At 39.8% G+C, this 144,179-nt stretch overlaps 8 protein-coding genes across 15 annotated transcripts in view; 5 read left to right on the top strand and 3 right to left on the bottom strand.

Moving 5' to 3' along the window:
• Positions 1-10,827: 10,827 nt before the first annotated feature.
• Positions 10,828-44,538, bottom strand: LOC130558799 (arginyl-tRNA--protein transferase 1). Of its 2 annotated transcripts, none has more exons than XM_057341423.1 (10): positions 44,401-44,538; positions 40,563-40,626; positions 40,140-40,202; positions 39,804-39,919; positions 37,686-37,784; positions 37,361-37,555; positions 31,039-31,247; positions 24,547-24,675; positions 17,051-17,083; positions 10,828-11,028 (listed from the first exon to the last, which is right to left on the bottom strand). In XM_057341423.1, the coding sequence occupies exons 1-10, from the start codon at positions 44,498-44,500 to the stop codon at positions 11,023-11,025; spliced, it is 1,014 nt and encodes a 337-aa protein (XP_057197406.1). In that variant the 5' UTR covers positions 44,501-44,538; the 3' UTR covers positions 10,828-11,022. The 2 variants fall into 2 exon arrangements, with proteins under 2 accessions (XP_057197406.1, XP_057197405.1); XM_057341422.1 differs by lacking the exon at positions 24,547-24,675 and adding an exon at positions 27,222-27,350 and having other exon boundaries at positions 10,829-11,028.
• Positions 44,539-49,088: 4,550 nt separating this feature from the next.
• On the top strand, positions 49,089-79,519 carry tmem63ba (transmembrane protein 63Ba). 3 transcript variants are annotated; one of them, XM_057341415.1, is made up of 24 exons: positions 49,089-49,342; positions 57,836-58,036; positions 59,888-59,967; positions 63,396-63,434; positions 66,870-66,960; positions 68,123-68,160; positions 69,117-69,259; positions 69,514-69,565; positions 69,704-69,812; positions 69,978-70,048; positions 71,384-71,464; positions 71,809-71,932; positions 72,341-72,474; positions 72,653-72,790; positions 72,867-73,020; positions 73,113-73,219; positions 73,423-73,509; positions 74,513-74,578; positions 74,700-74,862; positions 74,968-75,073; positions 75,239-75,406; positions 75,524-75,639; positions 75,720-75,782; positions 75,995-79,519. In XM_057341415.1, the coding sequence occupies exons 2-24, from the start codon at positions 57,866-57,868 to the stop codon at positions 76,139-76,141; spliced, it is 2,448 nt and encodes an 815-aa protein (XP_057197398.1). In that variant the 5' UTR covers positions 49,089-49,342; positions 57,836-57,865; the 3' UTR covers positions 76,142-79,519. The 3 variants fall into 3 exon arrangements, with proteins under 3 accessions (XP_057197398.1, XP_057197399.1, XP_057197400.1); XM_057341416.1 differs by having other exon boundaries at positions 75,998-79,519; XM_057341417.1 differs by lacking the exon at positions 63,396-63,434.
• A 3,560-nt stretch (positions 79,520-83,079) lies between these two features.
• On the top strand, positions 83,080-87,856 carry LOC130558800 (zinc transporter ZIP9). Of its 2 annotated transcripts, XM_057341424.1 has the most exons (7): positions 83,080-83,766; positions 84,323-84,428; positions 85,242-85,415; positions 85,713-85,781; positions 86,155-86,240; positions 86,494-86,628; positions 86,792-87,856. In XM_057341424.1, exons 1-7 carry the CDS (start codon positions 83,671-83,673, stop codon positions 87,047-87,049), a joined length of 924 nt encoding a protein of 307 aa, XP_057197407.1. In that variant the 5' UTR covers positions 83,080-83,670; the 3' UTR covers positions 87,050-87,856. The 2 variants fall into 2 exon arrangements, with proteins under 2 accessions (XP_057197407.1, XP_057197408.1); XM_057341425.1 differs by lacking the exon at positions 85,242-85,415.
• A 3,917-nt stretch (positions 87,857-91,773) lies between these two features.
• slc29a1a (solute carrier family 29 member 1a) lies at positions 91,774-112,402 on the bottom strand. Of its 2 annotated transcripts, none has more exons than XM_057341419.1 (13): positions 112,287-112,402; positions 98,701-98,786; positions 98,550-98,631; positions 98,127-98,305; positions 97,799-97,938; positions 97,471-97,605; positions 97,303-97,400; positions 96,328-96,409; positions 94,963-95,048; positions 94,768-94,876; positions 94,534-94,619; positions 93,088-93,287; positions 91,774-92,911 (listed from the first exon to the last, which is right to left on the bottom strand). In XM_057341419.1, the coding sequence occupies exons 2-13, from the start codon at positions 98,724-98,726 to the stop codon at positions 92,800-92,802; spliced, it is 1,335 nt and encodes a 444-aa protein (XP_057197402.1). In that variant the 5' UTR covers positions 98,727-98,786; positions 112,287-112,402; the 3' UTR covers positions 91,774-92,799. The 2 variants fall into 2 exon arrangements, with proteins under 2 accessions (XP_057197402.1, XP_057197403.1); XM_057341420.1 differs by lacking the exon at positions 112,287-112,402 and adding an exon at positions 106,698-106,798.
• A 2,664-nt stretch (positions 112,403-115,066) lies between these two features.
• Positions 115,067-121,049, top strand: mtrf1l (mitochondrial translational release factor 1-like). Its single transcript, XM_057341421.1, has 8 exons — positions 115,067-115,169; positions 118,400-118,989; positions 119,066-119,145; positions 119,350-119,533; positions 119,640-119,803; positions 119,928-120,045; positions 120,249-120,385; positions 120,477-121,049. The coding sequence occupies exons 2-8, from the start codon at positions 118,563-118,565 to the stop codon at positions 120,687-120,689; spliced, it is 1,323 nt and encodes a 440-aa protein (XP_057197404.1). The 5' UTR covers positions 115,067-115,169; positions 118,400-118,562; the 3' UTR covers positions 120,690-121,049.
• Positions 121,050-121,327: 278 nt separating this feature from the next.
• Positions 121,328-124,542, top strand: fbxo5 (F-box protein 5). The gene is made up of 5 exons (XM_057342404.1): positions 121,328-121,674; positions 122,601-123,255; positions 123,369-123,459; positions 123,558-123,734; positions 123,960-124,542. Exons 2-5 carry the CDS (start codon positions 122,633-122,635, stop codon positions 124,209-124,211), a joined length of 1,143 nt encoding a protein of 380 aa, XP_057198387.1. The 5' UTR covers positions 121,328-121,674; positions 122,601-122,632; the 3' UTR covers positions 124,212-124,542.
• Positions 124,543-130,007: 5,465 nt separating this feature from the next.
• On the bottom strand, positions 130,008-132,978 carry vip (vasoactive intestinal peptide). Its single transcript, XM_057342453.1, has 6 exons — positions 132,852-132,978; positions 132,383-132,487; positions 131,552-131,656; positions 130,881-131,012; positions 130,602-130,710; positions 130,008-130,514 (listed from the first exon to the last, which is right to left on the bottom strand). Coding segments are annotated over exons 1-6 (462 nt in total). The 5' UTR covers positions 132,854-132,978; the 3' UTR covers positions 130,008-130,505.
• Positions 132,979-136,858: 3,880 nt separating this feature from the next.
• The window catches only part of anapc1 (anaphase promoting complex subunit 1), a 41,868-nt gene continuing 34,547 nt past the window's right edge, over positions 136,859-144,179 (top strand). For all 3 annotated transcript variants that reach the window (XM_057342853.1, XM_057342854.1, XM_057342856.1), the window contains exons 1-14: positions 136,859-137,030; positions 137,632-137,868; positions 138,163-138,318; positions 138,408-138,450; positions 138,834-138,934; positions 140,368-140,450; positions 140,532-140,605; positions 140,802-140,944; positions 141,124-141,347; positions 141,495-141,704; positions 141,793-141,888; positions 142,036-142,120; positions 142,810-142,875; positions 143,316-143,453. In XM_057342853.1, coding sequence (XP_057198836.1) covers positions 137,656-137,868; positions 138,163-138,318; positions 138,408-138,450; positions 138,834-138,934; positions 140,368-140,450; positions 140,532-140,605; positions 140,802-140,944; positions 141,124-141,347; positions 141,495-141,704; positions 141,793-141,888; positions 142,036-142,120; positions 142,810-142,875; positions 143,316-143,453 — 1,632 coding nt within the window. In that variant the 5' untranslated portion in view covers positions 136,859-137,030; positions 137,632-137,655. The remainder of the gene's footprint in view (positions 137,031-137,631; positions 137,869-138,162; positions 138,319-138,407; positions 138,451-138,833; positions 138,935-140,367; positions 140,451-140,531; positions 140,606-140,801; positions 140,945-141,123; positions 141,348-141,494; positions 141,705-141,792; positions 141,889-142,035; positions 142,121-142,809; positions 142,876-143,315; positions 143,454-144,179) is intronic.

Here is a 144,179-nt window from a genome sequence, read left to right on the forward strand (position 1 = left end):
AATGACCAGCCTCGCAACGACCGTGTAAACAACAGACTTGTTTGACTTCAAGCTGCGCTGCGTACACGGATCGACGCGGTGAGATTACAGCGACGCGAGAGTGAATCCTGAGCCGTATGCTTTTAAATCGTGCTCTCAGTACTGCAATGTCATCCGTCGATCGTGTGGCGCCGGATGAAATCAAACAAGCCTAATATGGATTACCTCATCTAACGTTATCCACGCGAAGACGTCCTTGCTTTTCCTCGCCATCATGTTCATTTTGTACAGGCCGGTCTGTGACTAGTAATCGACTGTCATCAACAACCAACTTTGGATGCCCATACAACTGTTTACATTTGTTTGCGCATGCCCAGCGAGTCTCAATGGTCATGTGATGTGTAATCAGTAGTGTAGTGTAAACACAGATTTTCTGTGGAAACAGCAGTATTAACGAGGATCGTTTTTGTTTTAAAATGCCGTTTACGTACGACAACGGGGTAATGTAAACACCACCTCAGTCTGCTGCCAGTTCCATTTCAAAACGCAACGGCTGTTTTTATACATCCAATCAAATCGCAGAGAAAGACGAAAGCCACGCCCACTATTTTTTTCATTCAAAAATCCATTTCACTCAGAAATGCGTCAAAATACGGAAGTAAAACCGATCGCAACTTTCTGTGCACGGGGACTTTAATATATGATATTGTGAGACATCCCGCATGACTGTACGAATACTGAGAGACTTTGAACAAATGAGAATTCAAAAAACTTTGTTATCTTCTGCAAAATCTACATCAGACAGCGGGAGCAGATAAAGGGGGAGAGATGATTCTCGTGTTGCACCAGGTTTCCGGGGCGGTGGCGCTGCGGTCACTCCAGGATGAGTCTTTGGGGAGCAATATTGAGAGAAACAGATTACAACAGCAAACGAGCAGAGACGTGTGAGCCGTACAGAGGATTAACACCTTTCCCTATACCTCCCCAAACATCCTTCACCTATAAACATCCCCTCATCACCTAACACAAGAACTGCAATGATCCTTACAGAGGATAGAATGAGAGGATAGAAGCTAATGCCTTATGAAACATTTAAAGATATGGATTCTTACATCACCAAGAACGACCTGCTTTTGATGCATAGCAAAGAAACATTTTGCAAGAATTTTCCCTGTTTGCACCCAAATCACATGGATAAATACAATAGACAGGACAGGATAAAAAGCTTATTTCTCTTTTGGTTCATATGGAACACTGAGGTGTACCTTATAGCGCATCTTGGGGCAGGAGTGAACATAGAAACCCAGATAATAGTAGGCGAGTTTGGGCGACTGCTTCTGTAACTGCTTGGTGAAGGCAATCTCACTGAAAACACAAAAACACATACACCAGCGTTTAACTGAGATGCAAAGCATTTCCAATGCACTTTCAAGTTGAACAAATTTCTAAAAAACTTTTAAGAATCATTTAAAGGGGTCATATGGCGTGAACACGTGTTTTTCTGTGTCTTTGGTGTGTTATAAGTTGCCCATGCATGTATTAGACACGTAAAATTGCACAAATTAAAGTGTTGGGAACAAAAGATGCATTCTATGTAAAAGCGAATGCTCACCCAGACCTGTCTGAAACGCCTCGTGTAACCACACCCCCACAAATCTACATCAGTTGGTGGTCTGATTTGACTAAGACCGCCCAAATGTATACGCAAGTAAGGTGGGTGTACCTGTCAGTACAATTGAAGAGGAACCTGATGTTCCAAATATGGTCAGAGGCGTTACATTTCCGTCACACGCTTGCTGTATTCCACCAATCACTACGCACTGGTGAACTGGCCAATCACAGCACACCTCGCTTTTCAGAGCCATGGAGACAAAACAACTGAAGCATTTACCAAAATTACCCGATACAACAATTTCATTTGATTCTGGTTTCCAAACATATTAAAGGTTAAAAAAAAGATTGTGATGTAAAAAATATTTAGATGAATCTACTCACAGCAATAAATTTGACTATTTTGCCTATTCTACATGTAATATGACGCATAAAACAGAAATAAATATTGCTGTAGAGGGGCACAAACAACCAATTGAATGTGTATGTGGAAGTGAGAAAAAGGCAAGCGAGGAGAAAAACAAAAACAAGTTACCAAGAAAAATAGAGGAGATTTGTACCTTAGGCTTCAGCCAATCAAAGGCCTCTCTCGCTCTCTCCCCACAAACCTGTTTTTCTTTGCCATAAATAAATCTCCTTTTTCTTGCTTTTTCTGTATTGTTTTTCCCCCAAAATAAGAGGAAAACGTAGGACAAGAAAAGGAAGAGAGAGTGGCCAAGGCCGAATAAAAGGAGTGGAAAGTGAAATAAAGCCAGAGAGAGCGAGAGATAAAGACAAAGTAGGAAAGAGAATCGTGGACAAACAACGAGGTGCTGGAAGGTCATGCGGTCGCTGCCAGGTTCCTGGGTTCCCATCCCCTGGTGACAAAGCCTGGCTCTTCATGAATGAAAGAGGGATAAGAAGAGGCCGAGGAACTCATTCACAAAAAAGATGGAGAAAGAAATAGGGAGAGAAAGAGAGGGCAGATCCATCCCCCGTCTCGATCGGACCCCCGGCCCCCACCCGCTCGGTTCTGGCAGGCGGTTGAAGCCCCCATTATCTCCCCTTCAGTGGTGTGACACCCCTACACAAGCCAATTATACCCCAGCGCTCACCACAGACGGGACGCCTGCTTAATATTAATGTCACACGCACACATCCAGAGGAAGCGGGAATTGTTTGGATCATATTTCTTAAACGACACAATGTGTAACTTCTGTTGGTCACATTTACAACTCAGAAGTGCACTGAAATGCTAACAAAAAAACTACAAATAGTGAAGTTTTGGTATGAAATATGACACAAAAAAGTAAAATGCATTAGATCAAGATTTGTATTACAAGAAGTAATATTTTAAATGGACAACCACACAGATGTTGGTTAAATAGATGAATCTGTCAAGACGTCTCACTGCAAAGTCAAAAAAGACAAACTAGAAATTACGATTGCCTATGATTGCCTTGTTTTACCTCCAACAAAAATAGCATGAATTGCGAAAAGAATGTTTGGATGAACTAGCTTTTTTAAACTAGCTTATTCTGACTTTTAAGAGTAGTATTTTATTGTATTGTTTTGTTATGATTATCTTATGATTTAAATTTTGTTTTTTATACTTCTTCATTAGTGATGCTTTGAAAAAGCATAACTATTGTTATTCGAACATACAGTACATACTTCTTATAATTATTCTTGTTCCGCCAAAAGTTTGGCACGCTACTTGTCCCGCAGCTTTTGACGTAGACCCATGAATGAATACATCACATCGACGAGCCTATTCGGGAATGGTGTGCTATGACTTTTATAAGCAATCGGGTGGGGGGGGTGCGATAGGGAGGCTAAAAACCACCCGAAAAATCCCATTGACTTTTCAGGGATCGTCCAACTTTGAGGGATCGTAGCTCCGAGCGAGGATATCGTAGAAACATGAAAATAATACACGATTTGAAGGGGTTATCAGGCTCTATAAGAACATCACTCACAATGGGGTGTAAGTTGCACCCCTGGGGTGTAAGAGCCTCCCAAATTTTCCCAATCACAGGAAGCATGCCCATATAAGGCATAAAACGTCCCGTGTTGAATATCTTAGCAGTACAACCACTTAGAGACAAGGGGGTGGGTTCATTTTACTCAGGCTACCAATCAGTGTGATATGATCATTATGAAGTAATTAAGCCACCCCCATAGTAACCATTTACAGCAACCTAGCAACCGATCCCATAGACTCCCATTATAAAAAGTCCATGTGGATATCTTTGCAACACAGTGTCGTAGAGACAAGGGGGTGGGCTCATTTGACTCACACAACCAATCAGTGTCACAGGATCATCTTGAAGTTATTAAGCCACGCCCATAGCAACCATTTACAGCAACCTAGCAACCGATCCCATAGACTCCCATTATAAACGGTTCAGGTGGATATCTTTGCAACACAGTGTCATAGAGACAAGGGGGTGGGCTCGTTTTACTCAGGCAACCAATCAGTGTCCCAGGATCATCATGAAGCTTCGAAGCCACGCCCATAGCAACAAAACATGTCAGCCTAGCAACCGTTTAGCAATACCTATATCTCTGCATCGGAACATCGTAGAGAGACGGGGGTTGGTTCTTTACACTCATAGCTTAGAGCATCATCAATTGCAGATGCCAAGCCACGCCCATAGCAACCAAACAGGTTAGCCTAGCAACCATTTAGCAACGCCTATATCTCTGCATCAGAACATCATAGAGACACGGGGGTTGGTTTGTTTCACTCATAGGTTAGAGTATTATCAAGTGCAGATGCCAAGCCATGCCCATAGCAACCAAACATATTAGCCTAGCAACAGTTTAGCAATATGTACATCTCTGCATCAGAACATCGTAGAGACATGGGGATTGGTTAGATTCATTCGTGGCTTAATGTGTTATCACTCTAGTGCCCAGTTCCGCGGTTTGCCACAAAGCATCACTCACATTTTCTTCAGAAAATGTACCTATCTAGTCTTATGTTTATTGTTTGTTTATTACTTTGTTTATATACTTATTTTACTTTATAAAATCTCTTAGAAAGAGACTTAGAAAAGCGCATTATAAATCAAATGTATTATTATTATGAAAAAAATGAATCTGGAGGGAAAATGTGCTTAAAAGAGACGTCTCTCACCCAAAAACGTCTCTTGTCATGACAAACCTGTATGACTTTCTTTCTTCCGCAGAACACAAAAGAAGATCATTTGAAAAATGTTGTTGACCGAACAGCGATGGCAGCCATTCACTTCATTGGTTTTTAGGGGTGTAACGATACAACAATGCCACGGTTCGGTTCATACGACGGATTTGGAATCACGGTTCGGTTCGATTCGATGTGAGGGCAGGGTTCATGCCATGGCACAAGCAATGCTACAGAACACTAGAATCGTTTTAACTTAATAATAACAACAACAACAATTTAACTTGTTTACTTGAACTTTATTGACTTTAGTTTTATATATTTTTTAGAGCAGTAAGCCTCGGTAAACAAAAATGAAATAAATAACACTAATGTAAACTTCAACTTGTCAGAACAGGGCTCTAGACTAACACTTGAGAGTGGTGGCACTAGAGTTATTCAGTTGGTGGCACCAGCCTTTAATTTAATAGCACCAGAGTCGTGGGGTGAGGTAAGAAAAAAGAATCAATAAAACTTCATTGAAATGTATTTAATACATTAATAAATCAATTAGATATTGATACAAATCATTGTTTATGATTGAATTATTTTACTGTATATGTAAACTCTCTTTCAACACTTTTCCATATTTAAAGCACATCTTTCTTAAAGCTACTTTCTTCCTTTATTTGTTGTGAACGAGTCCTATAAGAGAACACAATTCTTTTAATATCAGTGAGTGTTTTTGGGCCTGTCCGTTGCTGTTTGATGAACATTATAAACAGAGATCTTTATTATGCTGCTGCCCCTTTAAGAGCTCGCGCAATATACTAGAATACACATGTGTTTTGTTTCCCAACTGTTTGGTCACGAAACAAAATACCTTTACAAGGTTTCTTGTTAATAAGGGAATTTTTACGTTATTTTGTGTTTATATGTCCATCTCAGAGTAAGAACGAGAACTCCGTTTAGTATTTTGTGCTCTGACTCTCTGGGCGCGCGCATATCTCAAACAACCCGCGAGACCTGAAGGCGTTTAGTGATTATTCTTCATGAAAGCTGCAAATACACGTTTGGCTTCTATCAATAGCGACTTACAAATAAATAGTATTTAAATGTGCTTTTGTGGTTTGGAGAAAAAAGTCCTGACGGCAGCGTATTTTTGGAAAGTCGCGTGACTGTTTAAAACACAGATATCACTTAGGAGAATTTTAAGGAGAATTAGTTACTGAATATGAATTTGTTGTTTCTGTCAATCTATGTGCATTCTGGCCATTAACAATGCACTGTCATCACATTATTGAGCGTGATCAAAAGTTGCTGCACTGCTGTTTCAGCTTGCGAAGTGATATGCTCTAACCTTCGCAAGGAAAAGCGCGCTCGTCACGCAGCTGACGCATGTGATGGATGGGGCCGGGGGTTCGCGGTACGCCATGGGAGTTTTGCGATTCGTATCAAGGGAGGTGTATCGCGGATCATTCGGTTCGGTTCGAATATCGTTACACCCCTATTGGTTTTGTGTCCATACAATAGAGTTGTTGTTTGCATTTCAACATTCTTCAAAATATCTTATCGTCATATCATGTGTTCTGCAGAAGAAAGAAAGCCATACAGGTTTGAAATGACAAGAGGGTGAATAAAGGATGACAGAATTTTCAGTTTCAGTATTTTCATTAAGGATGTTTTGCATTATTTCAAATATATCGATTCTTTTCTTTTGATGTAAGTGTCTAGATTAGCATTCATCTCACTTGGGGTGAATTGAAGAAGACTAACTTTGTCATTATTTGTACTCGCTCCACGCGAGCGAGCGCGCGCACGCACAAACAAACAAACACACACACACACAGTGTCCATCTCAGCATAGAGACGCATTAGTGAAGAGTGTCACATTCTGACACAGCAGCACAAAGACACTGACCCCACGCCTGTCACCAGCTGTTCACAACACAACCCAGACTCCAGCTTCACACTCTCTGATGTTCTCTTTACTTTACTGTCTGTGAGAAATGAAGCTCCCGGGCCCCTCGACATGCACCTCACTATAACACACACTCACATGTGGGATCTTCTGTAAAGTGTAACCTAATCAGGTGAGAAAAACATCACATCTGTGTGAAAGACCAGGAGGCTCATCAGGTTGAAACCAGAGGCATGTCAGCACGAGAGGATGTTTTATGTGTCATTCTCCCTAACAAAAATCATCTATGTGATTGGTCAATGCCATGATGGTCATACAGTGGGTGGTTCCAGACCGAAGAGAGCTGCACACACACTCACACACACACACACACCTGAGAGCGGAGTAAGTGCCCAATGAGAGCGAGGAGAAGTCAGGATGATAGTAGAGGTACACGGACGACACGCAGGAGGGAAGGATGTCCAACACCCCCACGGCTACTATTCTGCCATCCAACCAGTACTGCTGATGGAAAGAACCATAACCCACATCTGGTCCGTCAGGAGCTGTCTTGGCCTGGAGCGAGAGAGAGAGAGAGAGAGAGAGAGAGAGAGAGAGAGAGAGAGAGAGAGAGAGAGAGAGAAAGCGAGAGAGAGAGAAAGCGAGAGAGAGGAGAAGAGAGAGAGGGAAGAGAGAGAAGAGAGAGAAAGAGAGAGGGAAGAGAGGGAAGAGAGAGAGAGAGAGAGAGAGAGAGAGAGAGAGAGAGAGAGAGAGAGAGAGAGAGAAGGGAAGAGAGAAAGAGAGAGAAGAGAGAGAAGAGAGGAAGAGAGAGAGCAGAGAGAGAGAGAGAGAGAGAGAGAGAAGAAAGTCACAGTAATAGATATTTGATTCCGTAATTATTGAATCGTGGTAGGTATTATGTTGCGATAAGCTTTGCTACATCACCTGCATGATATTTATGAAGAAGGGAAGAGAAGAGAGAGGAAGAGAGAGAGAGAGGAAAAGGAGAGCAGGGAGAGAGGGAAGGGAGAAGGAGAGAGAGGAAGGAGAGAGGGAGAGAGGAAGAAGGGAAGAGAGGAGCACCGCAAACAGAGAGAGGCCACAAGAAAAAAGGAGAGTAAGAAAAGAAAGAGAGGCGCAAAGCAAGAGTGAGAGACATACAAAGCAAACGAGTAGAGGAGACACAGATGAAGAACGTATGCAATCACTGTAATTAGATTCTAGAATTAAACTAAACTAAACTAAAAACCAATATTTTCTTATTATTGGGCATTTTTATAATGAATAAAAGTTTTTCTAGTTACTGTGACAAGCTCAAAAATATTTTTGTGAGTGGGATGGGGCTTTGAATATTGCTGAATACAATGTGAGGGCCTTGGACTCAAAAAGGTTGAGAACCTAATAAAACAACATATATACATTTCTTTTTATATATCACAAACTTGTGATTTTTTTTTGAAAAAAACAAAAACTATTATATATCTATGGAATATTATTAAAAAAATGTTGATGTTGATATTTAAAAATAATAAATGTTGAAATAATTTTGTGAGTGTGTGTGTGTACTTGTGTAGTGTTCATGTGTGAACAGTTTGTGTGTTTGTGATCCGTGTTAGTAGTGTGTGCTAATCTTCCAAGTGTTGTGTGTGTAGTGTGTGTGTGTGTGTGTGTGTGTGTATTGTGAGTGAATGTGTGTTGTGAGTGTGTGTGTGTGTGTGTGTGTGTGTGTGTGTGTGTGTGTGTGTGTGTGTGTGTGTGTGTGTGTGTGTGTGTGTGTGTGTGTGTGTGTGTGTGTGTGCGTGCACGTCGCTGGACCTCACTGCAAGCACGCACAAATGAGGAGAGGCATTTTAATAAAACTCTTGCATGAAGAAAATGATTCTCATGACTAAAACATTGGGCAGTACGGGGCCTCTGTGAGCCAACGTGCACGTAAATCAGAAGCAAAAAAACTACTGTTGTGTCTGAAGATGAAAGCTCCATTTCTTTCATGTGACTCACGCGAGTCTGAATATTTACATTGGCCGTTCCGAGTGGCAGTAAAACCCCAAAACCGTTACCTGCCCGATATCATATATCCCTCTCGAACCTTCACACTCGCTTTTTTCAATCAAGCGACTTATGGAAGAGGTGCTTTATTCGCTCGATTACCCCAATGAGACTTCAAACAGCTCAGCGGGAGGGGGGCTGCGGCCGTGGCCGTAACGGGATCTCTCGACGGGCCCCTCGGCCCATCTGGGTCCGGTTAGCCCTGCAGGAAGGCAGCTTGTTATCACGACACCAAGGGAGCGTCTCGGCCCGAGAGCTTTCAGAGCCGCCGTGCGACTGACCTTCAAATTAAAACCAACACAAACTCACAGAGTCGCTACTCGGAACGCACAAACTGAACCGAGAAAGTGTCTTTTTCAACGTATTAAAATTTCCATCGCTAAATATCCACGGCTCTCTCTAGCACCTGGAGAGGTTTTACAGTAAACCCCTTCATTTCCCCCGGAGAACACCGCATTCCACATGTATACTTTAGTTATTTTCATTCTGCGTGCATGTCCGACGGGTCGGCGATCTGTCAGGCTTAAGCACACACAGCCGGTGGAGATGAAGGTGCTTTCATAGAACGGCTAACAGTGATGATTAAGGGCTTGCGGTGAAATGGAGAGCCTTATTTATTTATTTTTTGAGCCAGCCCGGCTTTTAGCACCACATGTGCCGAGCGAGTCTTATGAGTCTGAGCGGGTGAGCCCCGTTTCAGCCAGAACCAGACCGGCCCGTCTGTCACACTAACTCACCCTCCAGCGGCACAGAGTCGATTAAAGAACGTTAAACTCTCAGCATTACCTGACAGCCACACATCTTTCATTCATAACGATCTAACGCTTCGTGTTCTAGTTTCTTCTTTCCCGAGCGATGTTTTAGTGAAACGCAGGTATTTATGAGCCCTCGGAGGACATACGACTCAAAGGGTCATTCTAAACAAAAGTGAACCAGGGAAATAAACCCATTGCCTTACACGAGGCCATTAGCAAAGCGTACATCATCAATTTATTGAGCCATTTTGCCGTTTATGATTTTGGGATTCTGGGCGGCACCTTTTCATGATTCATTTTAAGACCTGAGGTACTTCATTGACCTGTCTGGGGATATTAAAATTTCTTTGAAACGCCTAAAAAACACCATCAACATGAAATGTTCCTTCCTTAACTTACCAAATTTGTTTTGTACCAAAAGCCACAAGAAAAAAAAGAAGTTTATATAAATTAAAATGACTTACATATGCAGCAAAAGAATGCTATTCAATAATTTATTCGAGAAAACTTTATGATTCTGAGAGATGCCCTGCAGAGTGTTGCAATCATAGATGTATATACATAGATGCCTCATTAGTTTATATGGACCATTATAGGCAAGTTGTCTGACATATTGGAACGATGAAATCCGGTCCATGAACAATCAAGAGCAAGTTGACTGTGACTATAAGTGACTACAGTTTAAAACTTTAATTCTGAGTTCATAGATATATATATTAGGGCTGTCAACGTTTATGCGTTAATGTATGCAATGATTATTTTTCAGATTAACCCGTTAAAATATTTAACGCAATTAACGCAGCATCTGTTTGTTTTGTGATCCTTTGTCTAGCGTTACATTATATAATCACGCTCTTATTCATGTAAAGACTTTTAAACTATTTGAAACCGTTGCTTTGACGCGTTCAGTATAGATAGCAGCCTCTAGCTGTGGGATGCGGCACAACGCAACATGACAGCGGTCCAGTGGTCCAGCTCTTAAACGGGCCGCGTTCTTATAGAGCGTTCCCACCAAACGCGTAGTTGGATGCTTGAACATTTTGAGTTTACTCGCTTCATATATATATATATATGTGTGTACATATACAGGTGCTGGTCATATAATTAGAATATCACCAAAAAGTTGATTTATTTCACTAATTCCATTCAAAAAGTGAAACTTGTATATTCTATTGATTCATTACACACAGACTGATATATTTCAAATGTTTATTTCTTTTAATTTGATGATTATAACTGACAACTAATGAAAATCCCAAATTCAGTATCTCAGAAAATTAGAATATTACTTAAGACCAATACAAAGAAAGGATTTTTAGAAATCTTGGCCAACTGAAAAGTATGAACATGAAAAGTATGAGCATGTACAGCACTCAATACTTAGTTGGGGCTCCTTTTGTCGATCAGTCTGTGGCACTGCTCAGGTGTTATGAGAGCCCAGGTTGCTCTGATAGTGGCCTTCAGCTCTTCTGCATTGTTGGGTCTGGCATATCACATCTTCCTCTTCACAATACCCCATAGAGTTTCTATCTATGGTCAGGCGAGTTTGCTGTCCAATTAAGAGCAGGGATACCATGGTCCTTAAACCAGGTACTGGTAGCTTTGGCACTGTGTGCAGGTGCCTAGTCCTGTTGGAAAATGAAATCTGCATCTCCATAAAGTTGGTCAACAGCAGATTTGCATTGATTTAACATGTAAATTACTCGTGCTTAATGCTTCATTCGCATTTGGTGGGAACGCAGCATTAAACCTGCTGCTGTGACTCCTGTCATTAATGTTAATCAAAGAACTAAACAAAAGAGGAAATCAATGTGTTTTGTAGCTTTAATTCTGTATTTAATTTGGAATTTAGCATTGAAGACTGTAAAGTGTTTGAGAACATTATTCAATTTCTGTATATTTCCTACCTGTTAGACATGATCTAAATTATACTGTACTTCAATGTTGAACGGCTATAATTCATGCTAAAATAAAGAAAAAATAATCAATTTAATGGAGACATCAGTTGCAGTACTAATATCAGAATGTCATAAAATGATGCTGTTAAAAGAAATCTGTTGTTTCTACATTCATTTGGAGATTAAATGTGATATTATAAGAATGTAAAATTTTATTTAAAAACATTAATGTTATGTGCGATTAATCGTGACTTTTAAATCGATTGAAAGCACTGCTATATATATGTACTGTATATATATATATATATATATATATATATATATATATATATATAAACAAACACCTTTACACCAGTGAAAGTTTATCCCATTTCTTTGGGATTTTACTGTAAATCTCGGCTGTTTTACAACCAGAATCTGCACATCGGTGTGGAATTTTTAAAAACGGATTCGTTTTACTTTGACCCTTTCCAAAAAAGCAGATGTGTTGAGGCGTCTGGAAAGGGAAAATGTGGCATCTACACACACACATCTATGATTGCAACAAATGTCCTCCGTTTAAGAAATCCCTCACAAGAATAACCAAGAGGGTACTCGTACATTAAATGCACTCAAAAAAATGAACTTTTGTCGCTGTTGTTAGTTTTACCAAACCCATCCTTGTTCACAGTACATAAAGAATGCAAGTAACTACATTAACGTAAGTTAACTATGTTATTTATACTAAAAATTTAGTACTGTCGGCTTTACTTAACAAGTGTTTGACTGGTCAACTTAAAATTGTTGAGTAAAACGCAAAACCCTTTAATATTGGACCTACTGTTGAGTTTACTTAATATAAACAAGTTAATTCAACACGACTGGTTGAGGGGGATTTTCAGTTCCCAGCATGCTTTGCGTAAGACTGCATTTAGGCAGTAAATTTCGAAATTTAGTGTTATTTTAAATGTTTTTCAATAAAGAAAAAGACTTGTTTGTGCTTAATGTTCATTTATCTTTGAGGTTTAAAAGAGTTTTAGGGTTGCCATTGTTTAGAAGAGTGGTACGTGTGCTTAAAGCGCGCCCATGATGTCTATTGCATCATTCAATGAGCTTTAACTATGCTAATGCCAGTACTGAGATGCCTCTCATCTGATTTGCTCATTGTGTTTTGACTTACATGCAGTAAGTCTGTATATCATTTATGTACGACAACAAAAAGTACCATTGAGAAGGATAAATATTGAGTTTAATTAACTTAAAATTATTGGTACAATCTGAATGGTTTGGATTTACTCAAGAAAGTTTTGTCAACTTTACTTGAAATTTCTTTTGTTCATACAACTGCATTGTTAATTGTAGAAACTACTCAACATATTTGCGTGGAACCACTTGACACTACTTTATTATGTAAATCCAACAAATCATTTTTTTGAGTGTGGTTTTCTGCAATTGGGCAGTGCTCCCTTCAGAGTGTTCACTTGACGTGCTTTGCCCTCTGGAGTGATCATGGCCTGCACATGCTCACTTTCAAACCAAATTCACTTCAGGAATGATTTCACAGTAAAACTCTCAGTGTGGCTGTCAGGCGTGTTTATGTAGCCATGACCCAAGTAAGGCAAATGGCATCACCTTGACCCAGAGATCACGTCGTCGGACAGCCTAATGACTGCGCCTGTGCCATGTGAAGGCAAACACACACACACACACAGCACCAATGAAAGAGGCAGGGCACAAATCACAAGCATATGGTGCCCTGTTTCTCTGTGTCGGTCTTTGTATGTCCCGCTCGTGTCGTGCTAAACGTCTGTGTGCTGTCAGTGGAGGGGACGGCAGCAGGCTGTTTGTCAGACTAAAGGCTAGTTAACATTCTTCTAGTTATACAGTGACCTTTTTATGTCGTGGCAACAACAAGAGCGAAGAAAAAACCAGACGCTGTCACACAGTAAAGACGCTTGTGTAGTACAGTACAGTAATCCAAGACTTTTTTCTTAGTTTCGTAGTACTTTGTGCTACAGTAATAGTCTAGCATGAAATTAAATACCCCATTTTAAATATAAATGATCCGTTAATTTGAGATTATCCGATAGTTTGTCAAATAAACACACCTGCCAGCTTTTTTTTTTGTGAAAAAACTGACAGCTGTTGCCAGAAAACGTCCATAAAAATACAAGAAACATGTAAACAACTTAACAATAATGTGAACCGTATTTTTATCGAAAGTGACTCAAGCATTTTTACTTTATTTTACATTATGTCAACGGTGCACCATAAAGTTTGAAACACCAAATAATTGTCATCTTAAAACTTGCAAAGAAGTACAGTTAACATTACAAGATGAAACGCACGAAACACGCAGCGTTCAACGACGGCTCATTTAACCCTGTGTGGAAACAGCAGCGATCAATTACCACTGAGAGTTTTCTCAAGGCCGTGACTCACGACATGGCGTGGCACGCTCGCGTCCGGCTCTTTCTGCAGCACACATGCGCTCGCAGTCCTCGATAAACTCAGGCATGTGCAGCTTTGATTACATTGGGGGGGGATAGCCCGTGTTTATTAATGTGTTAATGACTTCATTGTGTTTCCTTCTGGATACGAGGTCATGTGCCGTGTTTGCCTTGAAGGTGCCGATGCACGGACAGCTGAGGGCTAATTGTTACTGTGCTTTTCAAAACCTGTTACTGGAATTGAGAAACGATGGATGAAGAAGTTAAACTCTGTGTGCGTGTGTGTGTGGGGGGGCATGGGGAGGGTTCGAGGTCTATAAAACCCCGTTGACTAATTACACCACACCACTGTTAACAAGCGCTTTCCCTCAGGATAGACATTGCAGGTCAATAAAAAGGCATTTAAAAAAGCCAATCAGAAACAGACATAAAAATGCAACACAGGCCTGTTTTTGAGGACGGGCATTACGGTGACGCGGATAAGAGTCACGTGACGCAAACACAACACGCACCCAGATAAACACAACCAGGCCAACGAGTCGAATACACACTAATGGCAAATCTACAATTACTTTAATTTACTTCCGAGTTTGCAGACGAAGTTGAAATAGTGTTATTGTTCACGCATCTTTAAGAGGACGGATACGCCGCGAGCGCATGCTCGGTTCTGCCTCTGAAAGCAGCCGATTTCATCTAAAGTCACTTACAGTCGATTGTACAACCTGAGGTTAAACGTCTCGCTCAAGGCAAGGGCATTACACAAACAATTCCAGGATGTAACCGCTGTAGCCCAATCATTTCACACATCACTGAAACTCTTCTACTACAAATGGTGTTACCGACTCAAAAAAACATGAAACAGTACATATACTATTCCTAAAAAGTCCAATACAGTGCCGCTATCTGATCATGATACCATGATGCTCAAATGTACGTGTCACGTTGTTTACATGGTTCGCCAGGCCTCGTCCTCACCACAATCTAACATTCCATTGGTCAACAAAAATGCTCCTAAATATCAAAGGAATGGCAGAAAAGAGAAAGTTTATTGAAGGCAGTTTGTCATGACAGAGAGGCAATGTTCTGTCAGGCACAATTTCGCATCACAACAAACTGTTGTGTGTGTGGCCCACAGCACAGAGATCCTGGTCTGGACAACACATTTGACTTTTTCCATTGTTTCATGAGAAACAAACCACCCAACAATTACACAGCAACCCAGTGACAACTTTCCACATTTATCACTGCAACGAGACAAACAGCATCCGTCCCGCATCGACCGTTGGGCAATATCTGATGAAATATTAGTGAGTTTTTCCAGTATCATTGCCAAAAGTTTACAAACACATTTGTGCTTCTCTGAATATAACCTACTCATAATATTGATGCATCTTTTTGTAGAAGTTATTCTGGACATTTTAGAGAAATTGATCAAATTCACTGAGAAGTAGAGATGCACCGATATGAGTTTTTTGGCCGATACCGAGTTTAACAAACAACTATCGTCCGATTTTGATAACGATAACGGTCAATTGCATCGTACTTTACAATACTAGCTATTTTTTCTACATTCAAGTAATTTTACTGGACATGAATTGGATCCATTTAACATTTTAAGAGGCACAAGATAAAAAAAAGACAACATGACAATCTTCAAAGGTGATTTTTGCTATCAAATATTTCTTTTGTTAACAACATTAACTCATATTTGACTTAACATTGAACGTTTCTTTGATAATCTTAAAGGAGTCATCGGAAGAAAATCCAACATTTTCTGTGTTTAAGTGCTATAATCGGGTCCCCGGTGCATCTACCAACTCAGAAAACGTGAAAAACAAGATCCCAGTAAGTTTGTTTTGATGAGCCTTTCCCTGCAAGCATGTGAGAAATCGAGCCGTTCAGATTTCGCTCCTGTTGTGGCGTAAAAGCAGGCTCTTATAATAATATTCCCACACAATTCCACCCACGGCGCTGCCGCCATTGTTGTTTTCACAAGTGACAGCGGTGCACGTGATGCCATGGCTAAAGTTCATGGACAACATGCAATGTAGTCGCTGCACAGAGTCCAAACCTCGGAAGAGACAGGAGTGGATTTATTTTATTTTGTGGAAATCCCTCAGAAACCATAAGTAAAAACCTGCTTGTGTGCGCGAATCACTTCAAGCCGGGGTGCTTTATCAACCTGGGACAGTACAAGCAGGATTAGCTTCAAAGTTGTTCCTCAAGAGGGATCGAGACCGACTGAACGAGACAAAACTGCCGATGTAAGTAATATTTATCATCAGTCTGAATTGACGTACATGTACCGTTTATATAGGATGATAATGTTAGCATATGATAGCGAAGGGAGCTAAGTCAGTCATGGGCTAAATAGAACATTTAAAGCCAGTGTTAAACTTACTCTATATTTATATGTTATTTGGCAAATGGGCACTTGGAGTTTAGCTGTATGAATGTTAATACATTATGTGCGTTAATATGTTCAGCTGCGGCAAGCTGTTTGTTTTGCTAATGAACAGGGGTGAACACTGCGGTTAGTTTGGTTTTAAACGTCTCAAATCATTCGTGCTTAGGCTGAAAAATCTGTCACAGCAAACTAGCTCTCACATTGTGTGTGTAACGTTATAACTTGTCAACGACGAGCGCTAAATCCATGTAATTCCGCTGAGATCTGCAGGTGCGCATTCCGTGGATTTTAGGCAAGCATACATGCACAACGTGAGCGCATTAGGACGCGATGTTTGCTGTGACGGATTTTTTAGTCTCCGGACGAATGATTTGAGACGTTTGAAACAAAACTAACCGCAGAGGAGTTCAGGAAACATAATTTAGCTAAACCATTGCCATGGCAGTACTGCACGTGTGTTGTGTTGACACGCCGGACAGAAGGGGGGTGGCATGCGCTGTAACTCATTATCATTTAAAGAGACATGCACCAAAACGGGTTGCTGTGAGCATAGCGGTTTTTGACGAGGCAAAAAGGGTTTTGTTTACACAGCCATTGAGTGTTTTTAAGCAAAATATGTTGCAGACATTTCATGAAGACCCTAATAAATCATACCATCTTGTTGAAAGTGCTCATCCGATCAGACCTTTAAATAAAGTCTGTGATGTTGCCATTTAATTATTTTGCTCAGAGAGAAACGTTGGATTATTCAGACATGCAACTCATTGCCTCCATGCAGTTAATTAATAAACCATCGGTATCGGCCTTTTTCATGCTATTGCCAATATGCCGATGGTGTTCAATTAATCCAATATTGGCCAATGAATATCGGTGCATCCCTACTAAGAAGTATTTGAAACGCAAAGTCGTCACTTACCTCTAATGGCGAGTCACACAGGAACCTCTTAAACTGTGAGGGGAAAAAGAAAAAGACAGAAACAGCTGTAAATTCATCCACATATAACATATGACACATTAAAAACATGATCCGAGTCAGTGGGCTGTCTCAGGTGTATAATCGAGCACATTCAACATGGCCTTCTGTATAATTTTATTCAAATAAATCTCTAGTGGTTTACAATTATATGCACATTTTACACCACCAAATCCTCTACGGCCTAGAGCACGCTATAAGACCCGGCACACATTTAAATACCAGTCTTTTCTTAAGGTACAGGTCTGGTCCAGTTACAAGCCTTTCCCAAGATTACAGTTGCTGCGTCCCAATTCACCTACTTATACTATGCACTAAAAGTATGTACTATTTTTGTTATGGAAAAGTGTATACATTGTGTACATATGTGTAGCAAAACAATACGCACGCACTGGGACATAGTAACAGGAAACCGTTGTCGCCTAGACAACATTGTGGCCATTAACTGTCACACACATCAAAATACAGCTCTTCTTTCCGTTTAAGTATTTATTCATTCATTATTTCATATGTAATGTTAACGCTATAGTTATATTTATTAAATTTAGTAACGCACCAGTTATTTAATTTTATTAATGCAGTGGAGCATCACTAAACTCCGCCTACTCGCGGTGGGTTGTGGGTAATGTTAGCCGTTAAGAGTGTGCATCGTTCTGCACTTCCAATTTCTACCGGAAGTAGTAGACCATCCGGGAATCTTTGGGATACTCTTTTCAGCATACTACGATTTGGGACGTACTAATTCTATTTTCAAAGACTATTTAGGGCGGATAGCATGCGAATTGGGACGCAGCAAGTTCAAAGATTTAATAAATAGTTTTGTAAAGTCAACAATTCTGCTTTCAATCTGCTTCAAATTTGAGCGAGACACAGAGAGAGAGATGATGATGTCTTTAAACGTGCAAGATGCGTCGTTTCATTTGACTTTCACGAATGAATAACGAATCTTGAAATAGAGTAGATGCCGCCTTCAGATGTTCACTACAACATCAACCAAAACACAGCTTTAATTTGCATTTGGCTCAAACTCGCACAAACGCACCTTTCACGCCCTCCATCTTGAACATGCACACACATGCGCACACAGCGAGTCTGGATGTAATCTGACAACATCAGACTCCTGTGAATTAAAACGCTACAAAACACCAGTGAGCAGCTTCACTTTCTGGGTTTGGAGAGAATTAGTCAGACGGTTACAAGCTCCACATGCTCGTTTCCGCATCTGTGCTGGTTTAACAGAACTAACAACACATTGAAGAGTTTTCATGACGTTTGGTTTCATTAACATCTGCGTTCTTTTGCTGACGTGGACGAACTTCGAGCTACATCGTTAAACAATGTTTCCAGATTCTACAGCGCCATGACAAATGAAACGAAGATTTAGCTAAACTGCAGTCTGAATTAAATATCACTAATGAATACACGCACCACGTACAGCACGTTACTATTGCGATGCACGCAACCGCAAAACATATCTGGAACCAAGAAACGTTATTCTACAAATAAGCTTTTCACTTGAGGCATGAATTCGAAAGCGTTTATAACTCAAAAGACATGATTTGTTTACCTCTCCGAGCGGTTGTGTAAGAGAAGCCCATTGTTTGACCGAGTGGAGGGGAGAAGATGGGACATGGGAGAGGGGTGTGGTGTGGGATTAAACCTGGCATGAGCTTTCTCTAGTGCTGCCAGGCCCTCAACAGAGCTGCCCGTGGGTAACCGCTAACACACACATACATATTCCCATTAGACCTCTTCCTGATCTCCTGGAGCCTGGCAGCAGAGACCCTGTTTGACTACTGACTCCAACCGGACACACATTTACATTTAGACATTTCACAAACGAGGAATATTAAACAAAAAGAATCTGTAACATGAGGAGTGCAACAAAACTCCAAACTGCTCTGAAGCAGACTCAGGACTGTTTTGGTAAACTGCAAAATAATTGAAAATTTTATCTTGAAGAAGAAAATGGGACCAACATTTCAAAATATTGACTTTTCCTCACAGATATATATACTGAAGACTATTGATGCTGTTCAACTGCTTAAAGGCTAAAAACGCACATACATCCATCTTTAAAGTTTTTTAAGCAATGTATAATGTGTCTGCGCATCCTTGTGTGTGTGTGTGTGTGTGTGTGTGTGTGTGTGTGTGTGTGTGTGTGTGTGCGTCTATGTCTTTGTGTGTTAGTACGTGTGTGTGGAGCGTTTGTACGTGGCTATGTCTGTCTTCTGTGTTTTCACCTTTTCTTGTTTTTACAGGTACAACTTTAATTGTTTTGCTTATAGTCAATATGTCTCATGTACAGCTGCTTTGTAACAATGAAAATTGTAAAAAGAGCTATAAAAAATAAAGTTGAGTTGAGTATAGTACAACGCAATGAAGTCGCTTTGGATAAAAGCGCCTGCCAAATGCATACATGTAAATGTAATGTAAAGCGTAACATGCTATGTCATGCATTCTGACTTCTTTACACCGTTAAACGTGCTGGCTTCTCCAGCTTAACATGGTCAACTTGTCAAAAAACGAGTTGGACGTATGGCGTAGTATTCCTGTGCTCGATTCACTCCGCTAGGGTTCAAAAAGTTTTTTTCGAACATGGATTCCCGTTTCATAAGGGTTCTTGGTCCCTTATTGGACAATTCTCACGGAAAAGCAGGCCCACGCGTCATCCAGCGAGCGAAAGAGCACGCCCATCAATGCCGCTTCACTTGGTTGACGAATGTTTAGCTGTGTTTGTTTGCTCGCTGCATTTCAGTGATGAATGTTATATAAATGGTGATGTAACGCTGGATTTGGAGATGGTTTGAAACTGAGAGATGGAGCGCTATCCCAGCGCTAAAATATGCCGGACACGAACCGCACAAAGTGAAGCAACAGAACCAGAAGCAACTTGTCCCAGTAAACACCTTATCCAAAGTTAGTCTACATTAAAAAAAGAGTAAATACAGTATCATTAACAGTTTATTTAGTTGAAAATCAATTCCACTATATGAGTCTAAGACAGAATTATTCTCAATTACTTCCATCTGTCTGTATGCAACAAAACAATGATTTATTTATTTATTACCGCGCTAAAGTTACACAATAGAAGAGAATAAACAAACATGACTCACTATGAAATGTGATGTCAAATGCCAAATCATCAGATTCTGTTTAAAGTAAATATGAGTGTAAACTCAAACATGCAAAGAAAGTTTACGTTACATTGGGAAAAACCAGTTGATTTGGGATTTGTTATGTGGCCGGGCTCTGTGGGGAATTTTGAGGGGGTGCATATACCAAGCTTATAATCTTACCATTTGACAAACTGTAAAATATCATTTGAGAGATCCGTCTGCTATGAACAATAAATATCTGATTAAAATCATTCTACTGTAGATGCCAGCAGTGTACAAAGCTCCATAACCTTTCTGCACAGGCATGTGCCCTTTCCTTGTGTCAGTATCAAATATCTTCATTTATTAACTTCCACAGAATTGTATGTATGACCTGTGTATTTCCAGTACGTTCTATCGAAACTTCATACAACATTAACAATTACCAAATGAGTTAATTGTTAACAAACGAGAAGCAGCGACGCACGTCATGTCTACAACTCGCAAATAGGCAGTGCGCGGCTACAGGCGCTGCAGAAAGGAAACACTCGCATGCGCAGACACGCGGTGTGTTCCAAACGGAATATATCTCGCTCCCAAGGGCCCTTCGGGAAGGGGACACCAAACAAAACGGCACTCCTTCACAACTCATTCCTGGTGGAACATTCTTCCTAACTCGGTCCGGTCAACCACATCTCTCACAACATTCAAAAAACTACTTAAAAAACATCTCTTCTGTGAATACTTGACAGAATGAATGAAAAAAATAACACTAACCCTCTCTCTTTCTTTCAACAGGTAGTGGTCTAGCTTTTGTTGAAACCAGTAACTTTGTATTGGAACCTATTGCATTATTGCTCCTGTATGACATATCGCTTATTACTCCTTAAACTCTTTGTAAGTCGCTTTGGATAAAAGCGTCCGCTAAATGACTAAATGTAAATGTAAAGAGGAAATGACGTTGTTTTTATTGCTCCTTTTGCCAAATGAATTTTAAACGGACTGATTAAGAGATACAATTGCAGTTTTCCCTCTAGAGTTTACACATCAAGAGCTTCGAAGGGAGTAGGGCATAGGGATGATCACTTCGGAATGGAACGCAGGGAATGGTTTTTGCGCACGAGTTGTTAATGTGGGTTGTTAGAACCGTTTTTGCGCGATTATCAGTGTATACACTGACAAAAAGGTAAATCGTTACTTGAACGACGGAATGCTGCTCCATAACACCAGAAGAGCGAGATCGTCAGCTTACATGCCGGGGCTCTGCCCCGGACGGCCCCGGCCCAGTTTAACCCCTGGTAACCGGTACATATCCAGCATAACACCGAAGTAACTCCATTTCAAAATGTACTAAACAGCATTAACAGGTGCATTGCTAAAACAAAAACAGCCTTTTTAAGAAAGATTTTAAATAATTCAAAATTTAAGGGAACAGCCATGTCCGTATCACAACTATAATAATCAATTCAATTCCGGTGGATAAACAATAAAACATTGACAGTCAATCAAAATAAAATGTAAAACTGCAGCTTTATAGAGTGGTTCTCATTGTTGGCGTAAAGAAGCCTTTAGATGGATGAAGGTCTAATTCAGTGGCACTAGGGATACTTTATACGAGATGGCAGTAAGTAAGAGGAAGTAAGGGAGAAAAAACGTCCCCGTCTCACACATGGAATGTTTGTCTTTGCAGTAATGCTGGAAAAGACCAGGCTAACGCAAACACACGCACACCTTCTGCACTATAAATAAAGCCCTGTTATGGCACCAGGAAAGAATCTTGGAGACAGGAGACAGCAGCTTTTTATTATTTATTAATTCCCTTCCTTTACGAGCTGGAGGATTTATTTATTTATTTGCTGTTGGCAGAGCCGGGTCCGTTTCCAGGCCTGAGGGGGACAAAAGCTTCTCTCAAGTGACTTACAATGTCAAGTAGGTCCACATCCCGCTCACGACCAGACCACACTTTACATACTTAACACAGTAAAAACCACAGTACTCGAGAGGGTCATATAGCTAAACGCTAGCTAGAAACATATGCTGAGCAGTCTGTGCTCTTGTATTTACTACACTATTACTCCATGAATACTTCATATTTACATTAACATTTATGCATTTGGCAGACGCTGTTATCCAAAGCGATTTCCATTGCATTATACAATACATTTGTTTCTGACTATGTGCAATCCCTGGGATCGAACCCATGACCTTGGCGTTGCTAGCGCCATGCTCTAACCACTGAGCAACAAAAAAATACTTCATATCCGAGTAAGAAATCGAACTGTACTCTTAACCTTAAAAAAATCATATTCTCTCCATGTCTCTCTAAGACCCTATGAATTAAAATCAAACCACTATTTCACTTTCCATTACATTTTTCTTACATGGCAGCGCTGACTTTCGTCATAACAATGATTTTTTAATCACTATGAATCTCCTCCAGACAGAGTTTCTGCAAAGCACACGGACTGCAAACGTTGCTTCTTTCAGTGTAATTGAGTTCTGGCAGTTTTTCACAGAACAGAGCAGGGTGTGTGCACACGGCCCAGCCCTGTCTAAGACTGAAATAACATCAAGTCAAAGAGTTTCTCTCCACAGATCCACCCAGTCTTAATTCACTCTCTCTCTCAAACACACAGGTGAACTACTGGCCCATCCAGACAATGCTTACCTACCTGCGAAACGCTCCAAACAGCTTAGCAAGCGCTATGTAATTATTACAGCGGCTTTTTATCCTGTAATATCAGGAGACAGTTACAGACACAAATGAAGACAGATGCACAAAACTATGAGCTAAACGTTTAGAGTGATTTAAGCGCTGATGGACCAGCTGTATGATTTACTTCAGTAATGCCACACGTGTCCGCCGCTCGACGGTTCCTAAACCCATCAACAAGGTCATTGATGACGCCAGCTGACCTTCATACACATCATGGAGACAGATTCAGTTGAACCTTTGTGACTTCGACTTCGCCCTAATGTACAAACCAAAATCTCCTGTTTAAAACACGTATTTGTCAGCGCCAATAGCCAGGTGGGCTGCGTGTCGACATATTGCGTAATAGTGCTTTGGGGCGACCCAAGTTCGAGTCCCAGCTTGTGGTCCTTTCCAAAATCCTGTTGCACTGTATCCCGGTATGATTTTCTTTGGTCTCTCAACTGTTCTATCCAACAAAGAGCACTAAACGCCAAACACAACTAAAAAGAAACAGGTATGGTGTTACCTCTCATTTAAATATCATAAAAACAATACTAACATGCAATAAAACTGACCAGAAATTTGCATCAAATGTTATTTTTATCAAGGAATTCGTAGAAACGCAACTGATACAAATAACTAACAAAAAGAGCACTAACAAACCAAAGCACTCATACTGGTAAAACCAATAATATATCCATAAACTTTATTGTCATGTTTTCTGTTACTCCTGTGGGAGAGTTGCATCTGACAAACTTCTGAAAAAACAGCCAAATCTTCAATTTTCTTTAAAGGAAAATCTGTGCTTGTTTAATACTTTATTTTAGGAATTTGTTCAAATCATTTAAAGCGGTCATATGGCGCGAACACGTGTTTTTCTGTGTCTTTGGTGTGTTATAAGTTGCCCATGCATGTATTAGACACGTAAAATTGCAGAAATGAAAGTGTGGGAACAAAAGAGTCATTCTATCTAAAAGCGAATGCTCACCCAGACCTGCCTGAAACGCCTCGTGTAACCACACCCCCACAAATCTACGTCAGCTGGTGGTCTGATTTGACTAAGACCGCCCAAATGTAGACGCAAGTAAGGTGGGCGTACCTGTCAGTACAAATGAAGAGGAACCTGATGTTCCAAATATGATAAGAGGCGTTACATTTCCGTCACACGCTTGCTGTATTCCACCAATCATTACGCACTGGTTAACTGGCCAATCACAGCACACCTCGCTTTTCAGAGCCATGAGAGCTTTGTAAAAAATCAGCACGTTTCAGAGAGGCGGGGCAAAGAGGAGATACAAACATGCACGGTATGTGGAAATTGCGTTTTTGTTTTTTGAAACATTGCATTACATCTTAAACAAACGTTAATATTCGTTTTAGCCGTGTCATATGACCCCTTTAACTATAAGAGTAACCTATAGTAATAATCCATGATGTTGGGTTATTTTAACTCAACGTTGGGTCAAAAAATGGGTTGTTGGGTCAAAAAATATATGGGTTTTTGGGTGAAATATATCCATATTCTGGGTCAGTTTAACCCAAAAGTTGGGTTTGTCCATATTTGACCCAATGATGGGATATTCAGGTATAATAAATAGTGGACGTTTCATTAAGTCTGTAAGTATGTGACATGTTTCAGCCTGTACCTCACTTTCCCCGCACTCGTACGGAGAGTCGCCGTGAACAGTCGTCTGGTAGCGAGCGTACAGCGCCGCAGACTGCTCGAAGGACGCCAGGAAGTCCGGGTCCTCGAAGCTGACCGGCACTAACTTCACCTTCAGAACGATGGAAGGATAATTAGAGGGAGGAAAGCGAACAATTAAAGAGGACGAATGTAAAGACGTTAAAAAATAATATAGTAGAGTAAGAGAAAAGAGGGATTATAGCAAAAAATGGGGGAGTGGTCAACAACCCTGTTTGTATACCAAATATTTTGGGGTTCATAGGACTCTTTATGGAGTCTTTTGTAATCGAGATTTTTAAAAAGCGAGTATGAAGACATCATGAAAGCGAGAATTAACCCCCCAACCTGCCTCACAAATTTTCATTTTTCACCAATACAATTTCAATTTTTGGAATAAAATGCACGAATACAAAATAAAATGTGAACACAGAACATTAATGCTATGCATGCCAGCTATTTAAAGTTTTAAAATAACTTTTTGTAAATCTTGTTAAGTAAGACAGGTGGTGAGTGTGATGCTTGTGAGGATGAAGAACACTACACGAAGGGAAACGTAGGGACTGAAGGTGAGGCTAGTGCACTAGGGTTGTGAAACTGCGCTAAATGCTAAAAATCACATCCTTAACACTGACACGCACTGGTTTTATCAAGCACTGGTCCCACAACAGATTTAAAACCACTGAGCTCGTCCTATTTTATTAATGTCACTTTAGAGAAGTCTTCACACTTGGCGGCCATGTTTGGAAGGACTTCGGGCAGCTATTTCAGACATCAAAGACCTATCAACTTGAATGGAGGAAGGCAAGATCTTAAAAATCCCTTGGTACAATCAAACCAAAACAACGTATTTTCCACCAACAATTCAACCTGACATCAGGTGGATCATAAAGTCTTCTTAAGCTTGAATTATGCTAAAAACACTTTTTGTTTTTTTTAATAAAGCCGCCATATTAAGCATTGCATTTTCCCTCATTGAAGGAGTAGTTCACTTCAAATTTTGAAGTGAACTACTCCTTTAAAAGTAAAAAAAAACTAAGAATTTTTTTGCCGTTGTTAGCGCCATGCTCTAACCACTGAGCTACAGGAAAGCTAATCCCTGTTATCTTTGATTAAACACAATCTGTCAAAATCTGCATTCTCTGCAAAAAAATACTTATCGATAAAACGGCCTACCTCAAAAACACAAATACACACACAGATACCAACAAACACCTCAAGAACTTATCAACAGAGCAAGAAAACCTCGAAAAAGCCAAAGATGAATGAATGGGAACAGATCATGCATTGTGTAGAGCAGCCCTTCTCAAAGTCTGGACTTTTCGTTCCGTTCCATTCACATTTGGCGTCTTTTCCGCGCACATATTCGTTATTTTAAATGTAGACGCGCGGCAGGCACTCGCAAATAGCTTGCACGTCGCGCACATTTTTCTAGGCGCATCGCCGCCGCATCGAGATGGAAATAGTGTTCGGACTGCCGCACACACCGCGGGTCATTTGAAGAGAGAAAGAGCCGCGGCTCGCGTTTTCCGCGCGGTTTTAGACGCAAAATGTGAATCGGGCCTAAGATGTTCAAAAACAATGTTTTTATTGTGCATTCAAATCAATATCAATGAAACTGCACTTGGGTTCTTTTGATTAAGTAATAATATAAAATACAGCTAACTATCACACACACGATAAAAACACGATAAAAACAAATTAAAACCGAGTTATCCGTTTTTGCAAATAAACCCTTCATATAGAGTCGATTTGTTATTTAAAGTTGTTTTTAATGTTTATTAAAAAAGGCACCGGACCTTTGACGTTGACGAGAATTCAGATTCGGACCTTTGAATGTAAACTTTGAGAACCCCTGGTGTAGAGTATAGAAGACGAATAGTTTTGACACGTCACTCGCTGTCTTGCAAATAAGCCATCATCTCATAAAAGCATTCAGAGTCGTGGTTTAGCAGATAGCATGTGTGTTCAGCTGTGGTGCTCTTATGAGCAGTGCGAGTTTGAGTCCTTACAAATAAACTGTGGCAAAAAAATGAAGCAGAAATGTAAATACTGTGTTGTGGAAAGAAGTGAATTTATAAGAAAAAGTGCATGGACATATAACAAGGAAACCTTACAAACTACCTAACTGATTTTTTTCTGGTTTGGCTTGAGAAAAGTAGAGGTCAAACACCTGCAAACATCTTCATTTGACACAGACACCTGTAGAAACATCACCCACACACTCCAGATGACAGCGTTTTCCTCATTACCTTCAAACTTCTCTCTCACACCCTTTTTAATACTTTATTGACACCGTTTCATCTTCCATTTTCTAATGTTTACTTTTCCAGCCTACTCTCATTTCCCACCCGCCTACTTACGGTTTCCTCGCTTTCGTTCCTCGTGAATAGACAGGCCACCATGATTCATTGCTTCTAGCTTTAAGAGAACATGTTTTGGTTTCTCCGTCACGTCCATTCAGTCCTGCAAGCCCAGACCTCACAATCACCTAGCTGTCATCTCTGTTCTTGGCAAACTTCTTATGTACACAAACCGCTCCAAATCTAAGCTGATGTCACCATAGACAAAAGTGAGAGACCATGTAAAATGTGCTCAATGACTCAGAGACAGCCGTACTACCCATGAGCCCCTTCTGACCTGGCTCTCGGTGGGTTTGTCAGGCGGGTCCTTGTGAATGGCTATCTGGTAGAGTTTGTACACTTGGTAAGACGCATCGAATGAAGCTTTGAACTGTGGACTGGGCGGGTTGGAGCGCACTAGCCTCACCTTCAACATGAGGACGAGGAGACAAGGGTTAAACAGAAAAAGTACAGAGTTCTCAAGAATTTAACAAGAAAAGTTACAAACACAATAGTTGAGGAGAATAGTGTGCGTGGACCATCAGGTGACCCGAAAATGTAAAATCTGTCATCATTTACTCAACCTCATGTCATTCTAAACCTGTATGACAAAAACGCCTCCATGGACACAAAACCAAAGAGACATTTCTCACATCTTCTTTTTGTTTTGAATGATATGAGAGTGTAGAGTACGTTTACACGATAAAAAAGGACGTTTTTACGTACACACGACAGCATTATCAAAACGATCTGCATTTACATAGATACGGGAAAACGAATAAAAGTGCTGTATTATGCATGCCAGGCCAGTGGGTGGCGATGTTGCGCTGTAAATAAACACTACGTGTCTGCACACATACGCTTGTGTTTTTGGAAAACGGCGCCTCAGAGTTTACGCGGAGAAAAACTTTCACTTTGAGACCCGTTTTCAAACGTTTGCGTTTTCAGTCCCCCAAATTGCAGTTGTCGTGTATTTGAACAACCAAAACTCATAAAACTTTTTTTTACACGGTCTCGTGTAAACGGCCTCTAAATGACGACAGATTTTTAAGGAGGTGAACTATGCCTTTAAATAACAAACTGTGTAGGGAAGATTTTTTCCTATTCATTTTTATAATAGCACATGGGTGAATTTCATGAAACATGTCAAAAACACATTGGGGTCACATCTCACCCCGAAGGGTCAAAAGAAGAATATTTGCTGTTAAAATGAAGCCTGTATAAAAAATACCACTGCAAAATGAAAAAAAAACAACGTATTACCACTATTGCAGATTATGGTAGTATCTGCTATACTGCTTTTATGTTAAAAACTGTATTTTTATACAGTAAATTAATTCAATTACAAAAATAAAATAATGGTAATAAAAAGGCAAAAGTTCATAGATTATTTAACAAATTATATTATATAACATAAATACAAAACTAAACATATGTAATGGAGCGCTTGCGCTTTAAAAAAAAAAGCAGGAAGTTTTTGTAAAAGTGATGCTTTCTTATACACAGGCATCCTCTGACCAATGACAATTTTATACAGATGGCTCCAATTGTGCCTTTGCTATTGAATTCACCATAACCAATTCGATCCGTATTCCTGCTCTGATGCATTCAACTAATGCACATCATGTTTCTCTAGTCTGCCCTGATGGTCCAGTCAACATTCTGCTCACACAAAAGCAGGCAGTAAAATAAAACAAAACCATATACAATAAAAGTGTGTTTGCTTGGGTGAGATTCATCATAAAAAATCTTGAACACATGTATTTCATTGATAAAAAGACCTCATGTTCTTCATGTAATCCAGAGTGAGAAGAAAGCGAGTACACATGACTTCCTCCTGTAATGATTGAACACAGACCTGCAGTGATGCGTCTCAACAGTGTCTGCTCACTGTATACTGTTACAAAAGAATCTTCCTGAAGTTTCTACAGTGCTACAGTGGAACTGGCTTTGATTATATCACGTCAGTGACCGCAGTCAAACAAAGGAAACGATGAAAAACTGCAACCACAATGACCATAACTTGCCTCTGATATACATTATGAATAGTAATGTCAAATTTCAATAGACTCCAATGCAAGCAGCGGCTCCTCTTTTCGCACGGAAAGACTTGCTAACAGCAAAACTCCGACATCAGTTTAAAGTCAATTTTGTAGAATCTGATGAGAGATCTGATTGGTAAAACGGAGCTTGAGATAATCTGTGTTTGTTTTAGTTATTTTAAGTTTTACTGTAGTTTCATTCATATTTTAAATTTAGTTTTCAAGTTAATGTTAAATGTGCTTTTGTCATTTTATTTGATCATTTAGGTTTTCTATACAGGGTTTGGTTAGTTTTAATTCAGTTACTTTTCATTTTGCAGTTTAAATTTTTTATATCCAGTTAACAATTTTAGTGCCTCAACTTAAACTTAACATTACAGTGCACAATACATTTCCAATTTGCGTTTAGTTTTTCAAATAACACTAAGGCCTAATATTTTATGTGATTTTAACGATTTAACAGTTTTAGGGGCGGTTTCCCAGACAGGGATGAGATTAAGCCAGGACTAGGCCTTCGTTAAATTAGGACATTTAAGGAGTTTTTACAATCATGCATTTCAAAAAAACATTATTTGTTTGCATTTTGAGACAAAATAATGCCACTGATGTGTTTTAAGATATGTCAGTGCAAGTCATTTTCGGTTTTCAGGTCAACTCCAACATTGATTTTAGTCTTGGGTTAGTCTTAAACTCTGTGTGGGAAACCAGCCCATATTCAACAATAATAATCCTGGTTTACACAAGGGCAGCAGCAAATCAAAATGTCAATCCTCCAAACAACAACATTTAATTGACCGGGGAAGCTGTGTTTAATTACAGGACGTTTCATTGGACAAGGTGCTCTTGGTTTATGAATTTTCTCCCAAAAAAAACACCTGAAGGATTTCACTATTTTTTTACGGTGTTATTTTATGTGGCCCTTACTGAAGCTCTCATGCTAAAGCCGGGCCGAGTTAATGAAGATATCCGTGACTTTCGTTTTAGATAAACACACGTGAAGTCTTTTAATCTGCTGGGTTATTCTCCTGAGATGTGGATCATTTAATAAAGTGTGTGAGAAGCAAGCAAAACAAAGAGAGGGCAACGCTGTCAAAACAGCTCTGAGATTTCAGATGACGGTGGGGGTGAAAGAGATCCCATGAAAAGGGCCTTCAAATCTGTGTCTTTACTGCCCCCTACAGGATGTCTGAAGGATTTTAATGAGCAAATTCTAAAGTCATTTGCATGTAGATAAGTGATATTATTGAGGTGGGACTAAGACGAAAAAATTAATGCTTTTTACTCAGTTCTTCAACAAACACTAAGACTGCCCAGATGTTCCAAAAAATGAACTTTTGTCATTGGTTAACACTGAGGTCGGTATAATAAAAAACTCACTGGACGCGTGTCTCTGCTCACAGTAAGTGTAAACATCTCATTAGTCTGGGTGTCTCCTTCAGGTCCTTCTCCAAGAGCTTAATGACCTCCGAACTGAGACTTCCAGAAATGAGCTACAACACTCACCAGAGATAAAGTGAGGTCTGGAGAGGGAGCGTGCGAGATCCTACTCACGCCGCTCGAAACCCATCCGTTTTCATGACGTGCCGAACAGATAAGTGGTAACAAACAGACTTCAAGGACGTGCTTTAGCAACGGTTTACATTTCAGAGGAAGGGTCTGTCACGCGAAGCCTTTGCAAATTACACCGCTGAGTAAATAACTGCGCAAACTGTTTGTTGAAAGTTCAGAATAAAAAAGGAAGCACTTTTGTGCACGAGAGGTTTTTTAGTCCCGCAAACGCATTTGAACCGCTAACCTCGATGAGAGTGACATTGACTGCTATCCACTTAAGATAATTGAACGAGGTATTGCAGTCAATCAAATCAATTCAGTCTACAAGTTAATCGAGAGGCCAATCGGTCCTGCAGCGTCTCCGGGGACCATCATGTCCACGTCTTTCATACAGATTGCTTAGGAAGCGAAACGCTTGGCCGTTTACTCATGCTGACCTCACCCGAGCAATCGCAGCAAAAGCCAGAGAGGTTTTCTGAACCCGCCTCGGCATGGAATACAAAGATGGTGATGTGTTTTTACCTCGAGCCGGTGGAGAGGGTCAGTGGGTAACGACTCAGAAATAAAGTCCTCTAGTAATTTGGGCTGGTTAGATGTGGACTTCAGCGGCACAGGAGGCACTGAGGTAGACGCTCCTTCTTGCTGCTTCTGCTGATCTTTCTGAAGTCGACGCTCTTTTCTGATGTCCTTGGCTTTTCTACACATTGGTCTGGTGGGATCGGCTCCTTTACCTGAGAACCACAATGACAGAACATGTAAACGTTCACTGAACAATTAAAATGTAAATTCGTTTATTCTCCCTCATGTCGTTCCAAACCTGTAAGACCTTCTTTCTTCTGCAGAACACAAAAAAAGGATATTTTGAAGAATGTTGAGAACCAAAACAAGCATCCGTTATTACAACATCGCATAAAATATAAAGCATGTTGCTCCGAATCACTGGTGTTGTCTGGTTCACAGGAGAAGTTGAATCAATTGCAGGTCACATTTACTTTGCTTCTGACTGGGCGTGACGGTGTGTTTCTGCACGCAGAGATGTCAACATTCGTGTGCTGTTTGGTAACCGCAGGGGTGTGCGATCTTCACAAATGAGCCTCCTAGTTAGCGCTAGTAAACGCATGGTCGGGGCCTCCCGTTTCGATGGAAGTGATCTTCTGCCATCATGACAACAGCGCAGCTGTGAAACAACACGGCCTCTGTTTGTCCGACTCCCGCTGCTTTTGCGAGAAGGCCGCTTGCGGTTTAACTGAAAGTGTGGAGATGGTTGTTTGTGTGCCCTGGAGGAAACTGGAGGAGGTGGTATTCCCAGATTGAGACAGGGGCGGTCAGGACAGGGTTCGGCCAGAGAGATTCATCGCGTCAGTTAGCCTTCCAGGGTTTACTGCAGAAGCTCTGGCAGGCGGCCATCTATTCACCGTTGAGCAAAGACTGAGACAGCGGGATTAAAGAGGGATATATATGGTTAGTTAATGCTTACATTCCCTCTCAAGTCAATGTCCTTGTGGAGTTCTTCATTATTCACTGATAATCCTTTTTCGGATCCTGCGCCCCGCTGCAAGCTGTCTGGGAGTCGACTCAATTAAACCATTTAAAGGGATACTTCACCCAAAAACGTTCTGTATTCATTCACTCACCCTCGGATTGTTCCAAATCTGTATAAATGTCTTTGTTCTGATGAACACAAAGGAAGATATTTGGAAGAATGTCGGTAACCAAACAGATCTCACACCCCATTGACTCCCATAGTATTTATTTTCCCTACTATGGCAGTCTATGGGGGATGAGATCTGTTTGGTTACTGACATTCTTCCAAATATCTTCCTTTGTGTTCGGCAGAATAAATACATTTATACAGATTTGGAACAATCCGAGGGTGAGTGAATGACAGAATGACAGAATTTTCATTTTTGGGTGAAGTATCCCCTTAATGAAAATATAATGCTAAAAAAATACATATAATTACTTATCTACTGTGATTAAAGTGAATAACAAGACAATGTAATGTATCGTATGCATTTAAGGGATGATTTTATCCAAAGACACTTACAGTTTCTTTGAATATATACATTTGATATTTGACAGATGAATTTTGTTATGATATTTTTTCACATGTTTTGACTACACATGACTCAACGTTTTGTTTTTTAGTTATTTTTGCATTTGCTCTAGAAAAATTAAAACTTTGACCCAATAAAACAAAACATTCAAAATGTCTAGTGAGAAAAAAAAAAAAACAGTAAAAATGTAGAACTATTGACTACTTACTACATTTTTTATAGCGATACCTCTGACGTCACACACAATAAACCCACGACCGATTACCTTTCATGACACTTGTAAAATTAAAAGTTGGAGTGAAATGGCCTATTGGTGATATTTTTGGCACATCATTTTTTTTCAACAATATTCTATATTCTGTCATTTTATATCTTCAGCACAATTATGAAAAAAATATTTTATTTATTATAAATAATATTTTAGGAATATTACGTATATCAAATCATTCCTGCAGAATGTCGCCCCAACCTAGCTGGAACACTCTTTAACCAATCAGTATCCAGAACTCAAATATATTGGCTTTATAGACGGTTTCATCTTGACAACATAAGGAAACGTTACTGCGCATGCGCACTTTTGTGACCCTAACTTAACTTCCGGTACACATTCACAAACAATAGAGCGCCTGTAGATTATTTCTGATAACAATCAAAAGAAACCGAGAAGAAGCGTTACTTGACTAAACTTGTCTCTCCAATATTTTTTATTTAGATACCAAGCTCAGCCGCTAGATGTCAGTGTACCATACGCTCTCTTTAAATGCGACCGAACTACAGGACCCATTCAACAAATTGTTTATTTAATAAAATGAACATACAACACAATTCTACAAATCGTTTATTTAATACAATTATTATACAGTAAAATAATAATACAAATGAATATTAACAAATTTGATTAAATATAAATAGTTATATTATTAGACACTAGCCAAACACAAACCGGAAGTTAACTGGGGGTCAGGCTCGCGCAGTCAACAACGCACTACAGCTTTGAGAGCACCATCTTACGGGTCAGCTGAATTTAGTCCTGATAAAGACAACAATCTACACTATTTGTGAAAATGTCTTCTATACTTTGTCAGTATATATCTGCCTCCGTACACTGACTGTACACCGTGTGTCTCTGGACTGATGCCAGCTCCCGGCATCCCATGTCAACAGTTTACACGCCGACATCCTGTTTGAAGCAATAAGGAAAGCGGGGCCATTTCCTGCCTGACGCTGTGCCAGCCACGACCGAGCGTCAGCCTGCCGTCAACCCACACACCCCCGGGGCAGATAGAGAGGAGAGAGAGAACACGGCTGAGCCATTCAAGCCTGTCAAGAACATGTCTGGGTCACCTCAAAATATACATGCACAATGACTCTCATTTATAAAAGTAATGTCGGGTACTTTAGTATTTACTATAGTAAACTTGAGGTTATCTTACTTTTAATCTATACTACGGTATCCTATAGAACCACGCTAAATTCTTAAACTGGACTAAATACTGTATACACTAATATTTCCCAGAGGAAGTATCTAATGATACAGTTTACTACAGTAAACACTAAAGTATACTAGAGTATTTTTTCATGATGATTCAAAAATCATCATTTTTGTATGCAAAATATAATAACGAGGTGAGATATGATTGGTTGGACCCGACGGGTTTCATGACATTGACCCTTGAACAACACCAGAGCTGTTTAAAACTCGACAAACTTTAGATGCTTAACGTTGACAAACTTCAAACAGCCAGCGATAACTATGCTCAAAATCCAGCATTAACCGGATCCACGTTGTTGTTTAAAGCTACAAAGAGCGTCACAAAGCGTAAACACGAACCGGATATCTAACACATCACGCGAACAGACTATTTACGCTCTTTTCAAATAAATCGGACTTTTGCGAGGCTCGCATGAGACCTCTTTCAGCAGAGCCCGCCGCTGTTTCTGTGACTTCCTCGCACAAAGACCCAGAGTCATTGAGACAATTAGCTCTTTCTTAACATTCATTCTTCTCTCTTTTCCTGTTAATACCTCCAGTTGACTTAGCAGAGGGAATGTTTCCGGCCGGGGCTGTAAATACGGAGCGGGGATGATAGAGATGTTGAATGGCTTCCCTCCAAACAAGAGTAAACACGGGAGACAGAAGAGCCAGAGCAGATGCTGAGCCAGATTCAGGACAAAGACGGCCTGCGGTCCGTTTCTCTCTCTGTCTGACCAAGCTCGCACCGGATAGGATCTGGCAACGGGACTGTTCGTGATTTGTACACAAGCAGTCAGTGGCCGGTATCACGAAGCGAGGTTGTAGAGTAGGTTTAGTGTTGACAAGACCAGACAAACCCAACCTGGTTTAGATCAGGTTCAGCTGTTGCACAACGCTTGGTATAAACGTTCTCTGTCAACTCGGGTTTGATCCTGAGTTTGTGAGGCGCGTAAGAAACGACGTTCAAACGTCACGAACGGGCAATTTGGTTGAAATCTTTTGGAAATATAATGTCATATATGTTATTAAAAGATATATTTATATTTAATTTGTCAAAAAAAAAAACGTCAAAATGATTTGCTGCATCCGGGTTACCGTGCGTTATTAGTTTTGAGAGGTTGTCATCAAGGAATAACGAACCTGCAAATGTGGCGACTGGCCAATCAGAATCAAGCATTCCAACGAGCCGTGTAATAAATATGAATTATCAACTCACATCATAATTATATGAATATGCTTTGATTTATACGGAATTACAATATTATCAATAAATATACAGTACAAGTAAACACTTAGCAGCAAAAGATTTTCCCTCATATCACTTCCACTTCTTGGATTTGGAGCGAGATACGAGGAGACATACGTTGCTTTACTCACAGCTGATTGGTCCAGTTTCGGTTTGCGATCTCTAACCCTGAATAAAACCTGCTCCGGAGCAGGTTAGCCGTGTAGCGTAAGTTACCATGGCGCTCAAAACAACTTCACCTTCTTGAACCCGAAAACTCAAGAGTATGCTCAAACTAAACGCCAACTTAAACCGGCTTCGTGATACAGGCCACAGGCCTCACTTGCACAAGTCACGTCATTTACTTCTTATGTTACTGTATGTGAGGTGCTCATGTTCAACCGGCACAAGCTGACCAAACGTGTGTGCATAAAGATATAACCACAGTCAGTTAGTTCACCCAAGAATGAAAATAATTTCAGCATTTATTCAATCTCATGTCTTTGATCACAACATTGAACACCACTGACTTTCATTGCATGAACACAAAACCACTAAGACATTTCTCTAAATATCTTTGTTAGTGTTCCACTGACGAACGAGTCACATACAGGTTTTAAATGACACGAGGGTAAACGTTTCGAAATGTTGACTGGTCTGTACCGGGGACTGTTCTTCAGAAACAGGGAGATAAACTCTGACACATCCGCTCCTGCAGAAGATACACAACAGTTCATAAAAACTCCACAACTGCCTTTGCTCGGACTCGTATATACTGTTACACACCCAACAAACTCTCTAAAGCACATGAAGCTGAAAGTTAAAGGCACATTCCTTCCAACAGAAGTACAAAACACACGCACGAGGGCTGCCCGAGGGGACAGCGTCATCTAGATCTGCTGTGTGCGGGGAGGGCGAGTTAGAGCTGGCACGCTCCTTCATGAGAGGAGACGTATGGAAAGAAGAAGAGTTGGGCGTGGAGAAACCCTTTTATTACCAGGACCAACCTCATTCCCCAGAACGTCAAAAAAAACCAGGTCCTTGAAAATATCACAGTCAATGTGCCAGTCATATTCTTTGCTTCTATGAAAATCACTCCACGATGTTTCTACTGTAGACATGAACGATCCTTAAAAGCCCACAGATGAAGAGAAATTTCATCGGACCGACAGAGAGATCTTTAACACGTTTTTCTGTTTATAAGCTCCTGTGAAATATCAGTCATTTAACTCTGTGTGTGTCAAAGCATAACTGCACACATAAGTCACACGTATGGACGGTCATAAAGCAAGCTGCGATAAATTTGTCACCAGGTGGTTTCCGTTTGGAGATGGAGAGCAAGAAAAAGAAAAAAGAGGGTTCTCCTACTTTTGGGAGCTATTAGAAAACCTTCCTGTTTCCGGAACGTTCTTATGGGGGGTGCTCATTTCAGGGGCTGGTACATGAACTTTTAACTTGTCCATAGCTTAGCTCTGTCTAACAAGTCTAAAGGGAATTATCATACGTTTTGTTTTAAAGCATTTCATGACAGTATTATCATCCCATGACTTTTTCTATTTTAGTTTTGCAGAACTGTGGTGGAAAAGACTTTCCTGCATAGATGATGTCAATGGAAGATCTGACACGCCACATTTATTTCTGGATACATGCTGCCCTCTGCTGTTCAGTTTTGCCGATGGATTCGTCCGACGTTTGTGCTACAGACATGAATGATAGCTTATGTGCTACTTTTTTATGTGGATAAACCAGCAGACTAAAAACACTTAACTTTGATCATTTTGTCTTTATATTTTCACTTTGCTTCTCAAGTAAACATATTTAGATTTAGGAATTTAAAGATATTTGTACTATAAAACAAAACAAAATACTAAGCAAGGCACTTTTCCGCACAGCATCTGTGAAAGCCCGCAAAAAAAAACGCGATTCGTCCTTCAGCTTATTAACACAAAAAGGAAACACATTTAGCACAGAGAAACGACTGCGTCGTAAAGCCAAACTGAGCTTTTATCATGAAGTGATACACAAATAGTGACCTGCATCACGCAATTCTTCCATAGATACCTTATGAAATCCTATTTTCACACAGACCTGGTTTGGGTGTGACATGCGAGGGTTTCTCTTGTGGGGTGGCCGCTGCATCTTCTCTGGGTGTTGAAGGAGCAGTTGATTTGCTGTCTGTGTCAGCACTGGTGGTGATCTCCTCTACATCAGTATGGTCTATTTTCAGAAGGTCTTGAGGAGGTGGTCTTACCCCTTCTTCATGCACAGAGTCCATGGGCTCCCCTAAAAAGTAAACATACAGTAAGTACAACACGACCATCACCAGAGAGACAACGCCTCTTCATCATCAACAGCGCTTTACACAAAACAATTGTATAATAAACATCTGATCTAAAGCACAGATCCTGCACACCTGCCAAAAACGACTGGGTTTTTCCTGCAGCTATAGCCACTGTCCTCTGAAGCATAGAAGAGAGGGGCTTTAGACGGCATTTGAGTTCTTCTAAAACACCTGGGACGGCATATCAAACTAGATCAGACTGGATAAGACAGACTGAGGCTATAACTGTAGAAAACATTCACACAAAGGCTCTGCACTTTGTTCAAACGTACAAAATGTTAAAAATTTGAGGAGACCACGTTTTTTATACATGTATATTTATATATATGAATGAAGAGTTTGGTTCCAAAATGAGATAAATCCATTTTTTTTATTTTTCAAAAATCATGTTTTATTGTGTTAGTTAGCTGTATTTTTTTGTTTATGGCTTATTGGAAAAAAAAAACTAAAGTTTGATTGATATTAATTGGAATTCACAATAAAAAAACATGATTTTGAATTTTTTTGTTAAGAGTTAGTTTAGAGTTATCTCATTTTGGAACCAAACTCTTCATATATATATATATACAGGTGCTGGTCATATAATTAGAATATCATCAAAAAGTTGATTTATTTCACTAATTCTGCTGGTCATCTGCTGGTGTTGGTCCACTGTGTTTTCTGAGGTCCAAGGTCAACGCAGCCGTATACCAGGAAGTTTTAGAGCACTTCATGCTTCCTGCTGCTGACCAACTTTATGGAGATGCAGATTTCATTTTCCAACAGGACTTGGCACCTGCACACAGTGCCAAAGCTACCAGTACCTGGTTTAAGGACCATGGCATCCCTGCTCTTAATTGGCCAGCAAACTCGCCTGACCTTAACCCCATAGAAAATCTATGTGGTATTGTGAAGAGGAAGATGTGATATGCCAGACCCAACAATGCAGAAGAGCTGAAGGCCACTATCAGAGCAACCTGGGCTCTCATAACACCTGAGCAGTGCCACAGACTGATCCACTTCATGCCACGCCGCATTGCTGCAGTAATTCAGGCAAAAGGAGCCCCAACTAAGTATTGAGTGCTGTACATGCTCATACTTTTCATCTTCATACTTTTCAGTTGGCCAAGATTTCTAAAAATCCTTTCTTTGTATTGGTCTTAAGTAATATTCTAATTTTCTGAGATACTGAATTTGGGATTTTCATTAGTTGTCAGTTATAATCATCAAATTAAAAGAAATAAACATTTGAAATATATCAGTCTGTGTGTAATGAATGAATATAATATACAAGTTTCACTTTTTGAATGGAATTAGTGAAATAAATCAACTTTTTGATGATATTCTAATTATATGACCAGCACCTGTATATATATACAGTATATATACACATGGGTCAAAGACGAAAAAGGGTTTAAGCATAAAAACAATAAGTGTAATACTCCTTTAAATTGTTGTATAAAAATTTAAAGGTTTTCCGTTTCATTTAATTGAATTTTTTTGTGAACAAAAAATAAATAATATTGTTTTTCCTGATTTACAGAAGACGCCCACTAAAATGTCATTCAGTGTAACAATCTCGTCAGGCATATTTACAACAAAAATCAATTTATGACATATTAAAAGACTAATTACTTTCACCCCAAATGCTAATTGGTTGTAATTTTACTTTTTTTTTTATTTGCCACTATCCTAGGTTTTGTCCATTTGTCAATAAGAATTTTTACTCATTTAAAGCAAAATAAAATGTAATATGCTCGCTTACTCTTTTATATATTTTAACATGTACAAGTCAGAATAAGCATGTTGTTTGTATTTATAGATATATATTGTGTTACACTAAATGACGATGTTGATTATTTCAACCTAATTTTGACATTTTATTCTCCAAAAACTTAGCTGAAACCATAAAGTAGATGTCTTACTTACATTTAATGTGCTTTCTGTGGACATAAAATCACTATTGTAAATTTATTTTGATGGGGACACCTTAACGTCTTTGACCAATATATATTGAACTCTAGCCCTGCTTGTAAACATAGCTTTGTAGAGTACACTTATTACTCTATTATTAAACTCTATTGGTTTAATAACGAAACGCTCTCATTTGTCAACCATTTTGGATAAAAGCATCTGCTAAATGCATAAATGTGAATGTAAACATCCGTAGCTGTGGGTTAAGCTGCAGGTTGTCCAGTAAGAGACCATCACCTTCATTTTTCCCATCATTTTGTTCTACGGGCATCTCTCCATTGGAGAGGAACTTGTTCATTCTCTTCAAGGTCTTTTTATGAGTTTTTGTAGGATGGAAGTTTGAGGCATGACACCTGTGGAGCAGAAAGTACAGACTATATTATTTATAAAAAAAATATTAAATACATAAATGCATTTGACTCAAAATTCAGTTGCCGTTACTGATATAGATATATATATATATATATATATATATATATACATTTACACAAGTTTCCTTCAAAAATCTTTAATGCATATGATATATTATTTGAACACTTCAATCAAACCTTTAAATAAATCAAGCTGGTTTACCTGATGGTGTACTGAGGGCAGCAGGTTTTATTCATGATCGGCTTGTAAACATATTTTCCACTTCTTAAAAACAAATGAAAAAGATATGATAGTAGTTAATATAATTACAATATAGAAATGACAAATGATTACATTCATGAATCAGTTTTACTCAGACATACGTCACATTAAAGTGTTCGTGTTGACTGTTTCTTTAAGAACTGTGACACCCTCGTGTCTTGTTGCATGTCGTCTGTGAGACAGACAGCTCAGAGAATGTGTCGTCCTCTTTAAGCTCATTACTCCGTCTCCTCTATATATATCAATGTGTTTCAACTGCTATGAAAACCTGTCAGTGTGGTGAACGATCTCAGGTTCAAAGCGTTTCTTTTAAAGCACTTCATTGTAGAGGTAAGATAAGAAAACATGAAAACACATCAGCACCTTCTCCATCCTCTGTCAATGAGATCCTGATAGTCCTGAACCGTCATTGTGTGGGACCACATGCCTACAGAGAAAGAGAAAACTGATTCAAATGAAACGTAATACAGGAACAGACCATTGAACCTCTGACACACTTTACTGGAGAGGAAAATGTTTCCCTTGACGTCATGGAGAATTAGTGTACACTCCCACATAAGAGCACAGACAGTACAGTACAGTTCAGCACATCTGGGCTCAAGCTTTGAGAATCGCCTCAGGGTTTTGGCTGTGAGGTTTAAACACTTCTTGATCCAATCTGAGCTACAATGCATTCACCCTTCAGACAGAAAAAAAGCTGCGAGAGATTTTCAGCTCATGTATAGGTGCATATGTTGAGCCAATGCGAGCTATTCTCATTCTCATTGTAAAAAAAGACAAACATGCAAGTGAAGACATCAGTATGAGGGTATTGGACCGGAAAAATAAAAGCAGTGCAATATTTACAACATTTAAGAATGTGACGATTTTAACACTTTTTGACCTGTGAAAATCACTGAGGACCTCAGTGATAATGTCTTTAAAATGTTTATGTAGATCAATTTTGTTTCAATACGCTGTTGTCAGTTAAAAATAAAAATATCACAAAAAATTACTTTTACTCCAAACGATAGTTAAACTTAAAGTTTTTTTAATGTCAATAACATACATTTTAAGATTTGTTATTAATATAATCAGAATCATATATTGCCCAGATCTGATGCTCATTTTACTTGTATATAGACCAGAGTTACATAAACAAACAAACTAAATTCAGTCGGTCACACACGATATGACGTGTGCCAAAATCCAGCCCCCTCCAGGCAGCATCCATCTGGTCACAACGAGAACAAAGGTGTGGGTTTGATTTTCCATGCACTATCAGCCATTAACCTAACAGATATGAGACACCTGCTGCTCGCAACACAACACAACACAACACAACACAACACTGTCAGAGAATATAACGCACAACAGTGAGAAAATCCACAAGACACCGCATAAAGCGCCAGGCCCGGACCACACCACATAACATTTGTCCCTTCACATAAGATACCTGCCAGTTTTATTCTCACTTCACAATTTCCTAAATAAAATTGTTGCTGGTGTGACAGTTAGTTGCTGATTTGTTGGACAAAACAAGGAAGTAAAAAATAAGCGTAACTAACAAGTTCTCAGACAATCTCTCTTATTCATGAAATGGCGGAGAAAGATTCAGGCTACGTGCCAGGGCAGACAGTGCCATCACTAGGTTAAGCATTAGCCTGGTTTAATGCAATCTATTTGCATAAATGTGATAAAGTGCAATTGTCAAAAGCATGTAACTTTCACCTCTAGATGAAGAGAGCGGTATTCAAATGTGTTTTTGGTTGTGTGTGAAAACAATCAAAGTGAGCTAAAGATGCATTGGTCTGAATCACATACTAATATTTGATCATTCCATCAATCGCTAGTTAAACCTTTAGCTTTGAGCGCTTATGCTACAGTCAACCGTGTCCCAACTCACCTACTTGTTATACTATGCCCTTAAAGTATGTACTGTTTTTGTTATGGAAAAGTATATACATTTTAGTGCGTAGCAAAACTGTATGGACGCAGTCGCCGTGGGACATACTAACGCGAAACGGAAGTGGCTGTTGTTGCCTAGACGACACTGTGATCCTTAACTGTCACGAACATCAAAATACAGCTCTTCCTTGAATTTAAGTATTTATTCATTTATTATTTTGTATGTATGGTTTAATGTATGCTTACATTTATTAATTTAGCGAAGCATCTTTTATTTAATTTGATTAATGCAGTGTAGTGTCACTAAACTCCGCCCTCTCGCGGTGAGTTGTGGGTAATATCAGTCGTTAAGTGTCCATGGATTCACACTTTGAATTTTCACCGGAAACAGTAGAACAACCGGGTACTTTGAGAATACTCATTTCAGCATACTATGATTTGGGACATACTAATTCTATTTTCGAATACTATTTAGTAGGGCTGTCACGATTATTAAATAATCGTCTCATCGCGATTGTTTGACCTCATCGTGATGATTTCGGATCATCGCAATTATCGCACATCTCTATAGAAGACACTAGGGGGAGCTGTAGTGCATCTGCATATTGCATATTTTAGTGTATATATTGTTACTAAAGCATGGTAACACTTGTAAAATGTACCACCACAACACAATCACTTTAAAAAAAAACTAAAACATATACCATAAAAATAACCTGCAGTACAATTTAATATTATTTAAGCAAATCTCAGTGTGAAAACCAGTCTACCAAAATTTCATTAACACACAAGTAAAATTTTACTGTAGTCTTGCAAGTGAGAAAAAAACAGACTAGAAGCTTTTCTATGACTGATAGTATTTTAATGGTGGCTTCAATTCACACCTCTTCAATTTACTTCATTTACAAGTATTTGGTGGTTGTATTATTGACACGTAAAAACCTAAACCTTAAATATATGATGACCCAATTTTTTCTGATGTATTTCCAAGAAAAAAACATAGTCTTGTATTCAGAACAATACAGTCATTCAATCGCTGAATCAAAATTGAATGAGAATTAAATGTCAAAGCTCAAAAACAGACAATTAATCGTCATAATCGCCAAAGCCCTAAAACAGACAATTAATCGCCATAATCGCAATGATTTATTAGACAATTAATCGTCAATCAAATTTCATAATCGTGACAGCCCTACTATTTAGGACGGATAGTATGCGAATTGGTACGCAGCACTGGTCTTCTTGCATTTATGCACAGCACTTCACTCATGTAAGCTGTTATGCAAGATATTATTACAAGTAGTAATATTACAAGGTAATAATCTGATCAGATCATCATATAATGGTTCACCATTTCATAGGGTGTAGTAAACACAATCACATCAAGAGACCAAAAGAAGATTAAAGATGTAGTGATCTGCTAAAAAATAAGCGTGTAAATATCTGGAGGTCCAGACCACCCCGATTGTTCCTCCAGTCTCTCTCCCTTCAGTTCTCCAAATGGATGGTTTGGTTTACACGGCAGAATTAGATCAGAAGCACGCTTCCTTCTTTCAGCCGGATCAGATTATCTCCATCACGTTCATTCATAGACAACATTAACACCTATTTGTATCCAACTGTTACAACATCACAATCCTCATCTACTTATGTCTCCATCTTTACTACTACAAAACATGTTCATGGTAATGTTCTTAACATGCAACACAGTAAATGAAAAAACCTTTCAAACTAATCCAGGGATAGACAAACATAACCAAATCTCTCCTGTTCTCTCACATCAGGAAATAATTTACATAGTATCTGTTCTGTTTTTAAAGATACTGGTCTGGAAAACTGATTCATAAATGACAGGACACGTAAAGTTACAGTATGACTGACAGTTCCACGGGATCCTCACCAGCAGAAATTATGTCTAACAAAACTTGGATGAAAAGACCTTCTTGCTGTTTGCTAAGAAACATATTAACACACGTTAAATAAATAAACAGAGCATAAACAAACAACCGAAGTTAATTCGTTGTTTTGCAGCTAAACATGTTTGCTAACCACACAGCTAGCATTTACCACCCAAGAAAACTACGAGGTATTGCAAATAACCACTTTAAAACAAAATACTATTTAATAACACGAATTAAATATTGAATTGACATCTGTCAGATCTTGTACAGCAGTTTACGAAAGTGGACATAGGAAATGAAAGGTCGTTGTGCACAATGAAAACTGGTCAAAGCCTCTTCCACAAAAGTGACTGTTCTGTCGCGTCACATAATGTTTGACACACGCCACCGGCATTACAGTAAAGTCCACTCACCGTGCGAGAAATTACCCTTTTCGTTTTTACAGTAACCACAGCGATAGCCATCATCTCCCCCGAAATACTCCACTATACTGTACGATCCGCCCGCTGCCATTTCCACATTCACCCGGGTCTGTCAGCTGCGGCCACTGACGAAATAACGAACCCTACTAAAGTGAAGGGGGCCGTCATTAATATTAATGACGCTTTGCGCAGCTCGTCCTGTAGAGTAGGCGTAGCTGACTGGCTGATCAAGATGGCGTCATTAGGCTGGTGCTAATGTTAACCAAAAGACTAATTTAATATATAATAAAAATGTAACACTATATTTAAACTATATATATGTTTAATGTTAACGCACGTCAAAACGACCTAAAAAGAAAACCTAAGCCGTAATCAGATATGGCCGTCATTAAGCCTCTTATCAAGAAACCAAACTTAGACCCCAATGAACTAGGAAACTATAGACCGATTTCAAATCTCCCTTTCCTGTCTAAAATACTAGAAAAAGTAGTGTCCACTCAGTTGTGCTCTTTCTTACAAAATAATGACATACACGAAAAATTCCAGTCAGGCTTTAGACCGCATCATAGTACTGAAACTGCGCTCGTTAAAATTACAAACGACCTGCTTATAGCATCAGATAAAGGTAACATCTCACTCCTAGTCCTGCTCGACCTTAGTGCTGCGTTCGATACTGTAGACCATAAAATACTTCTAGATCGCTTACACAATTATACCGGTATTCAGGGACAGGCACTACAATGGTTCAGATCTTACTTATCAGACAGACATCAATTTGTCCATTTAAATGGGGAATCATCAAATCTAACGCAAGTAAATTATGGATTACCTCAGGGATCGGTTTTAGGACCCTTGCTATTCTCCATATACATGCTGCCCCTTGGAAACATTATTAGAAAACATGGAATTAGCTTCCACTGTTATGCAGATGATACTCAGCTATATATCTCATCAAGACCAGATGATTCCTTCCAACTATCCAAATTGGCAGAGTGCATCGACGATATAAAGCATTGGATGACTTGTAATTTCCTTCTTTTAAATTCTAATAAAACAGAAATATTACTTATCGGACCAAAGACACGTGAGCAGAATATTTCGGATTATGACCTGCAAATTGAAGGCTGCACTGTTACTCCAACAAATACAGTTAAAGACCTTGGCGTTATATTAGACAGCAACCTGTCATTTAAAAATCACATCTCAAATGTCACAAAAACAGCCTTCTTCCACCTTAGAAATGTTGCCAAATTGCGAAATATTTTATGTGTGGCTGACGCAGAGAAGCTTATTCATGCATTTGTGACCTCAAGACTTGACTACTGTAATGCACTGCTTAGTGGTTGTCCTGCAGCATCAATAAACAAACTACAGTTAGTTCAGAATGCAGCTGCCAGAGTTCTAACCAGGTCCAGAAAATACGATCACATAACCCCAATGTTATCAACCCTTCACTGGTTACCCATTAAGTATCGTATTGACTTTAAAGTTCTTTTAATTACTTATAAAGCCTTAAACGGTTTAGCCCCTACCTACATAACAGAGCTTCTACCACACTACAACCCATCACGCTCTCTAAGATCTCAAAACTCCAGACTTTTGATAACACCTAGAATAACTAAATCCACCAAAGGGGGTAGAGCTTTCTCATACGTAGCACCTAAACTCTGGAATAGCCTCCCCGATACTATTCGAGGGTCAGACACACTCTCCCAATTTAAATCTAGATTAAAGACACATCTTTTCAGCCAAGCATTCACTAATACATAGCTAATGAACAGCAGCTACGCTAATTATTCTCTTTCTGTTTCTGCCCTCGCCTCGGGATGCCCATCCCGAGGTAGGGAGAGATTCCGCCAGACCCAGATGAACGTCATATGCCCATCCACAACTAGAGATTACGCCAGCTACATCTGAAAATCCCGTGCCATCCTCCTGCGAGAGCCTGCGGACTGACTGACCATCCAGCTCCATCCAAGGCAATTCCATCACCACCCAAGAAAAAGGCGACCATCTGGCCGGCCCAGCTCAGACAATTCCATCCCCAACCGAGAGCAAAGACGGACTACCTGTCACATAAATGCTAAATTTACAATACTTGGTATTTAATGCTAAACTTACATCACACGACAGCAGTTTGAAGTTATGGCTGCACTCAGTGACTTTGATTGGAGGTAGCTGGGTGGGTGTTGTAGGGAGTGGGGGGGCTTGTTGGTTGTGGTTCGGGGCGTTTCATTTGTTGGGACTGTGTGGGTCTGGTCTGGTTGGTCTTGTTTTGTGGTCGATGTCGGACAACAGAGGAATAAAGTTAATTATGCCATTACTATTTTTCCCTGGTTGTTCCTCTGTTGTCTGTTGTTGATCGCGGAATGGGACCGGGTTGGACCTGCACGGTTTCGGCGGGTGGGGCTTCCTGGGTCGCGGCTCGTGGGCTCTCCCTGTTCTTCGTGGACGTTGCTCGGTGGCTTTGGTCGGGGTCACTGAGTGCAGCTATGACACGTCAGAGGAGATCTGGCCCTCCCGGCTGAGCCTGGTTTCTCCCGAGGTTTTTTTTTCTCCATTATTCAGCATTGGAGTTTGGGTTCCTCGCCACAGCAGAGCAGTGCAGTGTTGGCTTGCTCACCGGGAGACTGCATTTATTTATTTATTTATTCATTTATTTATTAGATATTATTTATTATAATGATCGTGCTTGGTCTATAAACACCATGCACTGTGCTGTGTTTTACCTTTCTGTGTTTTTCTTATTTGCTCCTGTAAAGCTGCTTTGGAACAATGCACATTGTGAAAAGCGCTATATAAATAAAATTGAATTGAATTGAATTGAATATGAAGGAAACCTTCGCCATAGTAGACTACGATAGGCAACACTCTTGACCCGGAAGCACAGGTTCACTTTGTATTTCCAAATGAGAAAAGCTTCCTACTGGAAAAAAAACGAATAAAACATTGACTTTTAAAAGTCGTCGTTATAATCTCTTGATAGTTCTGTGACACCACCGCCTTACATATTAAATATATTTTACTTGCATATTTTTACACAGTGAATTTAGACTATGATGGGAGTATAATGGGAATAATACATCCATGTGTGTTTGATGTAATTAACTACGCTCCCTCTGGCCTCGGGTTTTTATGTTGCATTGCCTTTACAATGTCTATCCGTTGAACCGAGCTGAGGAAAATGGTATTTGATTTTGTCCTGAATCAAATCCATGCACGCTAACTTACCGTATGACGCTTTCCCCCACGCGTTTCCACAGTAGCCACAGCGATGTCCACATTTCACACCTTTGAGCTCTACTATGGAGTACATTTCCTAAAAGATCGGTCTGGCTCGTGTGTATAATTTGTACCATGCAAAATATCACGTTTTAAATACTTCTAGATGTAAAAGTCCCCCATATCGGAAAGCGCTGGCAATGGGGCCGATTATGTCGCGTCCTAAACATTAGAGTTCACGCGGGTTTAGATAAAGTGTGAGTCCTACTTTTGTAAGAATTACTCGTACACCAAAATATTCATAAAATAGAGAAAGCGTCGAGTTTCCAACCATAACGCGACAACTCTAAAATAAAAACACGTGAACGCCAACGATGGCCACTAGAGAGCAGTAGACGATCTCTTGTAAAAATGTATTATTATGAGATAACACTGTTTTAACGAAAGTTAATCGTGTTGACATTTCCAAAATAATTTTGAGTAAAATACTGATATATCACGTGTATATATAATTTGACAAATCAATTAAACGCATTTATTCTCGATTTAATACATGAAATCGATATTTGGGTCCGCATTTCAACAGATCTCTGGAGCTGTGTGAAGTTCCCCACTGCTTCAAACGCCCACTATCATTCCGGTCCCCCAAAAATCCCGAATCACTGGACTTAACGACCTGTTGCTCTCACGTCTGTGGTTATAAAGTCGTTTATAAAGTCGTTTGAGAGACTGGTCCTGGCCTACCTGAAGGACATCACTGGACCCTTGCTGGATCCTCCTCAGTTTGCCTACAGAGCAAACAGGCCTGTTGATGATGCAGTCAACGTGAGGCTGCATTGTGTTCTGCAACACCTTGATAGACCTGGGAATTACGCAAGGATCTTATTTGTGGACTTCAGTTCGGCCATCATACCATCATGCCTGACCACATAGCATCTGGAATCTGTACATTCAATTAAACAATTATATGTTGTTTTTTGTCGGTATTTTTTCACTTTTGTATATAGTGCATTATTGTTATTATATAAGTTTAATTATAATTCATCTCTTTCATCTATGTTTGCACCATGTGTACACTTTCTTCTGCACTAAGCTCCTGTTGCCAAGTCAAATTCCTTGTGTGTAAAAATACTTGGTAATAAATCTCCTTCTGATTCTGATTTGTAACTAGAACCAAAGGTTTTAGCCTGTATTTACTGGTAGCCTATATACAGTATATTATATGTAATATATATATATATATGGGTAACAACGAACAGCCATGTAGCATGGGCTAAAACCGGTTAAAGGTCCAAATGCGACAGAATACTTTGCTCGACTTGTCCTGTGCAAACTGAAAGCGTTACGGAACGTGACTAAAAGAAATCGAAGAGGAGTCGAATGTGTACGAAAATACCCGAAGAAAACCGATCATGGCCGACGCCCCAGCTGGGAAACAGTTCGTGGGTTGCCTATCAACCGCAGTCACACACACACACCGGCCCGACCCATCACATAGCAATGCTAGGACTTGTTTAGTATCAGCTCCAGGCAAGTCACTAACTGGATCATGTACCCTTATATGGATTATTCCTGTTTCTCCCAACACTATTAAACCTTTCTGACGAACTCTAACAAAGTCTGGATCGAAATTCGTAGATTGTTATTGTGGTTCGGGACATTCCAGCAGTAGCTAGCCGAGAGCTACTTCGGCTTTGACCACTGCGGCCAGGTGAGTTATCTTAACTTGTGCCACCTTAACCAACTAGGTTAAGCGCTGACACTGTTGTCTGTTGAATAATATTTTATGTTTTATTTTCGTGTGAGCAAACTTTTGTCAGTGTTTATCGATTTAGCAGAGGTTGATGTTAAAGCACCCGCCGGAGAGGCTAACAGGAGCTCGGCTAAATTAACAGCAGCATTAGCGGTAGCTAACTATGTAAATGTCTAAAACTTTGATCAGTACTTTTAAAATAAACAGTTCACGATTGGTTAAATCCCTGTCGGGAATAAATAAATGTTCGTGAATGATTGAATAGAGTTATATTCTGATCAAGCAATTTGTAACTGGCTAGCATGGTTCGTTTAAATGACATGACGTGTATCGATCAGCGTTGTTTTGTTTAGCAATAATATATATATATGTCTTAAATCGGGTTAATGTCTGGTAAATATACCATGGTGTCACCAGAGAGTTTACGTGGGGTGATATGTGGTTTAACAAATCTCCTGATTAGTGTCAATCTGATAATCCTCAATAGCGTCATGACAGATTGTGAGTGACATATTCTGACCCATCTAACCAGAACAGTACTAATGCCTTACAGGCCAGGAACCATTTAGTCGTCTAAACAACGTGGTATTATTGCTAGTAATGTAACTTTTATGTTCAATTTGAGCTTTAATGTTGTTTGGAAATCTGAAATGTTTGGTAAGTAATATGATAAAAATCCCTGTTTTGTACCTGTGTTTCACCTGTGCCGTGAGTTTAGTGTGTTGTTTTTGTATATCAGTTACTGTATGAAGCATTAAACCTGTCACCCACTTACAATCTACAATCTTGCATGTTGTGTATTCTGTTTCCAGATCATTCCCTTATCTAATGACTAAGCGTGCTTTTGGAGCAGCCTTGAGTTGCTCAATGTGTTCTGCCGCAGCTCTCGTAGCCTCATTTTGGCCCCCGGCACACATTATTACTACATGGAAAATCAATATATTGAGTGCGTTGGCATCTTGAAATGGCTTCTAGAAACTGGAGGCACAATTTTGGCATAATTCAAGAGCGTAGAGTGGACGCCTCGTATGTCCAGGTTTATTCATTCTCTTTGACTCACTCAGAATAAAGTTTACTCTTAAGGATAGGCAGAATTTTATCAAATGGCAAACCAGTCACATCTAAAATAAATATATCAGCTTTGTGCATGAAAACAGGGTGCTGTTCCATCATCCGTTTCATTATTGAAAAACCATATTGTGTCCTTTCAGTATGCAAGATTTACATGTAGTGTTCTCCGTGCTTTCATTCTCTTCTGTCCTGCTCAACCTATATGTGTTTTGCAATGACCGATGCTGATACCGATATCTCGTGAACAGGGCAAGGTGTTGTACATGACATAATATAACAGTCCTGAATATGTTGCTACATCCTTCACATAATGCACACAGTCACTTATAGTCATCAGCTGTCATTTGTCATGTGCAAAAGTTTATTTGTCATTTACACAGATTATACAGGTTTCACTGGCCTTTGACATGCTGGTATTAGATTGCAGAAGCGTGAGCCAGTGCAGACACTTACATACAGACACATAATGTAAGGCATGCATATACAGCCGTGGCCAAAAGTTTTGATAATGACACAAATATTAATTTTCACTAAGTCTACTGCTTCAGTGATTTTTTATGTTTTTGTCAGATGTTACTATGGTATACTGAAGTATAATTACAAGCATTTCATAGTGTCAAAGGCTTTTATTGACAATTACATTAAGTTTACGTAAAGACTCAATATTTGCAGTGTTGTTGACCTTGTTCTTTTTCAAGACCTCTGCAATTCGCCCGGGCATGCTGTCAATCAACTTCTGGGCCACATCCTCACTGATGGCAGCCCATTCTTGTATAATCAAACTTTTGGCCACGGCTGTATTTTATACATGTATGTATGTATGTAAATAGGTAGTTCTGTTGGCCATGAAGAAGAGGTTATGTGCATTGCCATCTAGATGGAGATGCTGATATTCAGTAGCAGACAGTGACAGTACAGTAAGAGTAAAGAATGAATCATATTATAGTAGTTAATGGTAGTTAATTCTCCATTGAAGGTTTCTGATCATGTTTATGAAGCAGGTGCTAACACTTTGACCTTGGAAATGGTGTTCTAATATATTTCGAGCTCTGCTATAACATGATGAAATTGTGCCAGTATTACTTCCCTCTTGTCATGTGGCTAATGATTGACAGTTTCGTTTATCCTTGAGGCCAACAACCCTTGTATGGAGCTGATAATCAGTGCTGCGCATTCTTATCTAGAGCTTTTGTTTTGCCCGGCCTTCCTGTGAAAGCCAAACTTGATGAGATGGATGGATTACAACGTAATATTAAGTTGATTTATTTGTAAGCGTCACAAAAGAATATTTATCCATTCACCTGATATAGCTCGCCTCATTAAAGGGATAGTTTACCCTTTATCATGTGCTCACCCTTATGTCAGTCCTCACCTGCTGTATAACTTTCTTTCTTCAGAATACAAACGATATTTTGAAGAACATTTGTAACCACATTGTTTGCCCACTTTGTATTAGGGGTGACCCCAAATAGTCGAAGATTCGATGCTTGGATAGGAGGAGCCTGATTCGACTCAGTCGAATCTTCAGAGAGGTGTTATGCAATGGGGATCATGCCATTTTGGTTATATGGGCAGTGGCGTAGCAGACGGGCACGCACTGTGCCGCCAAACATATTATTTATGACGTAAAGAAATGGGACATGTTTAGTGTTGGATACCGAAACCCCCGGCGCATATGAGCGCGAGGTCTGGCTATGACCCAGCGCAAGATCGCATCTCTCCGCATCTTCTGTGCAGTGAGCCCGGTAAAGAGAAGCTGCACGCACCCGCAGATGACTCGCAAATGAATGTGTACACCCATTCCAAACATTTGTCACTTACTGAATGTTTGGGCATGTCAATATGAATTAACACTTTGTCTGTAAATACACGTAGTTCGTTACTTAGACTGAACTTTGCGCCGCATAATACAAAAAAATAATAAAGTAATATAACCAAACTCACCGCATATAGCAAGCACGGCGATGGCGCAGACTCTCAGAACTTGTCATTCTCTGCACTGAAAGCAAGCGTGCATGTCAGGAGGACGGAGAAAGAGTGCGCAGGAAAAAAGGTGAAAGGGACGTTTAGTTTTGAATGACTTGAGGGTGAATAAATGTTGACCGAATTTCCCTTTACTAAAGTGTGACAGGGCTAATGTTGACCGCCACGCCACTGATGCCAGTGGCCAGAATTTAGTTGATGATGCTTTTCAATTCAAGTTTTAGATTTACATTGTAAATCCCGTTCTACATCCTGTGATGCATGGCCACATCTATTAAAATTTCAATTTATAAACTGAATAAGAACCCATGTTTCATTTTGCTAAACCCCAATATTAACAGGTTTCTGCAGGTGACCTGTTGGCTTAAAACATTGAACTTTTAAATGATCAGAGACACGTTATGTAAGAGTTTTTGTAGAGGTATGCTGGGTAGTGAATCTTGTCCAGATGGTGTCAGAAAGCCTGACTTTGCATTTAAAGATTTCGGCTCTGGATAACCATCGCATTTTCTACAATTGTGTCATCTGCTCTGAAGTTTTCATATTAACAGACTGGAATATCATTTCTCCTCATTTCAACTGATGTGCGCATTAGCTCTGTCGATAATATGAAAGCGTGAGATCGTGAGGTGTATCAATAATTCAATACAACAAACACATCAGGGGTTTCGTGTTTTCAAACTTGTTGACGTCTGAAACGCTCAGCTAGAAACTGAACAAGTGTCGGCATGTTACGGGAAGACAAAAGCTTTGCTATTTAGAATCGGTCGTCTCATTGATCTGTTGATCACATTTTCACAAGTCTCACAAGCGGGTGAAAGAGCAACAGAATATTGCGGATCTGATCACCTTGTCAGGGTTTATTTTGCGGTAAGCACCATTATCCTGATTATTACCTGACCGCTTACTCCATAAACAAGTGTATATAAAAAATTGATCATGTAAATTTTATTGGACAAAAACGAGACTGCAGTGTATCGTTTGTGTACTTTATATTACGTAGATGCTATAAACCTTTAAGTCCTGCTCTGAAACCAGCGAATGCCTGGAAATGACTACATCTAGGCCCAGTGTTGCCACCAAAGGTTTTCTTAACTTTCAGGGGTTTCCTGAATCTGACTGCTGGTCTTGTGTTGTCATGGCAACAGGCCCGTTGAACATGAAGAAGGCTCTTTCAGTGTTTGAGCATCTTTTCATTAGAGCTCGTACATCACAAGCCCTGTAAGGTTTGAAATCATGCGCTGTTGTTTTCATCTCTCTGGATCAGTGTTGAGTTTAGAAGGACTGCGGCGGGGGGCTGGGGGGCAGTGTCTGAACCATCTGCCACAAACCCTCTTTATTCTGATCACTCGAGATAAAAGTGGCCTGCTCAGTTTTTTAGATTAATCTGGAGTGTTATATCAGAGTGTTAACACATGAAGAAGTCCAGAAATTCAGTTCTTGACTTCATTTATTAAACTATTTAGAAAGGGCGAAAATATCATTTGAATTAACATTCGTTGTGTCCATATGTATGGCACCAGAATTCATTTGTTCACAAACGCAGCATGTGACTCACTTTCCCCTATCACCCTTATATGCCGTGTTTATTTTCCATCAAAAAAAAGTCTGAGGTCTGCTGTCACAGTTAACATAACCTTGAATCAGACATTACTCCACACTGGACAGACGTGTGTGCGTGCGTGCGCGCGTGTGTGTGTTGCTTTAGCAGATTCCTTGCGTGTTTGTGCCGTATATTAAATGCAGATGCACATGACCAGTTGTTGCCCAAAGGCATTGTGGATCGTTACCAGACCTTTTCAAGTGAATTATTCCACTTTGGTTTCACAGTTTAAACTAGTTGTTCCAAACCTGTAGACATTTCTTTGTTTGGTTGAACCCAGAAAAAGATATTGGGACGAATGCTTGTAACCAAACAGTTCCTGGACCCCATTGACTACCATAGTAGGGAAAATGGTAGTCAAAAGTGCCCCAGAACTGTTTGCTGTCCTACATTCTTCAAAATATCTTCTTTTGTGTTTAACAGAACCAAAAGAAAATTATAATGTAATTTTTCCTACTATGGGAGTCCGTTTGGTTACAAGGGCTGGGCGATATATATCGGTTCACACCGATTATACATGTCTAAATCGATTCCGTGAACTACGGTTCTTTGATCAGTAGGAAGTACAGCTCGATCTAAAATCAAACCTCATCATTATAAATATTCTTTATTATCATAAAAAATACCTGAAAAGGTTTGAGGAACAGCGATAGAATATGACCACAGGCATTTCCTGGAACTGTAGCTTTGTCCCAAATGATATACTATGCACTTAAACTATGCACTATGCACTCAACCATGTAGTGTATGGATTTTAGAAGGGTAGTATCGTCCCAAATGGAATACTAAACGGTTTATACTAACCGGAAGTATATCTGTTTCCCAGACGAGCGCAAATGACGTCAATCACACGGCACACTACGTGTGAATAAAAATCTATTTGTGCATTGTTCATTTAATGTAGTTTTCGTCTGTTTTGCCCAGCATGACTTTAGTCATCGTCAGATTGAAGCGTTATCACTCTGCAGGAGAGTTTTGCTCGAGCAGCATCTGATAGCCCCGCCTCCCTTCCGCTACGTAAGGGAGACTGCGACCGTTGAGTGGGTGAAGTGTCCACAGTTCTACACTTCATATTTTCGGTTTAAAAAGTGCATCCTCCGGGTACTTAAAATGCACTTCTTTTTTGAGAATTTTCAATAGCTGCGTCTCGTTTCGTAAGGCTGCGTCCTTGTGTCCTCCGGAGGTATCATCTTCTAAGGATGCGGTATACGGAGGATCCTCAATTTAGAATTAAACGAGACGTCCTTCTTAGGAAATACTGGCAGAAAAGGAAACGGAATACCACGTTGCTATGACAATACGTTGCACTCGCACACCACCTGTCAAATCAATTAAAAGGATTTCTGCATGATTTTAAGAGGTAATAAGTTGGTTACTTTCTACCCTAAACAATGCCAAAAGAGTTAAACAAATGTACCATTTTTGCCTTACTGTTTTAAAACGTTTAAAAATCACTAAACACTTTAAACCTATGCTCTACATATGCCTGCTATGATTTAAAAAAACGTGACACAAAAATTGCAAACGTTAACATTTAAACACCACATATTCGATTGTGCAGCTGCTGCCATTTATTCAAATAACAGACGTTGGCTGACGCAAAGAATTGTGGGTTATCTCTAGCAACTAAGGATACACCTCATGTGTCCTCCGAATTCTCGTGAAAGTAGGTCGCATTAGAAGGGTGCCTACGGAGTGTCCTACCTGCTTTTATGAAACGAGGCAGCCTCGATGACGTAGCATGCTTCAAATGAGACCTCCGGAGGGCGCAGCCTTCCAAAACGAGGCGCAGCTAATGTGAACGCACTACTCACACTATTTATATTACAAAATGGCGTACATTAGTGCTTAAGTGCGTGATTTGGGACGCACCTTAGCTGTGTCCGAAACCGCCCCCATACCCTCATTCAGTATTCCCTACAATCTGTAGAAATATAGTCCACTTTAAGGAGCGGGTGAAAATGAGTGAGTAAATTCGGACACTCTGCACTGGAAGCAGCATCTTCTGCCGAGACGCGGGAATTCATACAGCGCGAGCCTCACAATAGATGGCTAGCAACTAGCCGTGAGTGTACATCGGTTGTACACTCGTTATTATGATGCATCATGGGATTGAATGAGTGCACTCAATAATGTCCACTATGAATTCGGACACCACTAAAAATGGCTATTTTGGACACAGCCCTTTTGTGTGTAAATTGTTCTTCTTCTGTGTCCCATATTTGGAGTTTCTGGGCGAGAGTGCCCTCTGGCTTTTGGATGTTATTTAACCGTAATTCATTGAGGAAACTGAGCATAACACTGGGTTCACACCAAATACGAATTAAACGTTTTGCGCGAGTAAATTACATACAAAGTCAATGCAAAGACGCGTACAGACGCGAACTCGCGGCAGGCAGTGCGAATGACGCGAACGTGCGTTAATCTCGTCTTCCGCGAAGGTTGAAAATATTTGTAAGATCGCGTCTCTCTGTATAAATGTATTTGTTCTGATAACAAAAGATATTTGGACGAATGGGGCTGGGACGATATGTCAATATCGATATATGATACGATATTTTCTTTTTTTTATTACACCTTTATTTAACCAGGTAAGTCAATTGAGAACCAGTTCTCATTTACAATGACGACCTGACAATATATATATATATATGCAATTCTTATGCTGGGTTCACACCAATCGCGAACAATCGAGTTCCATGCTCTTTATTACTCGCTTTATAACTCTATTATAAAGAGCGTGGAATGCGATTGTTCGCGTTTGGGCACGATATATATCATCTTTTGTTATCAGAACAAATACATTTATACAGATTTGTAACAACTCGAAGGTGAGTAAATGATATATTAAATAATATATTATTATTATTATTTTTATCATCTGTTCTGTCCTGGTGCTGTCTTTCTGTTGCACTGTTGAGCTTCTGTCACTATAACAAATTCCTCGTATGTGGAAACATACTTGGCCAATAAAGCTCATTCTATTCTATTCTATGATGACAGAATTGTTATTTTTGGGTGAACTCAAGACAATGCAGTCTGTCAGTTTTATATGTGTGGAAGAACGTGGCACAGTTGACACATTTTGCTGTAGAGAGGCCAAACTCGCTGACCTCTGTTTGTTCATTGTCAAGCCGTCCCGTGGCGGATCTCTCTGTAGGAGGACTGTAGATGTGACCGATGGGCCAGAGCACAGCGTGCGGTGTTGAAAAGAAAACGTCTTGCAAGACTACAAATCTTTTAAAGGAGCAGTTCTCCCAAAAATGACACGTCTGTCGTCATTCGGTGTTTCGTGGATGAAAAGAAGTCACACAGGTTTGGAATGACATAATGGTGAGGAATTGATAAGCTGTGAGGTGTTAATATAGATGAGTGTTTCACGGCTTTCTAAATGGTTTTCATGCTGTTATGTAAAGTCACACCTTACACACTATTGTCCCAGCGGAGTGCTGTGTGTGGGTGTACAGAAGCAAGACAGATTTATGTTATTCACCGTCGGTTTGTTCCCCTCACGCATTCTCTCGTATGTTACCACCAGAACCGGTTTAGCCTGTAATGCTTTCCAAAACCGTTCTCTTTAATTTCACAAGAAAGCAGTCAGTGTGCACGTGTTGATTCAGTATGTAAATATGCCGTCGAATCCCTTCAGACCAATCACAAAAGCAAAGTGACATTCGGCAGACGCTTCTATCCAAAGCCACTTACAGTGCATTTAAATTGGATGTTTTACAGGCATTGAAGTTTGAAATCTACACGTATGTAAGATTTGCTCTGATTGTCTTGTGTTCGAACAGGTGCTGTGTAAGGATGCAGGAGTTCTGAGGATGGTTTTCGCAGTGCTCACGATGGCTGCGACGGGAGGAGCGGTGACCTCCCAGCCCAATAATGGCTCCAAGGACTTTTGCTACACGGGCCGGATCACCAGTACTGTACTCAAGGGTCTGCCCTTCGGAGGAGTGCCCACTGTACTCGCTCTCGACTTTATGTGCTTCCTGGTGAGCTACACAAGATTTTCACTTGTGTATTTGTCACATGTCATTTAGCTCACTGTTAGCCGGGAGTCCTGTAGAATAGATAAAGCATAGATGGCCAACATTGTTCTAAAGGCGTGTACACACCGGGATGATAATCGCACGCGGGTATCGCCTCGTGACTAAACAAAGGGCGCCAATGTGAGTGTGCACACCGACGCGCAAAACGGCAGACGTATCAGTTTTTCATTTAGTGCCATCTATGTCAGGGAGTGAATTTGCATGTTCACTCAGCTCATCGGCAGTGAAAATAGTTTAGGGCTGCCACAACTAATCGATAATAATCGATAATGAAATTCGTTGTCAACGAATTTCATTATCGATTAGTTGGTCTGTGACGTCACTTGCGAGCTGCGCAGTTACAAATCAAGCGCGTCTTCTTCCCTTTTAAAATTACCGTTTTAGATGCGTCTCTCCGTGCAGCATGAGCTGCGCAGTTTTAAATGTCAGACGTGGTTCTCCGTGGATGCGTCTCTTCGTGCAGTGCGAGATGCGCAGTTTTAAAGTCACACGTGTCTCTCAGTGCAGCGCGAGGTACGCAGTTTTAAAGTCACACGTGTCTCTCCGTGCAGCGCGAGGTACGCAGTTTGAAAGTCACACGTGTCTCTCCGTGCAGCGCGAGGTACGCAGTTTTAAAGTCACACGTGTCTCTCCGTGCAGCGCGAGGTACGCAGTTTGAAAGTCACACGTGTCTCTCCGTGCAGCGCGAGGTACGCAGTTTGAAAGTCACACGTGTCTCTCCGTGCAGCGCGAGGTACGCAGTTTGAAAGTCACACGTGTCTCTCCGTGCAGCGCGAGGTACGCAGTTTTAAAGTCAGACGTGTCTCTCCATGGATGCGTCTCTCCGTGGATGCGTCTCTCCGTGCGGCACAAGTTGCGCAGTTTTAAAATCAGATGTGTCTCTCGGTGCATGCGTCTCTCCGTGCAGTGCGAGGTGCACAGTTTTAAAGTCCGACGTGTTCTGCATGCATCTCTTCAGCTGCGCATTTTAAAGTTTAAAAGGGAGAGGTGTTTAAATGACAAAATTAAAGATTATATTAGTAAAACCCAATTTGTGGCGTTTGCACTTTGCAAAGTACATAATAGGCTAAATACCCTGATTTGGTGGTTTATTTAGTTCAGAGGTGGGTAACGAAGTACATTTACTTGAGTACTGTACTTAAGTACACTTTTTGGGTATTTGTACAGAAGTATTACTTTTTACTGTACTTCACTACATTTGAATGACAAATATCTCACTTTTCATGGCACAAAAAAAATTATTTCCTTGGCCCACCCTCCCCTCGCTCCCACGTTTGGGAGAGACTATTGTCAGTTGCTTCTAATATGACACACCTGAATCAACTCACCAGGTGTGTTAATTATGGAGACATTCACAACATTTTGGGAGAAGGCTAATGAGTTCAGTTGTGTATACTTTTCCCATATCTGATTTACTTATTATAAGCAAAAGATGTAATTACATTTTATCCGATTAATCGATTAATCGAAAAAATAATCGTCCAACTAATCGATTATCAAAATAATCGTTAGTTGCAGCCCTAAAATAGTTTGGGCATGAATGTCGAAAAACGCTGGTGCCGGTGTGTACAAGCCTTAACATTCTCACTATATAATGTAGTGTTAGTGTTTATTGAAATTCTTAATATTAATAAAAGTTGAATTTAGGTTTCATTTAGGTAAATGTGTAATAATAGTCGCTATTATAGTCCATATTATGGGTTTGTATTTATCTATAAGACAAATATACAATAATGAGCAATAAAGAGTTTTAATCTATATTTGTATGACGTTTACATTTTCTGTGCCCATCAGGTGCTGCTATGTGTGTTCTCATTGTTGAGAAAGGTGGCATGGGATTACGGCCGTCTTGCATTGGTTTCTGATGCTGACAGGTAAACATTAAAATTCCATTCAATAACAAAAATAATATGGATTTATAAAAGACCCTCTTTACGTTTATAATACACATTCCAGGGCTCCAGACAAAAAACTCAGTTAAGGAGCCATTGGCTCCTATAGGGGAAAAAACAGGCGGAAAATTGTTTTTTTAAGAGCCACATAACATTAACTTAAATTGTTAAATCACATACTTTCGTGTAGGCCTTTTTCTGGCAAATTACGGTGGCGAAAGCTCCTACACAGAGGAGACGGTATCCTATTGAAACAAAACGAAAAATGTTGCGTTCGTCATCGGAACTTTCGACCAGTGTTGGGTGTAACTAGTTACTAAGTAATTAGTTACTATAATTTAATTACTTCTCCCTTAAAAAAGTAAGGGATTACTCTTATTTTTTCTGTAATTTGATTAGGTACTTTGGATGTAATTGAACTAAATACTGTGTAATGTATACAATACTGAAATTGTCATCAAAATTCAAAGTCTAACTTTAAAATGCACGCATTAATGTATCTTTCTCACATTTGTAATACTTAAGTCAGTTAATAACAGTACTTTATGTAGTTATATATTATTTATTTTAATGAATTATGAGTCGTTTCATGTCAATCCTTGAATCACTTAACTAATCAAGGTTGATGTAGGACAGGGGTCTTCAACCGGGGGTCCGCGGCCCATAGGAGGTCTGCGGTGGAACTGCAAGGGGTCCGCTAATTACTGTTTACTCATGTTGTGGAAAAATTTCAGTCTTGTAGTTCAAAAAATCTCTCAGACTAAGAAGGTCCGGATGTTGAGGAGTTAACTTTATTTGCTCGAGCCAAACAAAGTGAGATGTTCAAAGTCATCTAAAAACCAAGTGTTTTCAGTCTACAGTTATAGTAAAACTTCTGAAAGGTGGTCCTTTCTAAAACCAATCAGGTATTTTCCCGTTATCTCTTATTTTTATTAACCAATTGTTAATTGTCTGCCACCAATAAGTCCCAGGTAACAAGGTACGTATCTAATGGTGGTACGCAGGTTATTACATCATTTTTAAAATAATTTGCATACAATGGTTACTACACGAGACCACCAAACAAGCCATGGTCTCCATACGAGACGGCGTGGCGTCCGTGCGTAATCATGGTTACTTGTAAACAGTGGAAAATCCCCAGGTTTTAGAGAGAACACAACAGGCTTCAAACTTTAGGCCTCTAAAAACATCACTGGATTTTACCTTGTTACATTGTGCTCAAATGTGCTTTAAACATGCATAAAGTGACATTAAGTGCATTTATATGAACAATCATTGGTTACAGGTACAGATTGTGTCATTAAATCATAAATTCTTCTTCAAATAATCAAATTATCATCATAAACCTACTTGTATGTAATTATTCTTATTGACTATGATTTCAGATCAACCCATCTATGTACTAATGTTCCTATGAATACTTCTCAATACTTTTTAGGTATTTTATCAAGTGCATTTATAACTGTGGTGAAAAACAGTGCTCAATACATGTAAAAACATATCTATTTGTGCCCATGGTGCCCAGAAATTACACAATACTCACAGGCAACTTTTTGTTAAAAATGTAAAGCATGGATACAGAAATATTACAACCAATGTTCTCTTTAAGCTGCGCGGACTCATTGAAGCTCCCGCGCATTGCAATTTTAACCTGCGTGCGTGCAGAGAAAAACAGGCAGCGGCAGCGGAAGCAAGCAATGGAACGTTACATCTGCATCATAAAATCGCTAGGGTTAGAATCAGTGCATTCTCTGTCTCCCTTCCGATAAAAGTACGCATGAAAGGAGTTGCATGCAAATAAAGTGCATTCTCGTGTGTTTCTGAACTTCTGTTCAAATTTGTTAAAGCTGTAAAGCGCTAATTTGACAGGCAAATAACACCACACCGCTTCTGCATTGTAAACTCTGACAGAACTGTCGTATGTGTTTAAAATCAATGAAACGCGCACCGTGTAGTACTGATGGTGCACGTCAACGTGACGGGTCCCTGCTCCATGCATATCTCATCTAAGGGGTCCTTGCCCCAAAAAACGTTGAAGACCCCTGATGTAGGATATAGAAAGTAATTAGTAATAAGTAATGAAATACTTTTTGGAGAGAGTAATTTGTACAGTAATCTAATTACACTATTGAATATGTAATTAGTAACTAGTAATGAATTACTTTTCAGAGTAACTTACCCAACACTGACACGCCTTTGTCATTTGCCGGAAAAACAAGCCTCAGGTTCACGCGCAGCGCAGCAGAGGGATAACGTAAGTTAGACATTAACGCTAATAGCGCTCTCAATATGGATATTTCTCTTAAATAAATGCATCGATTCGCTTCAGAAGACCTTTGTTAAGACCACAGAGCCGTGTCGAGCCGTTCTTTGATCGATGGATGCTTCAAAAAATTCACTCCCATTCTACCGCTTGGAAGAACAATGATACGTATTATAACTCCGAATGCATTATTCTTCAAGAAGAAAGTCATATTCAGTCAGGATGCCTTGAGGGTGAGGAAAACATGGGGACATTTTGTTTTGCCTCTGAAATATCCCTTTAATGCAACTCTTCAGCGCCTCACAGTGCTGATAACGAAACAGCGCCTCTGTTGTGGCATAATGCCGCAACTGCAGCTCCAAATGTAAGTCTATTGAGTGCACGCAGTAAAATTAATATTTTGGGTCGCAAGTGCGACCGTTTCGGGCACAGTCTGGAGCCCTGCTTTCATTGTGTTATTGTGAATAATTTACTGGAATGCGTATGTAAAACTTCTGAAATGACGTTCTTGTTCTACTGACACACCTACTTTTTTGTCTAATCAGCCATAATCTGTCAAAATCACTGTGGCCCATTGGCAACAGCTCAGTATTTCACAAACGTCACCTCGTGTAGTGACACAGCAGTGCGTTACACCTCAATCCATAAGTGTCCTTTCACACATATCGTAGCCTCAGCTGGCTGCAGTAACACAGCACGCTCGCTCCAGTCATGCACTCGACGCCTGCTGCTCTCGACCCCAAACAAACCCTGGACTCTCACGCATCGAGTAACATTCTCCAAGACTAAATATATGCAGCTGGCCACTCGATTCATGGGTCCTGGTGTGGATCTCTCTCTATAGGAATGTGTGTGTTGTGGGATGTAGGCAGTAAGCAGCGTGCACTGGCAAGAGCTGTGTAATGGCTTTAGCTAATGGATTGGTTTTCAGGTCAGATGCGGCTGCTTTCCCAAAAGCTCAGCCAGTGAGTCTCATTCCATTAGTAATCTGACCTCACATTTCACTCACATCCTCACATTCACAAACTGTGTGCATGTATGTGTATGTGTGTGTGTGTGTTGATTTGAATGAATGATTTCAGGTATTTGTCATTAAGTCATTAAACTGTCAAAGATTCTCATCAAGCATGCATCTTCTCATTTTTAGTAGGCGGAACGAGGTGTACCAGCGCCTGGAAGAGGAATAGTATGTTTTGTTTTTATGCCTCAGCTCTTTCCTCTCTGCTGTTCGGTCTGTTGTCTGGGTTTTCTGGTCACACACTTTCTACTCTTTTGGGGTTTTTCCCCACATCTTTCACACTTCTTTCCCAGGGAAGCGTTTCTCAACATCGTGTTTTATCTGAGCTAATACATCTGTGACCAAGCTTTCTGTGAAACCCAGCTGATGTCATTTGTAGCGATTCACTGTTTTCCACATAAAATCAGCTTACATGATGTAAAGAACATTCTGAGATAGGCCATGTCAAAGAATCAGTTAAACTAATTCTTGAAATCAAACTTTGATCATAATTACATTTTGAGACTTTTAACTATTTTGAGGTCTGGATTTCACAGACTGGGTCACATTTAAAGGGACAGTTCATCCAAAACTGAAAATTCTGTCATCGTTTACTCACCCTTATGTAATTTCATACCTGTATAAATTACTTTGTTCCGATGAACACGAAAGATATTTGGAAGAATGTTAGTCATTTTCAGTTCCGGGCTATCATTGACTACCATAGTAGGAATAATTAAATGGTTGTCAAAGGTGCCCGAGAACTCTTTGTTTTCCTATATTCTTCAAGATATCTCATTATATGTTCAACAGAACAAAAAAATACAATGTTTTTTTCCTACTATGGTAGTGGATGATGTCCCAGAACTGAAAATTGCTTACATTCTTCCAAATATCTTTCTCTGTGTTCATTGGAACAAAGAAATGTATACAGGTTTGAAACAACCTGAGGGTGAGTAAATGATGACAGAATTTTCATTTTTGGATGAACTATCCCTTTAAGTGTTTGCATAATTTGGATTTGTGTCTTTAAAGGTGAAAGGTGTCATTTTTGCACCGGTTGTGATGCCGGACTTATAAAATCGTCTACCACACCACCTCCCAACAAACAAGAGTCTCTCCCCGAACTCACAACATTTGTTGAGCGTGAAGTTGACATGTTGGGTCATTCAAACAAACAAAACCAATAAACTAAAGATAAGAGTTAATAATAACTAAGATAAACTGAGCGCTGACCAACGAAACATCTCACGAACAGTTATCACTAACAGATTCATTAGAGCAGTTGGAAAATTTGAGATAAAAGCAAATATTGTAAATAAAATTAACTCATATTTGACATTGATCATTTCTCATCGATCTTTATCACACATCAGGTCTATTTCGGTTTATTTATGTTTTCTGTTAATTTCAATAAAGGTGATGTTAAAATATATATTTTTTTGAACACTTACTAACCCATTCTTTTAATGTTTTTATATTTTAATTAGTGCTGTCAATCGATAAAAAAATAATCTGATTAATCGCACATTTTTTCTGTGATTAATCATGATTAACATATACTTTTACATTCTAATATTTTCACATTTAATGTTCAGATTAATGTAGAAACGACAGATTTCTTTAACAGCATCATTTTATGAATGAAAGCCTACATTCTGATATTAGTACTGCAACTGATGTCTCTATTAAATTGATTATTTTTTATTTATTTTAGCATTAATTATAGCCATCAACACTATAATTGAGAGCTATCATGTCTAACAGGTGGGAAATATACAGAAATTGAATGAAGTTCTCAAACACTTTACAGTCTTTAATGCTAAACTGTAAATTAAATATAGAAGAATGGTCATTAAAGCTACAAAACACATTGAATTCCTCTATTCTTTTGTTCTTTGATTAACATTAATGACAGGAGTCACCCCTTTAAGAGCTGACGCCACTCCCGTTTTCACAACTCTTTGCATTCATTGAAGATTTGAAGTCTGTGCTTACAAAAATGCTAGACAAAACGGGCTTTCTGGCGTAATGTTGTGTGGTTTTATTCTATATATAATAAAAGCTGTTAATTCATGATACTTTAAATAATAACCGATGGTAATTATAACCTTATTGTAAAGTCTTGAATACCAAAAATCCACTGCTGCACAGAAAACTGGAGTCTGAGGTCTTCTGAAGTTATGGTGTGAACAAAAAAGGGTCCGAGATAACTTTAGTGCTCAAGAACTGGGTTCTCTTTTGAGACCACACCAAAAGGACTGAGGCCATTTTCAGCTAGTTCCCTTTCTGGTTCACTTTAAGTGAACTGGGTTTGGTTCTTTTAAGAACTGTATGTGAAAACACCCTTAAAATCAGTCTGCAAATATCTTCTAGAAGTCTCTGCAAAGCATTGTAACTTTGCACAAAGCATTCACTTCACCTTTAAATGAGAAATATGTCTTGGGTTCCTTTTTAAGCTCACATTTTCTGGCCAGGGTTTTAGCCCCTTATAGGTCCCACAGGGAAGATGCTTACATGGAGAGGTAAATTGTGTAGGATAGAACCCACCTGTGTAATGATGACATAGTTTGATGGAGACCCGTGATTCGTAGACACTCATGTCCTAAGAACCAAAGTTCTATTAAATCCCTCCAAATGTGTGTGGATATTTATTGAGCTCCGAGGTTTTGTAGAGAATGACAAATCCGGTGGCTTTAAGAAGTATTTACATTGTGATGTTCATACAGGTATTTTAATACATGTATATGTGTCTAAAGTGTTTTTGGGGCCGCTGCACGGTGACACGTAGTCTCCGGGCTCTCAGGGAACGGGTCTTTCTCTGCTTAATGCTGTCTGCTTCTAATCATTCTGAACTTACTCACTTTTCTTTGTGTCATGTGTTTTCTAGGTTTCCTGCAGTCTGTTTGTGAATAATCTGTGTGTGATGTGTCTGCTAGTCGCTCATGCTAACTCTGTGTTTAAACGTGTACGTGCGCAGTCATTTTTTGTTTAGGCCTGACCTGAGCAAGTGAAACTGAACGACACTGCTCATGTTATTTATACAAAAAAGTTGCTTAAAGTCCCCGTGAACCGGAATTTGCGATCGTTTGTACTTGCGTGTTTTGCCGCATTTCCGAGAGAAATGGAATCTCGAATGAGAAAAAGAGTGGGCGTGGCTTTCGTCTTTCTCTGCGATTTGATTGGACGTATCAAAACAGCCATTGCGTTTTGAAATGGAACTGGCAGCAGACTGACAGTTGAAGGGGAGGAGTTAACGGATGCTCCGCCTAAGCCGTCTAACATACGTCATCTAAGATGGATCGTCATTACAGGACGGAAGTGCATTTTCAGATTTTAACTGAAGATTATGAGGGCACATGATTTTTAGAAAGAGAATGACCCACATTGATAAACTATTTACAATAAACGCTGCAATATTTCATGAGAAAATAGGCATTGTAATTTTTAATTTCACTGGGACTTTAAGTATGCAAATTAAGATGCTACTAATATTTCAAAGGAAGTGATTTGTAACATGTTCATGTAGCTCTGTTCTTAACTGGCATGTCATAAAATGACTGTACGCTTACACAAGTGTGGCTCTGAGAGGCTTTGTGTTTGACAATGTGTGTTTGTGTTTAGTGTGGCTTCCGCCACGCAGACGCCCGCCGACTCTCGCTACGAGCGCCTCACCTCCGTGTCCAGCTCGGTCGACTTTGACCAAAGAGACAACGTAAGTAGCTTGCACGATCGGTGCTGGTGTGTCAGCTAATGCCTGCGTTCATACTTAAACTGCTTATGGGTTCTTAGAAATAGGATGTGAAACAGTGCAATATAAAAAGTGTACACTGTAAAAAATGACACGGATATTTACTTTAAAAAAATGATAGTAAAAAAATTACACAAAATAATGTTCCATGAATAAATCAAGTAAAATTACCTAAATTATTTAAGCACGTCACATGATAAACTCAATATTATTCTGAGCATTGGTGTTAACTACTTGTTCTTTTTTAACTTCAGTTTAACATTTATTGTTGTTTACAACATATATGATGTACAAGTAATCTGAGAGTGAAATAACACACATCATGAGCGCTCCCATAACCTAAGCACATGCACCGCTCTTCTGAACGATGGTAACCACGAAACTCAAAAATACAAACAGAATCTCTTCTAAATCTTAAAGACAACGGAACAATAAACACTATCAAGTCTTTCATTTTATTGTAAAGCACATAAAAAAGCACTTTTCACAAATATGACTCTCCTAATGCGGTCGCATGCAAAGCATGCTGGGAACTCTAAATGCACTGCTCAGTTGAACTTGATAAAATTAAGTTGAATTCACTCAATAATTTGTGCATTTAGAATTCCGCGATTTTTTTTTTCTCTATAATTTTAACTTAAATTTGATTAAAAAACAAGAACACAATTGTATTAAGTAAAGTTGACTCAATTCATCATTTAATGAAATCTACTACGACCCAGAATCATTTTTTACAGTGTAGCGTGCAGCATTGCTATCACGTGAGCTCGCTGTGTTGCATGTATAATTCAGTGTGTCTGATAAAGGTTGTTTTGCATTTTTCATCCAGTTTCATGTAAAAAGGCATTGCATTGTGGGATAGAGTATTGTGTGTATGTGTGTGTACAATACACATATCGCATGTAGTTTTGAACATACCTAGAGAGAGAGTGTTTCTCTCGCTCTCTTCTGTCACATGTGTTTTTAAGTACACATACTATAGATCTCAGTTTGATGCTAAGGCTTTGCCAGCCGTTTGTTTGCATGTTTAGCTAACTACTAAAAGTGTACGAGAGACTGTGAAGCTCTCTGAATGATTGACATGATCGACACATTATAAATGTGATGATCTGTGTCTGTGTTATAGGGCTTCTGTTCCTGGCTGACCGCGATCTTCAGGATAAAGTGAGTGACCTGTACTTCTGCTACACTTTGCAAAGACAGATGAAGTCTGATATAGAAACATTAATGATGCCTTTAAGTGGAAGCTAAGAGATGAGAGGCACAAACATCACACAAAATATATTATTTACCATAGAGAAATGTACCTTGGTTTAAAATTTAAAGTTTGTCATGTTATTTTGACGTCCAGGATTAGGAAAGCGACATTTTTATCTGGCTAAACTACATTTCCCATGATTCTCTGTGGCAATATGACAACAAGAACACACACATATTTTATGATTTACGCATCATTTTATTTGCTGCGTCTGTGTTATTTTCAGGGTGTCCGCGGGGTCTTAAAAAATATTAAAAGTTGATCAATCACTTTAGGCAAGGCAAGTTGATTTATATAGCACATTTCATACACAAGGTCATTTAAAGTGCTTTACATAAAATGATTGACAAAGGAAAAATATAATACATAATGCGTAAGACATCTTTAAAAAGCAGATGATTTAAAATGACAAATACAACTTTAGAATTCAAAAGACAATAATACTGAAATAAAATTGATTTAAAATGTGTGTGTATATATATATATATATATATATATATATAAAAAGAATCAAATCAAAAGAAAATAGAAATCAAAGTGAAAATGAGTTAGAATGAATTTGAGAGAAAATGAAGGCCCTTAAAAAGTATTAAAACGTCTTAAATGCCATTTTCCAAGGTATTCAAGGGATCTGATTTCTCTTTCTAATAAACCTTGCATTCGGTTAGTCACTCAATTCATTCACCCTTCTGAATTATGTTGCATTAATAAGGAGTTATCACAAACTATAGTAAGTGTGTCGCCAATGTAACTGGTTAATACTTGAAGTGGCGATGAGGTCTAAAAATGAATGAAAAAAGGTCTTAATAAGTCTTCAATTTAGCTCCAAGATTCCTCTACACACCCCGTGTTTTTCTCTCAGAGATGATGAGATCAGGGAGAAGTGCGGCGAGGACGCGGTCCACTACCTCTCGTTCCAGCGGCACATCATTGGTCTGTTGGTGGTGGTGGGCGTGCTCTCCGTGGGTATCGTCCTACCTGTCAACTTCTCAGGAGATTTATTAGGTGAGTGAGCGAGTCATCCATTATTGCACATGTGAATGGCGCTGTAAGCTGTCCTGTGGCTCAGTGGTTCGAGCATGGCACTAGCAATGCCAAGGTCATGGGTTGGATCCCAGGGGATTGCATATGGTCAGAAACAAATGTATAATACGATGCAATCTAAGTCGCTTTGGATAAAAGCGTCAGCCAAATGCGTAAATGTAAATGTAAGACTCATTCTCCCTGATCTCATCATATGACCTGTTTTCTGTTTGTAGGAAGTAATGCCTACAGTTTTGGGCGAACTACAATAGGCAACATAAACCCTGGGTAAGCTTGCGTCACTCCTGCGTCACGCCTACAACACTCAAGTCTGAATCTGTGAATGAATAAATCATCTGTGTCATTCCCGTTCTACAGTAACTGTATATGATTGTGTGTCTCTGTTGCTTTCTTTTTGTCTTTCAGAAATGAACTTTTATGGCTACACACTGTATTTGCCTTCTTGTATCTGTTAATGACTGTGTACAGCATGAGGAGACACACATCAAAGATGCACTACAAAGAGGACGACCTGGTGAGTGTCTTACGTAAAAAAAACGACTTCAACTAAGATCCACTGTATAGTTTTAATGCCGCACAATATTTCTCGGCTAATGGGGGTCAGCAGTGAACGTCCATTTATTTTATGATGGAAATGATTTGCCGTACCGTGACGTCTCCTCATTGAATCCGTTCACAGGTGAAGCGTACTTTATTCATCAACGGGATTGTGAAGTATGCAGATGAGAGCCAGATCAAGCAACATTTCGAGTAAGATTCTTCACTCGTCTGGTGCCGTAGGATCTGTCGTTTCATTCATCAGAAGACTCCTGATGTCTCATTTCTGTTCTCTCTGGATGTTATAGTGAAATAGCCGAAAGTCTTGTTAGCGTCCAGAACGTTTTTATATTTATTAAATATGATCTATTATTTTGTTTGCTGTATGTTTGTGTGTGTGTGGGAACAACAAAAGTGTTTTTAGATTTCTAAGATGAGACGTCAGGAGAAGAGAGGGAGAGGGCAGTAAATGTGTAGAGCAAACATTAAAGGACAGATTTCAGTCTCACTGGCGTCTCAAAACAGATTGCGGTCTTCCGTTTATCAGACATGAGACGACACCTACAGACCGTCCACCATAATGTGCACTGGTGTCATCATTTGCTCACGCTCAGATTGTTCCAAACCGTATAAATTTCTTTGTTCTGCTAAACACAAAGGAAGATATTTGAAAGAATGTCAGTAAGGCCGTGTTTACACTTGACTTCTTTTTTTGACAAGAAAAAGTTGACGCTTGACAATGGCGCTTTTTTAGTAAAAAACGCAGTGTTGCGGTTACGAATAGCAGCCGGCAATGTTCAAAGATAGCATTTGTGCGTGACGGCAGCTCAGAGAGACAGGCTTCATAGGAAGTCTGTTTGAATTATAAACAGAGAGCGTCTTTGCAATAACCAATCACACATTTAAAAACTACAATACTAATTTCTCGGTGGAAATGCAATCAGACGTTGTTGAAAGTGAAAATTAAACTTACATTTATACAAAACTATGCTCCAACGGGCGTTTCGACCGCCATTTTATTTTTTCGAGCTTGACCCTTCTTGACCAATTTTAGTTATGGAAGCGACAGGTCTCTGTCGTTGGTTAGCTGTGGAAAAGGTGCTTGACATAGGGCGTTTTTTTTTTCACAAAAGTTAAACTTTTTTCAACCTCAAAAGACGCTCTGAGCTGCAGAAAAAGACGCTGGCGTTTAAAAAAGCGCTCAGGACTTTTTTGAAAACACAGTTTACTCCATAGGATTATAATGTAAGACGGACGCTAGCTGCTTCAAAAAAGAAGTGTGAACACGGGCTAACCGAGCAGGTCTCGCCCCCATTGACTCCCATAGTATTTCTTTTCCCTACTATGGCAGTCTATGGGGGACGAGATCTGCTCGGTTACTGACATTCTTCCAAATATCTTCCTCTGCGTGTTTGGCTTTTTTGACGACAGTAAAGTTTGACTTCTGTGATACGATCAGCTTTGTCTTTTAATATCAGCTTCAAGCAGAAAAGCATGTCTCTTGCACAAATTCTCACTTTTTCTCCACTTTTCCTTTTGAATACACAGGCAGGCGTATGAAAACTGTGTTGTTCTGGATGCGCGCATGTGTTACGACGTTGCCAAGCTCATGTCCCTGGAGTCTGAAAGGTACACGCAAAGTATTTTCCGCTGACAGGCTCCAAGTTCAGGTCCTGTGATGTATGTTAAAGCTGTAAGAGCACAGATGCTGCATGTGGTATGTGTACCCATATCCTTTATTTAACTAGAACGATTCCATTGAGATATTACAATCTCTTCTCTCTTAAATGATCATTTAAGATCATTCGAGGTTAGCTAACAGCGTTTTGAGAGTTTCTGCTAACTGACCCTTTGTTGAAAGTCGACCAAATGTTTTGTAAGGGAATTTTAGAAAGTTACTGCTTACATTTATAATGAAGTGGGCTTTGGATTCAGGATGAATCAAATGTTCTGCTTGACTTTGTCTTTTACAGGAAAAAAGCCGAACGCAGCAAGAAGTTCTACACGGACCTGATGGACAAAGAGCACGTGCCCACAATGATCAACCCCAAACCCTGCGGTCACCTCTGTTGCTGCATCATCAAGGGCTGTGAGCAGGTCAGAGACGCCGCCGAGACTCATGGGAGCGCCAGCGTGTGTCTAGAGTCACGTTGAATACCCATATTGACCTGTTTTTCTTCAATGGAACACAAGAGAAGATATTTTGTGAAACGTCTCGGTGGTTTTGCGTTCAAACGAAGGAAATCAAAGGGGTTCGCTGTTGTTTGTTTTTTTGTGTTCTTCAGAAGAGCAAGAGAGTGAATGATTTCATTTTTAGGTGAACTGTCCATATCACTGTGATTCTGTAAGTGAGACGGAGATCATCAATGTTGTCCTGTATATTTTGTATGCATGGATCAGCTCACAAGGTTCTTGACGCTAAAACACGTGGAGAAAAGACAAACTCTTGTGATTTTGTTTACAGAATGCAATGCATGTTAGTAACGCCGAGCGTGTTCTTTGCAGGAAGAGGCTGTGGCCTACTACACTAAACTAGAGGCCAACCTGAGGGAGGAATACAGAAAAGAGAGAGAGAAGGTCAACACTAAACCTCTGGGCATGGCCTTCGTTACCTTCCAGAATGAAGCCACGACAGCGCTGTACGTCCAACAGACTTTTTGTGTGCCTGTAACCTCCTTAGTACCGTAGTCTTACCAGGATTCATTTTCTAGGTTTCAGTTCGGTAAAGATATTCAGTACCAAGTACCATGGCATTTTACCGTGGTTTTACCGCATTTCTTGTCTGTGAAAATCTGTGTGTGCGTGTTGATTTTCCAGCATCCTGAAAGACTTTAATGCGTGTCAGTGTCACGGCTGTCACTGTCGCCGTGAGCCGAAGTCATCTCCTTTCAGCTGTATCCTCAACACTTATAACTGGACCGTCACGTACGCTCCTGATCCACAGAACGTCTACTGGTAACGGCACCTACACCCTCAATCTGACGTCTGCCGTAACGTTTGCGCATCCGTAATGTGGTTTCCTTCTCCACAGGGAGCATCTGTCCATCGGTGGTCTGAAATGGTGGCTACGCTGCTTAGTCATCAACTGTCTGCTCTTCATCCTCCTCTTCTTCCTCACCACCCCCGCCATCATCATCTCCACCATGGACAAGTTTAACGTCACCAAACCTGTGGAGTACTTAAACGTAAGCGGTCCGTTCAACCCACAGAATGTTGCGTCACGGTCCTGTCACTCATGAGACTCTGCTCCGCCCCCTTGTGTCTGTTCCTCCTTCAGAGCCCGATTGTCACCCAGTTCTTCCCCACCCTGCTGCTGTGGTGCTTCTCGGCCCTCCTTCCCACCATCGTCTACTACTCCGCCTTCTTCGAGGCTCACTGGACGCGGTACAAGACCCATCTTACACACTTCCTCTCTCAGACACACGTGCACACATTTATGTCACTTTCAGCATTTTTTTAATTCTACGAAATGAAGGATGGTGAAATACAACAAAAACGTGTCACTATGTATCCATTTAGTTTTAGTTCATGCACGGACGTTTTGTGATGTTCTGACTGTCAGTGTGTTTGCGATCTTTCTCCGTCAGATCTGGAGAGAACAGGACCACCATGCACAAATGTTACACCTTCCTCATCTTCATGGTTCTTCTGTTGCCGTCTCTGGGGCTCAGCAGGTATATTCTCACACCTGGCGGTGTAACTCAATATCGTAACCACGTATTTACACACACGGTATACACAGAATAGAAGAATCTATTACGGTTGACATCTTATTCTGTGACAGCCGTATATTACATCACACTGCCCTGCCCTAAAGATGTGTATATAGGAAAAAAACAACCAATAACCACCCAAATTGTTTTCAGTTTTTCTGAATTGACTGTTTATAGGTACACGGTTAAAGGGATACTTCACCCAAAAATCATTATTTCCTCACCTTTGAGTTGTTCCAAATCTGTATAAATGTCTTTGTTCTGATGAACACAGAGAAAGATATTTGGAAGAATGCTTATAACCAGACAGATTTTGCCCCCCATTGACTCCCATAGTAGGAAAAATTACTTTATCATTTTTTTTGTTCTGTTGATCACAAAAGAAGACATTTTGAAGAATGTAGGCCAGCAAACGGTTCTGGGACACTTTTAACTACCATTGTATTTATTCCTACTATGGGAGTCAACGGGGGGCGAGATCTGTCTGGTTACAAGCATTCTTCCAAATATCTTTCTCTGTGTTCATCAGAACAAAGACATTTATACAGATTTGCAACAACTCGAAGGTGAGTAAATGATGACGAAGTATCCCTTTGTTTAAGTAAAATGATCATTTTTGTTTCATTCTGTGTAGTAGTGACAGTATTATTCCCAAATTCCAAATGAAAATAATGATGTGTAATGATGGAGATTATGATGGAACAAGCATGACATTTTCACAACTTTCATGCATCTATGCATTCTCTCAGTTTTTTGTCATTCCCGAGGTTTCTTTCTGTTGAAATGCAACACAATACATGCAGAAATTCAGATTAAACACCAAACTGCAGTGGAATGTTTCTGCAGCTGTATATAATATTAGAATGAGTAATTCGCATTTTTGTTTAAAAGAAAATAATCATTTGTAGTCGTCTCAGCTTTGTCATGTTGAAATGAACCGTTTCTTATTTTTTCCTTCATGCAGTTTGGATCTTTTCTTTCGCTGGCTCTTTGACAATAAATTCCTGGACGAGGGAAAAATACGATTTGAGTATGTCCATGAGAACTGTTAAAACCAGTTGTTCGTAATCTAATAGTTATATTAATATATAATAGTTACGCTACAGATTTAGAGCATAATGCTTCACGTACTCTTTGTTTTTGTCTTTCAGGTGCGTCTTTCTGCCGGATAACGGAGCGTTCTTTGTCAACTATGTTATCGCGTCTGCGTTCATCGGTAACGCCATGGACCTGTTACGCATTCCTTACTTTCTCATGTACATGATCCGTCTGTGCCTGGCGCGCTCGGCTGCCGAGAGACGCAACGTTAAGAAGGTCTGCTCCGTTAGATGTTCGAAAGACATTGTATTTTCAATGTACTCGTTTATTTTGTTCGTTGTGATTATTTACATTCAGATGTTTGTTGTTATTGTGTCGCAGCATCAAGCGTACGAGTTTCAGTTTGGAGCGGCTTACGCCTGGATGATGAACGTCTTCACTGTTGTCATGACCTACAGCATCACCTGCCCCATTATTGTACCGTTTGGTGAGCGCTAATTTAGAAAGCACTGTAATGAATAGAGCCTTAAAATCTTTTATCCTTAGCTGCATTGGTTTGATGGCAGTCTTTCTTTTAAAAGGGATAAATCCTCCATTTACCGACTCCAGAAATGTCTGCATTAAACCTTCATTGTTGTAACGCTGTCTGCAGGTCTGATGTACATGCTACTGAAGCACCTGGTGGACAGGTATAACATGTATTATGCCTACTTGCCCTCCAAACTGGATAAGAAAATCCACTCTGGAGCCGTCAACCAGGTGGTGGCCGCACCCATCCTCTGCCTCTTCTGGTTGCTCTTCTTCTCTACTGTCCGCACAGGTACGCCAACACCAAACTATAGTGAGACGTGACATGTGGCATCAAATCATTAGCAACATAGCCTTTGTTACTCTCAGGTCATTCTAGAACATTGATCTTATTTAATCCCCTGTTCAGATTTTTCTGCTCCTACCTCGATGTTTACCTTCGTGGTTCTGATCATCACCATCATCATCTGCCTCTCGCACGTCGTCTTCGGTCATTTCAAATACCTCAGCGCGCACAATTACAAGGTGAGGAACGAGCCTGTCTGGATGTTTTGGATTTCACAGTCTGACCCAAAAATCTCACTGTCCTCTGATGTTCACCATAGGTTGACATGGATGGTGTGGACAATGGACGGGCACCAGCCTCGTCTCCACCCGTCAAGTCTGTGGTAAGCTCTCGCACGCAATCATCTTATAAAACAGTCAGTTGTGGTCCTTGATTCTGATTGGTTGAGCCGCGTTCTAAGTCGTTATAAAATACCCCTTGGGGCTTATTGCTTTATTCAAATGTTGATCAAAGTGTTTGATCCGGTCATAGTCACTTTAGTTTGTTTGATAAAAAAAACGATGATTGATGATTGACACTTCGTTTCTTCCTCAGCAGACGTACGTGGCGCAGGTGCTGCAGGACACCGATGAGACGGGCAGCGATGAGGGGCAGGGCTCCTCACAGGACGAAGAAGCCGTCAACGAGGGCTACTTCCAGTCAGGAGAGGACAGCCTTATTGAGAACGAGGTGCGCCATTGACCCGAGCCGCACCGTGTGTTGGACTTGGTGACGCGAGCAGGTCTCCAACCCCACCTCATTACACTGAACGTGTGTGTGAATCCATCACAGCTGATACACTCCCGTATGGGCGGGGCTTGGAGACGGGATGGCCATTTCTCCAGAACGTGGAGCGACTCTGAAAATATGACTCTCACTCACAATCAGTCCCATTCTCCATATCTGTATCAGAAATTGCTTATCAAAATAAGTTTGCTAGGTACCGTTGCTAGCTCTTGTCCTTAAATAAGCTTCAAAAAAACCATTGCTGAAAGTTTGCCATTTTAAATTCAAATAGGTCGATGTTGTGAACTAAAAACTGTTAAAGTGCTTTTTTAGATGGGCTTTAGTTTAGCAGGTATACCAGACCTTAGTGAAAGGAAAACCGGGCGAGTGGTCAATATCGCAAAAAATGTAAGTGAGGAATCGGGCACAAAACAATTATTGTACGCAAGGAAACGAATAGATGGCAGAACCCCACAATCAGAGAATTGGAAGCACAGTGCAATACACATCCAAAACATTCTACCGAAAAATAAATTGCTGTTTTCTACGGCCCAGCTGAATTCGCACAACATGGCAGTATATTTAGGATAAACAAATTTATGCAACTTCCCACCAAAGTGACTGTATGTATGATGAAGGTCATTTCAAGTTCCCCTTGTATGAGTAAACGCTAGATGACACTGAATCTGAAATCTCAGCCTGCTGAAGAATCCAAAACGGACGTGGAACACTAACTGTCTCACTGCTCAGACGTTCTGTCTGACACGGCTGACTCTCAAATCAAGGTCAAACGCTTCTGAACTCTTCCGTGTTTCAAGAGTTTCTGTGTAAAGCTCTGCATTAGTGCCGTGTCGCTGCGCTGCGTGTTGGAATACGCCACTGCTTTCCCGATCCGACATCACATGGAGCAGGTTTGACTTGTGTTACTCTACTGTGGAATGTGGTGTAGATGGTGATACTGTAGCAAACGCACAGCAAGTTCCCTCCGCGGACATTAAGGAGGGGATTTGCCTATGTGAGTATGTTTTTCTTTTGTTCTTATGCATGGATATGAAATAACACTTATTGGCAATTGAGTTTTTTCTTTTTGATGTTTTAAAGCTAACAAGTGACATTAACGATGAATGTCAAATGTTGATCACATGACATGGCCGCACACAAACTGATAAACCTGCATGGAATACTCGAAATATCTCCTAAAAATGGGGTTTACGGCATTTGTGACGATTTGGCTTTGTCATCTGAGATCCAGCGTATGATTTATTAATATGACCGTCTCTAATGCTATAATGATGGGTTCCTCAAGAGTGCATCTGAATGACCCGTGTGCATTAAACGAAGGTCATCATTTACTCGCCCTCGTCATTTCGGACCTGTTCGAGTCCGCAGAACACGAAAGAAGATATTTTGAAGAATCTTCTATTGTATGGACAGAAAACCAATGCAAGTGAATGGCTGCCATCGCTGTTCGGTCAATGACATTTTTCAAAATATCTTCTTTTGTGTTCTGTGGAAGAAAACAACTCAGACAGGTTTGAAATGACAAGAGGGTGAGTAAATAATGACAGAATGTTCATTTTTGGGTGAATGATCACTTTTACTAGCTCATTCTTACAGTTGTGTGATTGACTTTAACAGGCTTTGTTTAGTAGTTACAATCTGACAAACATAATGTTGTGACCGTTATGAAGCTGCAGTTTTTTGTTTTCTTAATAACTGTTTTTGTCACCATGTTAAGACAAACACGATGTCACTTTACTTTTAAAAAACACTTTTCTAAATCATTTAAAGAATGTTTTTCTCTGAATGAAATGTCTTTCTCTCAAGAAAGTTTTATGACCGTTTAGCTTTCTTTTCTCATTACTATGAAACAATAATTCCCACGAAATAATCATTCTGTCTGGGGATATTTCAAAGCTTTTTTACCACTATTATGAACGTCAGCATTAAGTACATTCCCAGATAGCACAATCCATCTGGTTTACGTCTATTTGACGTCTGCATTTACGTCTGCAAGACATCTTAAATACATAGTTTGCTCATGTGCATTACGTCTTGGAGACGTCTGAACGTCTGTAATACGTCTGCTAAAGATCTGGAGATCTGCTGCTTAAAAACATCTGCTAAACATTTTAGAAAGAGCAGCTTTACATCCATTCTAAATCATAAACATCTTACAGACATCTTCTAGATGTCTATATGATGTCTGACAGCAGACATCTCCGAGACGTATTGCAGATGAGCAAAGGATGTATTGTAGATGTCTTGCAGATGTAAATGCAGACGTCAAATAGACGTAAACCAGATGTATGTGTGCTATCAGGGTTTGGTACCGTTGAGTATAAATGTTATTTTGGGGTGGGTGGGTTCTCGACGGGTTTGTTTAAGAAATGAAACAGATGAAGGCCGTGCCTGAGTTCATATTGTAAAACCGTTGTATTTTCGTTGCCCTCTTTTGCATATTATATGGTCATCTCTGTGTGTGTGTAGTTCTCATGTTTTCATTTATTGTTTACAGGGATAGCATTGCAGTGTTGAAACTGTCATTTTCTGCAACAAATGTTGACTTGAATGACTTGAAAACTGTCAGGTGTATGTAAACAGTTGTCACTGACATTGGGAAGTAAATCAGTAATATATTTCTCGGATTAATTTATGTAAATGGCACTATATTCTACTGATCACCGAGTAGCTTAGTCGTTTTAAAATGCAATGAACACTGTAGGCTATGCACTTCATGTGAAATCTCTATCATTGTCATGATGTATATGTAACCAGATTAAGCCATTTTGTTCGCCTTCCGTGGACAACATTGTCAATATAACTCTATTGGGACTTTAATACTGTGGGAGAATTCTGTAGGACTGCATTCTGGAAAAAAACATTGTGCTTGAGCATGACGAAGTGGCAATAAGTTATTTATGCGCCTTTAGAGGCTTTTCCCATCTGTTACAACTACTGTCAACTGTATTTATTTCATTTGTCTGTTATATTTCCATCCGTCGAACTGGAGTGAAGCGGTTAAAGCTGTAATATTTCTGTAAATAGAAGCATTGCGCTGCTCTTGAAACACTAAACTGTATTTACATTTGTACAGCTTAGCCCGCGAATCAATGTACAGTCTTCATGAACGTTCTGTTTGCTTTGGTCCATTCAGATTTGCAGTCATGTCAGGAAGATCTAATCGTATGATGCTTTGCGATTTGCTGTTTTTAATAGTTTTGTATCTCAACCCCCCCCCCCATCCCCGCCCACAAATGATCTTTTGTACTGTATCATTATTCAACTCTTCCATGTCTTTAAAAAAAATAAAATGGACAATTACTGACAAAACAATATCACGTGTCAAGCTGTTGTTTTGTTGCGTTCGTAAATGATGAAAGGATAAGAAAAGCATGCCGTTTTCCTATTCTGCGAACTGTTAACCGATCATTTTTAGTTTTTTTATCAAATTGCTTTTTGTAATGTGGCATACATTCTTACCAGGGCGAGTTTATGTAAATCAGGCTCCTTTTAATCACATTGTTGAAGGTCAGCCTGGTAATTATGTTTTAAAGTGTTTACGTTGCACAAAGTCCATTTTCTTTTTTTCTTCTCCTTGGTTTACATTGGAAGCAAGGCACAGTTTAACAAATTAAACACAGAGCGACTATGCCACCCTGGGACTTGGCCAGGGACATTCACAGGATGCGTGTGCTTTTACATTTTTACAATTAGTCTTTTAGCAGACGCTTTTATCCAAAGCGACTTACAAATGAGGTAAACAATAGAAGCAGATGGAAGATTTTTTCCCTTTTTGGGATGGCACCACAAGACGTCGTTCGTTTGCGAGCACAGGGATCTGGCGGGTACATAAGTCTGTATTAGCGAGTGAAGATATGGGGGTGCCGAACCAGTGACAACACAGGAAATCGTCAGGAGACAAAAAATATGTACTTTTATTAAGAGTTTAAATGTCCAAAATACCATAAGCAAAGATTCAAACTATTAAATAGAGAACAGAACCCTGTTAAAAAAACAGCATATGCTGGGTTAGGTGTTTTGATGCTGGTTTGACCTTAAACTAAATTTGACCTAATATTATGTGTATTTGGCGTGCTGTCCCTGGGAGAGGGCCCCGGGTCCGGTGTGTGCCCGGACTCAGGTCGTTCCCCCCCGTTATGCTGCGGTCAAATAGGCTGATGGTGAGGAGTTGGGGTGGGGGAGGGATGCTGCGAAAATGTAGAGAGAATGAGGGTAAGGCGTCTTAAGCCACAGCTATGCACATGACACTCAGATGTACTTGGACTTCTCACCAATGACTACAGGCCAATCGACTCCATTGAGCTGGATGTGTCAACTTCCTGCAGTTAAATAAAGAGAAAACTCAAGTCATCGTATTTGATAACAATGATGAAACTAACAAGGTAAACGCATACCTTGACTCAAGAGGTCTAAAGACACAAAGTCAAGTAAAAATCATGTCAATTCAATAAGCAAATCAGCGTACTACCATCTCAGAAACATAGCCAGAATCAGATGTTTTGTCTCAAGCCAAGATTTAGAGAAACTAGTTGATGCTTTTATCACCAGCAGGGTGGATTACTGTAATGGACTCCTTACAGGTCTTCCCAAAAAGACCTGCTCATACACAACGCTGCTGCCAGGACTCTGACCAGAACCAAACAATTTGACCGTATCACCCCAATCCTCAGGTCCTTACACTGGCTCCCAGTTACATGTAGAATCGATTTTAAAGCATTATTAATTGTCTACAAATCACTCAATGGCCTAGGACCTAAATACATTTCAGATATGCTTATTGAATATAAACCCATAACAGACTTCTCGGATCATTAGGATCAAGTCAGTTAGAGGTAACAAGGGTTCACTCAAAACAAGGCGAGTCAGTGTTTGGCCATTACGCCACCCGCAGCTGGAATCTGCTTCCAGAAGACATCAGATGTTCACCAACAACAGCCATTTTTAAATCCAGATTAATAACACACTTGTTTAGCTGTGCATTCGCAACCTGAGCACTGTGCTGGCTCACATCAACTGCACTTTTATTTCGGTTTTCTTCTGATTTGATTATTCTTATATACACATTTTAAATCAATTTTATTTCAATTTCTTTTAAATTCTAAAGATTTCTTTGTCATTTTAAATCATCTGCTTTTTAAAGATGTCTTATGCATTTTATGTTTCCTTTGTCAGTCATTTTAAGTAAAGCCCTTTGAATTAACTTGTGTATGAAGTGTGCTATGTAAATAAACTTGCCTTGCCTTAAAGGGATACTTCTGCCAAAAATGAAAATTCTGTCATCATTTACTCGCCTTCGAGTTGTTCCCAATGTGTATAAATGTCTTTGTTCATCAGAACACAGAGAAAGATATTTGGAAGAATGATTATAACCAGACAGATTTTGCCCCCCGTTGACTCCCATAGCAGGAAACTTCATCATTTTTGTTCTGAATGTAGGACAGCAAACCGTTCTGGGGCACTTTTGACGACCATTGTCATGTTTTCCTACTATGGGGGTCAACGGGGGAGCAAAATCTGTCTGGTTATAATCATTCTTCCAAATATATTTCTCAGTGTTCATCAGAACAAAGACATTTATACAGATTAGGAACAATTCGAAGGTGAGGAAATGATGACAGAATTTTAGGGTGAAGTATCCCTTTAAAGACACACTGCGACCATTCCACTTACCTACAGAGGGGCGAAGTCGACCAAGTGTTTCTTTCAACGTTCCTTTCTAAAAGAAAACATATCAACATAAACTGAAGTCGGCAGACTTTTTGAAAGTTTCAGATAGAAACGCACTAACTGATCAAATCTTCAGACTGGCACGGGCTTTCTGCAACAAGTCCAGACTGAAAATCTGGGCAAAATCTGAGCAAAAGTCTTGTAGTGTATTTTAGCCTTAAATATGATGCAGAAGCGAGGGGCGTGACTCGTGACGCCATACCAACTGACCAATGCCAATGAGCCAAACAACCAACCAGATCTAAGCAAGAAGAGCTTCACTGATCCTATCACACATTTTCATTTATTCATGTGGCAGACGCTTTTATCCAAAGCGACCTACAACAAGTAGGAGAGCATATAAACATTTTGTCAACACGCTAAACAGTACCGTTAATTTACAAGGCCATGCTATAGCAGGATTAAAGCTGGAGTAAGCAAAGGAGAGATTTTTTTTAGACAGACAGACAGTTATTGGTTAGTCAAATAAATGCGGAACAGGTATGTTTTGAGCTGTTTTTTTGAAAGTTGTGAAGGATGCTGCGGTTCATTCCACCACAGGGGAACCCAATGAGTAAAGGTTTTTGCAATCGATTTGGTGCCTCGCTGTGATGGAACAACCAGGCGTCGCTCATTTACAGACCGAAGATGACGGGCGGGGATGTAGACCTGGAGCACTGAGTTAAGATAAATGGGCGAATTTGCCGTTATCGTTCTGCAGGCCAGTGTCAGAGATCTAAACCTGATGCGGGCGGCCACTGGCAGCCAGTGAAGTGAAATCAGGACGGGTGTTACATGGGTTCTTTTGGGCTGATTGAAAACTAGACGTGCAGCTGCATTCTGGATCATTTGCGAGGGCTTGACTGCATTGGTTGGAAGGCCGGCCAGTAGAGAACTGCAGTAGTCCAGTGTTGATCTGACCAGAGCTTGGACAAGCAGCTGACAGGCATGCTCCGACAGGAACGGCCTGTTTTTCCTGATGTTGTAGAGCACATACCTGCAAGTTCCAGTGGTTGCTGCGATGTGGGAGGTGGATTTCAGCTGGTCGCCGAGCATCAGGTTCCTGGCAGACTTGGGTGTTATTGAGGATTTGAGCTGAATGGTAAGGTGGTGTTCAGTTGATGGGTGGGCCGGGTCTAACCAGGAGTTCTGTCTTGGGGAGGTTGAGTTGTGTACATTGGACAGTATTTAAATGATTTTGCACCATTCAAGCTCTCAGAGAGGGTTCAAAACACTTATTTTTCCTCATTTAACGGCTTCTGGTGTCATTTTATGTCAGTTTTTCTTTCTTTGCCACAACGAAACAATAAAGCACTGTAGTCTTTGACCTTTCCGTCTTATGTTGAGTCTTGTGATGAGCCTCCACAGAAGGACAAACCAGGAACAAAGCCATAAGCTCGCTTGGAGTTTTGAATGAATCATTTTTAAAGCAGTTTATTGAATGGTTCGCGAATCCCTCATAGACTATACGGTAACGTACTGAAACTGTAATTCTAAACCAAATAAGTACTAGAATGACTGGAATGACTCGTTTTAAACGAGCCGTCTGAACGAATCGATTCTGCAAATGAATCGAACGCTGTTCTCCGAGCATCATGGGTGTAGTTTCGGGTTGTGTGGCGATATGGAGGGTGTTGATACGTGGAGAACTTCACTCATGGCTTTCAGTGAGTGTCCAAAGAGGACTTTCCGTCTTTCTTTTGTGTGTTCTGTTGTTTCACGTCCTGAAGAAGTTTGAAGACTTCGAACAGAAGAGCTGAAGAAGTGAAGGAGTCATGGACGGAGTTTGGGGTGTTATTCTCATTTCTCTGGCTATGTTCGTGGGCTGTCTCGTGCTCGGGATTATTCCACTGTTGTTAAATTTATCAGAGGTGAGAGACTTTACCGTGTTTTAGTTTATATTCTATATAAGTGTCCGTGTTGCTTTAAGAACTTGATTAGTCAGTTACATTGTAACATTATGACAGGCAATGCAACACTGCTTCAAATACAGATTTGATACAATGTATCGAATACCGCATACAGAATGCTTCTTTGTATCAGTTTGTTGTGTTTGTGTTTATTCTCTGTTTTCATGTTGATTTTTACTTTCTTTTGTTCTCTCGCCGGTGTATTTTGACTTCAGACACGTAGCAGTTTTTCATGTCAACGTTTGCATGTGATATTTCGTCTTTTAAAACTGCCATTTGTTGTCGCCAACAAAATTCAACTCTAGTCAGCGGGATTTTATGTTTCATTGAAATAAAGTAGTGTGGAGTTACAGTAACGTTACTATTATAGTATTTTGATGTGTTGACGGACAAATGGTTTTACATTTTCATTTAAAAAATGACGCCGCCATTGAACACCTCTAAAAAGCATTTATCTTCTTATATTGTCTTTCATTTGAAAAACGACACATTTTAAACAAATGTTCTCTTTACTCAGCAAAAACTGCAGCTGATCACTGTGCTGGGGGCGGGGCTTCTATGTGGCACCGCTCTGTCAATCATCATCCCTGAGGGGGTGGAGCTTGTGCAGGAGTCATGGAAAGGTGAGCGAGACTGATTCATCCGCTTATCAGGTGATGAATATGTACCATGTCACACTGCATGGCGCTACTGTCTTTCATTTTTTTAGCAGACAAGTTATATCAATCCATAAGATGAGATCTCTTTACTATCTCAATCCTTTCTCCTAGACGTCATTGAGATTAAATGAAGAGCAAACGGAAACGTTTGTTCAAGTCTCATCTGCGTATTTCTCCAGAGAAAAAGAGTCAGAAATGGCACAAATGTCTCTGTCATTAGAGTTTGAGAAGAGATGTCAACAGTGTCGCAAACAGAGCTCGGATTTGTTAAATCTGCAATCAAAAGTCAATATTATCAAAAATCTCAATATGAACTCAAAACATTTCTCATCAAATTTACTCACATCCAGGTTGTTTTACCTCCATAATTTAGAGGTAATTTTAGGAGAAACGTCTAAGTAAATACTTACATGAAACACAACTAACTCCATCAAATCTCCTGAGCTATGAAAAATCAACCTTTGGATAAAAACATCATTTTAAGTGTAAATGTAAAATGTAGTCAACTGCAGGCTACAGATGCTTTGGATGGAGCTTTGTTTCAGTTTTAATCATAGTCATGGTCTTTAAATGAAATGTCTGTCCACTATCAATGAGTGCGGTGTAATGCAGTATATAAGCATTCAGCGCTTTATTTATTCACACACACCCTTTCAACAAACTTCAACACATCTGTCATCAGACCGCTCACTGTTTAAATAATAAGATAATTGCTCTGTGAGATCACTATCACTGTGATTATGTTAGCCATTAAAGAGGTTTTTGGTCATCCTGTAGACTGGTATTGCTCCTCTGTGAGACAGAGTCCAAATATCTCTGAATCCAATTCAACACTTCTTCCGGCGGGGGAGAAAACCCTGCGTCCTCACTTCTTCATAGGAGTGTCTCTCGTCATGGGCTTTGTGCTCATGTTTGTGGTGGACCAGATTGCCAACTGCTGCTCCTATCACGGTACCCGCTCCCTCATTCATTACCATCATGAATCTGAATCTAGCCACATCATTCGTCCAGACGTGCATGTGTGCAGAATGTAACATGCTAAATATGATCGTAGACTATATATGATTATAATGTTTAGCAAGTTTTCTTCTGTATACTTCAACTTTATTAAGCATACTTCTAGGTAAACGTCAAGGATATTTTAAGGATAACTGTCATATGTTACAGCTTCAAAACCTCCTCATACTGGTTTCTGATTTCCACCCGGACGCTCTCCTGAGAACATTTCTCTTCTGTTTTATTCCCCAGAATCTCAGGTGCGCATGTCTGGTCGCTACAGTGTCACCGCCACGCTGGGTTTAGTTATTCACGCTGCCGGTAACAAGCCTTCTCACTGTCTCTCTTATGTTCCCAACACATTGTTTGTTTCCCGTGATTCTCAGATAAACGGATTACATTACGCTCAATCATGCCAGGAACATTTTCTCAGTAAGATTATTCAAGTGAACAATGGGTTTGTCACAGTCAACAGCGTCAGAAGCTGCTATCTAGTGTTTAGCGCAGCATCTGCTGTCTGGAAAGAGGAAACATCGAGACATTGAAGTCATTGTGTCCGAGTCTGTCTCGGCTGCTTTTATGCACTTCTTACCTTTCGCTGTTTCCTTCAGGTGTTTGAAAAGAACGAATTACTGTAAATCGAGCCGTATTTCTAGAGTGTCGTTAAAAGGACCGTGTTGTTTGTCTCGTTCAGCTGATGGAGTGGCTCTGGGGGCGGCTGCCGGCTCCTCGCAGGTGTCTGTTCAGGTGCTCGTGTTTTTCGCTGTCATTTTGCACAAGGTGAGACTTCTGGAATAAGGGGCTGTGTCCACCGCGGCGTTTCTGCCGGTGTTTTTCCAATTGTTCCCAACGGAAACAGCTGGTGGTTTTTTTCCCCACTCAGCGTTTCTCCCACGCTCAGCGCCGGCGTTCCACCGGGCGTCCAGAGTTATTATTTCTATATTTTTACCATTCAATATTGACCATTATTTCTGATAGCTTATATTCGGAACCGTGTGAGTGAGTCTCTCTCTCTGTCTGTCCCTTGTCTCAGGCTCCAGCAGCGTTCGGTCTGGTGTCTTTCCTCATGCACGCTGGTCTGGAGAGGAAGACCATTCAGAAGCATTTACTGGTGTTCTCTGCTGCCGCGCCCCTGCTGGCCATCGGCACTTACTTCATCTTGAGCGCGGTGAGACTTTACAACAGTTTGCCAAGCGACAACTATGACAAGCCCTAATCAGCCAACATTGTCTTAACCGTAGTCAAATTTAACACCTTTATATAACATTTCTCATCAAACTCCATTTATGAGGCGCAAAAACAGTGAGATTCGAATATTTTCCTCTTTGCAGAGTAACAGCTCCTCTCAGAACCGCTTGAGTGCCACAGGAATCGGGATGCTGTTTTCAGCCGGAACGTTCTTGTATGTGGCCACAGTTCATGTTTTACCTGAAATCAGCCGCAGAGGGCAGCAGCGCTCCTCTCATCTTCATCATCACACAGAAACAGCAGGACACCAGCAGCGTGGACTGGGAGTAATGGAGAGTCTCACTCTTATACTGGGAACTGCATTACCTGTGCTGCTGGCTCTCGGCCTGCCAGAGGATTGATTCATCCATTACGCTTGAACCATTTTTGTTGTTCATTACAAGTTTTATGTTTGGCCAAGTTGTCAACCAAAATATGAAAGTTTTATGTACATTTGTTTTATTTGCTGACAAAATATTCATCACTCCAAAACTAAACAAACAACCAAAAATGGTCTGTGGTGATATCATTGTACCACGATCGTATCCTTTGGTAATACCATGATACTGAATAATTTATTTATTTACTATTGTATCCAGATATGGTACTTCAAAGAATGCCATTGTGTTGTTATTAGGTACTGTAATAACATCATAAATAGGTGCATTTCCCAAAATATCATGATGTTATTGTACAGATTTTCTGTCAATGAAGTATTTTAAGTTAGAAATGTTTATGTGCTTTGGACTTCCTGTTATAGGGGCTGGAAACAGCTTGTGTATTTTTGGGCCGTGTGCACATTCAAAGATTTCCTGTTAGACAGCAGAGTTTAACAGTGATGTCAGCGATATTTACATGGGACACAGAGCACCTGGGTCAAGTGTGTGTTCGGCATGGCTGTGATGAACGTTTCTTTTAGATTTCCTCTATCGGGAACGCACACATCTGGAACACATCCAGTCTGGTATTGTACTATCAGTTATTTTATTGCCGCAAATCTTAAGCGAAAAAGTCTCTTGTTGTAAACGTTTGTATTGAATCAAGAATGGCCTAATATTTGTATCTGGCAACAGCAACAAATGTTTATTTTGAGAATTTCAATACATGTGGATTAAAATGTCGCAACAACTCATGAATTCATCATGTGTCAAAATAAATATAAAAGCTGCTGTGCGTTGTGTGTGCATTGCGTTCGGAGATCATCTATGTGACGTGTGGTTAAAAATGATGGTTTGATATGATGACCAATGGATTAGGCACAATTTGTTGTCAGTTAATATTCCTTTTTTTAGAGAAGATTGTCTAACGGTGCCTAAAGTATGTTTATATATTTTAATGCAGAAATTCTTCATCTGAAAAGCCATAATACCAGCCATTGTAACAGTACTGATGTTATCATCAGGTTTCCTGATTCATGCATCACTACACACAACACAAGGTTTCTTAAACAATAAATATTGTTTATTATAAATATGTAAACAACAAATATTTTGAAGTCTTTCAGTATTTTTAGAAATGTAAAGAAATTGTCATTATTTGGCTCATAAAAATGTATAAAATAAATACTTTTAAATTATTCATAAACACACCTCCTTCAGACAGTTTTGGCCTGGACTTGATGCCATCTAAAAGCTTATTGGTTTTTATAATACTGCTGTTAACATTGTAAATGTTTCTCAATTCTATAACAAAAAATAACACACTTCATAAAAACACTGTAAACCCTGTCATTTAAAGGGACAGTTCACCCAAAAATAAAAATTCTGTCATCATTTCCTCACCTTCGAGTTGTTCCAAATGTGTATACATTTCTTTGTTCTGATGAACACAGAGAAAGATATTTGGAAGAATGCCTATAACCAGACAGTTCTTGGACCCCATTGACTCCCATAGGGGGGAAACATTACTTTATAGGGTTTTTTTGTTCTGTTGAACACAAAAGGAGATATTTTGAAGAATGCAGGACAGCAAACAATTCTGGGGCACTTTTGACTATTTTTTCCTACTATTGTAGTCAATGGGACAAACTAGAAAGCGAGTAATTCATGACAGAATTTTCATTTTTGGGTGAAGTAGCCCTTTAAGTGTTTAAAGTAAAGTTGTCAAATGTTTGATACTTTTGGTAGGGTGTGGTGTAATGAGATAAGACACAAATACAGAATGTAATGTGTGGCCCCAAAACACATATGGCTTGTTTCACTTCAATCCTAGCAAATGTAGATCTCTCTATAAAATGCTTTGATATTTTGTCATCATTGATGACTGCAGTCTCCAAATATATTTTGGCCTCACTGTACATTCAAAACGACTTTTTTGTACTGTATATGGATTTAACCGAGCTAAACTGCAAAGCTAATCTGTCTTCATTCTGTAATTCCAGCGAGTTTTTCAGCAATAGAAAATGAGCTCCTTTAGCTAAATTGTAAAAGCACGGCTGAGAGACGCCGAGGTCATGAGTTCAGTTCTACAAGTGTATACGTTAGGAGCATCTCTCAGATATCTAAATGTAAAGTACACTCGTATTGTGAAACATCAAACAACCAGTAAGAACAATAAGAGCAGAAGCACACCTCTTATTGTGTTCAGAGTTTCAGGTGTTCCAGGTGAGCGCTCAGCTCTGCTTCTCGTGCCATCTGATCAAAGGTTCGACGCGAGGTCCGTTCTCTCACCCTCTCTCTCATGTAGCAGGAGGCGAGCGCCACCCTGCGCCTCCTCTCCTGGGCCTCCTCCCTCTCCTTCTGCAGCGTCTCTCGGCGCTCCTCTTTATCCGCCACAGTCCTGCATCTCTGCTCCCACTGCGCTTTCTCCTCCTCCAGGACCTTCTCTCTCAGCCTGCGATGGGTGTTCTCCTTCACCTGGTTTTCCTCCCTGGCGCTGTGAGCTCTGTGACGGAGCTTCTCCTGCGTCTGGATGACGGCGTGGTTCGTCCGCAGTTGGCACCGATGCGCTAGCGTCTGTCTCTGCTCCATACGAACCCCGTTCTCCCGCCCCGCCCGCTGCTGCGCCCTCCGCATCAGCACCTCCTCTCTAGCCACGCGGTCTCGCACCTCCTGCATCCGCGCCTCCACCAGCAGCGCGCGATTCCCTTCGGAGCGTCTCAGCTTTTGCTCCAGCTCTTCTCTCTTCAGCTCCTTCTCTGTGCGCTGCTGTTCCTCCAGCTCCTTCTTTAGAGAGATGTGCTTGCGTAACTCTCTTTGGTTTTCGATCTTGAGTCTCCTCCTCGCTCTCTTCTCCTGAACTTGTTTTCTCGTCACGGCTCGCTGCTCTTTTTCACACGCGACACGCAGCTCTCTTTCTCTGTGCGCCTCCTCGCCACGCTGCCTTTCCTTCAGAAGTCTCTCCTGGAATCGTTTGCGTTCTTTCGCCTCCTTGCTCGCCTCCTCCTGTTTGCTCCGGCGTTGAGTATGCCGCTCCTCGGCGAGCCTCCTCCAGCGCTCCTCTTGCTTAAGCGTCTCCCATTCTCGATGCTCCACGAGCATCATCTCCTCCTCCTCTCGCCTCCTCCTGCGGGCCTCCAGGTCCTCCTGCCATTGACGGATACGCCGCAGAAGTTGTTGTCTTCGTTTTTCCTCCAAGTAAGCTCTCCGCGCCTCCTCCTGCCTCTGCTCGTTCTCGCGATGCTGCTCCTCCAGCTTACTCTGTCGTAAACGAAACTCCTCCTGGTCGTGTTTGGCCAGCATCAATGCAGCAAGCTTACAGTCTTTCTCGGGAACGGTGATGTTCAGTTTACAATTGATCTCCTGCGAAAGCCTCTTGATCTTTCTCTCAGTCGCAGGAGAACATCTGAGGTCCCGCAGACTGAAACTTGTGGGGAACTTCTGACCACACGTGCTTTTATCTTCAGGAAACCCATCTGAAATGGAAAAGGCAGAGTTAGATTGAACAGGGTCAGCCGTGAAGCGGGTCATCCCCGACTCACTGGGCTGTGTGATTTGACTCTCCAGGACAGTTTCCAGGCATGTAAATGGCTTTACAGATGATTTTCTAACGTTATTTTTCTCCTCTTGAATGAGTTTCTCTCTCTCTTCTCGACACATGCGCACGCGTTCTCGTCGTCCTCTCATATTCCTCAAATAATTCAGTCACTGCTCCCAAAGACGACACGTGGTTTTCTTCTATAAACTGTGTGAGGGATTTAAACAGCAGATCAACAGGATTTACTCCCAGTCTCGCGCAGGATTCAAGCGATCGTGGACTCGTCAGAACAAATCTGCTTTTTTCGGCCTCCGATGAGTTAAAATTATATAAATCCAAATGCGGAACAGGCGAAATCCATCTAACATGATCCATTTATGTCTCGAATGTCGCGCGTGCGTATGATTTTATCCAGCTGAGCTCACTAATCCGTCATTTTAAACTCGTTTTATTAGTAAATACCACCTTAACAAATTACTTAACAACATATATTTTTTAAACACTTTTCTTTACTTTACATACAAACAAAAATACTTTTTGTATAGCTATAATACTTATTAACGTCTGAATCTGGGCATTTGTCTGCACTTCCGACGCGTCTCCGGTCACTATGGCAGCGGGCGATACGTCATGACGTCACAGTAAGGCGGCTGTGTGTGGCGCTCAGAAGGGAAGCAGGCAGCGCCATTTAGCGGCTATGGGAGGCAGCGCGAGGAGAATATTTCAAAATATTTTGTTAGATTGTCATCAATCTAACAATTTATTTGTTTTAAAAATAGACAAAGCGTTGTCTGCAATTGCGGTTACTGCTTGGAGAACAAATAATAATAATAATCATCCTGAAAAACACTAAAACGTGTTTGCTAAAATGCCGTAGTAATAAGTTGTTCTCACCTTATACAACAATAAATTATTATACAAGAAAAAAGTCAACATTATAGAATTTTTTTTGGTACAAATACAAAGTACCACAATGTACTACAGTAACGACCACGTGCAGAAACTGGGAATATCATATTTTTATGAAGGAAATTCTGACTGTAACCTTATCTTCATGAGACATGAAACACTTCAATTATGGCAGAAACTATGGTTTCTGTGGTATTTTTTTTTAAATAAGAAGTCTAACCCTAACCCGCTTTCTCATGACAAACATTTGTTTTCCATAGCTGGAGGATAACTGTGGTTAAACTGCACTTTAAAAAGACTTTGCTTGTTTTTTCCACAGGAATGACAGAAATCATCTTAAAACAAGACAAACATGCAGCGCTCACCGTACAAACACAACACAATTACAAATACAAACAGAAATGTGTTTATTTCTTCCAGCTTCTCTCTCATCTTCATTTTGTCATTGTTGTTGTTGTTTTGTAAATCTCTCATTCAATAAACACCAAAGAAAGTTGTTAGAATGTCTATACATCATACACATGTCCTGCCGATTTAAAAATATATCATACGAAAAGCTTTAAAAAAAAAACACTATAAAAGTAATTGTTCAGTTCAATAACAGTAACAGGCCTTCACTCTCGACTTCGTGAAAAATGAGAAAAATACGCTATCGCACTGAATTGTATCTTCAGGTCTGTAAAGACAAACACTTCAAAAACAACAAATCAGTCAAATACATTCAGAATTAACTATGGTTTAAATCCCCAAAACTCATTATGGGACCCTTTATGGTGTTGCACAGTACGGTTTATGTAAAACTACTGACCTAAACAACAGCTGCATATCTCTGAAATCACTCAACTACAAGTAATGAGGTCATTTACAACAAGCATATTCTTAAGAAACACACCAAGTCTTATTTGAGTAACCTTGAACTACACGGACACAAAAGCTTTTGGTTGATTTGGCACAATATACAAAACAGTACACACAAACAAAATGTAAAACAAAAGAACATAAAGAGAAGCGCTGCCGACCGGTTTTGGCTCTTTTTTGTGTGTGATGGCTCATGAGCATATGTAATATTGATGAAGAGGAACTCTCTTTCATTCACTGCTGAATAATGTCTGTAACGCTTTCTATAGTAGCTTGTTCGAGACCACACAGAAAAGTAATATAAGTACGCTTGAATCTCAGTCAAAAACATATTCTCTCAGACTCTGTGGTAGATACAATAACAAATCCGCTTCTGTATGTGACAAAGAGATCAAGTCTTCTTCATCGCACGGAGAACTAGCCCGTGGTTTTAGATCATGGCCCGGAAGCCGAAGGATAAAGCGGCTCCCAGAGCCAAACCAAGAGAGAGGAAGAACGCCATGATAGCTCCTGCGGTTTCTGCTTCACGCTGGGACACTTTCCTGTGAGACAAACACAAAACAACACAGTCACATCTGCAGTCGTGCATTTCTTTGGGACTTTTAAACTCTGGTTGTTTGACAAACATTTCAGATTTTAAAAAATATGCATCTGACTAATAGGAGCAGCTTTCCATAAAATGAGGCGAGTGACTACGAATGATGATGTATGAACTTACTTGGGTCCAAAGCACATGCAGAGACTGGCCAAGTATCCGTTACTGAAGGAGAAGAGGATCATGAAGATGATGTACCAGGCGTCGTGAGCGAACCACACGGGCAGGTTGTATCTGGGCTGCACGTTGCAGAGGATGAAGAGGGGAACAAACACCACACGTGCCATGACCAGGACGGGCAACCAGATGCTGTCTTTACCAGGCTGAATGGAGAAAGACAAGAGATCAGAGTTTGGAAGAATTTATTTATTATCTCATTAAGTATTACATATAAACATTTGAACATCGAATTTCATGACTGACCAATCAGAAATATCATATATACAACCGCAGACAAAATGAAGAGAGCATTCCAAATGTTAATTTCATCATCATTTCTAGACATATTGTGGTCACTTCAGTCCAGACTCTGTTGAATTTCAACAAAATCAAACCTCAGGAGTGACAAAGTCATCCGACAGCGATGTGAAAGACTGACAGCACGACAAGACACATGAAAACTGTGAGAAAAATCCAGGTTGAACTTTTCCTAAATTCTTGTATAAATATGACTGTTGCGTTGCTTAAAAGTGAATCTGAACTTGTTTTCTTTGCCGTATTTGAGGTCTGAAAAATACAGAGCATCTTTTCTGTTATTTTCACCTGTTTCTCACTTTCAGGAAATAAACGTAAAAGGTATTTTTATTTCAAATTGGGAAGAAACATTTTCAGTAGTTCACAGAATAAAACAAACGATAATTTACCTAAACGCATACCTATAAAGAGTAACTTCAGAAAAACTGAAAATAATTTTGAAATGGTATCTTGATTTTTGTCCACGTCTGTATGTCATCGGTCACGCAGCTCCCAAGACATCTGGAGCCATCCACCATTAAAAACCCCATAAAACATGCCGGTCAAACATCAGCCAGCGTGTGACAGAGGCACAACACGCCTGTGGGGCTGAAATCACTTCTGAGGTCATGTGAGAGTCCTTGTGAAACTTGCTCAGCCTCAAAACTCAGTAAACCGGATCAATTCCCAGCTGCACCTCAGACACGCGGTCACGACGTTTCCAATTCAATTACTCATGTTCATTTCCCCCTTCTAAATCACCCCATGATCTCTCCCATGATCCTCAGCTGTTTCACAAATCTAATTCTTTCAATTAAATGGACACAAACTACACAAACAAGTGAGACGCTGACCGTCATAAACGGCTAAATAAGACACACGAGAGTGAGACGGCTGACTCACAGCGAGACGAAATTCTCCTTTTCAGCCGAATTATCCCTTTAACGAAGGAAAGAAGAATTCCTAACGTAGTCCCTTTGAAGAAGGACTTTCTTAAACATTTCTTTCCGTAAATTCCACTCTTTGCAGTCCGTCCGGAAACAATATTAGGGATTCTATGAAAGGCTCAGGAAGAGACGCTCGTGTGATTCGTTCATAATGCCGTGGCATACGTACCCACATACAAACAGCAGTCAGGCTCCGGCCGGCCCAGTCCATCACGTTGAACAGGAGGAAACAGGACACGGGGATGAAATATGTTTCTGTGGAAAGCAGCAGTCCAGCTGTGAGATCTCTGCACGACTTATAACACGCCATTTAAAATATCTCGTCTCTGTTTGTGCTATTGTTCTCGCTCTCGGTGGCTAGAAGCAGGAAGATAAATATAGAGAATCATGCAAACACACTTACCCCAAGCACCTCCGTCTGCCACAGCGGACTTGACCTCGACGGTGACGGCTGGGAAGATGCCAATAGTGACTGTGAAGACCAAACATACGGAAAGAGCCATCACCCAGATCTACGGCGGAGAGGACACATGACAACTGTTCTTATCAATCTGAATGAACGTGGGAATGCAGATATCAGACTGGTTCGTGTCATCACCTGTTTGAAGATGGCAAACACCGACACCGTGGGACTGGTGTCTTCATCCGTCAGGTTCACAACAGGTCTCTTCTCGGCTGGACCATCTACAAGTCAAGGGACGGTTCATTCAACAATGAGAATTCTTTCTTTCATTATTTACTCATCCTCATGTCAAACCTGTCGGACTTTTTTCTGCAGAACACAAAAGAAGATATTTTGCAGAACGTTGATAACCAAACAACACTGAACGCTATAGGGAGCCGCAGAGATGACGTGTTTTTTGTAGGCTAACCCGGAAGTTAGCGCTGCAGTCGTTCCCTCGACCGAAAACCTGTATGTATTTTTCCCATAGACTTTCGGAAGATCGCAAAAAATAAGCTCGGTGATTAACAAAGGTTTATGATGTTTACACGTCTTGTCTATCAGGATAATCTTTACAAATGAACACAACATTTGTTACCTTTGAAGCCGGAATACAATCGGCAGAAGTAAAAAGCTAACACGAGGCTATAAACAGACTACACTACGGTCGCTCGATATCAACGTCACCACCACCAAGCCTCCGACAACTCTTTCAAACTTTATTAAAAACGTGTTTCCTGGTGAGTAATTACTCTGTGAATGAATCCGCATCTACGTTTAAAGAGATTTGTGCCCGTGTTGCATTATTTGTGAGCTTTATATGCGCGAAGTAGACACAATAAGGCTTAAAAAGATCACAAGCGGGTTATAACTGGTGTGTCACAGAAAAAAACGTGAAAATATTTAGATCTTATTTCGGGCGATTTACCAAAAACCCATAAAAAAAACTGACCGGAAGTCGTAAAATGCTAACTCGCTTCTGGGGTTTGCATACAAAAATATAACATATCTGCGGCTCCCTATTCACTGCCATTGCATGAACACAAAACCACCAAGACATTTCTCAAAATATCTTCTTTTGTGTTCTGCAGGGAAAAAAAGTGTCATATGCAGATTTTAAAATCTGAAGCGTGAATAAATGACAGAATTTTGATTTATAAACGGATGTTAAAAAAACACACCGATCAAATAACATTAAGTAACATTAAATAACTTTAGTCATGCCTCAGCACATGAATATTAACGCACAGATTTTCAGAAAACTGGAGGCTGAGATATGATAAACGATCTGATTTTACGAGGTGGTGATCTCAAATAGCGAATAGTACAAATGAGCACACTTATTAGAAAAAAAGGTTTGACGTTCCAATCCTAAACACAAACCTCACTGGGGTGAAAGCAGCAGGTCGTACCAAAACATACAAAGGTGCAAGTATTATGTAAAAGCTTCCAAACTTGTTCAAATGTAAAGCAGTTATGAACTGAAATAAGAATTGCAACATGCAAAGCGCTGGGAGTTACCCGGCTTCAGCAGGTCCATCTTGTTCTCCTCATCGCTGACGGGTCTGCTGCCATTACTGTCAGAGTAATACTGGAAAAACTCCTGAAAATCAAAACAGCTCTAATGTAAATCATGCAAACACAGGTTTAACTCATTTAAAACACTTAGTTATCTAGAACTATTAAAAGCAGTTCTAAAAAGCGACTTGTTCTCATCACATTAGTCACTTTTCTTGATGTGAAGGGCCTTAAAGGGACAGTTCACCTAAAAATGAAAATTCTGTCACCCTCAGATTGTTTCAAGCCTGTATACATTTCTTTGTTTAGCTAAATACAGAGGAAGATATTTGTAAGAATTTCATCCCCCATTGACTCCCATAGTGTTTATTTTCCCTACTAGGGCAGTCTATGGGGATGAGGTCTGTTCTGCTACTGACATTCTTCCAAATATCTTCCTTTGTGTTCAGCAGAACAAAGAAATTTATACAGGCTTGAAACAATCTGAGTAAATGATGACAGAATTTTCCCTTTAAGTGTTAAGGTCCTTTCAATGTTTACTCAAAGTCCCGTGAACCGGATGTTGCGACTGTTTTTTTACTTCCGCATTTTGACCGAAAAATAGTGGGTGTGGCTTTCGTCTTTCTCTGCGATTTGATTGGATGTATAAAAACAGCCGTTGCATTTTGAAATGGAACTGGCAGCAGACTGACAGTTGAAGGGGAGGAGTTAACGGATGCTCCGCCCAAGCCCTCTAACATACCTCATTTAAGATGGATGGTCATTACAGGACGGAAGTGCATTTTCAGATTCTAACTGAAGATTATGAGGGCACACGAATTTAAAAAGAGAACGACCCACATTGATAAACTATTTACAATAAACGCTGCAACACTTCATGAAAAAATAGGCGTCGTCATTTTTTATTTCACTGGGACTTTAAGTCGCTTTGGATAAAAGTCTTCGCTAATCAATGAATCTAAATGTGTCATTGTTTACCATTCTGGGCAGGGCGAGGTAAGAAACAATGGCCAGGAGAATCACAACACAAGCAGTGATGAAGTAACCGAAAGCGCTGTCCTGTAACGCTGAGCCGGCTGGAAAACACAAGATTCGTGATTCAAGTCTGAACGATTATGCCGAAGGGTCTATAAGACGAACACATACTGGCAAGAGTGCAGATCATGGAGAAGGCCGCGAAGGTCCCAGCCAAGCCCTGACCGCTCATGATGGGTGTGGTGTATGAAGCCGGGAGCCTTCCAGCCAGACCGAACAGACTCCCCTGCAGAATCGCCCCGAACGCTGAAACAAGACGACAGCGATTACTCCTTCAGGACTTTCTCTTTCAAGTGTCCCAGTTTGAGTCTCAAAACCGAGTGTATATTAATATCAGCATCAAGCGCCGTGTGGACATCTTGTTCTCATCAAGATTTACTGTATAAACAGAAAGAACACAAGGACCGTGACGGATGATGATGATGATGGGTTTACTCACAGTTGATGCAGATGATTTTGATCATGGTGAAAGTAAAGAAAGACAGGGGCTCCATCTCCACCTTCACCAACACTGCAGTGATGAGAAACACCACCAGAATGACTGAGAGACTGCCGGAGATCCTCCACTTCTGAGGGATCCTGAGAGAGACGGACAGAGAAAATGAGCAGAAGATCGGCTTTCCTCAACGTCTGTTTGAAGAGCTTTAAGAGAGATTCCAGCTAATCTTCACCTTTCATTTAAACAAACTACGTGTCTGGAGCACTGTCCGCACGGCCACAGTCATTTTTGACCAGTCAGATCTTCCCCTGACATCAGCTCATCTTACCTCTGGTGGATGAAGGAGTTGAGGCAGGTGAAGATGAGAAGTGGCACCATAGCACACAATGTCATCACGTTGTTGAACTTTGACTCCAGGACGTTACGCGTGTCGCTCTCCGCCGTACTATTCACTGTCTGATTGAATTCTCGTTTGGTGTTTGGGTCTTTCAGACGACTGGTGAAGTACTGCAGACCAATGACAAGGCAGAGAGGAAGAACACTTCACTGTTTAAAGTTCTCTTCAATCATATACTATTACGACACAACATTGGAAGGGTGAACCATGTAGATATGATGTTTTTTGAAAGCATTATGTCAATTGATCATACATGAATTACATCCATCACGCTAAAAAGTAAAAAGTGTAATTGTAACCAAAACAAACAGGACTGAGTGTTAAATTCCAATATGACACATGGAGAATTCTTACCATGGTGGCGGTCATAAAGAAGTTCCACGGTAGGAGAGTTCCCAGCCCCAGAATGAAGAATATAATCCACACCGCTTTATACCTGAAACACATCTCATGTTATATGTGTGTGTAGTTTCATCATCATGTGAGAGAGGTCACGCGCACTCACCTGTCACGTGGAGCGTTTGCCGTCATCCTGTCTGTCTTTCTGTCTGTCGTCTGTCTGTCACTTGGTTTCAGAATTTGGCATCAAATCTATACAAATATATGGAAAAACATTCACGGTCATTTAAATGATGCTTACCCACAATACCTCTGTCATTTCAATAGTGTAAGAGCATTGCATTACAGCAGCACAAAGATTCCCTGCCAACACACATACTGATACAGCTTGAAGACACTTTTCAACTTACTTTGTTTGAATAAAGGTGTATGTAAAAATCGCAAACATAATGAAATGTAATGTAGGGCTGTCACCATTATTAAATAATCGTCTCATCGCGATTGTTTGACCTCATCATGATGGTTTCAGATCATCGCAATTATTGCACATCTCTATAGAAGACACTAGGGGGAGCTTGCCGTAATTGGTTTGTTCTGAAAAAACTTTGTTCTGTTGAACACAAAAGAAGACATTTTGAAGAATGTAGAACAGCAAACAGTTCTGGGGCACTTCATTGTCATGTTTTCCTACTATGGGAGTCAATGGGGGGCGAAATCTGTCTGGTTAAACGCATTCTTCCAAATATCTTTCTCTGTGTTCATCAGAACAAAGACATTTATACAGATTTGGAACAACTCGAAAGTGAGTAAACGATGACAGAATTTTCATTTTTGGGTGAAGTATCCCTTTCAGTCACTCTTACAAATGTATGAATATCATTTGATAAGATACAAAATATCTTATAATAAATCTCTTTTCTGAACCAAGAGGTTTTGTCATTATGAAATCTCTTGTTTGTGAAATGTGTGTCTGGATACTTTGCCACCGTCGATGTAAATGTCTACGTGTTTAGTGTGCAAACGTCCGTCATCATTGCATTTCATTCAACAATATAATTCTCCTAATGGATATTCTGGCAGGTCTAACACAAACACAATAACCAAACAAACAGAAATGTTCTCATCTGGGTCTCATGTCTGCAGCCGGGGGCATTCCAGAAAGCAGGATTAGATTTTATATACATCAAATATTTAAAATATACATGCTTTCTGTGTCATGTAAAGTGTATACTTGTCCTAATTTTACCATGTGTTGTGCTTATTTACCTATGTAAAATCATTGCGTGTAAGTATTTGACTATAATGAATATTATAGTACCACCTGTCCCCTTGACCCAATCCCCTCCCATCTCCTTCAGGCCATATTCAGCACACTCACACCTGCACACACACATCATCAACACCTCCCTGCTCACCGGCACTTTTCCATCCACATTCAAACAGGCCCAGGTCACTCCCCTACATCGGAAACCCACATTGGACCCCTCTATTACCGACAGTTACAGACCTGTCTCTCTCCTCCCATTTATTGCGAAAACACTAGAAAGGGCAGTTTTCAACCAGGTGTCTTCCTACCTATCCCAGAATAAACTACTGGATGACAAGCAGTCCGGCTTCAAAACAAACCACTCCACTGAGACTGCACTGCTATCGGTCACAGAAGCACTGCGGCTAGCCAAGGCGGAATCTAAATCCTCGGTCCTGATTCTGCTAGACTTATCTGCGGCGTTTGACACTGTCAATCACCAGATACTGCTAGCAACCAGCATCTCTAGGAATCTCAGGCACTCCTCTCCGCTGTGTCAGATCCTTCAGGATGTCATGGAGGGGCTCGCTGTCCACTGCTCACCACATGATCACTGGGGTCCCTCAGGGATCAGTGCTTGGACCGCTCCTTTTCTCCATCTACACGACATCCTCAGGACCCATCATACGGGCACACGGCTTCTCCTATCACTGTTATGCTGACGACACCCAGATCTCATTTCACACAGACGAAAATGACAAAATGCTCTACAGAACGCGTTTCATAAATACGTTATCTCCTTCTGTAAAAAAAGCGAAAACGTGGTGTCATCTTAGTTCTGTGTAAGCCACCATAGTGCTTCAAAAGTGAGGGGTGGAATTCACAACCTCACCAATAGATGCCACTAAATTTTAAACAATGGACCTTTATCATTTTCATCTATACATTAGGGAACAAATAACATTCAGAAATTCTTCATCTTGTCCAGAAATAAACAAATATCGAAGCTCTAGTAAAACTGCTTTCTTAAAGAATGTCAAATAAATCAATCACTTTTTCTTGAAGAATATGAATACACAGAGAGTACGAAGGTTTAAGGCCATTTGACATACTGTTTCCCCTCAATAGATTTCCTGTTAATGTAACTGAATCTATATTAAAATGGTTTAAGGAAAGTCAGTCATTTTCTACGCATGCCAGAACACAGCCGCAGGTATTTCTGTTAAACTCACCTAATGTTCGACCCTCAACAAATAAACAACATCCAGATTCAGAGCTCACCATCAATATCTAAAACTGCCATGTTGTTCAGAAGGAAGAGTTATGGAATTTCTTGTAAAGGAAATGAAGAAATCACAAAGATGACCACCTGTAACATAAAGGAGGTCATGAGGTAATCTGGCATAGAACAGTCATTAATCTTTCCTCTTGGCAAAACACTGGGAATTTAAGGCTTGGAGATGAAGAATTTGGGGAGTAATGCCTGTTGCATACTTCTTTTTTTACATGTACGAGAGTGTACGCGTACAGCCGAATGCACAGCCTTGCAAAGTATACTGCTTTCGACGCATGCACATTACGACATATTGCATTACCTCTCGGGGCCTACAGGGGTCAGGTTTTCTTCTACTACCTTGAATCGATGTTCCCAGGACACGGTTGCCACCTGGTAGTTAAACTAATTATGGCAAGAAATGTAATGTGACCTGCGCATACTTTGAACGCGAGGTAACAAAATTCCGGCGGTGCGCGTACTATTCTGATGACGAAATTTGCGCACTGTACGCTGTCCCTCGCGTACGCATAAAAAGGGAACTATACTTCAGCCTTAAGTCTGAACCAAGACGTGCACGATACATTATCTAATGGGAAAGTTTTGATGTTCTGGGTTTGTGATTTATCTCATAAAAATGGGCGTAAATGTAACTCGCCGCCAAAGTATCTTCACTTCTCGTACCCTTGTGTGTCTTTGCTCTCAGTTTATGTGATGAAGGCCAAAAACACAGCAATCTGTACAAAGAGCATGTGTTTGTGTTCACAAATTGTATACTGTAGTAAAGTGCTTTTATTCTGTTTATGGCACATAAACAAGCAGAACAGATGCCTCTGTAAGAGATGTGCGAGATGAAAGCATTTATTCAGATTCATCCGTCTCTTCCAGAACACGCTCTCTTCAGTCCTATAAAAAACATATTTCGGGCTTGCTGTAAACACACAGCACCAAAGCACTCGAGTCATTCAAACAACGTCATGCTACACAAAACAGACACCACTTTATTCTGCCTGACAGATACAATGCTTCAGACGTGATGCATTTACAACTTTGTTGCAATAACTATTTTAAAAACAGCACAATATTTTGGGATTATGGTTAATTTGTGGTTAAACCTTTGCAAATATTGATTCGGTAATAGCACCTGAACAGTCTTTACGCTTAAAAAACATTTGCTGATTCTTATTAAATAACAAATTATTAAAGGGGTCATATGACACGGCTAAAACGAATATTATGGATTGTTTTAGATGTAATGCAATGTGTATACATGATTTAAGGTTGAAAAACGCTGTATTTTCCACATACCGTGCATGTTTGTATCTCCTCTTAGCCCCGTCTCTGAAACGCGCAGATGTTTAACAAAGCTCATGGCTCTGAAAAGCGAGGTGTGCTATGATTGGCCAGTTCACCAGTGCGTAGTGATTGGTGGAATACTGCAAGCGTGTGATCGAAATGTAACGCCTCTTATCATATTTGGAACATCAGGTTCCTCTTCAGTTGTACTGACAGGTACGCCCACCTTACTTGCGTATACATTTGGGCGGTCTTAGTCAAATCAGACCACCAGCTGACGTAGATTTGTGGGGGTGTGGCTACACGAGGCGTTTCAGGCAGGTCTGGGTGAGCATTCGCTTTTACATAGAATGACTCTTTTGTTCCCACACTTTCATTTCTGCAATTTTACGTGTCTAATACATGCATGGGCAACTTATAACACACCAAAGACACAGAAAAAATGTATTCGCATATGACTCCTTTAAAGTTTTAACAAACCCTCTAGTCAAATTACACTTGACTTTACTGTTTAAATAAATTCTGCACGATTTTAATGCATCTGGCTTTCTATGAAAGTGACCAAATCGTGTTATAGTTTCGTGAAATCTCAGTCACATTTAGAGAATTTGATTCGAGTCACTATACGGATTAAGATTTCATTTCTCCATCATCACTCACAATACTGACACTATTGTCTACGACCTTGAACACAAGCCTCTCTTCTCAAAAAGTTCCATTGTGCTTTCACAAGGCAAACTCAACTCTTAAAGCAGGTCAAGGTGACATCTGTAAAACACTGAATAGTTCCCTTCAACGTCAAAATTTAATGGGTCCGAGTTAATTTAGTGAACATGATATATGGTGCTGAAACTGATAACATCTCAAACCAAATGAAACATTGACACTTTGACAGGTCTTATCTCTTTATTCTCAAGGGTTTAGCACGCCTGCAAGATTCAGGGGAACTTCAGGAATGACTGATGTACCAGTGTGTACACGGACACGGCAAAACCTGGCTGATAAGGTAATACTAGTCATACCACTACATCCAAATATATTTTTATATCTGTTAGGTCATTCGATAAAAGAAATACAGACTTTGGTATATAACATTAATAAGAAAATGTATTATATTCATGTCATTCCAAACCTGTATGACTTTCTTTCTTTCTGCAGAACACAAAAGAAGTCATTTTCATATGCAGGTTTACAACTACATGAGAGGGAATAAATTCTGACAGAATGAGTCATTTTTGGGTGAACTAAACCAAATATAAATGTGTGGTGGAAACTGGAAAGAATGATATCATTCAAGTTGTAACCTTGTGGAAATGTCCTACAGACATTTTTTCCAAACCTGCGTCAACAACTTCTTGAATTTACAATTCACAAAAACACTCCCACTACACTTCACATGCCAACTTTGGCCAAACCCTCCGTTTGTACCGTGTGCGTGAGCCAGGGTGCACCTCACAAATAAATCTCAGTGGCCTACAATCAGTCACCCTACTTAATACGCCAATTTTAACACCATACTGGCCATGTTCCAAAACGTATCTCTGGAGTTTGACACTTGACAACAAAGCTGAAGGGTCCCGAAATAGTCTGTGTGTCGAGGTGTCAAGCCTTCAGCGGACCAACTGAGACCCGCAACCTGAGGAGATCACAGCGAACCAGACAACAAGCTGAGAACACATTTCTGCTGTAATGACCTCTCTACACACCACGCATGCCCCTTAAACAGACTACTTTTATGTGTGCGGCACTTCAGTCACAAGAGGCATGAGGATTTACAGACAGGTTAGGGATCCAATCCAGTCCAGGGATTGTTATTGGTGAAATATTTGCAAACTCACAGACAGACGAGATTCATAAAAAAATACAAATGCTGAGATGGCAATACTAGGTTTCCAACAAGCATACCATGTTTTAGGGAAATAAAAACAATAATTTATGCAAAGAAAAACTTTTCAAAGTGTGGTAAACCTAGACCGTGCATTTTTGCTTCAATTAGGGATGGGCATTTTTCAATAATTTCACATTCGAATATTTGAGCTCATAAAAATCGAATATTTGTTTATTTAAATTAAGTTAATAAAGACGTAATTTTTCTAGTTTCAATTAGTGTCATCTAGTTGCAAGTTATTTGGGAGTTTTTATCCAATTTTATAACATTCTCACAAGGTTCAATAAAATGAAGAGTAAAACAGAGAGACTCCAAAAAAAGGCAGTGGACAGGTCTCATTTTGGTGGCAAACCTGGTGGACCGGGTATTCCAGGAAAGCAAACCGATATTGATAATCCATGTGCATCCTGTCATACAGAACAAAGCATCATGACAATCATTCAGTTTCAGATTTTGGAAATTGAAACCATAAGCACCAGAAAACTCTTAAACAAGCACCCTTTAAAAAGACACGCCACCCCACCTCAATAAAGAGTTTAATAGAAGAACAGCAGGAGCCGCTGGCTTTCATCTCTCCGACTCATTTCAAAGGTATTGCTCTGGACGTCAGGCCTGTTTTCCCTTCTGGACATTTTTCAAGGTTAAGAACCTCAATATTGGCCAGGGCACGCATCCATTTAATTAGCCCCATTCTCATTCTCTTAGAAAAACATTCGAGTAAGCGAGTACGGCATTACGGCTTTGACTCTCTGCCATGATCCTCAGTCAGGAAACCCGACTGAACTAAATAAATATGTCGGTCTATTTGTGCCACGTTTCAAGTACAGACGCATGCACTCAAACGCAATTTTTCTTTACATACATAAAATGACATTCACAATTACAATTCTGACTTCAATAAACTGACACAAGTGAAATTCAGACATAATAGTCGATGGTGGTGAGGGCTTCATTTTTTCATGTTGCCTTTGAGGGTACAATTGAGGATGTTCTGATGTGCAACAATATGCTTATCTTGAGCCATTTCCGTGAACAATCCCCCGCTATACCACCACTACAACCAAACCAAGTCTTGACTTCTGTTTTGAGCACAAAATTCGATGCATGCCACATGCTTAGGAGTTAAACCACGAAGATCATCTGATGGTACTGAGAGCTCTCCGTCCATGATAAAGCTCACATGAATCTCATCTACGGTCCATGGGATACAAGGATACAAACAGCTCACACAAACCACAACCATCACGTCACAACATTGACTCGGAAAATAAAGTTTGTAGTTCTGAAGTTCCATATACAGTTCTGAAGTAGCCTCAAATCCTAATGTAATGCGATGACATGTTCAGTGTCTTCGGCTTAGCTTTTTAGTTTTTGTTAATAACCAGCTATAATTTTCAGTGGATCTTTACTCAAAACTTAGATGCGCAGTAATGCAACTGACGTCATAACGCACGCTACTTTTTTTCCTACGTCAAAGAATTACGGATACAGCAGGGGTACTCGAAATAAACACAGAAAACAAACAAACAAGTAAATAAAACCAAACAGTGGAAGTATGACTGCTTTCGTAACGTAAGAGCGCTTTGACGTCACACACGCAACTTACCAACGTAAATAATACACAATACACATTTTTGTCAAATGTGCATCGTCTCTCGCATATCTATTTTTTACGTTGTTACCTGTGCCTTGTCACTTTTTTAACCTGTGTGTGCCCTGGAAGCTTCTGTCACGAAGACAAATTCTTTGTGTGGCCAAACTCACATGGCAATAAAGCTCTTTCTTCTTCTCAATTACCCAGCAAACAACAGCCGTCATTTCACCGTCTCGGTTAAGTATGGACCACCACAGACAGTTGTTACTTTCACCATGAGGAGGCAAGGCACCAACTTTAATTCGAACCGGAATATAAAACATAACACATGCTTTTACTTTACCTGGACCAGCGTATCGTATTAACGGTAAACTATCAGAAATCATATCGATTCGGTCGTGTGACTGCCGCGTGCTTTCACCGCTTGCATGCGCAGCAGCACGTGGAAAACAAACAATAAACAATTACACACCGGTTAAAACGCAGTTACAACCGGTTAAAATATCGTGTTGTTGTGCTGCCCTACATGGCGTTTAGAAGTAAGTCGTCAGGATACCACGTCCCGCGGAGAATATAACCATGACGTTAATTTGGCGCTAAATTTAACCTGCTGTCCACGCGCTTTGTAGACATTGCTTTAAGAAACATCATCCAAATCTGCAGGTAAATAGACAAGTTATTTATGTAAAACGCACTAAAGCGCAGTTTGCTTAACCTTTTGCTGTCTGTGTACTAGGTATAGAGTTGTACCTACGTGATACAGGTTTACAAAGAGTTCAAACACAAACCCATAAAATCACATATTCATATACCATACATGTATCTCTAGGTGACGCGAGTCTGAACGCATGGAAGTCTGATCCTACCTTCACACGTGGAGAGCAGAGCAGATCGTATAACTGCACAGACTGCAGAACAACACAAATGCAGAAATGACTTGAGCTATGCATGCGGAGGGAAAACACACGCACACACACACACAGGCTGCGCGCGCGCTTACCCAGCTGGGGAGACACTTTTAGGATTTCAGCATTCTTATAACCAATTTCAGCAACTTGATTAGTTGATATATAATCAGAATATAAGTAAGTTCACCTTTATGAATTAAGATTGACCTATATACAGCTGAGGAAAAAATGAAGAGACCGCTCCAATTTTTTTAATCATCATGGTCATTTGTCCAGTGTCTGTTGAATTTAAACAAAATCAAACCTCAGGACTGACATAAAGTCATCCAACAGCAATGTGAAAGACTGACAGCACGACAAGACACATGGAAACTGATAAAAAGCCAGAATGTCACTTACATTTTTTTTTTACTTTTCCTAAATACATGTTTGACTGTTCTGAAAAATACAGAGCATATTTTCTGTTATTTTCACCCGTTTCTCCGGTTTTCATTTTACATTTGGGAGAAATATTGTTAGTAGTTCAAAGAAGGAAACAAAAATAATAATTTTACCTAAACGCATACCTATTAATAACAAATTCAGAAAAACTGGAAATATTTTTACAATGGTCTCTTAATATTTCCGTGGCTGTATAAATAAATAATAAAACAGTTTAAGTGCTTAATTTGTAAATTGCTTAGTGTTGGTGTTCTGTCAATTTATGCTACCCATAGAATTTTGCTACCCTCGTTTTGTGATTGGGTTGGGGGAGGGGTAATTTAGGTGTAAGGGTTGGGTTGGGGGAGGGGTTAGTCACAAGGGGGCGTGGCAGATCCGGCAAATTAGTGGGGTGGGGAGAAGTAACGGAATGTGCATTCTGTGAGGGGTTTTCTATCTAACTATTAAGATGTTTTAAAAATGTGCATCAGAAAGCCTAAATGGAAACGGACATGCGAAGATAATCTCAGAATTATCAAAGACATTTAACGTGCTAGACGCAGATTTTATCTTGAGTTTGCCAAATGCGCGTTAACGTGATGGAAACAGTTTATTGTCATAATGATGATGTTGTGAATGTTTGTGCATGTAAACAAATAAAACAGAGCCCTCGACATTTGTGTAGAATTCAGAAGTTTAACGTTAAATTTAAACTACACCTGCGGGTGCAGGAGGCTGCCGTGTATACCGTGTATAATATCAAGCATTTAATCACCCGTTACCTGTATTTCATCAGTTCTTCTGCGTCTCTTCCCAGCATTTGTCCAACAAGTGTCTAGTGATTGCAGTATAATGACGTACTCATAGTCAAATCCGTGCTTTTAAATGCAGCAGGTCAGTACGAACCAAATGAGGTGCCGGATCGGATTTCGGAGGTGCCGGATCCGGATTAATCCGGACACAAATTAAGCCCTCTATAAAGTGCAGAAATGTGTTGGTCATTTTTTTAAGCATCTTCTTGAGATCTCAACCAAACGGTACTGAAGGAGTTGAAAAAGTATCTATTCTGGATTCTTATTGGCTGTCTTTTCATACATTTAAAAAATATATTTGCATTATTTTTTGTAAACAGTGATGTTTTTGTTTTTATTGTGCAAAATTATTTTTAGACATTCAAGCACATGACTTCAAATCAAAAGGTTTGTAAGGTCAAGACAAACATTTCACTCAAATAACCTTTTGAAGAATGTGTGTGTGTGTGTGTGTTTCCCTCACAGTTAAAGGCAGGGTAACCAATTTCCTAATTACGCTTTAGACAACTGAGTCGGGCCGAGTACCAAAACAACCCTGTAGCCAATCAGCAGTAAGGTGCACAATGCACAGGACGGACATTAGCCGAGCGCTGACGATAGCGAAAGATGGGGGTAGGGGTGTGTTTGTTTTGGTGATTTAAACATCAACAACGGCTAAGAGAAATCGGACACCCCGCCTTTAACTCTTTACTCAAAGACCTTTGTAATGAAATGCGAAAATCTGTCACATTTAACGCCAGTCTGCTAAAATGCACTTTTCCCTGTGTGTTACCACTCACAAACATCTTCTGTGTTGTTTTTTAGCGTGGGGACGCACACCTTCCACACCCAAAGAACAAGAGTCTGCTGTCTGTTACTGACCTGATGTCAAACAGACAAACTCCCATCGGAACACAGCTGCACTCTAAGTATCGCACAATTCGTGTTTTCAAGGACGTTGTGGTCTGTACAGTTTCTCTGGATATTTATTGTGCGTGCACAATACTCTGTTGTGTCAACGCGGTGCCCTTATTTACTGCTTTAGGTCTGGCGGCGTGTCGGATGAATTTAAAAATAAAATAGAACTGGCAACAGTTGTTGTGTTCTTAAGACCTCAAATATAACCATGTGGTTAGACACACATAGTACATCCAGCTTCCACCTACACCATGTCTAGTCTGAAACCAGCCGTGGTTTGGGTGAGACAGTCTCTCCATGCACATGAAGTTTTACAAGTCAACACATCCCGAGAAAGGGAGTGGAGGAAAACAAGTCTTTGGTAAAATCTCAGAAAGATGAAGAATTAAGCAGGATTGGAAGAGTGAATGAATCTGCTAAAACAGGTCACTGATATGAAAAAAAAACGTCTTTCTGGGGGTAAATGTGAGCCATCAAATCCACCAAATGAACTGACATTGTTTTCCCAAGTTCGGTGTTGTGAATAGGAAAGTTGAACCCTATTGAGTAAAATGTTCCATCAGGATTAGTTTCTAGTTCTTAGCTTTGCTCTTTTATGGTATGATGATGTTCTTTGAAGTGCTTTGTTTGTCTCTCATCTTGTACATTACATGTTCTTTCATTCTTTTACAGCTCTCGTTAAAAATGCAGAACAAAGAAGTGTATACAGGTTTGGAACAACCTGAGGGTGAGTAAATGATGACAGAATTTTTGTTTTTGCCAGAACTGTCCCTTTAAGTTGAAGTGTACTAAGGTCCATGAGTTTCACAATACTCCCTCAACAACTTCAATATGTTCAATAAGAAACACGCAGTTAAAAAAAAAAAAAGTTCTTGAATATCTTTGGCATGAGGTTTTGTTTGGGAAACACATGAAAGTGCATACAGATCACTGTTTGAAAGATACGTTTTAAGAAGAAACAAATCTTCATTTGTTTTCATTTTGTAGCTGTCTGGGAGAAAGACTTATCACCGTTTCCAGTATGTGACATACCTGGCAGGACAGAGAAATGACAGCGAAACTCTGCAAAGCGCCGCATGAGGTCCAACACACCTTTAATCTCTACCATGTGACATGAGATCTGCGCAGTCACTGCTGTGCTCTGTCACTGTGTCTGCGCAGATGTTATGACACTAATGTTTGGCCGTCTCTACTCTCTACAGAGTCAGATATCAGTGTTCAGCTGTGTTACAATGTTCAGTTTTCTGCTAAATTCTAATAAGTGATTCATTTGAAAGATAAAATTACTTTATAGCAATATGAGAAACAAAAGCCTAATATAGTTAATAAAAATGCGGTCATTTTCTCACCCTCAGGGAACACAAAAAAAGAAAGTCATTCAGGTCTGTAATAAATAAACTATGGAAGAATAAACGTATGTTTTCTGAAAACAATCCTTAATATGTTACACAATTTTTCTTCCCATTAAAATTATATTTTTTATTTAATGTTATAGATTTAGAATTTTTTTTACATGAAAACAGCCAAAATACTGATTAAGAATTCTCTTTCTCCTCTCATTTTTGTTGCAATGTATGTTCAAATTTTAATAGTTTGTTTCCAAAAAGAGATCATTTTTTTCAAAAATCATGTTTCTTTATTGTGCATTCCAAATAATATCAATCAAACTGCAGTTGGTTTGCTTTGATTTAAGCCATAATAACTCAAAAAATACTGCTAACTTACACAATAAAACACAATAAAAACATGATAACATAATAGAAACATGATTTTTGAACATTTAAAAAACAGAGTTATCTCGTTTTGGAAATAAACTCTTCATTTTATTCTCAATAGAAAGTGTTTTAGAATGGAAAGGACTGTTACATGGACCTGAACATTCCTCTATCTGTGATTGTTTCTGCAGACATGAACAGGGTCTTCCTGCTGAGGGAGGAGTATCCTGACATCTACTCACAACACACCAATGATCTATTGTCCTCGTGCCACTGTCACCTGCTCCAGGAACCAAAGACAACATGAGGAAACATGATTCAATCCCCCCGATGACCCTCGATGTGCGTAACTTTCATTCTATAAAAAAAACAATGCTTGACGGATCCTCTGTCATGATGCTTTTGTTGCTAAGGTGGTCTTACTCTGCGATTTGATTGGATGTATAAAAACAGCCGTTGCATTTTGAAATGGAACAGGCAGCAGAATGACAGTTGAAGGGGAGGAGTTAACGGATGCTCCGCCCAAGCCGTCTAACATACATCATTTAAGATGGATAGTCAGAAGTGCATTTTCAGATTTTAACGGAAGATTATAAGGGCACTTGATTTTTAAAAAGAGAACGACCCACATTGATAAACTATTTACAATAAACGCTGCGATACTTCATGAAAAAAATAGGCATTGTAATTTTTAATTTCACTGGGACTTTAAGCCCAAATTCTTCATTTAAATTTGGGTTCCTAGTTACTGCATGGGCCTCTTTTACCGAAGGCTACAGGATTCATAGTAAACAGCACACCTGCTGCATGACAGAAATACAAAAGCAAGCCGCACACACCAACAAATTGAAAGAAGACAACAAATGCAAAACCACTACTTTTAAAACAAAATAAAACGACACCAAATGTGAGCTAAAAACCCACTGCATTCATTTCAGTTAGTTTGCAGGCTCGCTTTTGCATTTTGTTTCATTTTTTCTATGCACCTGACTTTTGAAAATACAGTTAGTTCTTGGCGAAGTGTTATTCTGTATATCGAGAACCCCATAAACACCACAAAGTAAACACTACTTGTTTCTATTCTGAAGCACTGCCTTACAAAAGAGCTCTTTAAGGATTCTAGCACGCATTTCTTCACTTTGGCATGAGAACCCATATAAATTATGACATGTGGGATGAGTTTCATGCTGCCCAACACTGAAATGACTGAATGTCTTTATCAAAAACAGATGATTGTCCTGTCAGTCCAAGCAAAGGTTTCAGCCCTTTTAAAGGTAAACAGACATGAAAATATCCATGGTAGAATGAGAAATCCGTTTGCATCGCATGCACAACCAAGTTTTGTATTAGTCGTAACAAATGACTTGATTGTTTATTAGTGCTTTAGGTCCGAAGTAGATGCGTCACATGACTTTTGTCCTCTAGTGGAATTCTCCGGAGAAACACAATAGTCCAACTCTTCTGAGGTTTGCCATATGACCTTCCATTTAAACCTAACAGACCTTGACATGCCAGAAAGTATCAAACATGCTTCACGCTACATTTACTAGCAGAAATATATCAAACTGACCTTTGAAAACCCTTTCTATAATAAACATAAGCATTTACAGAACACAGAGAGATTTCTGTAAAACCTCTCGCACAAGGTCAACAGCATGTTGGGTTAACACAGATCATGTGTGTGAGTGAGTGCTGGCACTTACAGTATGTGATGGCATCTGTGGTGTCATGGTGACGAGGTCTGTGCCGCTGTGTCCTCTGCAGACAGACGGTGTGCTGTAGTGTTGAATCTGTGCCAGTGTCTACCATCACAGCCTAGTGATTCTGCAGTTTCTCAGAATGAAATAAAGAACAATGTCTTAACAGATTTTTTTACAAACATTTCCAAACAACCTAGTAAATAATATCATAAAAGGTAATGAAAAGGTTACAGATGACAGGAAAGCACATGCTGTTTTTTGTGTGCCGTGCCAAAGTCACAAATGAAACACCGGTGTTCAGTGAAGCGTCAAATACTTACTCATAGAAGATAAATGTGTGTGTGTATAAACAGACTGATGACAGTGACCATTTTTATTTATAGAGCACTTCTTTGTCGTTTATCGATTGAAAATCTGATTCATGGTAAGAGGGTGAAGAAATGTCTGTCTTATTTCACCCTAAATACAAGATTGTTTAACATGAAATGAAATTTATTTTTAGGCACATTACATTTCCGTGACAATTATTGGTGCTTAAGACTCCCAATTCTCAGTATCTATTTATATATTACAGACCGTTTCATCGGACGCACGCGCGCCTGACCTCCACAGTTAACTTCCGGTTTGTGTTTGGCTAGTGTCTAATAATGTAACTATTTTTATTTTATTTATGTAAATATAAAATGTGTATTATTATTTTACTGTCTAATAATTGTATTAAATGAACGATTTGTAGAATTTTGTGTTATGTTCATTTTATTAAATAAACAATTTGTTGAATGGGTACTGTAGTTCGGTCACATTTAAAGAAACCGTATGGTGCATTGACATCTAGCGGTTGAGCTTGGTGTCGCAGTCTAAATAAAAAATATTGGAGAGAAGTTTAGTCAAGTTCTTCTCGGTTTCTTTTGATTGTTATCAGATATAATCTACAGGCACTATATTGTTTGTGAATGTGTACCGGAAGTTCAGTTTGGGGGTCACAAAATTGCGCATGCGCAGTAACGTTTGTTTATGTTGTTAAGATGAAACCATATGAAAAATGGTCATAAAACGTCTAAATGCATTATCAAGAGTATTTATAAGAGTAAGATTGATTTTAATTACAATAATGTGAGAATCTTGATTGTTCTGAGCATAATGTTATAATGCAAAAAACATTTAAAGCTTTTGTGTTTACGCTAATATTATTTCTTTTCACTTTCATTCATTTGTTTGTGAGAAATGAGGTTTTCTTCATTTACTTCAGACTTAAATTTATATGTAATTTGTTTTGCTGGCCAGATTCCTGCTGAGTGACCGGTGAGCGAACAGTCCAGACGGCATTAGAAAAGAATGCTTAGACAAACTTTGGAAAATCTTACAGACATTTTTTCAAGAAACAGTTCTTCAGGGCATGTCTGGCTTCAGTGTGTTTGCTCTACTTAAAGGGATAGCCTGGTTCACACAAACATGAACATTCTTTCAGCATTTACAGCATTTCCTTTTTTCTTCTGCAGAACACAAAGAAGATATTTTGAAGAATGTTGATAACCAAACAACATTGAACTCCATTGACTTCCATTGAACGGACACAAAACATTTCTCAAAATATCTTCTTTTGTCTTACACAGAAGAAAGAGTCACATACAGGTTTTGAATGACATGAGAATGAATATGTGACAGAATGTTTATTTTTGGGTGATCTGTCCCTTTTAGTGTGTCGAAAATGTCATTTATTATGGAAAAAAAACAAAATACTCTGCTGCATTTTTCATAAATGTTTGTATACTATAGACTACTAAGTGCCTCAAACTAAATTCTGACTATTCTTAAAAAAGTTCCTGTTTGTTTTGCTGTCAAGAGCAAATAAAGTCTTGCTTAGGTTTTGCAAATAGCTGTTTTGTTTGACTTGAAGGTCAACGCTCGATGCAGCTCACTAGATAAACTGTTGCTTTAAGTTTGTCTGATTCTTCTGCTTTACGTTTTTGTCCTATTGTGTTAGTAGGTTTGAAGTGAAACTAAATATTTTGTTTGTCTAAACGTTCGTCTTACGTTTTCCTGACACAATATTTCTATAAGGGATGACAATGTTTTTACATCTGCTCTTCCGCTCTCTTAGGCTGACTGATCTGGGGTCTCTGTCGGACCGCTCAGATGTTTTGATAAAGGCCCAGTTGTGGAATTCACGCTTTTTCATCCTTCCTTCACACGCTCGCCTTCATCGGCCCTGAACTTGAAGTCGCCCTGTGGTTTTCCCGCTCTGTCACGTATGTTTTGATGACCTCTCTCAGTGTGTGATGGGAAACAAACAGCAGGTATCTCTCTCTGTGTAAGCTTTTCTGTAATCATGGATGTACAGACTTTTGCTTTGCTTATTGCAAACTACTCAGTCCTTGCAAATTGCTACATAGTATGTAAGTATGAGCGGTAACTGGAATGCTTAAATAAGAGTTTTAAAATGATTCGATCATCTTCACAGTTTCGTTTAAAAATAAAAAGGTATTCAGCTGCGTCCATCTGACTAAAGCTTCTGCACTGACCTTTCCACCTCCAAACTCTCTGTAACCTTAAAGCTGAGGACGATATTTGTTCACCTAATTCATCACAACATATCTGTGCTTGTTATTCTTACAAGGAGATGAGATTTCATAGCCATTCAATATTTGCAGGGTTTAACTTTTGCTTTTCCACCAATCGTCATTCCTTGATGAATAATACTTTCCTTTCTTTACGCCCAGGCCATGTGTGGTCCTCTCAACACTGAATTGGGTGGAGCGGTGCAACTGGGAGGTCAGACGAGCTTCTAATGAAGTTTGTGCCAGCGTTGGGTTTGGGTTGTTCACTTTGAGGTTGGCTGGTGGTCACCTCTGACTCAGAGGGAATAAGACAGGATTAACCGATCAGGTGGGCCTCTTACTTTCATTTAAGTACCCACTTAATCTCAGATGTTTCCCTTTAAATAGGAGAAATGAAACAGAAACAAACGAGAGTGTAATTGTTGAAACACATGAATCTAAAATGAATGTAGATTGTTGAGGTCAAATAATCTGGAAATGTTTGAGTTCATATTGAAATCTTCAATATTATTGACTTTTGATTGCAGACTTGACAGATCTGAGCTCAGTTTGACACATTGTTGACATGCAACAAGCTGATGCAAGCTTGACTCACGTGACCTGCCAGAACTAACGCTATACGCTTCATTTATGTCTATGAGAAATAACTGAGATATTAAAGAGATCTCATCCGTGATTTTTATGGACAGCACCAAATGCACTTTACAAAAATAATGCTTCAAAATACTCCCTCATCTTCCACGAACCAAAGAAACAGATTCACATTCTTTTGGATCTTTATGGGCATGCATAAGAATTAGCAAAGCATCTTTGAGAATCTTTCAATGTGACAGTAGTGATATTAAGTGTATAACAAATATGATTTTTTGCAGTCTTCCTCTGAAAAAAGACCAACAACACCAATTTTATTTAGGATAAGTGATCCAGGCTTCTCTGCTCGGTAACGCAAACACTTTAAATGAATTTGAAAAGGCACAAGATAGCTATGCAGACATGAATTGATAAGTGGGTTTGGTGCTGACCAGCGAGAACAGAATGTAAACCGTGTAGAAGAGATTAATGGACTATGGCATCAATAAATCTTCTGCGTTAAACTCCGTCTTTGCATTTGAATTCATTGAATGAAACGACATGTCGGCTTTCATGAGGTCTGATGGATATTTAGGTCTTTCTCATGGGATCCTCTGGGGCGTTCTGACTTGAAGCAGCATGTGGGCTGCGTACAAATTCTGCTCCATTCGGCTCACAACAGTCTTCTTTGTTTTGGCACTTGATACATTTAAACGCTGACTCAACACTACAGCCAATATCGTGTTGCATTTTTGAGTTTCTTTTTATTTATGATCATTAGAATTAGGTTCAGTTGTGTAATGTTGATATTTTAATCCATGAATTATGACATGATTTAGTTACACAAACGGTCAGAATTACAAGGAAAACATCGAATAAACACTGAATGACAAATGAATAAAACTACAGGGGTCACATTGAAATTTGTTAAAGCGTTGCAGTTGTAGTTACTTACATTCCTGGACGGGGCAGGTGGGTTCCTCACATTTTCTCACATGCTTTGCGTGTCACTGAGTGGGTTTTTTTAGGCTGCTTTTTTCTCCTCGTTCATACTAAACATGATGGTTGTGTGCTATTTCACAGCGTGAGGTTGCTCCACATTCCTCTCTATAATAGCTCTCTTTCAATAGATTTCAGCGCCGCATGCTTTGCATCATTTTACGGTTTAGATTAGAATCCACGTCATTAAATTTGATCCATTTCGGTTAAAGAGACAAGTGTTCTTTTTATCAGTATGTGTCTGTTCTCTGCAACAGTTACACCAAAACAACATTTTGGACTAAGCTAAGAGACATTCATACGTGTGATTTATATCATACAACAAAATATCAATTCAAGTTTATTTTAGAGAAAGAGAGCACAAGCACACTTCTGATCCCAAAGTGCCTTCAAGCCTGTGAATACAATGTTTGGGGTTCTTTCTTTGTGGCAGTATGTATTATAAATCCATATTTGGAAGCTCTTCTAAAAATTGATATGTCTAAGAATAATGTTAATTCCATTGTCACCTTTGATGTATATATAAAGCCCTCCATTGTCATCTTTGCTCTTTGAAGCATATAGTTCAAATCCTTGCAATTCCTCAAAGTAATCTGCAGAGGATTAACCCTTTCTTCACAAAGCTTTGTGGGACGCAGCTGCAAGGAATGTCAAATCTCATATTTGTCAAGAAAACAGCCTCAAGCAGGATTTATTGCACTGGATTTATCAGTCTAACTAGTTGCAAAATGTTCATATAGTTCTTGTATTTTTTATTATGTGAACTTCTTCAGAATGAGGTCAAATGTAACCCGTTAAAGCTTGATGTTGTTTGTTTGAAGAAGAATCATCTGTGTAGGACCTATTTGGGATATTTAGCACCAGATGTTCTCTACAAGCACTCCAGATGGAGAATGGCATGGAACAGAATGTGATGCAACGTCAACAATGAGCCAAACTGATGCAGCACAGAAATTGTGCAACCACCCGTAAAACATTTGGAATGAGTGTGTAATTTTACATCACGAAACCCAATTTCACTGTGCCACACCCGTCTTCTTGAGCATATGGCTCGTTAAAAACTTGGACTGTAAGTATGGCAACACGAGTGCAAACAAATAAGTAAATTTGACATTTACTGCCACCTATCGGCTTCATTTGGAACTGGGGCTGATGTGAATTGATACACGTCATACGCCTCAATTTGCTACTTAAGTTAGGTTTAGATTTGATTTATTATGCGTTTTACTATAGATTGTAAATTATAATTAATAAACCAAAATAAATATATATTTTTATAAATATAAAATAAATAAATACTTAAAAATACAATTAGAACAATTATTTGCACAGTTTCACATTATTTCTTTGTATTATTTCACATTATTTCTTTGCAAACAAAAAATGCAAACAATTAATTAAAGTAATAAATTGCTTCCGCTTAAATAACGATAATATAACATAGCATAGCACATTTTAGGAGCAACATGTTTTATACCATTGTTGCATTTTTTTAATAGCTATTTTTAAAATTGCATTTGTATTTATCAATGCTTTGGCAGTGTGAATAATATTTACAAAAAATCTAACGCGGCCTTCTGAAACGTCTTCTTCTCTAATTAATGGCGGATTGCAAACAACTTTTAGGTGCATACCGCCACCTACTGTACAAGAGTGTGTAACATCGTGTCATTTTAAGCGTACCCTGTAATTTAAATAATGATTTCCTGGTTATCCCTATCCCCCCTCCATCTCCTTCTGTTTCTAGTATCCCCATCAAACTCCACTCCCGCCCTGCCTCCTGAACCCTATCTTGAAACACCCGTCTTTCCACCTCATATATTATACAGTGACATGCTCAGCATTTTCTTTAACCCCACAGTTATCATAATTCTCATTATTCCTTATCCCCATTAAAAACAAGGCGCTATTCAGTCCTGTGTGATCCACTCTAAGTTTTGTTATTAAAGCCTTCTGAAACTATTCTCATCCATGACTTTTATTTTGAAGAGTATTTCACCCGGAAGAGGACGAAGCGTACAGTCGCAGTACATGTGAAGATTGCTGTCATCAGAATTGAATATGTTGGTATTGAAAACGCTTTAAATGGTGAATTGTATTTAATAATCGTTTAACTTTTAAGTGCTTAATAAAACGACAGTCGTTAGCGGAGATGGTTGTCGGGTGCTTTTGTAAATCCCTTTCATGTGCAAGCAGACTCAGAACAATCACAACACACACAAGAGACATTCGACTGTTTCTTAAGCGTCCAGCCATTCACAGGACTGCTAAGAGCACACTACAAGAGCTTGAAAATGCAAATCCAAGATCCTTTCATACAAGTCATCCTGCGATGGTCACAAAGATTCTGTCTGTGGATGAGATCTTCAGCAAGAAGTCCTTGCATGACTATCTGAAGAAGAAGGAAATGGAGTATGACTCGTGCTTGGAGGCTGTCAATACTGATAACCAAACGCTGGATGATGAAGACATGAGAATGAAGAGGAATAATCTGTCTGTACTAGCCCCTCTGGTCCAAAAACTGAAAGAGCTGGAAGACAAACAGAAGGAATTGGAGGACACGCAAGACTTGTTGAAAGGTAATAAAGTGAGAGAGCATACAGAGTCATTTGGATTTAAATGCAGGACATTTCATTTGCATTTGTCTCTCTTCAGATAATGACCCAGACTTGCACGATCTGGCAGAGACAGAGAGCCAGACTTGTTTAGCAGCCATTCATGACATAAAACTCAAGGTGAGGTGTGAATGGCTCTCATTAACATGGAACATTACCCTTATTGACAGTCGTGCATACAGACTCGCCACAGAGAAGTTTTTAAGTCGTTTAACCTTTTATTGATAAAACATTGTTATTTTATGGTGAAAACGAAATGTTACTCTGTTTGGAATACTTGATGAAAATGGGTGAACAAAATGCTTGTTTCTATCAATGTTTCAGATTTTATCTCTTCTGATCCCGGAGGAGGAATCAGACATGAGTGATCTGGTCCTAGAGGTCACTGCTGGGGTGGGCGGTCAAGAAGCGATGCTTTTCACTGCTGAGATCTTTGATATGTATCAAAACTTTGCCGCTTTTAATGGCTGGGGCTTTGATGTCCTTGAGGTCATGTCTAGTGAACTAGGTAAATAAATATGTATACTTTATGTCTGGGTTTTTTGGGGGGATGTTTAGCATTTTAATTATTATGTGCCCGGAGGTCCTAATTTGGATCTTTTGGCTTTGTCTAGGGGGTGTAAGACACGCAACAGCCAGCATCAGTGGTCCACTAAGCTATAAGAAGTTCAAGTTTGAAGCGGGCGTCCATCGTGTGCAGAGAGTCCCGAAAACCGAGAAACAAGGTCGCATGCACACCAGCACCATGACAGTGGCCATTCTTCCCCAACCCACTGAGGTATAACATTTACATGTCTATATCTGACACAGTTTTATTCAAAGTGACTTATTGTGCTTTCAAGGTTCGTTGGGCCTAGTAGTGATTTTGTATTGTTTATCTTCTCTTATTGTATATTTCATAGATCTCATTTTCCATTAACCCCAAAGATCTGAGAATAGAGACAAAGAGAGCCAGTGGAGCAGGAGGACAACACGTCAACACCACTGACAGCGCTGTGAGGATCGTTCACCTGCCCACTGGTCTACAAATCATTTGTAGTATTCATTGTTTAGAAAGTATTATAATATCTGTTGGTTGTGTTAAGATGTGCATAAGGTTTGATTTCTTTTCAACTTTAGATGATATGAATTTAGATCTTTAAGGAGTGGACTTCATAGTTCACTCGTTTCTCTATTCTTTATGATTCAGAGTTAGACTGACCTGTCACGGTTTGGCATTTCAGGTATAGTCTCTGAATGCCAGCAGGAGCGTTCTCAGATAAAGAACAAAGAGAAAGCCATGACGCTACTGCGTGCAAAACTCTACAGCGCAAGACTGGAAGAGGAGACCAGTAAGAGATACCAGGCTCGAAAACTCCAGGTACATACTGTACAGTATATATAGTAACCGGTCTTTTCTTTGCGATTTTAGTGACTGATATAAACTGACAGAGCATGTTTCCCTATGACAGATTGGCACCAAAGGAAGATCTGAGAAGATCAGAACGTATAACTTCTCTCAGGACAGAATCACCGATCACAGAATGGGAAAGACCATTCACGACGTCCATGGATTTTTACAAGGAGAGGAACTGCTGGAGGAGACGGTTGAGTTTCTGCAACAGTTTTCAGAGCAAGAATCCCTCATGGACATTCTCAAAGACATTGATTATAACCAACAGTGACTTGTGGCAATAAAGAAATGTGTAAACGTTTTGTCTTGAAGGGGTCAAATTGTTTGGCCGAGAATAAGCACAATCCATCAGTTTCAAACACTCCATGGCTTTCTCCAGATCTTAACACAACAGTGTGAAATACTTTAGTGGGAGTCCTTCACCCTAAAACAAATGGTAATGTAGAGTTACTCTATTGTACTATATATCATTCTTAACATGAGATTGTATTTTACATCAATTACATAATTCTAGATTGCGGTATATTATCATTTAAATGTATAAATTGCGGTATTTTATCACAGCTGCCTGAACTCTCTGTAAGTCGCTTTGGATAAAAGCGTCTGTAAATGAACATTTGGTGATCTGTGTTATTTCAACATTATACAGTGGATGGTTTTATCCAAACTCCTCAAGCCATTTGTGAAAATGCTTTTCTTTTACATTTTGACATGCGTATTTATTAATTATAAAGTTCAACATAATTTGGATATTTTTGTATTCTGAAAACAAAACGTTTTCATTGATACATTTAAAACATTCTGACTAATAATATATATTTTAAATGGCTTATACATTTAAAACGTTTAAAAACATCATCTTAACATTAGAAATATAAATTTGCATTATACCATTACAAACATTTCCATTGACGCATTTAAAAAGGCGCATTTTCACGCCGCGTTTCTCATTGGGTGGCGCTCTTTATTCAGCGGTGACGTCTCGGCTTTCTGCGTCATGACGTCAGTGCGTCACCCCCAAAGGTTTCTATTGGCTTCCCGTTGTTTAAAGGTATTCCGCTGCGCTCTGATTGGCTGGGTGTTTTTGTTCGCCAAATTTCAAACTCGTTTTTCCAGTGGCGCTTTTTCTTCGAATTCATTAACAATTGGCGACCAGTGTTGCCGCTTAAATGTTTACGCTGCTCCTGTTACAGCGACCAGAAAGCGTTTTTAAGGACATATGCGGGCTTTTTAAAAAGTGCTTTTATCTTATTGAGGTAAGACACTGTTGCTTTATTCATATTCCTGAAGCTCGTGTGGATAAAGGGGCTTTTACGCAAATAGACCCTAGAGATGACCGAGCATGTTTGAGTTCCCTCTTTATGGAGTACTTTTATTATTGCTTGCATGTTACATTTTTATCTACAGTCTTGCGCATTGCATTTTAAGACCTAAACAATCCAAACGTTTCGTGCACATATTTGAAACCAGTTTTGTGGTGTTGTGGCTAATATGAGCCCTTTGTAGTGAGCATCATGCGCAGCCACGTCAGGACTGCGTGCACTTAGGCGCGTAAAATGGAGAATGAATTAAAACGAACGCCATCCCTTTGTAAAATAACAATATATTTAAGATGATATACTGACATGTTAACATGCTAGATGATTTTATATTGAAATGCTTAAAGCAAATCTGCTCAACAGTTAGATTTGAGTCTTAAAGTGGATGAAGTTGTATTTATTTATTTATTAGATATTATTTATTAGAATGATCTTGCTTGGTCTATAAACACCATGCACTGTGCTGTGTTTGACCTTTCTGTGTTTTTCTTATTTGCTCCTGTAAAGCTGCTTTGGAACAATGCACATTGTGAAAAGCGCTATATAAATAAAATTGAATTGAATTGAATGAAGTTGTGGATTGTAGATGACGATGTTAACGCATTTTGGTATGTTATAGTAATGTAAATAATGATGTCTTGGACGTAAAATAGTTCAGTTTATGTTTAGTATGTGTAGTTTATGTTTATAAGTTTTCAGATTAATTTGAACAGCTTTTTTTTTTGTGGGTGTATTTATGTTTGTATGCTATTATCATGCTGGTTAATTATTTGTAATACTACTAGTGACTACTAAATAATAATGCTCTGATTGTCCGACACACTTAGTAAAACTCAACATGTCTTATTTCTCATTTCCTCTAGGTCAGCCATTTGCTGCCTCATAGAGCCCAAATATGAAGTGTACAGCACACAGTGAGGATTCCACAGTTTTAAGCCAGATGGAGAAACCTGAAACAGACCTCAATGAAGTCAAGGGTCACACCGTTTCACCACGAAAACCAGCCGGCCCTCGCTCCCCTGCAGTCTCCACCCCTCTGGAGAGCAGAAGTAAAGGCCCTCACAATAAAGAGAACTACCAGGACAAGTGCCTGACGCAGGAGGTGGCGTCCGACGATGAGGTCGTTCTGAGCAGTTTCGGCGAGGACAGCGGATACCTTTCCCTCCAAAACAGCCGGGTAGAACACGTGGAGGCGGACGGTGTGAACTCATTGGAGAGGGGTGAAGAGAAATGCGTGTCCTCTCAGTCCTCGGACATTGAGTGTCATTCTACGCCCTGTCTGCCCGTGCTCCAGTTTCAGGAGGAGGTGTGCAGGGAACTGGTGAAAAGCTTTAAAAAGAGCAGAAGTTACGATTGGACGGTCGTCAGTAAAGTTGCTGAGCATTATGGGCTTCATAATGTGATTGGTGGGAAAATGGGGCTGGAGTTTGTGGACGTTCTTTCTGGCCTGTTGAGGAAAGACATGCGGCACATTCTTGCCAGGATCTTGGGCCTGCTGGGAGATCGTGACTTGATAAGGTACATTTATCTTCCGGTTGCTTTTGTGTTTGTGTCCCTCCCTGTGGTTTGTGTGCCGAGCGCATGTTGAACGTGTTGGATTGACCGACCGTTGATTCCATCTTACGTTGCAGCTGTAAAAAAGTGAGCCGGTCGTGGCGGAAAATCATCTGCCAGGATCAGATGGCCCTTCGGAGGTGCAGAGAAGCAGAGAGAGCACAAAGGGTAAGAAGGAAGCGCTACCTAAATGACCATAATGCACCATTTTGTTTTCATTTCATAAATGTTTCATTTCTAATAGTGCTGCTTTGTTTTTGTCGCAGGATTCTGGACGGCCTGTGGGATCTTTGTCTCGGGACTTCACCTTAAGCAGGGTGGTGTTCTCTTGTATGCAGGGCGTTGCCTCTACACCCATTCACAAAGCTGTTAAAAAGACCCAGTGCCAGACGAGCGGAGGGCAAAACACATCCAGACCAAGTCGCTTCCAACAGTTTCATGAGGTAAAGCTGCTGTTCATGTTCAAGGACAAAATTTCCATTTGTAACACGACATGACTGCAAACAAGTAAATATGAATGAAACCTTTGGTTCCTCTCGAACTTCACACCAGATGCGTTGGACAAAAATTGGATGTCGTACACTCTCATAACTATGCAACTTTCATGCTTGTTTACTCTGATCACCAGTTCAAAACATTAGACTAAAACTAGTTTTGTTTTCTTCCAGGTTGCTAAATCACTAAAACAGCACGAATCTCTGCGAGCGTGCGTCCTCTGCGGCTCTCCGGCACGCTTTGACGGAGTCATGCAGCAGGCGGTCTGCATGCGGCGCAGCTGCTTGTTTGAAAGTTGCACACGGTGTCATTCAGCATATCACGGTTCTGCCCCGTGCCGCAGCACCGTCCGGACTTTCTCCTCATCCCAAAACGCACTTGTCGCCGGCTCCGCTCGGAGCAAAAGGAGCGTCAGGCGTCTCTGAGCACCCGTGCCTGGAGAGAGAGTCACTGTTACCAAGAACCTTTAAAAAATGAACTGCCTCTGAACCGTTTTGAAAGACTTTTAGAATATGAGTCTTTTATCAATTGCACATTTTTGAATGTGAAGTGAATTTGGCTACGTTTGTGGCTGCTGCACAAAGACACTACAATCATTTTGTATGCCAAAAAAAAAGTATTCCAAAGGGAGGTTGAACAGCCTTCTTAAGATTGTAAATGTGAATGTTTTATAAGATTTTACAGATGTTTTATCAATGAAATGACCCATTTCTGTTTGTCTTTGGACACTTGTAAATATTTAAATGGTTGAATAAAGCCGTGTATATTTTTCAGCACGTGTTTGTTTGTTGACCGCTGTAGTGACGAAGTCCTCATCTAGGTTTTGACTCGTGGCTAGATGGCAGCAGAGAACTGTTGTGTCGTGACTTGTTGCTGTTTTAATATAGAATTTAATTTAGGCTGAAATGAATGCATTTTGGGTCATAGACAGCTCTTGATGTAATGATGCTTTCTTTCCACTTGTAATATCAAGCAACCTGATGGGTCAGAAGTCAGATCTGCTAAGCAAAACCTGTCCTTTTCTGATGTGATTTACAGAGAAATCTGAGTTCAGGCGTTAAGTGATTCGCTTGAATCTGAAATGTTGTCCTTCTGAGAAAATCATCCTGACAATGAATGTGCTTCAGCAAATAGGTTCATTCTTTTAAGTTTGGTCCTCAAAACCGTTTAAATTATAACTCTTCAAGTTTCTCCACGTGATAAACAGCCATTCTAATGAACCACATGACGCGTCACATGCAGATAAATGTGTCTGGTTCTTGTAAACCCTGAATGTAATTTAGTTGTACTATAGAGGATGTAAACTTGATTGTTGGCACGCAAAAGCCATTTCAATTTTTGTATGGAAAAGTGATATGAATAGATGCAACTGCGCTGCTTGCAGCGAAAGACCAATTAACCTTTAATTACAATTGCAATTGATTTTCCATTGAAATTGAATTTCCTTTCAAACTTGAAATGAAACTTATTTCCCATACACACGTTTAGTTGGCACAGGATTGGTATGACAATTGTGCAAAGAAATGTCTTTTCTCACTTTTATCATTTCTCCAGTTTCACTTCTGACAGTATTGCCATATATTTAATTTATTAGCATTGCGTTTTGAGTTTCTAGCTTCAAATAACTTGTTGCCCCGTTTTGCTTTAAACAAAAGGATCTGCTAAATGAAAGTAAACGTAGAGATTCGATTAACTGATGGAAAACTGTCAGACACTGAGGAGCCAGTAACTATATTTTCCTTCAGAAATGTCTGTGTTCTGGATGCTCCTGTCACCCAAAACAAATTCCTTGTATGTGCAAACATACTTGGCAATAAAGCTCTTTCTGATTCTGAAAGAAAAAATGGCAAAACATTCAAATATAAAGGATCGATTTGTAGAAAATTAGGATTTGGATAATAAAAGCAGGCTTGTGTAGTTGGGAAATATTCCATCGTGAAGCCTTTCCTTGCGGTATAATTAATCTTACAGCTGACCTTTGTAGACGAGAAGAGCGCTGGGGCTGTATTTTATTGTATTTTCATTTGATTTATTAAACCACGGTCACTACAAATGAAGCTCCAGAGCACTGGGGGATATGGAGAGCAAAACAGGTATTTGTATACGGCTCTTGTCGAATGCCATTATGAGTCATGCTGCTTGGGAATAGAAATCTAATTTTTGGGTTGTGAGCTATTTGTTGTGATTAACCTCTAGACTACATGCAGACCTTTCTGTGCATGCGTACAGTATGTGTGTGTGATGTTTCACGGTGAATGTAATGTTGCTATACACATGTCATTTCCTTCAGGTGGATGTGGCACTAAAGGTGTCCCTTACAGACATGTGAACCACAAATATAATCTACCATACATTGATATATATACTTCATGTTATATCCTATATTGTTTTTTGTCTATGTGAGAACATTCCTCATTGCTGGTCAAATGCATTTTCTCCACCTGTCTTTTACGTCTCCTTAAATAGACCCATGTCCCATTCAAGTCCCTCACTCATATTTGTGATGGTTATGATGAATGACTGGCATCTGTCACGTGACCGTGCATCAGGGTTCCAAAGGTCGCTGTCATTGTTTTCATTGGCCCCAAGCACATCAGACAGGAAACACTGAGATGTTTTCATCCTCTCCACGGCTCACACTCGGGCCATCACGTGCACGGGTTTTGAGTTAGAAGGGTATGTAAGGCAGATGTTGATGTGGGATGTTATGAGTCATATTCTTATGAAATCTTAATCGTCCTTCAATGACAGGTGTTGTGTTTTACTATCACATATTGCTGCGGTTGTCTTCCTCCCCCGGAGAATGTGTGTATTAGCATAAACTGATTGGCAGAACATGTAGGGATTAATGTATCGAGTCTTACACGGATGGATAATTCTGTTTGTGGATTAAGCCTCTTGGATGACTCCGTTTTGTAAGGAATCCGTTCTTTTCCTCCGGAGGAAGGCTGCAATCGTGCACATTGCGCAAGTGCAGAGGGTTTAGTAACGCTTCACCTCCTGAGGTGAGCGGAAAAGGCTGGCCTCTGCTTGCCTGTGAACAATCCCATTCATTGCAGGACACCTCGGATAAAAAGAAAATGTGTCATTGGCTCACGGACATTCAGTTGTGGAGCCAATCATCAGAGCCGTAGAGGTCATGTGATCATTTTGGAGCCACAGGAAGGGACGTTACAGGTCTTAAACTCTTTACTATAGTGATCTGGGAGTTTTATTTTGAACATTTCACAAAATAGTCATCGGTGACATTTCCATACTGCTGAAGCGGCGTGGTGCGGATGATGGAGGTGAAGTCTTGACTACATCATTGATTTCTCCAGTTATGCATCACACTACAGTGGTCCAAAAATACTGTATGTGCGCTAGAAATATATGTAGGCAGGTGGGTCATGAAGAAGGTAGAACTGGACTAAACCATGCAACATTTTGCTGTTGCGTTTATCACTTTGTTTGGTGCACAAATGAATAAAAGAAAAATGGGACTTTCTGTCTTTATAGTCTTTTGATAATATGCAAAACATGTGCCCCACCCCAACTCCCTATCCAAAAACAGGAGAAAAAGATGCGTAGGTCAGAGGAAAAAATGGCACTCAACCCCTATGCTTTTGTGTTAAAGTGTACAGGTATTTACAAAGTGAAAAGATGACAACCTAGTTACAATGTCATGAAGATCTAAATGAAAAGAGAAAAGATCAACAACAGCGAATACAGAACGAGAACAACCATCGGTTGTTTTTAAAGGGTGGCGGATCTTTATGGACCAATTGGAGCACACAACCAATGAAAGCGTGCAGATGTGTGGACATACAACAGGAGATAAACATACACAGAAATACACACGACAACGAATCACATGATGTCTTCATTTGTGTACTGTAAAAAAGGATTTGTTGTTTTTTGTTGTTTCAACTTAAAAAAAATAAGTAACCTGGTTGCCTTAAAGTTTTGAGTTAATTCTACTTAAACATATTAGTCAACACAATGAGTTTGCATCAAATTCATTGGGTGAACTAATATTTTTGAAGTTGAATTAACTCAAAAGTTTAAGGCAACCAGGTAACTTATTTTTATTTTGAGATAGTTGAGACAACAAAAAAGAACAATTCAGTTTTACAGTGTCTGAAGAAAGCTCATGCAAAACCATGTTAGGTTCCACTTTATTTTCCACGAAGAGGCGCTTGGCCAGAGAATCACATCGGTGTCTTTTCACATCTTTCTTAAGAAAGGTCATAAAAAGACTCAAATGTGAACTGTTTACTGTCAGCGTGACAGCACGACGCACGGGCAAATGTTCTTCCTCGCGAACCAAAAGTGTGTACAGGACAAAGGAGAGAGATGCGAAGAACAAAAGGGCTCATGGAAAAAGTGCAATGCAAAAACACACACATACACACGCTAATGCCGAAAACAAGTGGTTCCCGGCCGGCCATTTCTACGGTGAATCACTTTAAGTGGTAATGCACCCATTATCAGAGCTGGACCAGTGTAGAGTCTATTTTTACCTGCTCTGGTCAGCCGTTCCATTTAGCCATCCAGTAATGAGAGCAAATGAGCCGGACCTCTCCACACAGAGCCGGACAAATCACACAACATCTGATTTGCACCACAACAATTCAATAGGCAAAGATTAGGCTTGGTCACCATGGATTCTATCTTCACATCATACCTGCAGAAGCCTGGAAGACATCAGGGATAGAAACGGAATAGTTTGCCGCAAGCCACCATGTGTGTTTTATACTGACCACATAGAACCGTGCCATTGCTTCAGATGACACAAACTAATGAACACTCACACTTTAACATTTCAGCCCGTTTGTGTGCTTAACAAGCAACGGGCAGCGATAAACACAGCACATCATGCAAATCCTTTCAGTGCATAAGCGATTTTCTATTAGTCATGTTGGGTTTTGCGTCTCGTCCTGCTCCGTTTAGCTCCCAGTGACGTGATGATACAAATTCAACGTGACAAATGAATACCAGACACACGATGCTGAATGATCAGCGCTCGTTTCCTCCGTTCGTTTGATCGTTTGTTATTTTTCCATTCGCCGTGATTTCTGTCTTTTCTTGGAAGCGGCCGTCATTAAAAATGACAAGCCAAAATGGCACAGGCATGAAAGGAACCAGATCCAGACGAGAGCACGTAACAGCCTCTTCAGTTACCCAAGCCAAGCGGAGCACTTCATCACTAACAACCCCATCGAAGACCCACAATTCTGTGGAACGCAAAAGAAGACGTTTTGAGAAATGTCTCATTGTGTCCATATGGGGTTCAATGTTGTTTGGTTACCAACGTGCTTTAAAATATCTTCGTTTGTGTTCTGTGGAAGAAAGAAAGTCATGCAGGTTTGGAATGAGGCGAGGAGGAGGAAATGATGGAAGAATCTTCATTTTTGTGTGAACTCTCCTTTTAAAAATGCAAAACTTTAACACATGTAACACTAACCTTTGCCCTTGCACTGGAATGAAATTCAGTGGTCTTGTTATTTATATCGGTTCTGATTGTTTTTGCAAACCGTTTTTCCAGGCCAACTGACATACGTATAAATTGACCTCGACAGACATGACTAAATTTGGCATCCTGAGTCTCATCTTACTGGGAATATTGTCTTATATAATGCCACGTCTGGCATTCTGCATCCTCTGACATTTATGATTCGAATTTCCTGGGCTGCTCACGACACGTCGTACGCGCGGTTAGTCACAGGCCGGCTAACACTAATGACCATTTCCTAATGTCGAACATGTGTGTATTGAATCATCATGCACCTTTTCCGTTTCATTTGCTCGAGTAATTGCATGTGTGGCGAGCGGATTAACCCTCTTTTTATTGAAAACACACCAGCTGTTTTTGGATAGCGTCACATTGCACACATAATCTCATACACGATGGCCAAAGCTGTCGATCTTTCTGGCATTTTTCTCTCCTTTCCTATAAGTATGCAACTTCATTTTATTTTTGTTTTACTCTCAGCTGCCGACCTTAGGTGCGATTTATCTGGATTTGTCTGGGATGAGAAACAAATGGCAGCCATAAACCTTAGAAATATAATTGAGGCATTACTCAAAATAATGGTCACCTCTTGTGGCAGAAAACAGGCGGAAGACGGCACACGGTCATATATGGAAATGATTTAAGATTCCGAAGTTTTCTGCTGAAGTTACATGTGACTGAAAGCCTGTGACAGTGAAACTGAGCGCAGTCAAAATGTTTATGGCTCTTCAAACTTTTATTACACTTTGAATGGCAAAAAATAAAGTTTTCCAGTGCCCCGACCCTCACAGCCCCCAAATGATTCCTTTAGACGTAACAGCAACATTTTTACAAAATAATTCCATGTACAAAATGCAGTGTGAAACATGACCATTTGATGTTGGAGTGTATTTGGTGCTCACGATCGGCGGTCTTCAGGTCCGAATGTACGGTTCTCTTATTGTACCAGTCCGGGACTTGTTTCAATACACTTTTATTGATCTACAATTTACAGAAAACAGGTCAAACCCAAAGGTGTGGGCTCAGAGGCCAAAGCACATTATGTACATCTCCAAGCTAACGTCTTTCATTAAAGCTTATTTTCTATGTACAGTGCAACATTTACGTCATAGGTAACCACATTTTTTTGTTTAACATGTTGTTTTCGTCATATGCTGATGTCCTAAACTATACGGTGTAAATGGGAAACCTATGATGGTCATGGAGAGTTGCGGTCAAACTGTCCTCAGAAAGGCTGGAAGAGAAAAGAGCAGAATGTTTAAATGAAGTGTATTTACATGCAAATCATATATTTCACACACGGTACAGTCATCTAACTTACCAATGGTATATGATTCAGAAGTCGATCTACAGTGACGTCATCGTAGCTCTCCCGATACGTGGTCTCTCCACCAGTCAACTCCTCCTGCACGCTGGGTGGGTCTTCTTGACTGAAGAAAGAGAAAACTGGTTTAATATCTCTTCCGGAAACATTACACGGTGATTGTTTAAACCAACGCAGTACTTATACTGACATTACACACGGCAAACAGTACATCGGTTACATCTTTGAGCCAAGGTTTGTGGTCTATAAATGCAATTGTAAGCACTTGTTTGATACCTTCTCTTTCCCGTGAGCACCGAGTTGAGATATTTCTTCACCGCCATCTGCTTGCGAAAGCGGCTGTAGTTGTCTGTGAATATTGCGTCTGAATGACGCTTCATTGGTGCCTGGTCTTCCAGCAAATCATCACTAAAGAAAAACATCAGACGTCCATTACCATCTGAAAACATTTCGCATCTCATGTTATAAAGTGCATTACACAGCAATTCTAGAGTTTTCAAAAATAATCAAAAATCGATAAATATCTTAAATTAATAGGCTGACTTTACACCTCGGATACCACCTCAATGAAATGATTCGATCAGATTCATTCATCTAAATATATATATATATAAATAGGAAATAAACATGAATAGTTTGAACAAATGTTTATTACAGTATAGAGCCTACTAGAATAATCCACATAAAACACATCGCTCAACCAAGCAGATTGCACAATCTCTGCTAAAAGACCATCTAAAACCAGTCTGACGTTACTTGACCTACAGTATAGCTATAGACACCAAGTGGTTTCAACTGGCTTATCTGGTGAACTGGTTTTTGAGGGTTTTCGGGCATTTGTCAGTTAGATCATTTAAAACCAGTAAAGACCAGCAAACCACATTGCGGCTGGTCTAAGAAGTTTCGTTCAGAAGGCAAACACCGTGTCAGGGTTTGTGATGATTTACCTCACCCGCTTTCCAATCAACGACTCCAGATACCGTCTGGCCGATAGCTGACCGAGAAGTTTACTGTATCCACTTGTGAAGAGACCGTCGGCGTGTCTGGGATCTCTGCACATGAACACAAAGCCAGCTCTTATACAACCATATGAACGAACCAACAAAAGGCTGTCTATTTCAGTAGCTCTTACACTTCATTTGATCTAAAAGCTGCTTGCTTTAATTGTTTAATGCTTTAAAGCCTCCCAGCAATGTCCACAGTCACCCATACAAAAACGTCACCATGGTAACCATAGATTACTTCAATATACCATCGGTGCTTCAGGTATTGTTGGCTCCTGTGTCATTATTAACAAGAAATTAAGCAAAATGACAGAAAAAGAATTTCACACTGTTTATATTTATTTCAATTGGATAAAATTTGTAAACACTGTAGTTCGTCCAGAATAATGGTTCCGTGGTAAATTTCGCATTTTTGAAACAATGAAGCATTTAAGAATAACATAAATAAACAAACAACATGTTGCCACATAATACAATATAATAGGCCTATAATAGAATCTATACGACGTATGAATCAATACTTGATTCATTATTTCTCTACTACTACTCAGACTTAAAACATGTTTAATTAATTTAAATCTAATATCTAATCTAATATGCGTCGAATTTTTTTCTTATTGCTATTTTCCCGTGTTTTGTCGTTCATACATTTTTCTGAGGCGATTCACCTGCGCTCGCGCATCCATCCCTCTTACCAAGTGCGCGCTCCTCCCGTCATACAAAGCATTACAGAAAGTTTGTTTTAATCATGTTTAATTGTAGTTAAAGTCTTACCTCATGGAGGGGTAGGGTAAACTTAAGGTCCGGGTATAAAAAACACTGCAAAGGGATATGAAGAGCAAAAGCTGAAAGCCGTTCCTCACGAGCATCGCTTTAAACCTGCGCACGCACGAACACACGAGTAAGTTTACACGGTTACACGAAAGACATGCATTTACACGAATGACAATTTCAGGCATGTACCAAACGTAAGTATGAATCAAGTTTGCTCAAAATGTGGGACATTTCGAGCAGAATAAGATCAGCTAAGTGTTCAGGGTAAATAAAGTCTTATTTGAGTTATTTAGGTGTTTTACTGAAACAATACCGATAAGGATCAACACAATTTTAAATGTGGTAATGTATTACTGTAAACGTACGTATGAATATATGTTGTGGATGTAACATGCATATAAATACATACATGTATGTAAAACGAGTGTGTGTTATGTTTATTGCAATAAATAAGATCAAAGGAACTCACATGTGCTATAGAGATGTGCAGAACCGTGCAGGTGAAACAGCTCCAGTCAAAAGTTAGCAGGTGATGTATTTACGTTCCTTTGGTTGCTCTTGCGTCTCTTTGAGTAGTCTCTCCCTTCACCTCGTTTTATATTGCTGAATACTTTCCATCGGACAGAAAGCAAGCAGATTTCATATGCGTTAATACGTCACGAAGAAAGTCCCACTGGGATGGATGTGTTGTCATTGGTCGGCTGCACACACACACACACATTGGAGAAATTAGGTTTGCTTGCACAAAGTGTTTTGTCATTCCTGGTGATTCGTTCTGTGGTAATTTGTTTGCATGGATGGCCTTTTTTTAGTTTTTTTTGATGGAAGATGCGCAAAACAATGGATCACATCCAAATGGACTTGGATAAATTGGTTTACAAAAGAACCTAATGAAAAAGGGTCATACAAAACTGGAAATCAATAAATAGATCTACAGAATAATCACAGACAAATGGTCAAACAATTAAATGTACAGACAGCTAGAATTATGAAATGTATAAAACCTTAACCAAGACAACTGAAAAATGTAGATGCTAAAGTCAAAAAGTTTTCATTTGGAGAGATCTGTTGTGTGTTATAATTAATGAAGGGGTTATAAGGGATTTTTATGCACCAGCTATTGTGCTTTACCCTTATCTTAACCCTGCCTCAAAGCCTTTGCTAATAGAATCATGTTCAGCATTAAATACGTCGATGCCAAAATAATGGAAAACATGGCTAGTTGTTAACATGACATCAACCAGTCTTTCAAACCATCAGCATCTGAAATGTTTACAGTCGTGATTCGTTCTCAATTGGCTCTTAAAGGGACAGTTCACCCAAAAATGAAAATTCTGTCATCATTTACTCACCCTCATATTGTTCCAAACCTGTATAAACGTCTTTGTTCTGCTAAACCCAAAGGAAGATATTTGGAAGAATGTCATTTGCGAGCAGATCTCATCCCCCATTGACTCCCATAGTATTTATTTTCCCCACTATGGCCGTTAATGGGGGGCGAGATCTGCTCGGTTACTGACATTCTTCCAAATATCTTCCTTTGGGTTTAGCAGATCAAAGAAATTCATACAGGTTGAGTAAATGATGACAGAATTTTTATTTTTGGGTGAAGGATCACTTTAAGTTAGGGCTGTTCTCTTCCTATGGCACTTCCATACGGGGAGCCCTGCGTTTTACATTTCTCTGCAGTAACAGTTAGCACTTGCCCTGTGACCTTAACAGCATTCTAATGATTTCATTTACCACGCTGTTTTCTAGGGCCTGGATGCTTGTGGATAAAGTGATTAATGAGAGACGCAGAGAGCAGAAGTGCTGCCAATAAATCAAGTTTACAAAGAGTCTGACAGTCAGACGGTGAGTGGACTTCTGTACACAGCAGTCTCACATCTACTACATGCAGAAATCATGGCTTCTTAGTACACATGGTTACACACTGTAAGTGCAGTATGCGGTATACAATTTCAGAACCGACTCCCATCATTTCTTATTCCCTCCCTTTCTCTATTACCTTTCAATAATGTGGCAAAAATAAACATTCTTTTAAAAACCATAATCATTTGGCCCCTGATAAATGACAATGTCTTGAAGAAATGTTGTCATAAAAATGACATTCCTCATTGACTTTATATGTTGAGGTTTGTAATCTGTTGCTCATGGAGGAAGATTGAGGTCTAACATGACAATCTAACCTCAGTCTAACATGGCACATGACAATTCCACCACCATAAGCCCATGTGACTGATCAGAATCAGAAGAGCTTTATTGCCAAGTGTGCTTGCACACACAAGGAATTTTCTTTGGTGTTGGAAGCTTCTAGTACAGACATTCAACACAATGACAATACAATATAATAAGATTTACAGTCTAAAAGATTCTAAAATATGCATATATAAAATAAAGACTATTTTACAGAAAATGGGGGATAATAACATATAATACTGTATATAGATATATAGATCAGTTAGGCAAACACTTAAATGCATGGCAACTAAAGCTGTAAATACATTCACTCATCTTTCTACATACAGGACATTAGCGTCAATAATGTAATCCTGGCATCATATGCTTGGAATCAAGGCTAAGGACATCATCATGCTTCCGAAAGCTCCACACAGCCAATCATATTCATTATTTTAGCTTAGTTCATCTTACAGGTAGGCTACGTCTCAATTTTATTACCCAATTCATTAAGCATGGTTTCCGCATTCATCCATTACCATACAATTCTCAAAATTTGCAGAAAGTGCAAATGTCCAATTCAACAAACAAACTATTAATTTTGAAATGATTTCTAATTTTGCATCCATTTAATTCTAATAAGGTGCTTGATCATCTTGTTATACACTCGTAAAATCTTTGTTGCAATCCTAAAACTTTGTACAGACACGCGCACACACAAAACTTAAAAAGAAATCCTGAATGCATACAATATTTCAAGTCGGCTATAGGTTAGAAATTCTATGACTAATAGTTTCAACTTGGCACGCGCTGACAAGAAATTCAAATTCTGTTTGTACATCATCTCACACTTATCAATATCCTGCAATTCCTCAGCATTGTTGCATATTTTGACTCACGAGTCATGTGACGTGGCACAATCATTTGTGAAATATTTCCTTTGTACACTTCAGCTGAGTTCTTCAGTCGATATTGGCAATTTAGCTGAAGGCCGTGTATGCAGTAGAAAGACTTGGGGTTTAGTATTGTTCAGATGGAACAATTTGAAGGACTGAAAAACAGTATTGTGGTGACGCTTGCCGTATGGGTGACAGGGAGGAGTTTTATTGAAAAATAATCGAGTGAAATGTCAACACCAGAGGCACATTCTTCCGGTCGCACGCTATACCGTGCACATTAAGATTTCCTTTGAGTCCGTAGAAAAACTGTATCACTCTACTGAATCCATATTGATCTGGGCCCATTTATCTCTATTTTCTATGTGTCAGAGTTTATAGGGAATAAAATGTGTGAAATTCACTGCACCCACAACAATCTCTGTTGAGCGGTTTCAGTCAAACAGAATCTACTTCGCTATTGATTGCTTCACAAATATGTGCCAAAATATGAATGTATTAGCATGAAATACAGGATCATGCTTGCATCCAATTTGACATTTCCAAGTGTACATCTTATATTGAAGTAGTAACATAAGCAATCACAATAAAGTCCCCAGAGTCCAACTGAAATGGAATGGAAAACTTCTGTGGCATTTATACTTCCAATTAAACTCATTATGACCTGTCAGCCTTGAAGAGACAAAGACTGTAGAAAAGCATTATTATCAATAATCTGTGGTTGCATTGTCGTAATGTGGTCAAGCAACTGTTTCTAAACTAATGTACTTCTAGATTTCACCATTGGTATGCAATCACTTTGTTCTAGTAGGCCTAATTGAGAAATTACCAATATTTGCCAAAACATTATTAACGTACTTGATATAATAGCTATGATAATAATATATAATAATATAATTAACATTCTCAGTCAATATGCTGATTTGATGCATGAGTGTGGTTAAATGCAATGCATTAGTGGGCTCTATAAAGATGATGTGTGTATTAAACAAACTAAACCTATTGTGACTGACAGTTTTGTTGTTACACTCACACATTAAACTTTGCCAAAAATGAGTAAAAATGGAATTGAGAATTTAAATATAGCTGTCTTTTCACTGCAGTATGTGCAAAATATTGAAATACACGAGATTCTTAAGTACACAAGATGTCAAAATAAGTCACATTTTTTGCGTTCAGTCAACAAAATGCAAAGCAACACCCACCTTTACACCAAGAGTGCTTACCTGAACACAAACAAAAAACGACAAATTGACCATATGTTATCATATAACTGTTGTATTCTTCGAAGTACATCATAATTATACCATCACAGTATTCCTAGCGCAAACAGACACGTGCCGCCTCCGCCGGAATGCCGCTCTTTGATTGGTCGGCCAGTGTGTCACGGGATTCCAATATGTCCGCGCTCATTTGAAACAGCAAAGTGAAGTGTGCTCGATCGCCTTTTCACTGCGTACTTCACTCTGTTTGTATGTTGGGCTCAACAAATAACCGAATAAAGGGGGAACGGCATCTGTTAAAAGAAATAACTGCACATCAGGACAGAAAGCTTGACTATTTGTTATTACCAGGTGTGTATTTGAGCTGATGTTGTTAGCGTAGCTCAGCTGCTAATGCTTATTGACGGGCTGAGGTAAAACGGCAAACTTAATGTAACGTTAAATAAAACTGTCACCGATGCATGATTCTGGTTGAGATATTTAACGAATGCAATAATTGTGTGTTTTTAAGTTGTGCTTAAATTAACTGACTGACGCGAGATACGTACAGTAAAGCTGTCCTGTAGCTCAGTGGTTAGAGCATGGCGCTAGCAACGCCACGGTCGTGGGTTCGATCCCAGGGATTGCACGTCCTCAAAAACAAATGTGTAGTGTCATGCAATGTGAGTCGCTTTGGATAAAAGCGTCTGCCAAATGCATAAATGTAAAGGTACACATTGACATACATAAATAGATGCTGCATAAAGCGCCACAGGGTATGGCAGTATGTCATATAAACTCATACGAACGTTCATAATTACTTATGACAAAGAATATTTTTACAAAGTATGTCTAGGTACATACAAAATAGTGACACGTAGATTAATAATAATAATAAGAAGCATAATGTGACTAATGAAATCTGTGTGTGAGACAGATAGATAATGCATAGGTGTATATCCTGTGTCCACAGAAATAATGCTGATATTGGGAACTCATGTCGCACGTCTATGAAGAGAGAGCCACAATGATAGCCGCAGGCGAGTTGCAGTCGTTTGTCCCATTCGGTCGTGAGCACTGCAGGAACCACCCGAATGCCGTGAACCTCCAGCTGCGGCAGCTGCAGCCGGCCTCTGAGCTCTGGTCCTCTGATGGGGCCGCTGGACTCGTGGGGTCTCTTCAGGAGGTCACTTTGCAGGAGCGACAAAAGGTAGCTGTCCATCTTTACACCATAGCACGAATACCCAGATGCCACCCTAGAAGCCACTGAAGTCCTCTTCTGAGCACACTTTGTTGATTAAAAGCTGCATATACTGCTAGCTAGTAGATCCCTATGTAGCCTACTTCAGTTTAGGCTCTGCAAATTAGGGGCATATTATGGGGATCACAGAGGGACACGCAACCTAAACTTAAAACGTCTTTGCTTGTGATGGCTGTCGCATGACAACAAATACTCCAACAATCAGATGCGCTGTTGTAAGTGTGATATTTTTGTGATGGACAGGAGCACTGGCAGCTGAGGAAGGGAACAGCTCCTGATGAGGTCGATTATGAGGAGGAGCTGTACGTGGCCGGAAACATGGTCATATGGAGCCGTGGCAGTAAGAATCAAGCCTCTAATGTTTACAAGGCTTTCACCGTGGACAGCCTCGTTCAGCAGGTGATAGCAACAGACTCATGCATATTCATCTGCCAAAGACATTATATTGTCTTTCTTAACATTTTAATTCAAATGTTTTTTTTTTATAGGCTCTCTGGTGTAATTTCACTGTCCCACAGTCTAAAAAGGATGGTAAGCATTTGACACATTTTTGTGTTTTATTGTTGTCTTGGTTTTTTTGTCATTCCACTGTATGTCTCTCTTTGGTCAGTTGCAGGACTCTGTGGTCAAACGTTTTATTTTCGTCATATGTTTGATTTTATCATGTCTTGAGTGGTGTCTTTTTTATATCCCTTTGCGGTTTATCGTCTCATAATAAAATAATGTAAATCAGTTTGTCTACTTAATTGTTTATTTGAGGAAATTTACTTCAGGGTGATTGATACAAGACTCCTCCTGCTTAATGTTAACATTCTGATCACCTTGTTTGCAAGAAAATTGTGCTGTGATTGGTTCATGTTGATTTATTCCCAGCATTATTAATCTGTTAAATTGTTTTCCTTCATGACCGCCAGCAAAGGACGTCGTGGAGCAGACAGTGTGTATCGTCCAGAGCACCTGTGTGAATGTCCACAGCATGAGTGGGAAAGACTTCATATCTCCACTCCCCTTTCAGGTCAGAAATTTTCGCCTCTTCTGTCGGTTTAGTTTCTCAAAAGACAGGACTAACGATGACTCAAGGTTTATCTGACGTATCGGCTTTGGTTTGGATGCTCTCTTCCATGAGAGACATTGTCACAGCAGAACGGTAGTAAGTGCCATCAGGGATTGAAGCAGCCTGACTGTCTTTTTAGCTCAGTGACTGATGCTGTGTCTATTCAATGAGACGTAATGGGTTATTTGGCATGCTGACAGGAATGCTTTTGAGTTAAAGAACTGCCAGTATTTAGACAACACAATTTACTGTTTTGGCTCAGTCTGGTTATATTTCATGAACATTAGCTGCTGATGTTTTTCTGATGTCTCGGCGGCTTTTTCGGGAACGCAAGTTAGTCATGTGCGTACGGATGTAACGATTCACTCAGCTCACGATGCGATGCGATTCACGATTCTGATCTCACGATGCGATTTATTCACGATTTACTCACGATTTATTTTTAAAAAATGAGTTGAAACAAATTAGAAATGAACAACTTCCCTTGCATTATTTCTTAAATGCTTTACGTTTCTTTGCATAATAAAATAATGTTTTATTTCAAATAACAAAAGTAAACTGCGATTTTATAACAAATTAATAATAGAAAAAGTCTCTTTAATATAAACAAACTAATACTGTCTGTGCTTTTCTTGGATTTATTTGCATTTAAGAAATATCAGCATCCACGTTTAGGTTTGCAGTGAAAACAGCGGCCCCTGCTGTTCAAAGAATGTATTGCGATTCAGTTCAAGCCTCAACCGAATTGAATCGTCACTCATTATAACCGATTTTCAACCGGCTCACGGTGAATCGTTACATCCCTACATGTGCGATATGCACAATGTGTGTAATAGAAGCCTGAAGTTTTCACATACGAAATGCACAAAAATCTGACTCCTAAATAGCATTGTAACAATATTGTAATATGAAATTATTATATTTGACCTTTATAGGATGTTGTTCAGTTTTTATTAATTCACATACAGAAGTTCAAATTAAACCTTGAATGTTGTCAATTCTCTAACAAAATTACAAATGTTTTGGTATTAAATCTGTTATTAAGATTTAGGTAATTTTTTGTATTATTTCAAAATAAAGTCAGTGTAATCCTGAACTCAGTATACTCCTAGTGGTCCACATACTGTATATGTTAGTGAAGATAGTTTGCACCAAAAAATTGAAGTTAAAATGTCATTTTTGTGTGAGCATTTTGAAACTTTTGCCGCTTTGTTTGAATTGGGAAAAGGTTTTAAGTTACATTATGTGTATGCAGTAAATCAAACTATTTTATTTGAAAAGATAAAGAAAACGCAATTTCTCACGATATGACCGTTAAATGTTATTTTCCAGTAACAAAAGTTCGTAAGCTTTCCTCTTCCATTCGCTCACTGTTGTGTCATATCTGGTTGAAGGTCTCTACTCTCTGGTCAACCAAGTTTGGTCTGCTTTTAGAGCGCAAAAACATCCCATCTGATGGCCACATGAGCCCCAGCAGGTATGTACATGCTCATACGGTATCTGTGAATGTATGGAGAATATGATATCAGCATGCAGTCATTTCTTATGTCATTATTAGGGAACCTCTTCCGACTCTGTTCAGCATGCTGCATCCTTTAGATGAAATCGCTCCTGTTGTTTGTAAGTCTACCGGTAAGACCTGTTGCTAATTCTGTATCTTATGAAGAAAATATATTTTTGTGGTACAAATCTGACTTGTTCTGGTCAGATATGTTGTAGTTCCTAATAAAATGACTAGCCAGCTTTATTTACCTGTGAGAGCTAATTTGTCTGATGATGAACTCCTCTGAATGGCTGGTGTTGTTGATGCTTCTCTCTGATCTCTCAGGTCTGTTTGAGCCACGGCTTCAGTATGTTTCAGATAGCGCGATGAGGGTTTTGTTCACCTGCCTCGAGCCCTCCCTCATGATGACGTACGACACACAGCAGTGTACGCACACCGTCTGGGCTCTGCGCAGAGTCTCCCCTGAGGTACAGCCAAAGCAATACATTCCTTTGTTTCCTCGTGTTTTGTTTCAGTGAACAGACGACAGTGTCATTTGAAACGACTTATTTTGAGATGAATTGATTAGAATACTCGTTATTTTGTTTTTACTTTATAGAGGAGTAAAACCAAATTTAAGCCTATTTACACTTGATGTCTTTTACAGGAACAGACCACAGTGCTGAAGTGTCCTGAGCAGCCCGGGGCGGTGCACACGCCGGTCGCAGCCCACAGCTTCCTCGGCTCCCACCTGAGAAATGTGACCCGGCTGGACTTGCCCGCTTCGCCCTTGCACTGCCACGCCCTGCACAACCAAAGCCGAATCCCCGCCTCCCCCGGCCTGCACTCTCGGGTTCACTCGCCCAGCATTTCTAACATGGCTGCTCTCAGGTGCGTCCATGCGGGAAATGATTTGGTCCCATTTATTTTTCATCTTCATGTGAAAAGTTCATTCTGAAATAGGTAGAAGTATTTGGAACGAAATCAACGGCAAGCTCATTGTTGTGTAACGCATCTTAATTTGCGTCTGACGGTCAGTCGGGCTCACTCCCCTGGCATCGCAGCGCCCTCCTTCTCTGGAGCTCAGCGCTTCAACATGTCGTGCCACACCCCGTCCCCGCGCGGGCACAGCATCCTGGCATCACCCAACAGCACCCTAAACGAAACCGGCCTGATGCCTGAGATGGAGCCCATTCTTCCGGACCTTTGCATCGAGCAGCTGTGGACAGAGACCGGCGCTACCTCCAGGTCTGCTGATGTTCTGTGTTTACAGATGTTTCTGTGGGAGAGCGCACGTGCTGTTTGTGACGTCATCATGAATGTTGTCTTTGGACAGGGAGAAGGGCTGTCAGGCGTCTAAAGTCTTCATCACCTCTGACCTGTGTGAGAACAGGTACCTGTGCTTCCTGGTTGAGTCTCACCAGCAGCTCAGGTGCACATGCTGTTCTTCCCTTTTACTTCATCTTTAGTGATTAGCAAAGTTTGTGTTGATGTTTGAGTGTCATCCAAGGCGAAGCTCAGATGACAAAGTAAAACGGTCGAAACCGATGATTTATTCTCGTTTAAACGCCGCTCCTAGGTGCATCAAATTTCTCGAGAGCAACGAAACGTTGATATTTGCATCAGTGACTGTCATCGGTGCAAAAGATGCTGTGCCACTAGAGGTGAGAGCCGGACTGGTCAATGTGTCTCATTTACTAATAACTGTGTACATTATTCATATTTATACACATTTAAACTTCTCACAAAAATGTTCCGCCTACACGCACAAATGCACATAGTTCAAATAAATTTTACAGTTTTTAAAATGAGAACGGGCCTCATTCATGAAACATTTGTAAATTCCAAGTAATTTGCACGTAAAACGGACCTTCATGAATGAGGCCCGTTGTGTGTATGTATGCTTAGTGAATAAGACCCAATGTTTTATAACACCTGAAATAATGAACACAAACTATTTTGACAATTGGTTGAGCTATTTTTTTCAGTCAGACAATCAAGTCAATATTGACCCTATTTAAAAATGCACATTGCTTGTTTTACTGTGAAGAATATGAATCTACTATTTAAAATGTGTTATTAGAACATAACTATATAAAATACAACTATTTTCCTTTTTGTAAAGGTCTATAAATAATGACAGAATTTATATTTTTGCCTGAGCTTCCTTATAAATATATATTTATATACATTTAGTATACATATACATTTTTATATACATAGTATACATTTTTGTTTTAATTGTTGCTCTGTACTATATTAGCGGTTGAAATACATCTGATGAACCATCTGTAAGTGTCGTCCTCTACGTCGTCGTCATCTGGACTTTAACTTAATTTCCTTTTTCTTGAAGGGCATTCATGGCATGCTGGTGCTGGAGGCCAGCGGGAGTCTGGTCCTGTACACAGGAGTCACACGGGTGAGCCCTGATTTCTGATGTTATTGCTGCACTGCATCATTTATCCACGCACAGGTGTTGCTGTGAGATCTGTGTCTGTACTGAAGCATGTCGTGTATTCTGTGCGCATACTTCTCTTATATTAAAAAAGCCAAAGGCAGTACATTAGAGTCATTGCTCACAGCGTGGTTTTGACTTGAGTGCATCACATCCTTTATGTTCCCCACCAATCCTCAGAGATTTGAAAATTGGCTGTAGGTGAGTCACTCGTATCATACTGAGAGAGTCGGGCATTCTGGAGGAATTGTGGCGATTGTTTACAGATGCAAAGGCATTTCTGTCTATACTATTTATTTATTCATATTTTAAGATTTCTTTTCGAATTTAGGTTTATTTTGCGATACAACCGTCTGGAAGTACATCATCCCTTACCTATGTCATCATGTCTGTTATACCTCTAGGTCAGCAAAGTGTTTGTCCCAGGTCTTCTGTCTCCTACCTTCAGTGTTCAGAACCATCAGCCCCCGTTAAACACTCCTCTGGAGAATGTGAGCACTCCTGCAAGGGCTACGGTTCAGCACATAAGCAGACTTGATGAGGTACGCTTCTCTGTATACTTGAGACAATAAGATTTAAGGGAGGCCTAACACTAATAGCCTTTTATTTAGGTTTTATCATGGTCGGATCAATATCTATATTAAATCGCAAAGTTACGCACAACTCCATATATTTTCTTTGATAACAAACACATCAAGTTGATCAACGGTTGGTTTAATAATCTAATTTCATGAAGCTGCGGTCTCAAATCAAATATACGATTGATTGTGAGCTTAGTAAATTTTTAATCATAGCCAATCGAGTGCATTAATAGATATGGGATTACAAGAGTAAACCCTTTTAGAGCCGCCATTTAACATGACCTACTGGAGCCTTCATAAAAACATCTCTTAAAAAAACACAAACAGCATTTTATTGACATCCTGAGAGCTGCATTAAGAGAAGCTGATTTACGTACCGGAAAACAGATTGCAAACGCAGTTTTTTTTACCAATTTGAGTAATTTAATACAAAAAATTAATAGTAATAAAGTAAAACTAATATGTCGTATTTTTGTGGCTTTTCATGCCTTTTCTTTGATAGGATAGTGAATGTTTAAAAGGGAAGTAAGAGGGAGTGGTTTGGCATTAGTAGGAAATACTGTGTTCAACACAGTAATAATTCTGTACTAGAATTAAAATACAACGTAAACAGAAATGTATCCAGATTGACAAGCTTCTCACTTCCCCAACATGCTTCCCATAATGCTCAGAGAAACAGATCATGCC

The sequence above is a fragment of the Triplophysa rosa genome, linkage group LG9 (genome assembly GCF_024868665.1).
Source record: "Triplophysa rosa linkage group LG9, Trosa_1v2, whole genome shotgun sequence".
NCBI classification, from domain to species: Eukaryota; Metazoa; Chordata; class Actinopteri; order Cypriniformes; family Nemacheilidae; genus Triplophysa; species Triplophysa rosa.

What these genes read in the sequence shown, in the direction of transcription:
- LOC130558799 (XM_057341423.1), bottom strand. Translation starts at nt 44,500, where the DNA reads ATGGCAGCGGGCGGATCGTACAGTATAGTGGAGTATTTCGGGGGAGAT. An exon ending in AAAGGGTAATTTCTCGCACG is followed by an intron (nt 40,627 to 44,400) that starts GTGAGTGGACTT and finishes CTTTCTCTGTAG; the next exon opens with GCATGTGGTCCCACACAATG. An exon ending in ACCCTCTCCACCGGCTCGAG is followed by an intron (nt 24,676 to 31,038) that starts GTAAAAACACAT and finishes ATCGTTCTGAAG; the next exon opens with GTGAAGTTAGTGCCGGTCAG.
- tmem63ba (XM_057341415.1), top strand. Translation starts at nt 57,866, where the DNA reads ATGGTTTTCGCAGTGCTCACGATGGCTGCGACGGGAGGAGCGGTGACC. An exon ending in CAGCGCCTGGAAGAGGAATA is followed by an intron (nt 63,435 to 66,869) that starts GTATGTTTTGTT and finishes GTTTGTGTTTAG; the next exon opens with TGTGGCTTCCGCCACGCAGA. An exon ending in CTTCTCAGGAGATTTATTAG is followed by an intron (nt 69,260 to 69,513) that starts GTGAGTGAGCGA and finishes TTCTGTTTGTAG; the next exon opens with GAAGTAATGCCTACAGTTTT.
- LOC130558800 (XM_057341424.1), top strand. Translation starts at nt 83,671, where the DNA reads ATGGACGGAGTTTGGGGTGTTATTCTCATTTCTCTGGCTATGTTCGTG. An exon ending in CAACTGCTGCTCCTATCACG is followed by an intron (nt 85,416 to 85,712) that starts GTACCCGCTCCC and finishes TTTATTCCCCAG; the next exon opens with AATCTCAGGTGCGCATGTCT. An exon ending in CTTACTTCATCTTGAGCGCG is followed by an intron (nt 86,629 to 86,791) that starts GTGAGACTTTAC and finishes TCCTCTTTGCAG; the next exon opens with AGTAACAGCTCCTCTCAGAA.
- slc29a1a (XM_057341419.1), bottom strand. Translation starts at nt 98,726, where the DNA reads ATGACGGCAAACGCTCCACGTGACAG. An exon ending in GCAAACGCTCCACGTGACAG is followed by an intron (nt 98,632 to 98,700) that starts GTGAGTGCGCGT and finishes GATGTGTTTCAG; the next exon opens with GTATAAAGCGGTGTGGATTA. An exon ending in AACTCCTTCATCCACCAGAG is followed by an intron (nt 97,939 to 98,126) that starts GTAAGATGAGCT and finishes CGTCTCTCTCAG; the next exon opens with GATCCCTCAGAAGTGGAGGA.
- mtrf1l (XM_057341421.1), top strand. Translation starts at nt 118,563, where the DNA reads ATGGTTGTCGGGTGCTTTTGTAAATCCCTTTCATGTGCAAGCAGACTC. An exon ending in GGTCATGTCTAGTGAACTAG is followed by an intron (nt 119,534 to 119,639) that starts GTAAATAAATAT and finishes GGCTTTGTCTAG; the next exon opens with GGGGTGTAAGACACGCAACA. An exon ending in ACCAGGCTCGAAAACTCCAG is followed by an intron (nt 120,386 to 120,476) that starts GTACATACTGTA and finishes TCCCTATGACAG; the next exon opens with ATTGGCACCAAAGGAAGATC.
- fbxo5 (XM_057342404.1), top strand. Translation starts at nt 122,633, where the DNA reads ATGAAGTGTACAGCACACAGTGAGGATTCCACAGTTTTAAGCCAGATG. An exon ending in GGAGATCGTGACTTGATAAG is followed by an intron (nt 123,256 to 123,368) that starts GTACATTTATCT and finishes CTTACGTTGCAG; the next exon opens with CTGTAAAAAAGTGAGCCGGT. An exon ending in GCTTCCAACAGTTTCATGAG is followed by an intron (nt 123,735 to 123,959) that starts GTAAAGCTGCTG and finishes GTTTTCTTCCAG; the next exon opens with GTTGCTAAATCACTAAAACA.
- vip (XM_057342453.1), bottom strand. An exon ending in TTACCCTACCCCTCCATGAG is followed by an intron (nt 131,657 to 132,382) that starts GTAAGACTTTAA and finishes GTTCATGTGCAG; the next exon opens with AGATCCCAGACACGCCGACG. An exon ending in TTGATTGGAAAGCGGGTGAG is followed by an intron (nt 131,013 to 131,551) that starts GTAAATCATCAC and finishes GTTTTTCTTTAG; the next exon opens with TGATGATTTGCTGGAAGACC.